This window comes from Bacillus rossius, chromosome 2 (genome assembly GCF_032445375.1).
Source record: "Bacillus rossius redtenbacheri isolate Brsri chromosome 2, Brsri_v3, whole genome shotgun sequence".
Lineage (NCBI taxonomy): Eukaryota > Metazoa > Arthropoda > Insecta > Phasmatodea > Bacillidae > Bacillus > Bacillus rossius.
In genome coordinates, this window is record NC_086331.1 from 95,582,610 (window position 1) to 95,720,983 (window position 138,374).

At 37.8% G+C, this 138,374-nt stretch overlaps 1 protein-coding gene across 1 annotated transcript; it reads right to left on the minus strand.

Moving 5' to 3' along the window:
* Positions 1 to 3,685: 3,685 nt before the first annotated feature.
* LOC134528800 (MAM and LDL-receptor class A domain-containing protein 1-like) lies at positions 3,686 to 113,700 on the minus strand. Its single transcript, XM_063362463.1, has 18 exons — positions 113,642 to 113,700; positions 102,943 to 103,057; positions 89,185 to 89,221; positions 87,769 to 87,924; positions 85,156 to 85,282; positions 77,814 to 77,982; positions 73,397 to 73,573; positions 65,441 to 65,597; positions 59,563 to 59,747; positions 56,042 to 56,126; positions 40,462 to 40,632; positions 34,342 to 34,450; positions 25,350 to 25,533; positions 21,233 to 21,320; positions 19,947 to 20,108; positions 17,800 to 17,999; positions 11,208 to 11,373; positions 3,686 to 3,912 (listed from the first exon to the last, which is right to left on the minus strand). The coding sequence occupies exons 2-18, from the start codon at positions 103,027 to 103,029 to the stop codon at positions 3,869 to 3,871; spliced, it is 2,304 nt and encodes a 767-aa protein (XP_063218533.1). The 5' UTR covers positions 103,030 to 103,057; positions 113,642 to 113,700; the 3' UTR covers positions 3,686 to 3,868.
* Between the last annotated feature and the right edge of the window lie 24,674 nt (positions 113,701 to 138,374).

The window sequence follows — 138,374 nt, forward strand, 5'->3', positions numbered from 1 at the left end:
GCACTCTAGCAGACGAAAACAAGATGGTGGCTTCCAGCAGACGAAGACATGATGTCGGACATGAAGTCATACCAGCTTACGATGTATACCTTGGTATTGGTGGTGGGAAGTTAGTCTGCCTGTGGCTACTGTGGAGTATGGATCTGTCGACGATTTTTTTATTTTTGGTCTTACCAGGTTCGAACCGAGGACTGCCAGGCATAAGTGCATTTTAAAATATTTTTTTTAAATTTCTAGCATAAAAATTGCAGTTTTTCAAGATGCTGGCCATAAAAAAAAGTGCAAAATTCTAGAATCAAATATGGCGGACGTAACATAAAGTGTAGCGATGATGTCATAGTCACCCAAGATGGCGGGCATTACATAACATCTCAAATTTCGAGAATTAAAGATGATGGTCGTAATAATATGTGCAATGGTGTTTTTTAAAAGATTTTTATTGAAAATCAATAATTGTATTATATTATAAATTGTAGAATTTTAAATTAAAATCGGATAATATTTACTGAACTTCAAGATGGCGGATATGACATCATACTAGTTGACGATATATATCTTGAAATAAGTGGTGGGAGGTCAGTCTGCCGATAGCTTCCTTGGAGAAAGGACCGGTCACCATTTTTTTTATTTTTGACCTAGCCTGGTTTGAACCGAGGACTCAGAGCTCCATGGCGTAAGTGTACATTTTTTAATAATTTTCTATGAAATTTTTTGCTATTCAATTCGATTGATTAATTTTTTTATGATTTAAAATTTTTTTTCTCGATTTTCTTACATAAAAATTACAGATTTTGAAGATGGTGGCCGTAACGAAAATGGTTTTTTAAATATTTTTATTAAAAATTTATTAATTGAATTTTTTCATAAATTTTAGAATTTTTTTCATTAAAATCTGATGGTAAATATAGATTTTCAAGATGGCAGCCGTAACGGAAATTGCAACGGTGACGTCATATTCCATGATGACGTCAGAGGCTTATCGGAGGCTGTAGACATGGATGCTTAAGCATACATATATATGGACATTTCTAGCCGGTGGTATTTTATGGACTAAACAAGGGAAATTTTCCCTCGAAACGAGAATTTTTCTCTCGAAAAGAGAAACTTTTTTTATTTTAAAATTTTTTGAGATTTTTGGCGGAATTTTTTTACAAAAACTTGAAATTTTGGCGAATTTTGGGCAAATTTTGAAGGTCAAAGGTCAAGGTCAAGGTTCATCCAATATGGCCGGCGTGATGTCACAATCCAAGATGGAGGACTAGCACCACAGGCACCCTGCTCTCGGACATACTATTATATACTACTTACCACGAAAATGAAGTCTAAAGACATAAAGAATGATCACTTGCTTCAAACAGTGTTTTCCAACACAAAGAAGAAAATCCTCGAAAGTGTAAAACTAACTCTGTGACATTATGCGAATCTCCAAGCAGAAAGGCATCTTCGAGCAACGTTTCACTACGAATTGGAGTCCCGAACTTTTCCGTGTGACACATGTTCGTGAATCGTAGCCTAGGATCTACTACCTCGAAGATTTGGACTACAAGCCTATTCGTGGTGGCTTCTATGCTGAAGAGATTCAGCCTACGGTGTATCCAGATACGTACTTGGTGGAGAAAATGATCAAAAGACGAAATTGTAGATCCTCCGTCAAATGATGGGGCTTCCCAATTTGCTTTTATTCTTGGGTAACAGGTGCAGAAATCGAGAAACGTTAAAGACTCTAGTAATTTGCTTTTTTGTTTTAGTGTTGCAGAAGTGTACAATTTATGTAATACCTACAATTTATGTTTGTAAAATAACTGGTGGTGTTTTATTTCTTGAAACTGTCACTTTTGTGGTATTTTTAATTAAATTGCTTTTTTTTTTTGCATTGACCAAGGATCTAAGTAAGAATGGAATCAATCGATTCAATCAGTATATTAATTGCAGATTTTTAAAAATGAATTTTGGAATTTTTCCCGAATTTATAGCTAAATAATTACGAATTTCCAATGTGGCATTCAAATTTCAAGATGGCGGGTCGTACAGTATTATAAATAATTACTACACTTTAGCAGGTAAAAATTAAACTAACATGGTGGTAGCGCACTCTAGCAGACACAAACAAGATGGTGGCCTCCAGCAGACGAAAACAAGATGGCGGACGTGATGTCATTCTGGTTGATGTAAAATTTGCCTTGGCGTTAGTGGTGGGTCATTTGTCGGCGGCTTCCGTGGAGGAAGGTGCGGTTGCCAATATTATTTTGCCCTCACTGAATTCGAACCAAAGATTTCGAGCTCCATGATGTAAGTGCGTTTTTTAATGAATATTTTATTAAAATTTGATTAATTAATTTTTTTATGGATTTTAAAACATTTCCGTCTCTCTAGCGGATTTTAAAGATAGGGGCCGTAACAATTATCGCAACGGTGGTTTTAAATAATATTTTATTAAATTTTGATTAATTAATTATTTAATTTTAAATTTTTTTCAATTTTTTTGATAGTAATTACGGATTTTCAATATGGTGGCCGTAACGAAAATTGCAATGGTCATGTCAAAATTCAAAATGTCGGAAAGTTATAGAAAACAAAATAGCAGAATCCAAGATGGCGGATCCACGATAGCCACCGGGGTCAAGGTCAAAGGTCAAGGTTAAGGTTAAAGGTCGAGGTCATCCAATATGACCGCCGTGTCGTCACAATCCACAGCTTGAACCCTGGCTCAGAATAAAAGATGGCAGATCCAAGATGTCCGCCGGGGCCAAGGTCAAATTAAAAGGTCAAGGTCAAAGAAAAAGTCTTCCAAGATGGCCGCTGTGTCGTCACAGTCCACAGCCTGAACACAGCCATAAGCCATGACCAGGAGGGACTATTATATACTATTCTCTAAGTATTTTAGGTTTTGAAAAGCCACTTAATGGTACTTAGATACCTTAAACATGTGTTTCCAAGCGTCTACTTAAACAAAATTCTGGTTGTCAGATTTGCCAGGTGGTGGGGGAAGTTACTAAATATTCCATACTCCTCATACGCAGTCCTATCCAAGATATATTCTGAAAATTCTCTCTGTCTCTCTCCCCTTCAACAAATCCTGTCCTCGCCTATGTTTAGGGAAACCTAAACGATTTTTTCTCGAAAATGACATGAAACAGGTGTGAAAAATTAAAGCAACTAGTTTTGGTTTGCTTAGATCTACATTATTCATATCGAGTAATTCTTTTAAAGTAAATATTTAAAAAATGTCTTAACTTAGAACATTTTTGTGTGTGTATTTTACATTCACTATTTTTATTTCATAGAGAATACTATGTTTATTTTGTAATTTTAAGTTAATTATAATCTTAAATATTTAAAAAAATTGATATCCATAAATGTGAGTGATCTTATATGAGGCCAGTATATATATAATATAGGAAAGATTTTTGACGACAATATATTATTTTTAGGTGAAATTTAACAAATGTATTAACTAATGTAGACATATTATTTGACTAAAAGGTGGTTTCTGGAACATTATGGCTATTGAAGTAAAAATTTGGAGGGATTAAAGTTACATGCTAGAAAATATTCGTATAGAAATAAATTTCCACAAATATTTGGTATTAACTGTTTCGCCAAGTTGCAAATGGAAATGGCACCAATACATGTTATTTTTTAAACTTGTTTTAAAAGGTTCATCAGGAATTTATTCTTAAAAACCTTTTACTATAAAATTATATTTTCTTCCACTTTACATAACAACAGCATAAGTTAAAATAATTAACACATTTACATATTTGTATAAATTTAATAAACCTATGTCAAAATTTTGCCGCATAAATATTTTACATCAATGTAACAGCTGATACTAAGCGAACTCGCTGGTAACCATTCCGCTCTTCTGTTAGACAGCAGCTTGATTTGATACAGCCGCTACGTCTGGTCGTACTGAAAATAAAAATAACAATTAGATTTATCTTGCCATTACTGACCAATACTTAAATATTAATAATTTTAATCACATCTCACGAACGCCAGAAATATTTTTAACAAAATGTTATAAACATTTAATTAAAAGGAATTTTAATGAATAACTGTCAAATATTTGTACCATATGGCTTATATTTGAACCATAAATAAATAACGAATCTGGAAACGAATCTTTTAAGTACTCCTATAATCGAAGGTGGAGAGCTATATAAACAAGTTAATATTTTGCAGCATTTTCATGAATATCAGGAAATAGAAAAAAAAAGTATTCAAAATTTCGAGTTAAACATTTTTTATAATGTATCATCCTAAAAAATCCACTCACTTTTAGAAAATGGAACAAATGTTATTAAAGAATCCGATAGCAACGATTATAAAAATACACATGTATTAATCATATTTTTATAATTACGTTAGTAATTTTCTTTGAAAAAATTAAACATGAGTTTAAGGATCATACAGAACTGTGTCACCAAGGAGCATGTATAAATTAAGCAATATGCTCAATATTGTAAATCTTCTTTTTATAATGTTGACTATTAAATAATAAGTAACCCATTACTATATTAAAATGCAATCAGTGCAGTGCTTTGCGTCAAGAGACAGCAAAACTACTGAAAAACATTTTTTTTTCAGTAGTATACAAATGTTTCCCCCAGGCCAGGAGTAGGAATGTGGAGCCTGAGCCAATGTCCGCCATCTTGGATTGTTACATTATGGTGGGTATCTGGGATGACCTTGAATTTAACTTAACATTGACCCCGGCGGCCATCTTGGATCAGCCATCTTGAACCCGCCATCTTGAAATCGAGCGAAATGCTTACTAATGTTGCACTTTTTCGTTATGGCCACAATCTTGGATTATATAACGATGCAATTTTCAGTATGGCTGCCATCTTGAATTATAATAGCATGTCCACCATCTTGTATCTGATGTCACAACCACTTTTTTCGATTCTGACATCATGCCCATTTGACATCGTTTGCTGGAGGCCACGAACTTGGATAATGTCACGGCCGCCATATTGTATTTTTCTGTTATGCTGGAGTTCGCCATCTTGGATACCAACATCATTGTTTCCACTTTTTACTCCTAGTGAGCGCCAGCATCGCTCTGTCTCATCACCTAAAGTCGATGTTCCATTACCAACCAGAGTTGTAATGGCCAATATCGACATATAAAATGAAATTTTTATCCAAAATACTTTGGAAGCACTGTGATTCGAACTAACATAGCTCTGACCAATAGGTGGGAAAACATACGCCTTCAACTGCTCGGCCATCAAGACATTCTCGACAGAATTAAATAAGGTATATAAAGATAACACACTGTGCCGTGGATTAGGGATTTAGGCACGTTTTATTTAAAATTTTGTTATAAATATTTTTGGAAATTTATTTATTTTTACTCATCTTATATCTTTACTGCCAGGCCCTCAGCCTCTGTTCTCAGCCTAATGCTAGGTTAGCAGTCTGGCTAATATTTCTCCTGCCTATAGGCACGTCGGTGTCCGGTAACTTAATTTCTCCGCATGACTAAATTTTCATACATCAGGTTCGTGGAGCAGTGCTGAGACCTGCTAACTCGGTCACGAATCGGTATAAGGTTCACTAGCAGCAAGACACGACAGGAGGATCCCGTGGGCCTTGCGTCCCACAGACCATGCGTTTTTTGAAGCCATCCCCCACCCTGCTCCACCCACCCTTTCTTCTCAGAATTGAAGCCAGGAGCGATGACCGCTTGTGAACTCCTGGGGACGGTAACCGAATTCAAGGCCATCTCAGGCTTGACAGCCGCAGATACGATTCTGGTCTTTGACGACATCTAGCGACAGCTATGGTCACTAATGCCACTTGTGGGCGTCGGCAGCGCCGACACTAACGCGTTCGCCCGGAGGTAACTACAACCTTTCTCCCCCTTATATCTCGGGCCGCTAGGTGGCAACACTGGTTGCTCCATAAGCCCCTATCAGTGACACACTCGTCGGCCACAAGTCGATTTCTTAGTACTTCTTCTCGCCACCAAAAGATAGCGCCTCAGTCGCGCAGTCACTCCAGTAAGATCTAATATATTTTATGCCGGACACCTTTGGGTGGGCTCGGTAATTTTCGGCTCAGAGCCTAACCCCCCTCCCATTCTCTAGAGATCCCGCGCTTATGATATACTGACGATATCCCGCGCTGAAGGGACTTCGGTGCGCGCCTCCTGGCTGACTGGTACCTCTTGTAGCTGCGATCTTCGGCGAATTATCGGCATCGCATATTATATTATGTAGTCTTCTCAGAATATAGGGATGAAGTGCCTATCTGAAAATTTAGATTAACCAGTCAGTAGATTATTAAAAAGTAGAGAAACTTAGTATTTATATATATTTTTCTTAAATTATGGAGACTTCCGCGTCTACCGTCCATCGTGGTTCGGGCTTTCCGAAACGAGACGCCCTCTCCTGAGCACCAGGACGAACACCCTGTTCTGGTAAGTCTTGACGTCATCCCCCCTTTCATTTCCCTCTATTGGCCTTTTGCGCCATTTAAGTATACTGTCTGGAAACAGGTATGATTCTTTGGAATTTGGATTTCTGTTTCAGACAGGGTTCCAAGTTTGGGGCAACCAAAATCCTCTATCATCTTTAGGCCTACTACCTCGATCACCGTCAACCTACAGCCCCGGGTGATACCCGCATCATTCAATCATTTTCTTTACGAACTCAAAAATAGTCTAACCCAGTTAAGACAGCGGACAGTTAAAGCAGTTCGAGGAGAGGAAACTCATATGATGTTTTGCAACGACTATATGTACAACCTTTAAAGTTAGCGATGTTAATTTCATTCATTTCTTTAAATATTGTAGTTTTTGTTAAAAATTTAGGGCTGGCCCTCTCGTAACTAAAGTTAAAGAATATAATATAATATGTGTAATTGTGAGTAATTTATGTAAGATCACTTATCATTGAAAAACAGATGTTACAAAGGAAAATTTAATCTATAAAAAAAGAAAGAACAATGATTAATAAAATAAGGAAGTCTATAGATGTAACTGTTGTTTTTATTTAGTTAATTTATAATAACGATCCTTTTTCTCTCAAGTGTTCGTAGGGAGTCAATAAATTTTCTTTTTTTACTCCTAATGTCGCCTCTGATGTTGACTTTTGATAGCTATTAATTGAGGGCCACAGTGTTAAGAGTTTCCAAATCTTTTTACCTACTTATTTAATAATTCTTTAAGACACTTGGGGTATTACAACATATATTCGGACTTAGTAATATTTTTAATTTGAAGGAATAATAGCATCACCAGCACTCGGTAACAGGAGCGCCAGTGTCACGTAGTAAGTATACACGAAATCTGATAGAGAGTACGGTACTGCGACCATCTTGTTTTCAATTATTGTTTCTAGACGCAATAGTGTCAAATAGTACACATGTCGTCTGCTAGAATGCGTTACCGCCGTATTAGTATAATTTTTACTTGATAGAGTGCAAGAATCATTTATTTCCAAGGCACCCACCATCTTGACATTTGGAGGCAATCTTAGAAATCTTTAATTATTTACCTAACAATTCGGGTAAAATTCCAAAAATCATCAAAAAAATATTTGTGAAAATAATAATTGATGCGATCGATTCCCATCCTAGGTTCGAACTTGATCGATGCAAGATAAATTTATCATAGACAAAAATACTTAATTAATGAATCATGTTCAAAATCCTAGAGGAGGTTTAAGTTACTCATATACCAGCCTCCATTAGGCCGATATGCCCGCTAATTTGGAATTTTGTATATATTGACCTAGAATTTCGAAAAAGTTCCAAAATTCATCAAAAAAGTCACTTATTAAAATAATTATTTATTTATTTGATATCCATCCTTGGTTTGATTTTAGACTAGTGATAAGAGTAACTAAAGCTTAACATCAAATTCAATTCTGCTTCCCATTATCTTTCGTGGAGTTTATTAATCATTCTCTCTACGAATAAAAACTCTATACATGATACCTGTCCGACGAATTAAATATGTTGTCGCGTTGCCTAACACGGAAGATTATTTGTTTTTCGATGTATGAAATCATTGCAACCAGTTCATGTAAAATGCTATACGTATAGGCCAAATGTATTCGGACCACGAGGCCAGGTTATGTACAATGTCAGATTTATAGGCCAGACGTCTCCGAACCACAAGACCTTCTTCGTCGATAGCTAATCTATACTAATATTATAAAGCTGAAGAGTTTGTTTGTTTGTTTGTTTGTTTGAACGCGCTAATCTCAGGAACCACTGGTCCGATTTGAAAAATTCTTTCAGTGTTGGATAGTACATTTATCGAGGAAGGCTATATTATATTATGAATAACATTAGGGATCCTTACTAAAAGTCCAATTTAGAATAAAATGCGTTGGGAGGGGGTTAGATACAACATGCAGTACACGTACGAAGTGTGTGTTGACAATGCCGCAGGCGCTAGGAGTTTATTATTGCCTATTAACATTGTTGCCACGCACTAGATGCCTTATCATTCTTAATTTTCCCATACAAGTAAAAAACACCCGTGTGATATTAACAACGAAGCAATCAGTACCCTCATATAGAATACATAGAGATAGTGTGAGGTATATATGTAGATATAAAGAGATAAATACAGTTAGAGAGATACATAGATATATAGGACTATAGATGTAGATAGAGACAAATATATATTTAGAGACTTGGATATATTATTTGTATATGTGTAACTACTTCAAACATATTACAAAACAAAACTGAATGAGGCATTGCAATGCATGCCGAGCATTAGCTAGATAATGGAATCTTTTCAATATTAGTAATCCCTTATTTTTCAGTTTTTTTTCTATATTGCTTTATAGAGTCTAGATTACATACAGACCAGGTAAATAGCTATAAACTGGCAGAACAACGTCTGTCGGGATCTGAAAGTGATATAAATTATTTTGCACACTTGGCATTCAAATTAAGAAGACAATTACTAACTACATCTGATCTCTAAACAGTTCCCCTTCACCCTGTGTTCAGCCCGGGCAACGCAGGGTACTGCAGCTAGTGTAACATATTTCAAGCAGTCAAGACAAAGTCTTCGATTTGTTAGACCTAGTGTATCGATAAAATCAATAACAAGCAATTAGACCAACAGAACATGTTTTACGTTTACTAAAGCACCAAGAAACCCTGAAAAAGGTTTTATCAAGACCAAGAGTGTTTAGAACCATTAAATATTCAGAGCTACTGATGATTTAACTACGAACACTCAACGAAACGACACAAATTCAACAAAAGAAAAAAAACACACAATACACACAATGGACACACAGTACACACAGTACTCACATAGTACACACACTGAACTCACAGAACACACACAGTGCACACACAAGATTCACACTAGACACACTATGGACACACAGTACACACACACAGTACATTCAATGAACTCAAAGTACACAAACTGGAATTGCAAATAACACACAATACAAAAACTATGAACACATAATGAGCACACAGCACACATAAAAGACATACAGTACACACACAGGCCATGAAATGAACCAACAATACACGCACTGGACTCACACTCGACACACAGAATACAAACAGTGCACACACTGGACACACGATGAACACACAAAGTATAACAATGAAAACACAGTACACGCACGAAATGTACTCACAGTTCACATACTGGACACGCAATGAACCCACAGCACACACAGGACATGTAATGAACACACATTACACACAGGACATAAAATGGACAAGTAATGCAGCCATTGAACATGCAGTCAGGCTTAGTTATAAATCAGATTTGGTGAAATAATAACAGTCACTATTAAAATCCAAAATTTAATTTTTATTTTTATTTATACAAATGCAGGTAAAACAAGTCATTATTATATGAAGCCAGCTTCCCTCAGTTCTTTGAGTATGAAGGATACTTTTTTGATGTGCGAATAGTTTCCTGCACAAAGCGAAGCATGTGAAGTCCTGTCAACCAATATGTTAGGATCTTTCCATGATGCGTAATTAAATCTCTTCTGCTGTCATCTTTCTTTCATGTTTATTATAAATATTTTTAATATCATTATTGTCCCAGTGATCATCGTAAGCTTTATCAGAATAATTAGTTTTATTACAATGTTTCCATTGTTTTGGCATCAGGGCTTCATCACAGTCTTCGATCTTGCCTGCTTTATGTGCTTCAGCACAGTCTTCGATCGCGTCACCAGCTTCAAATTTACTGTCACCATCAACATAGATGTCAGAGTCTTCACCTAAATTACTGTAAGAACTCGAAATATTTGAGTGAATAAGCTTCTTTATCGTCTAAAAGCTTCCTTTTTAATTGTCCATCATTATTCCAAAATATGGAGGACCTTCTTGATATAGGCATGAATATATTCTAATTTTTCACGGTGATGATACTCTCATTATTTACAGTCTTCCTTAAACCATCAGCATACTTCAAATTAAGTTCTTTGTCGTGATCAGGAGAGCTATGAACATAATCACGCTCAAGACAAGGAAAATTATTTACATTAAGCAGCACACTCATCCTTAGTGTAGTGGCTTTATCGATGTCACCTATCTCGTAAGTGGGCTTGGATTTACATGTTCTGCTGTGACTTTTAAATTTACTTTTGAAACTACTCATTTCAACATGACAGCGTTGTACCTAATGTCACTATGAGAAACTGCACTACACCTTATACCAGTTACATTACGCTTGAATCATTTGTCATGTCGGCACCGCACCAAAAACTAAAACTTCAATATTTTGTTTAGAGACCACTTAAAAAATACAGGAGGAGGCAGATATAATTTCTCAAAGCTAATAAAAATCAAACTAAAATAAGATACTATAAATAATTTTTATTATTGTAAAGTACGCATAACACAGTTTAAAATTTACCTGTTTTGAACAAAATATTCCTTAAATGGACGCTTCCATTACTGACACACAAATTTTTAAGATTGTAAATTATATTTTGTTATATACAAAAAAAGACATGATATTATAAACATACATTAAAAAATTTAAATTATTTAAATATATGAATAACATCTGACCTACGATTTTCTTTTCAAATATTTGATTGGTCATTTTATTTGATAAGACTATCAATTTTTTATTTTTATTTTTACAAGGCGAAAGATAAAAATGCAGCTTTGGGTAATACAGTTTTCCACATTTTCGATTGTAAAAATAAACTAGGATTATTTGATATTAACTGGCGCCAACTTACTTGTACACGACCCTCCAGAAAATGAAAAGTCATCAACTGCAAAGCCTCCGTTTGTTGCTTGCCCTTCCAACAAAAGCCGAAAGTCAGTACTAGCTTCTACTGTTACTTGAGCTGAAGTCCACTTTGGCCTTGTTGTGTCCATCTTCTTCGCATCTAAAACCCATAGCTAAACAGAAAGAAAAAAAATATTTTATATGATGTTACAAGGATAATGGGGGCGAGGCAACGAGGCAGGCCAGCAAGCCCAGCGCGCCAATCAGCGCAGCGGGTGATTAAGGGGAGGGGGGCCCATCTCACGAACAGGTAGCACCCGCCCCTATGCGATAATCCCATTAGGAGCGGCGCACAGTGGGGCCAAATCCGAATTCCCTGGCCAAAAGTCTTAAAATTAATTTTTTTTCCCGCGAATCCTGTAGTTATATTTTGAGATATAAGTGTCCAGGGCATCAATAATTGCACAAATCACTTCGTTATGACGAATAGTGTTTGCACAGTAATTGAGAGAAAACCAAAAACTCAACTTTCAGAAAAAAATTAGGTAATAAAAACGTCGTTTATTGATTGATGCACTCACTTTTGGTTCAACATTTTAGAGTTCTCAGAGGTACTAGCTTAATCTACGTTCTTTTCTGATTCTTAGGGTACATATTTAGTATCGGGAAAGCTACAAATACTTTGCAAATTAACGTATTTTAATAAAATAACGGTAAAATTTAAGTAAACCTAACTGTTCTTTGAGCTACAAAATTTCCCCCGATTTCCCCCAACCAGATTTTTGTGTTTTTAGGTACCCTAATATGTACCCTATATAGCCCTGAAAACGGCATTTGCTCAAACTTGCTCGTTTGAAAGATACATAATTTTTAATTTGCCCGTGGAGTGTATTGAGCTGCAGAAACTCAACTGGGCTGCGAGCGACGGTGATCTCCCTGTCTCGAGTGTTCGGCAGGTTGGCATTAGTTTGTTTGATCCAGTTTAATAATTACAGCGTATTTAAACTTAAATAAGCAATATTCTGAATGTTATCTCCACATATTTGAGTAGTAATAAAGTATGGTTCTGAAATTGGAGTCGTAGTGAGGTGCTAGTGCCGGGGTCCACAAACTTGGATCATGACGTCACTGCCACTATCTTGGATGACCTTGCCCTAACCTTTGACTTTCGACTTGATCTTCAACTAAACCTTCAAAATATTTCAAAATTCTAAAAATTCGCTAAAATGACTAAACATTACTACTATTTAGAAAAAAAGTACAAAAATTATTTTAAAACATTTAGAAATTCAAAAATTCAAATTTCTAAACTCCTAAAAGTGTTTTTCCCATTAAAATAAATTAAAACCCTTAAAGTGGCTAAATATTCTTAAAAAAAAACAACTAATTTCAAGCAGCTGTTCCTGAATATTTACTTTGGCTTTGACACCGACCGCCATATTCGATTCGCCATATCAGACTACGATGTAATATCCGCAGTTTTGTTTTCTAGAACCTTCTGCCATCATGATTACTATGTCGCAGCTCCTATTTTGTTTTCCGCTTTGTTAAATTATTTCATCACATCTGACAGATTAATTATCAATTAATTATAACCAAAATTAGGAAAAAACTTTAAAATTGATAAAAATAATAATTTCAACAATAATTAAAAAATAATAATAAACGCACTAACATAATGGAATTAAGAGTCCTTCGTTACATCAACAAAGAGGGCAAAAAAATAAATAATCCTTCAATCATGGTGGCTAATTCCACTGAGTAGCCTATATATTCCGCCAACCATTATAACGTCACGACGGCCATATTGCATCCCCCATTTTTTTATGTCTGCTAAATTTCGCTGCCACCATAATAGTTTTTTTTTTTACTTGATATAATAAAATAGTTCATTCATCAGACCATCAGCTGTCGTAGCATCTGCCATATTGTCAGCCATCTTCGCCACCATATTGCGAATTTGTAATTATTAACCCCAAAATTCGTAACTATGTCTAAAACAATTACAATTTTTTACCTATTATTAAATTGATTGATTCGATCAATTCACTTATTTACTTCAATATTCGGTCGATCCAAAAGGGTTCTTCATCTCAAAAAATTTATTTATATAAATTTCGATTAAAATGTTTTCTATTTAATTTTTTCCCAAACAAGTCTATGTTCCAGGTGTAAGAAATAAGACAAAAAAAATTCACACATAATTTTTTTTTACGTAAATTCTACTTTACTACATGAATATTTTCAACATTAAAAGCATTTAATTCTGCGTTAGCTTGAACTGACTAATTCTCAGATCCAATCTGTTTAACGAAGACAGCAACCAGATAATAACTAGATGCTTTCCTCACCAGAGCTTCTGCCAGAATTTTTCGATACTGTTTTTAACAGTCTGCTTTAGCTCGTCGGAATTGTAAATGACAGTACTCTACGTCTTGAAAGCGCTCTTATTCACTTGGTTCTCGAACGGATATGGTTTATCATTAACACGGTCCTGCCGAAAGTTTTGTTTTAAAGATCCGAGCGTTATTACTCTATCTGTAAGCTGACTGATTATATTCAGCTTGATATCACAAAGACAATTATTAAAGTATTTTGACTCGATAAAGGTACTTAGATAATAGTAGACTTTCAACATTTTACGTAACGCCGGTTTTATCATATGGAATTTCCTTTAATTTAACTGTAATACATTAACAGAGTTTCAAGTTTAAATAAATGACCAGGTAATGAGGAGATAGTTTGCTACATATATGTTTGTGTGGTTGTACACATACGAGTTTCCAACCTAAACCGATGAGTCGAAATGTTCGCAGGTTACTCCACAGTAGGCAAACGAACTTCAAATTTCAATATATGTAAACCAAAAATGGATTTTATCGCAGCGAAACGTAATACGAGAAGGATTCTTCGCATGTCTACTCGTCTCGTGTCTTTGTGCATCATAAGAAAATGCAAACGATATATCGCAGTAACGGCAAGGATGTCTATTCAGTAGCAACTAACATTTTTAGATCCGAGCCAGATGTTGCTGTTGCCACTGTGGAACAAATTACTCGTGTAGTCTTAAGCCCATCAAAACATTTATATTGATATAAAATACAATAAATACTTTTTCTCTAATTCATAAGGAAATGAAAACAGCATAATCATATTCTGCAAAGAGATTTTAATTCATAGTTTTCAACATGTTATAATTATTCTTCCACTGTCAACCCTGTTTCTCTCGGTTAGTAAATATATAATTAAAACCATTTAAACAGTGCAACGGAAACTAAACCTATAATTTATAATAAGCTACTTAAGAACTTCATTTAAAAAAATAATATTTCAGACAACATAACATAATGCAAAATCATAATTGTGAATGGAGCACTGAATAAATATATATTGTATATACATCACATGAAAATGTGTGTAATTTAACCATAAATAATTCCAAGTAATTTAAACTAGTTGCACGGGGTGATGGAACACACTCCATAACAGTACCATCTCGAGCAGTCATACAGCACACATCTCCGTTCCTTGACATCCAAGGAGCAGCTAGCATGTTTTGGCAGAGCAAGCACCAAGTAGAAGCAAACTAACCTTAAATAAAACATGAGATGCTGCAGTAAGAAATGTGTCATGAGAAACGGAACTGTACAATCAAGATGATTCTACATCGACAGGTGCCGTGTTGATGGTTCAGTTTAGTAGTCTGGATATAAGCGATTCCGAAGGAGATTCCTATTTTTCAGTGTAACAATACTAAATGTTCACTTAAAATATCTGTTTCAGCATCTGTAACGAGGTTAGTATAATGACAATATTTTGTGTGTTTCTGAGTTTGGTTCTTGCAATATTGATGAATTTTTGGTTTTGAAGTTACCTCGTAAACAATTTTCGTTGATTCGTTATAGCCACTTAAAGGTAAATAAAATAAAAACATAAAATTTACCATACGTTTGTGCATTGATGAATTATTGTACACATACAATTTATGTATGTGGGTTATTAATTAGAAAATTGGAATTTCGTCGTTTACACTGAAGTTATATTTAACGCGAAGGGACCGCCAACTCTATAGTGGGCTTCAGAGCTCTTTGTAACTGACAGTGCTGATACGTCATGAGGTGAGTTGGCAGTTCAGCTTCAACAATAACATTTCCTGCTTCCTCACCACAAGAGCTTGGCCATAGTGCTCATGGCCACTTGTGGTCCTTGCCCGTGTAAACATTGCAACAATATACGTTTCCTGTTTACGAATGCGAGGAACTCACACCATACGTTTTGATTTAGAACGTTTGGGATTATTCAGCTATCACTCTGTCATCAAATTTCTACCCATTTAATAATTATCTTTGTTAGCTTTATCTCGTACGTTAAGTGGGTAGTCTCCTTAATTAATTTGCTTCTAATATTTCGTGTTTCTTTACATTACTTTAAATATATTTATAACTTAACCATATTTAATAAATTATAACATTTTTTTGTAATAAACAGGTATTTATTTAATGGAGTTTATGAACTTAAGAACAAATTGTAATGCCAATCCTAGCATTAAGTGAAAGCATGAAATCATGTGGCATACATATTTATATGACTATTGGTATTTAGCTTTAGTCTTGTATTTATTTATTTTTAATATATCATTCATAACTCAGCACAAATTAGGGTTTTTCAAAACCATAAAACCCTGAGATTTTCTAGTTATTTTAAAAATTATAATTTGAAAATATTTAATAAATTATATACTTAAAATAAATCTATACAAGGCGAAGGCAACATTCAAACATTTATTTATAAACGGTATGCCATACTATTTCATGCTTTCATCATATGCTAGGACTGGCATTAAAATTGGCCATTAATTTCATAATTTTTTTTAAGCTAAATAAGGACTAGTTAAGTAGAAAAACATTTCACAAAAATTCAATATTGTTATATTATGCATTTTTGTAAAATCATGTGCGAAAACGCGAAATATAAGAAGAAACAGAACTTAGGATACTACCTCCCTAAGTAGAAGTTCATTTTTGATTTGTAAACATCTTAGCTCTCGGTATACGGGATTTGGTAGGGATAATTTCGTGAGTGTAACGGATTTCGATTGAAGCGGAAATGTGTAAATATGATGCTGCCATCTGTGGAAGTCTCAGAAATCGCAAAAAGATGGCGGACCCGCTTGATTCATTTGTATACATTAACTTTTGCGAACATCTGGTGATGTACTAAGCGTGTTTCTGTTCCAAAGTAAACTGTATGTTAGTACAACTATCCTTTAATACTTTTTGTTATAATTTATACCTAGTCATAAAAATAACAACTTAATAAATACGTTAAAATGTTGGAATTATAATTTTGGCGACCCTTACTTAACATTGAAATATGAAGAAATAGCAGTGTTCATCATACTGTAGAGAGACACCAAATTGTTAGCCTACATATATTCGACGACATGCTGAATAAAATAATTTCGTGATTAAATTTTTACTGTTAAATATTAAATGTATAATCAGCTCAATAAGGTTTAGAATTGTTTGTAGGAAGTATTTACAGACAGATTACTGTCGTTTAAGCAAAAAATGTATACAAACATTTGCTTTGAGTTATAATAGGTATGGCTTTAAAATGTTTCAGGTTAATTTTGTTTTAATGTATCTATTGAACTACGAATTTTAGATTAAATATTTAAAAGTAAACTCAACTTAAGTAATGATTTAGAGAACCAACAAAATGTTAAATATCTTTGACGCCATGTTTTTTTCCAAAAAATCTTCTTGGCTAATATTTTTTAGGTATGTTTAAAGTTGCGATTATATCTTGTCTTGTTGTGACTCTTCAAGTTTACCAAATGTGTTCCAGGATAGTTTCACTGCCATTAGGTTTACCTTGGGACACAAATACTTTTAGAATATCCCCCGATATTCACGACGAAAGTTAGTACATTCGGGTGCATGTTGCCACACGTGGGTCTGCCATCTTGACGATTTCGGATCGTGGCAATACCAGTTTCTGCATGCTTGCGCATTGGACTTAAACCTGTTAAATTTCCGTTGTGTAAAGCACGCTTATTTCATTGCATTTATAGTGCATACTAAAACTTCACCCTCAACGCGACTAAAGAAGCGTAATCTCAAAAACGCAGGCAATGATAGTTCCGGTCTAGGGGGAAATGTCACAGGTTCAGCACAGAGACGTTTACATGCGACGCTTTCGATACTCCTGTTATTCGGCTAGCCCTGAGAAATCCATAGTACCATCTTGTAAAACAGAATTATAGTTAGGTTTTAAAAAGGATAGAAAAGGAATACTTTTCGTATATTTATGACGCTCGGCGTTATTTAAAAAAAAATTCTACATTAAATTTCGTGACCGAGTTTCGTATTATAAGATTATTTGCATCATGAGAACATATGAATTCGCTCGTTACCGAGGTTAGATGTTTACACATCACTGGCGAGTAATGAAACATCACTATAATTTAAAAAAAAATGCAAACTACTTTTAATAAAGTTAATGTAAATACGTATATCAGCTAGTGATCAATTCTTCTAGCATTATAAATATAAATGATAGATGAAGTTAGTATATGCGTGCACATAAGACATCACCTTTTCGAGAGGCTGATCATCACTGGAACTGTTGTCTTGTCGAACGATGCGCAGCTCGGCAGAGTCGCCAGCGCCGAAAGCTGCAAACCAGAACGTGAAGCAAAGCTGCTGATCCTGGGAGCTCGCTATGATGGGTGAGACCATCTTGGCCACATTACTTCCGGTGTTCTGATTGAATAAGTCGAAATAAATGTATCCCTCTGAAAAAAAAAAGAAAAAAAAATATTTTTAAAAAATCATAGGTTATTACAAGAGGTTTTACCATCTACATCTAACATTAAACATATTTCTTTAAAATTATGAATAAATTCATATAGAATGAAACTACATTTTGATAAAAAAAGATACTTATGTTTGTAAATAAATAATGCAGGTCTAATTTTTCAGGCTTAAATTTATTTTTCTTTTGGGATAGTTAAATAAGCGTTATTATTTGCAGAATCAGTTAATTAAACTTTTTTGACTCTATTCATTGGCATAAGATGTTTTAACATCGTTTTACTAATATGATACCAGTATGAGTTTGCTACAGTGTAATGTAAGGAAAAATGTACTGCCCCAAGTACATACAGTTCAATAAGGCCCGGTATATTCACAGGGAAATATTAAAAAATATATATAATTATTATCTCTTTAAAAAACAAATATTTAAAAAGGGAAAATAATGCAAGTGTAGAGTAGAAAAGGTTGAAAAGCATAATTAAATACCTAACTCTAGAAAATAACTTATATACTTTCGACTATATAAAAAATATTTGATAATAAAATTAGTTCTTTATGGTTACAATGTTTTTAATATTTGTGAAAGTTAAAAAATTAGAAAAAAAAGGTACTGTACACACGAGGATATAGAATTCGTGAAACAAAACTTCACAAATTGCAAAATTCCATTATTCAAAAGTAAAGTAAAGAAGAATTTAATTTTTTTTATGAAAGCAATCAAGAAGCATCAAATGATTTTGTTCTTAAATATTAAATCCGTTCAAGTGTAGCAAACTGTAACCGGGTAACTTATTGATAAAATATATTTTGATGCAAACTTCTAGAACCACGAGTGAAGCCTGGTATGATATGGTATGGTGTATCAAGTTCAAGCCAATGTAGGCTAAGCCATTTTCAGCTCTAGAGCCGTAATATTTATTTGTTTAAGGAGCAAAATGGGAAGAAAGTGGAGCAAGCAAAGCTTTATTTCTATATATATATATATATATATATATATATATATATATAGTTTGATATCATTTTTACGTTAAATACTCTTATAGCTGTATGCAGACTAATACTGGAATCATAATAGCGCAAAGGCATGATGCGAATATGGCGATGCGACAGCGAAATGTTGCTTTTTTGTGAACATACGGTGTTTAGCCGAGTGACAACAAAAAAATTATATACCTATATAATGTTTCTTGTTTTCAGCCATCAATGCGTGCATGTATTTTTTAACAGTATTTGAGAGAAATTTGTTTAATTCGAATTTAACATTTTATTGTATACATCACTGTGGGTAAATACATTTTATAAAGTTCACTGATAAATTAAATTAAAAAAAACATCAACAATACAAGAATCATATATATATATATATATATATATATATATATATATATATATATATATATATATATATATAGGTACATATAGTTACGCTATTCACTGACTCACTGACTCAGTAACGCAAAAGAGATATGTATACCTTGGTAAAAGGAGTATCGTGAAGCGCAAATATTAGCCTACTCCATTGAGATGTGTATAAAATAGAAATTGGAAGTGTAAAAATAAAGTATCATTTGATATACAGCTACATAAGTGGAACACGCCTCTGTTATTAAATTAAAGTGATTTTTATATCCATCATTTTTCAACGGGAGCCATAGGCGCCCTACAACCAAAAAAAAAAAAAAATTGTGACACACGTTTCAGTAACGCCGCGCCAGAGACGCGATGGAAATAGAAAAAGAAAAATTTGATCGGGAATTCTGTCGCGTCCGCCAATTTTGTCGCGCCGTCGTCATTTATGTGCGTCGAACGTGTTTGGTTGGAAATGTTTGCGTCGCCGCCGTCGCGCTATTGTGAGTCCAGCATAAATCGAACTTAACTTTCTTGTGCGGAGGTGCGTCACACACGACCAAGTAAACTGATCCTACCTGGAGCACCGAACGTTTTGTCAGGTAGATTGGCCGGCCTCCTCGACACGGTGGCCAGCCTCCACGTGGGCATGGTTCTGTCGGTTGTGTCGTTCATCCACTCGCACGTGTCTCTCTCGAACCTGCACTCCCCTGACCTCACCAGAGCAGACGGCGGTAGAGCTGGAATCAGTCATGCCTTGTGCTTCTTCGCAGCGGCATGTCATCTGTATCTTCGCACAAACGGCACAGTAACACAGGGAAATGTAGCAGAATGTTTCATCTTTATGGAATGCACCGATGTGCCGGGGCATACATCCCCTGAAATCCTAAATGAATGTGTCATTTCCACCAACAAACCATAGCATTTGAAAGCAAACAGTGGGCAAAGTGCTTATATCCCACACCCCCTTTTTTTCCCCACAAAAACAAAATTATGCGTACGCTCCTGCCAGTGTGTTGCCGGCCAAGTGACACCCAGCGTTGTTATGACATCATTGGCACCAAAATATCGTGCAAAATGAGTTGGAACATCTATAAATGTTGACATATTACTATTTTAACTAAACGATATAAATAGAAAAAAATTTGTATTAAAAAGACTTATGTCACTGAATATGTAACAACAATAGTATTATGTAAGTAATGAAATTTTTAGTTTTGAAATTCTACATTCATTAAAAAAAATTGTGTGCTACTTAGTGAGTAACTACATTTTCTTAATTGGTTTACATTCATTGAATCTCAAATTAACTGTTAACTATCAATGCTTACCAATCTAAGCCTACTAATTGTATAGTGTCGGACTTAAGTATGCGAAATTTGCCCAGTTTTCATCCCAGCGAAATTTTATGTCTCAACTCTAGTCCACAATTGGCGATGTACTTAATATAGCGTCGATTTCAGCATTATGATTCAAACCAATTAGAAAAGGTTTCGCTACCACGCAATAATGGAAGCCTTTTATTATTTTAAAATGACTTTATTGTGCTGATTTATTGCAATTTTTAATAATATATTTCTGCAAAATAATCAAATCAATGCATAAGACTCATTAGCCATTTTCAATAAACTTTATAAAAATATACTTGTCACTTTTTTAAGTATTGCATTACGTATCATTTTCATTTACAATACGGTACATGATTTCGTCACAAAACTTTATTTATAAGTCGGTTAGATATAGAACACAATACTAAGTAGCGTTATGTTTTTTAGGTAAATAGAAAGATTCAAAGTAAAAAAATACTGATATTCTAATTGGAAATTGAAAGGCTGCAAGCAATTCGTTTATCGTCTATACTTACTTGAGCATGCTCCACCAAAAAACGTGATGTCATCAAATCCTACCACACCGTTCGCTCTGCTTGACCCCCATGTACCTTCGAAGACCACCTGCAAAACCACATGTGAACAAATTTACCCAAGTGCGTTTTATGCTAAACCTGGGTTTATAAAACACACAGGAACGCAATGACGCAACACACAACCAACGCAAGAAAATCACAAACATTATAAAACACACAAGCCTCAAGATGTTACTAACCCTATAACTTGACGTGTCCCAGGGTTCGATCAGGGATAAAGGGCTAGTATCCTTGATGGGGAAGTCAATGTCAAGCAGAAAGAATTAGGAAAGGCAGTTGGCTGTGGTAACGAAGTATCGCTACCGGGAGAGGAAGGTTGGCTACGGTCCCCTAAGGATCGCTACTTAGAGAGGAAGGTTGGCTGCGGTCCCCGAAGAGACACTACCGGGAGAGGAAGGTTGGCTGCGGTCCCAGAAGAGTCGCTACCAGGAGAGGAATGTAGACTGCGGTCCCCAAAGGGACGCTACTGGGAGAGGAAGGTTGGCCGCGGTCCCCGAAGGGTCGATACCAGAAGAGGAATGTAGGCTGCTGTCCCCAAAGGGAGGCTACTGGGAGAGGAAGATTGGCTGCGGTCCCCGAAGGGTAGCTACCAGGAGAGGAATGTAGGCTGCGGTCCCCGAACAGACACTACTGGGAGAGAAAGGTTGGCTGCGGTCCACGAAGGGTCGCTACAAGGAGAGGAATGTAGACTGCGGTCCCCAAAGGGACGCTACTGGGAGAGGAAGGTTGGCCGCGGTCCCCGAAGGGTCGATACCAGAAGAGGAATGTAGGCTGCTGTCCCCAAAGGGAGGCTACTGGGAGAGGAAGATTGGCTGCGGTCCCCGAAGGGTCGCTACCAGGAGAGGAATGTAGGCTGCGGTCCCCGAAGAGACACTACTGGGAGAGGAAGGTTGGCTGCGGTTTACGAAGGGTCGCTACAAGGAGAGGAATGTAGACTGCGGTCCCCAAAGGGACGCTACTGGGAGAGGAAGGTTGGCTGCGGTCCCCGAAGGGTCGCTACCAGGAGAGGAATGTAGGCTGCGGTCCTCAAAGGGACACTACTGGGAGAGGAAGGTTGGCTGCGGTCCCCGAAGGGTCGCTACCGGGAGAGGAGCATTGGCTGCGGTCCCCGAAAGGTCGCTACCAGGAGAGGAATGTAGGCTGTGGTCCTCAAAGGGACGCTACTGGGAGAAGAAGGTTGTCTGTGGTCCCCGAAGAGACACTACTGGGAGAGGAAGGTTGGCTGCGGTCCCCGAAGGGTTGCTACCAGGAGATGAATGTAGGCTGCGGTCCCCAAAGGGACGCTACTGGGAGAGGAAGGTTGGTTGCAATCTCCGAAGAGACACTACCGGGAGAGGAAGGTTGGCTGCGGTCCCCGAAGGGTCGCTACCAGGAGACGAATGTAGACTGCGGTCTCCAAAGGGACGCTACTGTGAGAGGAAGGTTGGTTGCGATCCCCGAAGAGACACTACCGGGAGAGGAATGTAGGCTGCATTCCCCAAAGGGACGCTACTGGGAGAGGAATGTAGGCTGCGGACCCCGAAGGGTCGCTACCGGGAGAGGAAGGTTGGCTACGGTCGCCGAAGGGTCGCTACCAGGAGAGGAATGTAGGCTGCGATCCCCAAAGGGACGCTACTGGGAGAGGAATTTTGACTACGGTCTCCGAAGAGGTACAACCAGGAGAGGAATGTTAGTTGTGGTACCTGGAGGGTCGTTACTTAGAAATGGTTGGCGGCTGTCCCCGAAGGGTTGCTGCCGGGAGAAGAATGGTAGAAAAGGAAAAGGCATATATTATTAATAAAACACAATAGTTTGGTTTGGAGTTTATTTCCCCACATTGCTCTGGGGAAGGAATGTCTGAAGTTGCAGGTTTGCCCGACCTTCATATGTGACGAAGTCGTACTCGGGTTTCTGACCTGCATTTACATTACATATCTCCATATATGATATGGACGTCATACCTCATTGTTACAGACAAGAGTTTAGGGTTTTTTTGGTCCAATTTCGATTTTAAAACAAAGGATTTCTGTGTTTTTGCTTTTTCAAAAGCTGTTTTGTAATTATTTATTCTATTAAAATAGTGGTAAAATTTTAATAGGCATTGTTACGATAAAATAATCTGTAATAAATTGGCCCAAAACAGATACATTCAGAACAATAAAAAAATAGCGGGTTTTCAATAAAAAAAAGCACAACAAAACAAATCAAATTAATTTTTCTGATCCATGCACTTTGGTGCAAATTTTTGTATGGAAATAACGATATTCCTTAAGTCTCAAACATTAAACGATTACTTATTTTATTATTTTAATTATGTTTTGGTTAAATGCTACTTAATTCCATGATATAACTTATAACTTGCATTTCGATGCTATATGCCTTTTAACTTGCATTTCGGTGTTATGCTGTATTTTGACATGCTTTTCGTTGTTATTTCAGTTTTATCGCAATTCACCATATAATCTTGTCCTTACTTATTGTACAGGCTACACAATATAGCACACTGTGATCACAGTAGTTATTCTAAATAACAGCCGATGATGTCACAGACCCATTCTCTATGCTGTTCGAGAATATCTGTAACGGTCATCTATGGGCGACTGTGGGTAATACAATTCCCACAGATGAAGAGATGCTGTAGTTGGGCTGCAAGGCACACTCGGATAATAGGTTTGTTCCTAATGTGTTGCAGCGCAGGTCGATGCCAAAATGGCGGATCCGACAAACTTAATATTGCAAAACTGCAGAAAACAAAGTTCTACCAAGGGCTTCTTTTGATAATTCATATTTATCACTTAAAATGTTGTCAATTTTATTTATGTGAAAGTTTAAAAAGTGTAAACATGATATAAGTGTAAACTTTATGCATATCTATAATACAAAAAAAATCGTGCTTTTCTATGCACATACAGTCTGCTTCTTTAAAAAGGTTTTGAAACACTACACTCAAATTTGGTCGTCAAAAACACAAACCAAAACACAATTAAGTTGGAAGTCGAACATTACTTGGTTTGCGTTATTGCACCTTGCATAGTTTATAAACCTGTACTTTAAAATGTGGTTGCTGAACATTCTGCATATTGAGTTTTTGCATTGTTTATAAACCAGGCCTAAAATGCATATGAACTGAAAGAGAGGTAGGAGAGGACAGAGGCCACACTACAGTAGTACATAAGTAAATGTTGTGTGCCATCCAGCCAGTGTGTCAGTACTGTGTACGTGCATAGAGGTGCAGAGATTATATTTTACTTATGCTCTCGCTGAGGTACGAATCAAGGGCCTCGACATTTACTACGGAAGCCCATTTTATTCATTGAGTTAAGTTATTTTTAATGAAATATGTTTTAATAAATAATTTATAGCTAAACTATAATAATGTTTTCTCTCGCAGTGTGTCAGACTGGGAATCATATTTTTTTTTTTAAATTTTATTTACCTGACAACCAATAAAGCTCTAAAGCTTTTTTTTTCCAAACCAATACATGAACCATGAGCAATCGCTTAACAAAAGTTAGTACAGTTTTTCAACTTCTTAGAAACTCTCTTTATAATGTATGTTTTTTTTAGTGTACCTCGAATTACTTGTGTGCCAACTCGTTCTCATAATGATGAGTCATGATACGTTTCTGGAATCGAAACAGCGTCCCTAGCCACATAAAAGTGACTCATTAGCGGCACTACCCCCAAAGTCTCTTTGTTACTTAAGTAGCTGGACTGGTTGTAAATTATGCATAATAGGCATTCATGTAGTTGTCACAGTAGATTTCTTATTTAGAATATTATATTCGCTGGTAGATGATAGTATCTGTTAAGTGCATTTAATTCCAATGCCACCTGTTTGAATTGTAGAATTTTTTAAATTTACTAAATTAAGTATTAATAAAATCCATAATTTTTTCTCTTTAAAACTTTATCGAAATTTTAGTTGAAGAATTTACACTTTTAATATATTTACTGTATTTCTGTACTGACAGTGAATATACTTCCATATTTTTTCAGTATTGTTTACCAATTGTAATTTTATTGCCAAAGAACTAACTCCTTGATGATGTACGTGAAGTGATCTATTAAGTCTCACCATGTGATCGTTTGCGTCTTGTATCTGAGCTTGAGCGTATCTCCATTCAGGACCCTGATGGTTGTACAGACGCCATATTGGATTCATGACGTGATGCCCAGTCTTGTCCGTGGTTCTTAAGTACACTCCCAAGGATCCCAGGCTAGGCCCACTGTTGTCTATAAACGGTTCGTTTAACACATACCTGTCAATCAAACAAATGAGTGGAGACAAAAGAACGAAGAGTTCAAGAACAAGTTTTCAATAATACAACTAACATATTTGTAAATGTACTCAAGTTAAGTTAATATAGAGCAAGATTTTTCGTGGTGCACACGATGAGAATTCCATCACTATAGTAGTACTAGCTACCACGAAAGTGAACTACTTATAGTTATTGTCGTGATAGATTCTGTTTACATGCACTGCAGTGAGCTGTGTGATAGTTAACTGCTCCTTGTGAAATGCCTGGTGAGAACACTGTGTAAGTTCACACAGCTTGCACTATGAGAGTATTGTTATAGTTGCATTTTGGCACACGCCCTTGAGTGAAACTAACGCCGTGCCAGCTAGACCCAAATGGAATGGGTTTACAGAACTCACCGCTTTCAAGTTCTAACAAAAAACATTTTTGAAATGATCTTTACAGCCGGTAGGGTTAGCCAAGGTGACGACTGATCATGGCGTAATGACGAGTGTGGCGCTCGATGATGGAGATGGTAGGGGTGATAACGAATAAAGTATAGTCAGACAACTGTTAGAAACATTAAAGATATTCTTCGCCATATTTGTTACAACTGTAAACCTTACAGTGCGAACCTCCATTGTGAACCTTTTTTAAATTTTAGTTTTGTCATTCTAGTGAATTTTTAAATATTTTGTTTTATCCTTCAAATGTATTTTTGAAGTGTGAAGTTTCACTCAAAAAGTGCGTGGTGGCCACATATCGATTTAAAAATATTTTTTAAATTTAATTTTGAGCTTAAAATCTTATCTGGATTGGCTACATGAGACAGAGCAGCGACGCAATAAATGAGTGGAGGACTCAGAGAAAACTCACAGGCTCGTGGAAACGTCAACCACATGTACCATTAGTGAAGAATACGTGAACCTGAACCCAACAGCCTTGGTCAAAGGCGAGTGGTCCGGCAATTCAAAAACCATGGCCTGGCCGTTCAACCACCGTGGCTTGTTCATTCAAACACCGTGGTCTGGCCATTCAACCACCGTCGCCTGACCGTTCAACCACAGTGGCCTGGCCGTTCAACCACTGTGGCCTTTCTGTTCAAACACCATGGCCCTGCAGTTCAACCTCAGTGGCCAAGCCGTTCAACATTTATTTTTATTTTTTGGTAATCCAGAAGGATATACTTTAATTTTACCCGCGTTTGGTATAATTTCACTATCATTTAACATGAAAGAGGTAAAACAGAGGTCTTTGGAAATTTAGGAAAATTGGCTTTGCCATTCAACCACTGTGACCTGGCCGTTCAACCACCACGGCCAGGCCGTTCAACCACCGGGGCCAGGCTGTTCAACAACCGTGGCCAGGCCGTTCAACCACCGTGGCCTTGCCATTCAACCACCATTGCCTTGCCGTTCAACCACCGTGGCCAGACCGTTCAACCACTATGGTCTTGCCATTGAACCACTGTGGCCTGGTCATTCAACTACCATGGCCAGGCCTTTCAACCACAGGGGCCTGACCATTCAACCACTATGGCCCGGCCGTTAAACCACCGTGGCCTTGACATTCAACCACCATGGCCTTGACGTTCAAACACCGTGACCAGGACGTTTAACCATTGTGGCCAGGCCGTTCAACCACCGTGGCCTTGCCATTCAAATACCATGGCCTTGCCGTTTAACCACCGTGACCTGGCCATTCAAACATATAGTATTTAACTCTACAAAGTATCTCCCATATACATCAAATACATATTAAATATATTTCAGGTTTCTTTCCAAAGTAAAAAAAAGTTAAAGTGATCACCTTTCTACCCGTGTGCTTGTTTGTGTATCCCTGATGATTTTGCTATCCTATGAATAATTTTGTTAAAATTTCATGATACAATTTGTAATATCAAAATTGGACTATTTTATTTTAGGTTAAAAATTTTGACCAACACAATAAATTAACGTAGCAATTACATACTTAGGATTACACAGTAACCCATAAATAATGTAAGTAGTATTTCCTGGCCCTGGAGCCGAAGCGAGTACATATTCAATTGTCAGCCGCTATCGTGGATTCTGACTTAACATCGGCAATCTTGGATGGATGATGTTTGTTTTTGCCCTTGACCTTGATCTTGACCTTCAAAATGTACCAAAAATTGTCAAAAAATTACTAAAAACTTACAAAAATTTTCACATATGAGCTAAAAATGTCCTCAAATGTCTAGTTGTCTGAAAGAAAAAAAAAGAAAAAAAAATTTCATTATTTAGAGAAAACTATCCCGTTCTTAAGGAAAATTTCCCTTTTTATTCATCAAAAAGCCAGAAGTTTGAATTGTCCCCATAGGGGATTAAATTCCCCATTTACAAGCCTCCAAGAAGCCTCTGGAGGGAAGCTTTGACCTTGACTTTGAACTCAGCCGCCATCTTGGATGACATTTACTTAGAAATTTGGGGAAAAAATCCAAAAACAAATAATAATTACAATTGAAAAAATTTAATAAGAAAACGCAGTTATATCGTGGAGTCCTTGGTTAGAAACCGATGAAGGAAAAAAAACATGAAATGTACCCTTCCTACACGGAAGCTACCGGCAGAGTGACCTTCTTCGACTAATGCCAAGGTAGATATAACGTCAACCAGTATTACGTCATGGCAGCCATCTTGGCTGCAAACTTGCAATTTATCTAGAAATTCGGAAAAAAATCCCAAAATTTATCAAAAATCACTCATTAATTTACTGATTTATTTGATCTATTCATGTCCTAGGTTTAACCTTTGCTTTAGGCAAAAAAGTTAATTTTAGTAAAAAAAATATTCATTCATTTTAATGTGGTGAAAAGTCCTAAAAATTACTCAAATTCTTTATCTACTAACTAGCTTCCAGTAAGCCGATGATGAAATATTGAAATTCTTTAATTATTAAACTAAAAATTTGGAAAAAATCTTAACATTATATAAATGAGCCTATTAATGTAATGATTGACTTGATAGATTTTCTTCCTTGGTTCGATACTCGGCAAGTGATAAGAATAACCAAAGCTTAAAATTCTGAAAAATTATATTTCGATTAAGTTTCTTGGAGTTTATTAATCATTTCCTGCATGAAAAACGGTTTTATACAAGATACATGTCCGACGAATAAATACGTTGTTGCTGTTCCTTCCATGGACGTCTAATTTTTCGATACTTAGAATACCTCCCAACCAGGTTATGTACAATATTAGGTGTATGCGCCAAATGTCTTCGAACCAAGAGGCCAGGTCATGTACAATGTCAGGTGTATAACCAAGTTTATACGAAACCAGAGGACTTATTTTTTATATACTTGGCATTCCTTTCAAAAAAGCAATGACCTATTTCAAAATGACAAGATCACAAAACTGTACACTACACAATACTAGTAATCCTAGTAGCAAGTATTGAAAAAAAAATGGCTTGGTCTCGAAATATTATTCCTTCATATTAATGAAAAAATTTGCAAGTTTGAATACGTGTTTTTCATATATACATTTATTAAATTCTCAGTCTAGTAAATGTCTCGATGACCGTGTGGTCAAAGGCGTATGTTCTCCATACCAGAAGTCCGAGCTGTTATTTTTTGAATCACCTCGCTTCCAATGTATTTTGTTTATAACAATTAATTTAAATATGCCTATAAGTTTCATAACGGTAGTAGGTAATGGAACATCAAACTTATGTGCATGAGAGGCAACTTGAGCCAAAAAACCAAAAGGTATATATCTTACATAATTCATGATTGTGGAATCCTGAAAACGAAAACAAGATAGCGGTTGTAACATCAGAATCGAATAAAATTGTTGTGATATCAAAATCCAAGATGGTAGTCAAGGTAAAGGTCAAAAATAAAGTTCAAAGGTCAAGGGTCAAAGTCAGTGTCAAGGTTTAATATCAAGGTCAATTTAAATGTCAAACAATACTGTTGCCATGATATGACAATCTAATACAGCGGACATGACATCAAAATTCAAATTGGTGGACGGTGCATCATAATCAAAAATGACAGATTCCAAGATGACAGCTGGCGTCAAGGTTGCAATATCATCGTAATGGAAAGTGAAACATGCGGGAGTGGTGCACTTGATTCCAAAATGGTGGAAGTGAAATCATAATTCAAAGTGGTGGAATTAAATATGGCGAAATTAAAGATGTCAGAACCCAAGCTTCAAGTGTCATGGCCAAGGTCATCCAAGATGGACGCTGTGTCAACACAATCAAAGAAAACTGACTCTGCTACTCCCACCACATCTTGGCTCCTGGGCTCGGAAATCCCAAAGGCACTTTTACGAATGAGGGAGGCAAGGGCGCGATACGCACCAAGTGCCCGGGCGGTCTGGCGGGCCCGCACTGCCACTGGTGTCATTCGCGCATACCTACGGGATCAGAGCGGTCCGATCTCGCAACTCCCCTGCCCCTACGCCCTTCTTCCTCGGCGCTGTTATCCATCCCTTAGCGGCCTGGGGATTCTGTGGGCTTGCTAAGGCCACCGCGTGGAGTGGCATGAAAAAGCGCCGCTATTCTGGATGCTTCGAGCATCGGGTCGGCCCGGGATGACGCGACTCGTCACAACCACTCCAGTCAGTTCCAGAAAGACGGCCAACGGGTATAAAAGTGGTGACGCCGTCCTCCGTGGGAGTTCCAACAGGCGAGTGAAGTTAAGTGCGAGATTGGCGAGCGGCGCAGGCATGGAGCCACGGGACCGTACATGTGTGATCGAGTGGTGCGAGACTGTATGTGTGGACAGATGCGAGGTAAGGGGCTAACCACTGTTGAACCTAGCTCCAATGAGGATTGTGAACTGTTGAATTGACAGATAATGTAAATATTAATAACAAATAAAAATGTATACAATTAATTATTGGGCTATCATTTCTAACTCGTTTCCCCCACTTGTATAAACATCCTGAGCTGTTATTTTTAAGTGAGTAATAATTTTGTTTATTTATGTTTATTTATTTATTTCTATTTTAATCAAATTTATAGTAAATACAAAAAGTTAGGATTATTAAATACTTGCAAAAGAAATGAAAGTCAAATTACCCCACGTTGTTTTATCTTAATATTAAATTGTATAAATGGGTTTGCTGAATAAATCTTAGTTATATTATACATGTGTTTGAGGAAAAAAATTATCGAAGTTGATTCATTTTTAAAAGATTTATAAATTGTAGTTACAATTGTTTTCACGCTAAAGTGGGGGGTCCTTAAAACTTAATAAAACATTTTATGGTGTGATTATTTTAACAGTGAGTTATTTTTATTGTTAATTAGTCAATATTAAACGATCAATAATTATTGATATCCTGAGCATTTAATTTGAAATGAGCAATAATTTTGTTAGTTCATGTTTGTATTCTTTCTCTCTCTCTTTCTCTCTCTCTCTCCCTCTCTCTCTCTCTCTCTCTCTCTCTCTGCCCTTTTACCCCATACGACATACACGAGTCGAGGTTTGAATTGCTAAAGAAGTTTCAACTTTATCACATGTACTGAGATACACGAACTTTATTTTTAATACTGTTTTCTTAGTGAAGTGAAAGTAATTTCTCTGCGAAAGAAAAATAAGGACTTCTTATAGCAAAAAGTTTCCAGTACCTTTTAATTTTTACATGAAAATTAAATCAATTAAAATGTTATAACAATAAATTTAAATGTGTAATTTTTAATCAAAAATTACTTGATGACCTAATTAATTTTTTAGTTGAAACATAAATATATATAAAATTAGTAATTTAAATTTAAATTTGTCTCAAAATGCAATGTCATTTATCAAGTATGTTTGAGCATATTTTTTCAAGATTCTCTTACTCTCTTATTTAGAAATATAGATACACAGCATTAACCAAGTAACATAATATTAAATTATATGCCTTTAAAGTTGCACCTGATGTGGTGGTTTTTTTGAGAATAATAAAGCAACTATTAATATGAAACGCCAAGAGTCTGCATAATGTCTAACTGAACAAAGAACTAAAAACATTCCAAATCTTGTTGCTGGAATAAAATTATGTATAGGAAATAATAACAAGTTATGTTTTATGACAATATATTTCTAAAAAATAAATCTGCAAATACATTTTTTCTCTTGTGTTTGATGACACGTGTGTTTTTTTCAGCATTCACGTTTATGTGCTTTAAATTACGTCTGCAATTGTTTTAGTTTAATTATAAGTTCAATGTTTTCTTCAAAATACCTTCATTTGCATGTTCCTCACTTAACGAGCAGTGCCCTTGATTTAAGGCAGCTGTTTCAAAATTAGTGTTGTGTTGCACACCTGTCAGACGTCAAAGTAAATTCCTTTTCTCAATTCTATATTAGTTTTTTTGCTAAAACGCTGGGGTAAAGGGTTCAAATAAGCGAATTTTTTCGTTACTTTTGACATGCAGATTAGTCATTAATATTTAAAAACCACATTTTTCTTCCTCGTCAAAAATTTATGGGAAATAAGAGTGTTACCGATTTTAACCTAAATTATTTCAATTTTACTTCAGCGACAATATTTGCAATGATTGTAGAATTTTGTTCAATTAGACATTACCTAGACTCTTGGTGTTTCAAAATAAATAGTTACTTCATAATAAAAAAATTGGTTGTCTGTAAAGTCGGTTTACGGACGATAGTTTAACGTGACGTCATAACAAAACATTGATGAAATGATTGCATACTTTTATGAATAAAATTGAACCATTTTTATTGAATTATCACTATTTTGTATGAATACAAAGAAGGAGTGAAATGAAATCTACAATTTAATTGATAAATTTTCTTTTATTTGCACTCATTAATTGAAATATGTTTATTACTTTAACGAAGAGATTATTTTAACTATAACTTTTATACATGTTTGCTATTTAACTTCTTCCAATCTGTGTTATTCTGTTAAGGATAGGACGATGATAGGAAAAGTAGTAAACGAATGGGAGTGTTTCAAGTTTAATGTGCCTCGAAAAAGTCCAATCGATGGTTGTTCCAATCGAGTGGAAGAGAGATAGATGCGGCGCAAGCGTACAATGAGCGTAACAGGACAATGTGCGTTACGGGACACTTTTTCGTGCGTGCAGCCGGCGTTCATCCATTTATTAGACGTTGTCACGTCAAAAAAATTGTTTGTCTGTGAAGTCGGTTTACGGACGATAGTTTAACCTGACAACGTCATAACAAAACATTGATGAAATGATTGCATACTTTTATGAATAAAATTGAATAATTTTTATTTTATAATAAAAGAATAAATACTTGAAATTGTACTAGTAATCAGATTTTTAAAATGCAATAATAATTAACCTTTATTGCCGAAATTGTTGTTGTAATAAGCAATGAAAACCACATTAACTTTTAACTTCACTTTATAAACAATCGAAGAAACAGTTCACGTGTAGATGACTTGTAATTAATTTTAAAAACTGGTGTTTAGCTATAAAGTTTAAATATAATTATGAACAAGTTTTCATATAAATAAACTGTAATCAAATATCTATCATCAATTATATGAATCACCATAATTTATTAGTCAATTGTAACATAACCTATTATTACTGCACTCGCCGACAGCGTAACGGAACACAGCGTAACGGAACAATGACGTAACAGGACACAGCATAACGGAACAATGAGCGCAACGGGACACAGCATAACGGAACAATGTGCGTAACGGGACACTTTTTCGTGCTTGCAGCCGGCGTTCATTGATTTATTAGACATTGTCACGTCAAAAAGGTTTAGCTGCAACTTCAAAGGCGCATACCAGTCTTGGGAAGCAATTTAGACCATATGTTTTATTATGTTTTGAACTTATTTTTACGTGATGAGCCTAAAGCCCAAGTTTGTCGGTTGAATTCAGACTCAACCTATATATAATCAAGTCTTTTTATAATCTCATTGATCGATAACAAGGTCACATCCTTTGGTGGGTTACAAGTGATTGGGTAAACACTTCTCCTTGTTTATAACTGGCTCACTGTAGTCATGGGCGCGTCACGAGAATTGTGGTCTAGCCAACAACACAAAGAAAATGTACGAGGGATATTCGTAAAGTAAGCTCCGTTTGGTCACTAAAACAAATAAACTCGCGAGAAAAAGTTTTTATTGGTAGTTTTAGTGTACTATAGACATACTTTATATTTTTACATAATCGCCATTCAGTTCCAAGCACTCTTCGTAATGCTGCACCAGTTTCTTTAACCCCTCTGCGTAGATGTTCACCGCCTGGAAATTAAACCAGTTTCCAATCGTAATTATGTATTTTTTTCTGTAATTGCTGACCCATGTTTCATTAAATCATCCAAAATGACGCCCCTTTTCGTCACAAAAAAAAACGGTAGCCATCATTATTCGACTCGAGTACGGAGATTGCTTAAACGTTTTCCGAAGATTTTTACTAAGCGCCTGTACTTAAGGCTACACACATTGCGTATTCGAAGTCTATGATGCATATGTCCAAGGCGATCATTCCATTCCCAGGCGGCGAACTTCTATGCAGAGAGGTTAAAGAAACTTGTGCAGCGTTGCGAAGAGTCTTTTGAACCGAACGGCGATTATGTGAAAATTTGATGTAGATATTTAGTATACTAAAATGCAAACACAATTTTTTTCTCACGAGTTTATTATTTCTAATGATGAAACGGAGCTATATGTACTAATATCCCTCGTAGGGTGTGCTTCAACTCTATTTTGCTGCCCAGTTTATACGTGAAGTCTTTGTGGCTCTATGAAGAAGCTATAGGAAGCCACGCGAAGCAGGACTTTTGTCGAATAAATCTCAAAATAATATCATATTTGATCAAAACTTGATGTTGTTAAGGATTTGAAGTGGTTTACCAGAATGACACGCAAGTCGGATTACTGCTTCCCTTCAGCTCCGGAGAAGTGAACCACGCCTTACTGCCTGGCCTCTGCACGTTGTTCCTCGCTAGCGCCATGAAAAACCCTAAAAAAAAAAAAAAAATATGAATCGAACGTCCATTATATTCCAACACATGAGCGTCATATGCGAGGCACGTCCGCAAAGAAAGTTTCATACTTGCCCCACAGATATAGCAAACCTAATTACACTAAGCAATTGCACGTACTTGATAGAGCACTAACGGTACTTCTCGCGTTCTCGCAGTAGCATCGTTGCAGCTGTTGAAGACATTCTAGCTCCCGTCGATTGTAAAGTACGGTAAGCGATAAAGATTTTTGAATGCACAGAGCATAGCGCTGATCGAAATTCATCGTCAGCTGTGTCAGGTCTACTGGCCTAACGTCATGAGCAGCAGATGGTGCGTCGCTAGCGCAGACAATTTTCAGCAGTTGAAAAAAGTGTGCATGATAGGAAATGCAGTGGGAGGTCATACATCAGTGATCTCAGTTATTTCCATATTTTCCTACACCTCAAGAAATTCCTGTCAGTAGTAGGCAGTCGAGGGCAGGCTTCAGGCTGAGGATTGAGGATGGGGTCAATGACCGGCTGCCATATTGGATTGTGACATCACGGCGGAACTCTTGGATGACCTTGACATTTGTCATTGACCTTTAAAATTTGCCAAAATTTGCCAAAATGTCCAGTTTTTATGAAACAAAATTTGTCAAAAATTAAAAAAAAAAAAAATCTAAAAAATAACAATTTACTTCTTGAAGGAAAAAATTCGCGTTTTGAGGGAAAATTTCCCATTTTAGTCCTCTAAAATTCCGGAGACTTGAAAATGCATAAAAGAGGTTAAAAAAAAAAACATGTAAGCCATGCTCGAGACCTTTGAGCCTTATGGGAATGAAATATGATACATCGAGGGAAATTAAACACCTAGATACTATTTTTACTTAAAAACGCAAATAAAGAGTTTTTTTGAATTAAAATTATTAAAAATATATATACAAAGCTTGTACGCCATCAAGTACAGAGTCCTCGGTTCGAACCAGCCAAGGGAAATTTGATGAAATATTATTAAAAAATATTAAAAATCCAAAAACGTTATTTAAATAATTTTAATAAAAAACAAACTTTCATCATTGTAGTATTCTGGGATCCGACAACTTGTTTTGTGCTAGTGTGTGACTTTTCATATTGGTTTATTTTTATTTGCTAGAACGCAGTAGTATTTATTACCAGACCATAATGGCAACGACCCTCTTGTCAGCATCTTGGCCGCCACCTTGAACATAGGTAATTATTAATCTAGAAAATCGGAAAAAAATCTTTAAAAAATAATAAATTACCTAATAATTAACTGATAAATCTACTGATTCCTGTCTTTGGTTAGATCCTTGCTCGATACAAAAAAATTATTTTAGTTAAAAACATTATTTAATAAATCATGTTGAAAAATCATAAAATATGTTTAAATTCCTCATCTACCAGCCTCTAGTAAGCCGAAGATGACATATTGACTACCATCTTGGTAATTCGTAATTATTAAGATAGAAATTTGTAAAAAATTCCCAATTCCTTAAAAAAAACACTTATTAAAATAATGTTTGATTCGATCAATTTTTGTCCATTTTGATAGCTGGCAGTACAGAGATAATTAAAATGACTAATTATATATCAAACAGTTAATTCAAAATGGTAGATCCAAGATTGCTGCCGTGAAGTCACAATCCAAGATGGCGGTCGGCACCACAGGCACCACACCCTGAACCCTGGCGCAGGACATACCAAAACATACTACTTCAAAGGTCACGATACTAGTATAAAAGGTTTTTTTTTATTTTTCAAAAGTTTTCAAGTCTTCCGCATTTTTGAGGACTTAATGGGAGATTTTCCTTCAAGTTGGGAATTTTTTTCCTCAAATGGTTTTTTTCCTTTCAGAATTTTTGGCGGAATTTTTTCTAAAAAAAATAATAATTGATATTGGGCTAATTTTAGTGAATTTTCTGCAAATGTTGCCAAATTTTTAGTCATTTTTGGCAATTTTCGACAATTTTTTCAAGATGATCGCCATGACGTCACAATCCAAGATTGCGGCCGGTCATTGACCCTATCCTTAATCTTCAGCCTGCAGCCTTCGCTCGACTCGGCTATTACGTATTACTTACTACTCCTGTACTCAGTATTTTGAGCATGACAGAGGCGGAGATTGTTGTCACACAGTAGTTCCAATCCTAGGTGGCAGACTTCTTTGACACAGGTATTGAAATGTTGGGCTCACATTGTGTTGAAAAAATAGCTCAAAACTTGCTGTATCTGTTGCAATAATACTGTCCATTAAACAGTGCTTTATTTCTGAAAAATGGCACCAGGGAAATTTGCTTTGTGGACGCGCCTCGTATGTGTAAATTTGTAAATTTTTATTTTATTTTACATGCTCATTTGAAATAATTTTATTCATCTGGTTATTTGGTGGTATGTATGGATGTTTTTACGCAGGATGCTCGAAACTAACCCTTTTTTTCTTTCACATGATTATACACAAAACTAAAAAATACTGAGAAACACAAATCAAACAATTAAATGGAGGGAACGGGTGGGCTGCTGTGCCGGTTTCTCCTTCCTACATCCTGAAGCTGGCGAAGCCCTAGTTCTGTAACTACATTGCCCTGAGTGGCCTTCCTAGCACGCCCTGGTATTTGGCTATTAAAACTCAACATCAACATTTTAACAAGCGTTATTTTCCCTCCACGCAGTTTTCCCTTGATTCTCTAATTTGAGGTTTATTAATGGAAAATGGTGTTATTTACACTCGATGAAAATTTGCCATTTTTTTTTTAATAGCTCTGTTTTACGCGTAGAACCACAAAGAAGGCAGTTTCCTCACGTCATGATCTACTGATGATGGCAGTACACAACGAGATCATGCCGTGGTGAGGCACAACATTCACAATCCAGAGAACCCGGCTTCAAATCTGGCCATCATGATTTTGTTTTCCGTAGTCTTTAGAAATCACACTAGGCTGATTCTAAATTGTATACTTCTACAGTTCATGGATCATTAGTAGAGACTGAAAAATCAGATTTTATTAACTTATGCCTAAAAAATTAGGTGTCACTTTTCTCAAATACAGGTTTTATTTTTCTCAAAAGTAGTTATTTTCAAATTAAATATTTTTTTTTTATCTAAGAACTCATTTTTTTTAAGAATCGGTTTTCTAGTAAACAAAATAAATATTTTTCAAAGTATAAAATTCTAGCCAGATAACCAAAATTTAATAAACCTTTCCTAAAATTTTAACAAATTTTGTAAACTACATTATTGAATTTATTTTAAAAAGAGATATTAAGCATTACTCTAAAAAACTTTCATTTTTTTCGAAGGCACCTAGAAACTTAATAAATCGCTAACTTTATTTTTAAAACTGGGAACATCACTGTAGGCTGGTGTACGATGTGCGTGGTGTATCTGTAAGTGTTGTAAACATGCGATGACGACAACGGTGGGCAGTTCGGTAAATACCTCAAACACTAGTGAACCTTACCAACTGCGAAACAATTGTGTGGATTTCATTGTTTTGTTGCTTTAAAAAGGTGATCAGTAAAATATATTCTGATACGTTTTTTTTTTTTTGAAAAATTTAAACATAATTGTTTAGTTAAAGGTTTAATTAATGAAAAAAAAATTCAAAACTGCTTGGCACGGTTAAAACAAGTGACGGATAGCGGTATCTGAAATGAGCATTGAAATGAGCATTTATATTAGCATTTGCCTTTTTTTCCTCCTAAATTTCTACCCCTTAACTTTGCTAAATATTCCTGAGATTGTGTCACAGTTTTTTTCATCACCGTGAACGAGACAGCTGTACATGATTGCAGCAATCAGAATGATCTGGCAACCTGGGAATGGATCCGAGCCGGACTGGAATGGGCACGTGCATCATGTGAACTAGTTGGAGCTGTGCCGGACAAGAGATCGGCACGGCGAGAGCGCGTGGCAGGGACGCGGCAGGGACGCGGCAGGGACGCGGCATGGACGCGGCATGGACGCGGCAGGGACGCGGCAGGAACGCGGCATGGACGCGGCAGGGACGCGGCAGGGATGCGGCAGGGACGCGGCAGGGACGCGGCATGGATGCGGCAGGGACGCGGCAGGGACGCGGCAGGGACGCGGCAGAGACGCGGCAGGGACGCGGCAGGGACGCGGCAGGGATGCGGCATGGACGCGACAGGGACGCGGCAGGGACGCGGCAGTGACGCGGCATGGATGCGGCATGGACGCGGCAGGGACGCGGCAGGGACGCGGCAGGGACGCAGCAGGAACGCGGCAGGGACGCGGAAGGGACGCGGCAGGGATGCGGCAGGGACGCGGCAGGGACGCGGCAGGGATGCGGCATGGACGCGGCAGGGACGCGGCAGGGACGCGGCAGGGACGCGGCATGGATGCGGCATGGACGCGGCATGGACGCGGCAGGGACGCGGCAGAGACGCGGCAGGGACGCGGCAGGGACGCGGCAGGGACGCGGCAGGGATGCGGCATGGACGCGGCAGGGACGCGGCAAGAACGCGGCAGGGACGTGGCAGGGACGCGGCAGGGACGCGGCAGGGACGCGGCATGGACGCGGCAGGGATGCGGCAGGGACGCGGCAGGGATGCGGCATGGACGCGGCAGGGACGCGGCAGGGACGCGGCAGGGACGCGGCATGGATGCGGCATGGACGCGGCATGGACGCGGCAGGGACGCGGCAGAGACGCGGCAGGGACGCGGCAGGGACGCGGCAGGGATGCGGCATGGACGCGGCAGGGACGCGGCAGGGACGCGGCAGGGACGCGGCATGGACGCGGCAGGGACGCGGCAGGGACGCGGCAGGGACGCGGCATGGATGCGGCATGGACGCGGCAGGAACGCGGCAGGGACGCGGCAGGGACGCGGCAGGGTCGCGGCAGGGACGCGGCAGGGATGCGGCATGGACGCGGCAGGGACGCGGCAGGGACGCGGCAGGGACGTGGCAGGGACGCGGCAGGGACGCGGCATGGACGCGGCAGGGACGCGGCAGGGATGCGGCAGGGACGCGGCAGGGATGCGGCATGGACGCGGCAGGGACGCGGCAGGGACGCGGCAGGGACGCGGCAGGGACCCGGCAGGGATGCGGCAGGGACGCGGCAGGGACGCGGCAGGGACGCGGCAGGGATGCGGCAGGAACGCGGCAGGGACGCGGCAGGGACGCGGCAGGGACGCGGCATGGACGCGGCAGGGACGCGGCAGGGACGCGGCAGGGACGCGGCAGGGACGCGGCATGGATGCGGCATGGACGCGGCAGGAACGCGGCAGGGACGCGGCAGGGACGCGGCAGGGTCGCGGCAGGGACGCGGCAGGGATGCGGCATGGACGCGGCAGGGACGCGGCAGGGACGCGGCAGGGACGTGGCAGGGACGCGGCAGGGACGCGGCATGGACGCGGCAGGGACGCGGCAGGGATGCGGCAGGGACGCGGCAGGGATGCGGCATGGACGCGGCAGGGACGCGGCAGGGACGCGGCAGGGACGCGGCAGGGACCCGGCAGGGATGCGGCAGGGACGCGGCAGGGACGCGGCAGGGACGCGGCAGGGATGCGGCAGGAACGCGGCAGGGACGCGGCAGGGACGCGGCAGGGACGCGGCATGGACGCGGCAGGGACGCGGCAGGGACGCGGCAGGGACGCGTCATGGATGCGGCATGGACGCGGCAGGAACGCGGCAGGGACGCGGCAGGGACGCGGCAGGGACGCGGCAGGGACGCGGCAGGGATGCGGCATGGACGCGGCAGGGACGCGGCATGGACGCGGCAGGAACGCGGCAGGGACGCGGCAGGGACGCGGCAGGGACGCGGCAGGGATGCGGCAGGGACGCGGCAGAGACGCGGCAGGGACGCGGCATGGACGCGGCAGGGACGCGGCAGGGACGCGGCAGGGACGCGGCAGGGATGCGGCAGGGACGCGGCAGGGATGCGGCATGGACGCGTCATGGACGCGGCAGGAACGCGGCAGGGACGCGGAGGGACGCGGCAGGGACGCGGCAGGGACGCGGCAGGGATGCGTCAGGGACGCGGCACACCTTTCTCCGTGCCCAGCGTGTGGTCGTGGGTGGCCATGCGCGTCGCCTGGCCGGACACCCGGTCCCAGTCCAGGTCGTCCACGCGCTCCCTGGACGCGGCGTTGCTCCAGCCGCACTCGTCGATCTCGAAGGTGCAGTCGCCGGGGCTGGTGGCGGCGATCTGAGGCGTCGCTGCAAGCATCCACCACGGCCTCTGTCCTCCGTCCTAAGCCTTCAAGGCAGTGGCGTAGCTAGGATTTGTGTATGGGAGGTGTTAAGAAGCATGCCCCCCCCCCCCGTATTAAAGTGGTGGGTCCGGGGGTTCTCACCCGGAAAAATTTGGATTTTAAGGTGTAAAATAGCGCTATTTTAGCAGTTTTCGGTACTTAAATTGAAATATTGTAATGGCAAAAATTTTATTAATTTTAATATGAAATTTGTTTGAGTGATGAATAAGAAATTAATTAAAGATTTGGGGCTAAAGGGGGGGGGGTTGAACCCCTAAAACCCCCCCTGGCTACGCCCCTGCTTCAAGGTGTACCTATATTCTACTACACGGCCACATTATTATACATTAACATTATAATTACGAGCTTAATACTGTTACCACGCAAAAAAAGGGCCTAGTTTAATAAAAATTTTAAATGAGTTATATCTTAGGATTTGACAAAGTGTGACTAAAGGGATTAAACATTCTAATGGATATATGCCAGTTCATGTTATACACTAACCACAATAATTCACAAGGAAAATTAATACAAAAGCAAGCCAGAATTAGACCATGTCATATGTTAAATTCATAAACAGTACAGAGAATTAATTCCGTTGGAGGAATTAGTTGGAAAAATCAAAGTATCACGGCACAGACAAACACAGAGGTGTTTTTAATACTTCTTACTACGTTCGTCTGTGCCGTCGTCGTTGTGTAGTCCATAAGACCTGTTTAGAGTCTGCGTCGCGGTGGTGTCGTGTTGTCCAGATAATCTGTTTAGTATCATTGTTGGATTCGCTGTATGTCGCTGTTTTTACATGGTCGTTGTCACCCCACTGTTTTCATCTGTGCCGTGATATTTTTTGCGGCTAATTTCTTTCACGGAATTCTCTTTTCTATGTATTTAACATTTTACATTGCCTGCTTTTAGTTTGATTTTCCTTTGTGTTCCTGTATTCTGTTCTTGTCCATTATTGTTGCTTTTCACATACGGTGAAAACCAGTAATGGTCCATTAAAATGTTTTAAACTTTCTTCCAAATGGCATGAATAATTCAAAGAACGTGGAGTTCCCTTCTGTTGCAATCACAGAGAGTCTAAGTTAAAACAAAGCAAACCGCCAAAGTTTTATAATAACCGATTATCTATGTCAAATGCAGAAACACTTTTTGAATGTGATTTGAATAGGTAAGGAACTTCCAAACGTGAGATATTTCAAAATATTTGCTAAAAGGGGCTTAACTATATCAAAAACAAAACACAAAAATGGATCAACTAATGCATACAATATTTTCTGTTACAGGGTACATTATTTATTGTTGAAAATTGGTGTTTCGTATTATTGTTTCTATCTGTGACTAGTAGATATATATAATTATTTCTTGCTATTGGAATCGGGGTGAGGAGCTAGAGTCGATGTCCACCATTTTGAATTGTGACGTCATGGCGGATATCTTGGATGACCTAGAACTTTGACCTTGACATTCTGAAATTGCCAAAACTTGCGAAAAAAATTAATCAATATTTGTCAAAATTTGCCAATGCTTCTACAAAATTTGCAAAAATTTCAGTTTTTAGGAAAATATTCCGCCAAAAATTGAAGAAAAAATTTCTATTTTCGAGGGGAAAAAATCTGTAAAAATTCAAAAAATAAAAATTGGAAAACCTCAAAAGACGTTTGCCTTTAAAAAAAAATGAAAATTAGGCTTAAATTCCTCATCTACAAGCCTCCAATAAACTTATTAGGACATTTGACTTCGACCATTAGGATGTCATGGCCGACATTTTTAGTTGTGCCGTCATCGTTGGAAATTTCGTAACAACCGCCATGTTGAACTGTAATTACTATCAAAAAATTCGAAACATTTTTGTATAATACAAAAATTATTTAAATACAAGTTTATAAAATATTAATTAAAAACGCATTGAAATCATGTACTACTCATTCAAACTCGGAGAGAGCAAAGAAAAAAAAATTGGATCCTTCCTCCACGGAAGCCACCTATAGACTGACATCCCCCCAACTAATACCAAGGTAGTTATATCGACAGCCAGGATGGCATCATAGTCGCCAGCTTGCTTTCGTCTGCTGGAGGTCGCCATCTTGGATTATGACAACATAGTTGCCATCCGGTTTCCGTCTGCTGGAGACAGCTATCATTTTTTTAGTAGGTACTTGCTACCAGGAGTGCTAATGTCTTATCGTCTGCCAAAGTGCACTGTCGCAATATTGGTTTGATTTTTACCCGCTAGAGTCCATTAGTATTTATTGTCAAGGTGATCACCATCTTGGAAATTCGTAATTATTTAGCTAGAAATTATGGAAAGATTTAAAATTCATCAAAAAATCACTAATTAGTGTACTGATTGATTTGAACTATTAATTACCTTGGTTCAATACTTGATCGATGAAAAAAATTCTTTTCACATCAATAAATTGTTTTAATAAATATTATGAAAAGTCCTCAAAAAGGCTTAAATTAATATACTACCAGCCTCCAGTAAGACGATTATGACATATTGGCCGCCACATTAAAATTCTGTAATTATTTAATCATGATAGCTGCATCCAGCAGACGAAAACCAGATGGTGACTATATTGTCAAATCCAAGATGGCGGCCTCTAGCAGACAAAAATAAGATTGTGACTATGTTGTCGATCAAGTATTGAACCAAGGTAATTAATAGTTCAAATCAATCAGTACACTAATTAGTGATTTTTTGATGAATTTTAAATCTTTCCATAATTTCTAGCTAAATAATTACGAATTTCCAAGATGGTGATCACCTTGACAATAAATACTAATGGACTCTAGCGGGTAAAAATCAAACCAATATTGCGACAGTGCACTTTGGCAGACGATAAGACATTAGCACTCCTGGTAGCAAGTACCTACTAAAAAAATGATAGCTGTCTCCAGCAGACGGAAACCGGATGGCAACTATGTTGTCATAATCCAAGATGGCGACCTCCAGCAGACGAAAGCAAGCTGGCGACTATGATGTCATCCTGGCTGTCGATATAACTACCTTGGTATTAGTTGGGGGATGTCAGTCTGTAGGTGGCTTCCGTGGAGGAAGAATCCGTCGCAATATTTTTTGCTCTCTCCGATTCCTAACGAGGACTCCATGAAGTAGGTGCTTTTTAATTAGAATTTTATAAAATTGAATTTAAATATTTTTTTTGCAAAATTTTGGAAAATAATTACATTTTTTAATATGGCGGCCGTAACGAAAAATCAAACGTTGACAGCACAATTCAAAATGGCGGCTATGACATTCTAATGGTCGAGGTCAAAAATGTCCTGATACGTTTATTGGAGGCTTGTAGATGAGGAATTTAAGCCTAATTTTCATTTTTTTTAAAGGCAAAAGTGTTTTGGGTTTTTCGCATTTTGAATGTTTAAATTTTTTTAAAGGTTCTTTTGATGGAATAGTTTCCTTAAAACTGGAAATTTTTACAAAATTCGTCGAATTATTGGAAAAGTTTGAAAAAGTTTGAGAAATATTTTTGGAAATTTTTGACAATTTTTTTAATTCAAGGTCTAGGTCATTCAATATGGCCGCCGTGACGTCACAAACCAAAATGGTGGACATCGGCCCCAACTTCTCACTCCGACTCCAGTAGTAGGTTTTTTTTTTATATACTACTTCTGTGGTTCTTCTCCCACGATATCATAGCATTATTTTACATAGGTATAGTTTAAATTGGGGCATTGACGCTCATGGTTTAAAATATAGTTATCAAGGAGTGGGGTAAATTCCTCCGCTTGGCCTTAGAACTTTGACCTTGATCTTGTATCTTGATTTAAATGTGATATCTCGAGTTAAAAACTTACACGCAAATTTGTTTTCAATCTTAAATCCTACAAGATATTTTATTTGAAATTTTAAACACTGTAAACTGATCAAAAAATAAAATAAGTGTTAGGTTTAATTTATTATTATGAGTAGTATAGAAACGTATTTCCGGGGACATGGCGCCGGCGCGTGGAGCCGGAGCCGGTGTCCGCCATGTTTGATTGTGACGTCACGGCGGCCATCTTGGATGAGCTTAACGGGACACAGCGTAACGGGACAATTGGATATTGAAATTTGACCCTCAAAACTAGTCAAAATTGGGCAAAAATTGCCCAAAATTCCTCAAAAATCACCAAAATTTCCATTTCTGTGGGAAAAAATTCCGCCAAAAAATCTCAAAAATTTTGATAAATTACAAATTCCCGTTTTCGAGGGAAAAATTACACGTTTCGAGGGAAAATTCCTGTTTTATTCCTCAAAAATACCAGCAGCTAGAAATGTCCATATAGAGGCTTAAGCATCCATGTATACAGCCTCAGATAAGCCTCTGACGTCATCATGGATTATGACGTCACCGTTGCAATTCCCGTTACGACCGCCATGTTTAACTTTTTAATTTATTATCCGATTTTAATGAAATTTTTTTTAAAAATTATAAAAAAATTCAATTGATAAAATTTTAATAAAACTATTTTAAAAACATACATTTACGACATGGAGCTCGGAGTCCTCGGTTCGAACCCGACGAGGGCAAAAAAAATAAAAATGGCGACCGATCCTTCCCCCCATGGTGGCTGCTGGCAGACTGACTCCCACCACTTATGTCAAAGTATATATATATTCACCTAGTATGATGCCATGTCCGCCATCTTGAAAATCCGTAATTTTAATGCTAGAGATTCGGGAAAAAAATTAAAAATCATTAAAAAAATTAATCAACCTAATTAAATAATAAAAAAATCCTTAAAATCACCGTTGCACTTTACGTGACGGCCGCCATCTTGAAATCACCCACTGGAGATCACCATCTTGTTTTCGTCTGGTAGAGTGTGCTGATACCATGTTAGTATAATTATCTGGTCACCACACCTTTGAGCTTGACCTTGAAATTTGACTTTGTCCTTGTCGACCACCATGGATCCGACATTTTATTTTCAGTACATGCTACCAGGAGCTACCACCTGCTGGAGTACGCCATCTTGTGTGTGTACTTGTATTATAGAGTACATTTCCATCTGGATAGTTTTATTCTAACCCGCTACAGTGCAGTAATCATTTATTACGGAGGTGCCCCCGCCATATTTAAATTCAGCCGCCATCTTGAAATCATGTAATAATGTAGCTAGAAAAGCGGGGAAAAACACAAAATTCATCAAAAAAATCACTCATTAACTTACATATTGATTCGATCCGCTCCAGTCCTTGGTTCGAACCTCGATCGATGCAATAATGTTTAATTTTATGAAGAAAAAAAATAATTTCAATAAACAATGTTCAACATTCTTAAAGAGACTTTAAATCCTCTACTACCATCATCCTATCAGTCATCAAGACCACCATATTGGAAATGCGTAATTTTAATGCTAGAGATTCGGGAAACAGTTCAAAATTCATTAAATAAATTTGTAATCTATATACTGATTGATTAGATGGACTAAGGTCCTTGGTTCAATCCCTGGCCGATACAAAACAACTTACATTTAAGTACCAGAGAAGTGAAAGGTTCGAGAAATAAAACACCACAAAGTCTTTTACAAACATAATATTTATTACACATTTTCTATCCTACTACAGAATCACTTGCGAAAGCCAGCAATCTTATAAACATTTAGCCCTGCATAGATGTGCAACGACTACTTCTTAGCTCCAACAGCCTCCAAATGCTTAACACAGCTCCAAATGCTTCAAATGGCTCCAACAGCCTCCAAATTATTAAGACAGCTCCAAATGCTCCAAATGGCTCCAACAGCTCCAAATGCTCCAAATGCTCCAAAAGGCTCCAAATGCTACAATAGCTTCCAAATGCTCCAAAGGCTCCAAATGCTCCAAATGGCTCCAACAGCTCCAAAAGGCTCCAAATGCTTCAAAAGGCTCCAATAGCTCCAAAAAGGCTCCAAATGCTTAACACACAGCTTTAAATGCTCCAAATGGCTCCAACAGCCTCCAAATGCTTAAGACAGCTCCAAATGCTCCAAATGGCTCCAACAGCTCCAAATGCTCCAAATGCTCCAAATGCTCCAAAAGGCTCCAAATGCTACAATAGCCTCCAAATGCTCCAATAGCTCCAAATGCTCCAAATGGCTCCAACAGCTCCAAAAGACTCCAAATGCTTCAAAAGGCTCCAAATGCTCCAACAGCACCATCTTCAATTGGTTCCAACTGATTCCAATTACTTTTCTTATCGAACTTGGCATGATTAATGACATGACTTTATTAGTATACATTTTGACTGGCAGTGGTAACGTTTTTTACACCTTTCAGTTATAAGTTTTATTTAGAAATCAGATTTCGATAAATGGTATATACCATCTAGAAAGAAAATATATTAATTTATCTTCAAATTTATACACATACATTTAATTTAAGCCATTATTGTATGTAGCCAGCTTCCCTCAGTTCTTTGAGTATGAAGGATATTTCTTTAATGTTCGAATAGTTTCCTGCACAAATCGATCCATGTAGTAGTCGTAGCCTGTCAACCAATATGTTAGGATCTTCCCATGAGGTATAATCAATCTCTTCTGCTGCGTTCATCATCCTTGCATGTTTATAATAAATATTATTATCTCTGGTGTCTATCGTTTCAACACCAACCACGAGGTCACTTTCGTCATCTTGCCAGTGATTATCACAAGCTTGATCAGGATAGTTTATTATATTACGACGTTTCCATCGTTTTGGTCTCAAGCCACCATCACAGTCTTCGCTCTTGCATGCTTTTGGTGCTTCAGCACAGTACTCAAAGATGTCAGCCTTAGATGTGTCAGCACAGTCTTCGTTCATGCCAGCTTCTAAACTGTCACCACAGTCTTCAATCATGTCAGCATCACAAACTTGATCAGGATAATTTATTTTATTACGTCGTTTCCATCGTTTTGGTCTCAGACCGCCATCACAGTCTTCGATCTTGCCTGCTTTAGGTGCTTCAGTACAGTATTCAATCATGGCAGCCTCAGATGTGTCACCACAATCTTCAATCATGCCAGCTTCAAATGATTCATCAAAGTCTTCGACCTTGTAAGCTTCAGGTGGTTCTCCATCTATCACATTTTCATGGAGACGACTAGATATTGGAGTAAATATATTTTAATTTCTAATGTGGTTACAACTTCCTTCGTTTGTTTTAAATTTCAAATTATTATCTTGATCTAGATCAGTAATTTTAGCATTAGCTTTTTCGCCTTCGTTCCTCTTCCGCGATGTTGTAGCCCAGTCTTCGCTATCTTTATTCATATTAATAGTACAGGTCTTGTCATGTCTATCCAAGTAATATCTTCTACCAAAGGATTTCTGACACTGACTGCAATGAAATTGTTTTTGACAAGGACCCAAATTACACTCGCTTCTCTCATGTCGTTTAGCATTCTTTCTCAAGGTAAACACCTTGCTACAGTATCTACAGTGATGACGTTTTGATACAGCAACTAATCCCGAATCAGGATTCATATTAGTTACTGAGACTAATGCCAGACGCAAACTAAGAGTTTTAAATTAGATATATTACTTAAATAGAATTTTTTAATTATTTCATCAGCGAGAATTAAAATATCTCATTCAAAGGTACTTGTTGCAAGTAGTTCTGCTTTTCAACAACAGATGTCGCCACATGTTACTTGCAGGTAAATAATATTTAGTTCTTTTATGCGGGATGCGTGATGCTCACTAACGATCGCAAAAGAAGGATGGCATCGCTAGACTCCAAGGAGAAGGAAGTTCGTCCTTCCTGTTAGTGCTTCTTAGATTTCTCAGAGATTATTATTTGACTGAGTAATGATATTTTTTTTTAATTTCCACCTGATAAAAATATTACAAGTGTTGATTAAGTAGCAGAAATTCACTTATTACATGTAACCTTGAAAAAAAAAAGACATGCCTCATTAAGTAAAAAAAAATCCTTCATGCAGAGATCAATTTCTCATCTGTAACCAGAAGCACTCGGAGAAAACCATCAGATGTCTAGTCAGGAATAATCAGAAGCACCCAGAGAAAACCATCAAAATATTGTCAAGAATAATCAGAAGCACACGGAGAAAACCACCATAATATTGTCAAGAATAATCGGAAGCACACGGAGAAAACCATCAAAATATTGACAATAATAATCAGGAGCACACGAAGAAAACCACCATAATATTGACAAGAATAATCAGGAGCATCCGGAGAAAACCACCATAATATTGACAAGAATAATCGGAAGCACACGGAGAAAACCGCCACAAGTTTTCTTTGATATCATAAAATAAGAATTAAATTAATAAAAAATTAAAAATAAAAAACGAAAAAAATACAAACATTCTGCTAGCTTGTGAACTTCTCTTTGATGTGCAAAGTTAGAGTTCTAGTACAAGCCAAAATCAGTTTTTTGAATTTTTTTCGTTTTTTATTTTTAATTTTTTATTATTTTTTTTTGTAAATTTATGATATCAAAGAAAACTTGTGGCGGTTTTCTCCGTGTGCTTCCGATTATTCTTGTCAATATTATGGTGGTTTTCTCCGGGTGCTCCTGATTATTCTTGTCAATATTATGGTGGTTTTCTTCGTGTGCTCCTGATTATTATTGTCAATATTTTGATGGTTTTCTCCGTGTGCTTCCGATTATTCTTGACAGTATTATGGTGGTTTTCTCCGTGTGCTTCTGATTATTCTTGACAATATTTTGATGGTTTTCTCTGGGTGCTTCTGATTATTCCTGACTAGACATCTGATGGTTTTCTCCGAGTGCTTCTGGTTACGGATGAGAAATTGATCTCTGCATGAAGGATTTTTTTTACTTATGAGGCATGTCATTTTTTTTTTCAAGGTTACATGTAATTAGTGAATTTCTGCTACTTAATCAACACTTGTTATATTTTTAATAGGTGGAAATTAAAAAAAAATATCATTAATCAGTCAAATAATAATCTCTGAGAAATCTAAGAAGCACTAACAGGAAGGACGAACTTCCTTCTCCTTGGAGTCTAGCGAAGCCATCCTTTTTTTGCGATCGTTAGTGAGCATCCCGCATCCCGCATAAAAGAACTAAATATTATTTACCTGCAAGTAACATGTGGCGACATCTGTTGTTGAAAAGCAGAACTACTTGCAACAAGTACCTTTGAATGAGATAAATTAATTCTCGCTGATGAATTAATTAAAAAATTCTATTTAAGTAATACATCTAATTTAAAACTCTTAGTTTGCGTCTGGCATTAGTCTCAGTAACTAATATGAATCCTGATTCGGGATTAGTTGCTGTATCAAAACGTCATCACTGTAGATACTGTAGCAAGGTGTTTACCTTGAGAAAGAATGCTAAACGACATGAGAGAAGCGAGTGTAATTTGGGTCCTTGTCAAAAACCATTTCATTGCAGTCAGTGTCAGAAATCCTTTGGTAGAAGATATTACTTGGATAGACATTACAAGACCTGTACTATTAAGATGAATAAAGATAACGAAGACTGGGCTACAACATCGCGGAAGAGGAACGAAGGCGAAAAAGTTAATGCTAAAATTACTGATCTAGATCAAGATAATAATTTGAAATTTAAAACAAACGAAGGAAGTTGTAACCACATTAGAAATGAAAATATATTTACTCCAATATCTAGTCGTCTCCATGAAGATGTGAAAGATGGAGAACCACCTGAAGCTTACGAGGTCGAGGTCTTTGATGAAACATCTGAATCTGGCATGATTGAGTACTGTACTGAAGCACCTAAAGCATGCAAGATCGAAGACTGTGATTACGGTCTGAGACCAAAACGATGGAAACGACGTAATAAAATAAATTATACTGATCAAGATTGTGATGCTGACATGATTGAAGACTGTGGTGACACATTAGAAGCTGGCATGAACGAAGACTGTGCTGACACATCTAAGGCTGACATCTTTGAGTACTGTGCTGAAGCACCAAAAGCATGCAAGCGCGAAGACTGTGATGGTGGCTTGACACCAAAACGATGGAAACGTCGTAATAAAATAAATTATCCTGATCAAGCTTGTGATAATCACTGGCAAGATGACGAAAGTGACCTCGTGGTTGGTGTTGAAACGATAGACACCAGAGATAATAATATTTATTATAAACATGCAATGATGATGAACGCAGCAGAAGAGATTGATTATACCTCATGGGAAGATCCTAACATATTGGTTGACAGGCTACGACTACTACATGGATCGATTTGTGCAGGAAACTATTCGAACATTAAAGAAATATCCTTCATACTCAAAGAACTGAGGGAAACTGGCTACATACAATAATGGCTTAAATTAAATGTATGTGTATAAACTTGAAGATAAATTAATATATTTTCTTTCCAGATGGTATCTACCATTTATCGAAATCTGATTTCTAAATAAAACTTATAACTGAAAGGTGTAAAAAACGTTACCACTGCCAGTCAAAATGTATACTAATAAAGTCATGTCAGTAATCATGCCAAGATCGATAAGAAAAGTAATTGGAATCAGTTGGAACCAATTGAAGATAGTGCTGTTGGAGCATTTGGAGCCTTTTGAAGCATTTGGAGCCTTTTGGAGCTGTTGGAGCCATTTGGAGCATTTGGAGCTATTGGAGCATTTGGAGGCTATTGTAGCATTTGGAACCTTTTGGAGCATTTGGAGCATTTGGAGCATTTGGAGCTGTTGGAGCCATTTGGAGCATTTGGAGCTGTCTTAAGCATTTGGAGGTTGTTGGAGAATTTGGAGCCTTTTGGAGCATTTGGAGCCATTTGGAGCTGTTGGAGCCATTTGGAGCATTTGGAGCTGCGTGTTAAGCATTTGGAGGCTGTTGGAGCTGTGTTAAGCATTTGGAGGCTGTTGGAGCTGTGTTAAGCATTTGGAGGCTGTTGGAGCATTTGGAGCCTTTTTGGAGCTATTGGAGCCTTTTGAAGCATTTGGAGCCTTTTGGAGCTGTTGAAGCCATTTGGAGCATTTGGAAGCTATTGTAGCATTTGGAGCCTTTTGGAGCATTTGGAGCATTTGGAGCTGTTGGAGCCATTTGGAGCATTTGGAGCTGTCTTAAGAATTTGGAGGCTGTTGGAGCCATTTGGAGCATTTGGAGCTGTATGTTAATTATTTGGAGGCTGTTGGAGCTGTGTTAAGCATTTGGAGGCTGTTGGAGCTAAGAAGTAGTCGTTGCACGTCTATGCAGGGCTAAATGTTTATAAGATTGCTGGCTTTCGCAAGTGATTCTGTAGTAGGATAGAAATTGTGTAATAAATATTATGTTTGTAAAAGACTTTGTGGTGTTTTATTTTTCGAACCTTACATTTTTCTGATACTTTTTTAAAATTAAAGTTGGTTTGTATCGGCCAGGGATCGAACAAAGGACCTTAGTCGATCTAATCAATCAGTATATAGAATAAAAATTTATTTAATGAATTTTGAACTTTTTCCCGAATCTCTAGCATTAAAATTACGCATTTCCAATATGGTGGTCTTGATGACTGATTGGATGATGGTAGTAGAGGATTTAAAGTCTCTTTAAGAATGTCGAACATGGTTTATTGAAATTATTAAATTTTTTTCTCATAAAATTAAACATTATTGCATCGATCGAGGATCGAACCAAGGACTGGAGCGGATCAAATCAATATGTAAGTTAATGAGTGATTTTTTTTATAAATTTTGGATTTTTTCCCGCTTTTCTAACTACATTATTACATGATTTCAAGATGGTGGGGGCACCTCCGTAATAAATGATTACTGCACTGTAGCGGGTTAGAATAAAACTATCCAGATGGAAATGTACTCTATAATACAAGTACACACACAAGATGGCGTACTCCAGCAGGTGGTAGCTCCTGGTAGCATGTACTGAACATAAAATGTCGGATCCATGGTGGTCGACAAGGACAAAGTCAAATTTCAAGGTCAAGGTCAAATTTCAAGGTCAAGGTCAAAGTTCAAGGTCAGGGGCTAATTTCCAGGTCAAGGTCAAAGTACAAGGTCAAGGTCAAAGTCCAGGGTTAAGGTCAAATTTCAAGGTCAAGGTCAAAGGTGTGGTGACCAGATAATTATACTAACATGGTATCAGCACACTCTACCAGACGAAAACAAGATGGTGATCTCCAGTGGGTGATTTCAAGATGGCGGCCGTCACGAAAAGTGCAACGGTGGTTTTAAGGATTTTTTTATTATTTAATTAGGTTGATTAATTTTTTTAATGATTTTTAAATTTTTTCCCGAATCTCTAGCATTAAAATTACGGATTTTCAATATGGCGGACATGACATCATACTAGGTGAATATATATATACTTTGACATAAGTGGTGGGAGTCAGTCTGTCAGCAGCCACCATGGGGGGAAGGATCGGTCGCCATTTTTATTTTTTTTGCCCTCGTCGGGTTCGAACCGAGGACTCCGAGCTCCATGTCGTAAATGTATGTTTTTAAAATAGTTTTATTAAAATTTTATCAATTGAATTTTTTTATAATTTTTAAAAAAAATTTCATTAAAATCGGATAATAAATTAAAAAGTTAAACATGGCGGTCGTAACGGGAATTGCAACGGTGACGTCATAATCCATGATGACGTCAGAGGCTTATCTGAGGCTGTATACATGGATGCTTAAGCCTCTATATGGACATTTCTAGCTGCTGGTATTTTTGAGGAATAAAACAGGAATTTTCCCTCGAAACGTGTAATTTTTCCCTCGAAAACGGGAATTTTTAATTTATCAAAATTTTTGAGATTTTTTGGCGGAATTTTTTCCCACAGAAATGGAAATTTTGGAGATTTTTGAGGAATTTTGGGCAATTTTTGCCCAATTTTGACTAGTTTTGAGGGTCAAATTTCAATATCCTACTTGTCCCGTTACGCTGTGTCCCGTTACGCTCATCAAAGATGGCCACCGTGACGTCACAATCAAACATGGCGGACACCGGCTCCGGCTCCACGCGCCGGCGCCATGTCCCCGGAAATACTTTCATATACTACTATTATGTTTTTATTAAAATGGGTGCAATTAACTAATAAGAATATAATAATAAAAACTGAAATGAAAAAATGCTGCTCCGTAATTCTCGTCCGTGTTCGCCGTTTTATAACTTTAAAGATTAATTATACTCTAATACAGGGAAAGTATTTAAGAAGTTAAGTGGTGTGTGATGAAATGTATGCAAACTACATATTAAAAAGTTTCTAATTGAGTTCTATAAATAAATAAAATCCAATTTTTTTTATTTAATTAATGAGTTAGATATTCAATAATAAAGTCAAACAAAGGACCGTAATTTAATGAACTCCTGGAATAGGCCACTGACGATACTACAAAGAAACCAAAGGTGTATTTCCACGCTCACAGTACAACGGCCCTTTATATAACTGAACACCTACACCAAATGGCAAAAGTTCAACAGCATTAGCTTTGAAGGTTGCGGTTATAATGAATAACAGCTATGCCTTATGACCAATAACTTAATAATTTCGCACCATAATCAAATGAAGTTTTTCATGCGTCTATTACATTCTTGGCGTGTTTTACTTTGTATAACCGGGTAATGAACTGTCACATTTCATCCCACGGCTTTTCGGTACTTCGATTATATCCAGTATTCTCGCATTACCTACACATATAGTTGTACAAAATATATTTCCAAAAATAACCGAAAGCATGTTATCTCGTATGAGACAATAATACAGACACATTTTTACGACATATTTATTCAATAGTTTTTATGCGTGTTTAAAAATAAAATATCAGAAAGAAATTTAAATAAATATCATAACGTACTTGCATCTAAGAAACACATAATGTTTACCAAAACAGAGATCATACACATGTGAAAACATTTAGGCAATACACGTTCCCTTCAATAATAAAGTGTGGTTTGCATGTAATGTTAAAAAACTAAAATTTAAGAGACTTTGACATCAAGTGACATAAACCAGAACCTAGAAATAAACAAAAAAGGCCGTCTTGTCTGAGCCCTCTCAGAGAGATCTTTTCCGCAAAATGCGTGCATTAGTGTCAAATGCTAAATTTGAATCGCATGACAAACAGGCAGTGCTCACTACACACGCTATGCTAGGGTGGTGGAACCCCAAGGGCAAAACGGACTCCAACCAGAGGAGGTGACTTTGGCAGGGCGTACACACAGTAAGGCCGGGTTTATAGAAAACGCAAGAACGCAGAAACGCAAGAAACGCAAGTACGGTAAAAGTCCAACCTTAACTCTTCTACCAGCACGTTTATAAAAAAACGCAAGACACGCAATAACGCAAGAACGCAACGCAAAAGTTGTTCAACTTTCTACTTCTTGCGTTTTCTCCTTGCGTTTCGGCCTACTATACTGGTTGTTTTAGTATGTGGAAACTGAAACTGTCATGTAATGCATATAGAAGGCTCTGCGATTGTAATCGTTACGCTTGTGTTTCTTTATTTATATTTTGGGCTGGCATTCTTCTAGTGAATACAGCGCAATGGAGGAAGCTGATGAATTTCTTGTTCAGCTTATCCAAAATTTCCCCTGCCTGTAAGATAAGTACAACAAAGATTTTAAAAATAATCATGACTTATTCCTGAAATTTTATTTTTTGACGTTGGTGATGGCCGGCGTCCTTGCGTTTTTTATAAACGACTGTGAATTTCTTGCGGTTGTCGCGTCCTGCGTTCTTGCGTTTATGCGTTCTTGCGTTTTCTATAAACCCGGCCTAAAACTTTTTTTTTTAATTTAGTGCATATTTTGTGTCGTTTTTGCCTTTCTCTCTTCCCTCAAGTTTAGGTGCTGACATGGCCACCACGAGGGGTACTTGCGTCCCTCGTTATCAAAATCCAAAGCAGATTTAAAATACGAAAGGAGACCTTGCGTCCAAGTGCCCCATCCCACGGCGTGGTAGACTCTTTTCTACTCTGTTGAACTTTTCATCAGGTGGCACCAAAAAGTCAATAAATGACTTACAGCATGATTTCTTATTACCTTTAGTTATACCGTGCACTACCTTGAGATGCGAGGACCATATTTGAAATAACTATTAAATCTTACATATTGAATTATGTTTAACTTTACATGCCTTGTTGTAGCATGAGTTAAATCTAATTCTAAACCCTTTCATTAAGTACATTTCTTAATTTTAAGGTACTATGAATTTTTTTATCCTCACTTATGCATTTTAAACTGATTTTTATGACATTTTAACACAGTAAAAAACATAAAAATACAAAAATTTTGTCTATTACTTTTTTCATACCACTTTAGTAACGATAAATATTACCAGCAGTACATACAGTTGGAAAGACGAACTTATAGCTAAGAAGATAAAATTATTAATGTATAGTTTTGGTTCATTATCTTTTAATTTTGATGGTAACAATTTTATAGTAATTTTATATTTTTAATATGCATTACAGGCAGGATGTTTCGTATATGATTTACTTACTTGGACAACTTCCAAGCGTTAAGGAAATGTCATCTAATGCGATATCCCCGAGGCTGTTTTTGCCTACTTCACCTGAGATTACAATCTGGAAAAAAAGTTCATTAACACAGATTAATGATGAACATATTATTATAAAAAAACAATGATTTAAAGGGAGTGTTAGGGGTTTTGTATAGTAATAAGCAATTAATTTGAATTACAAAGTAGCATAGTTGACTACGTACAAGTCAACCATAAATTATATATGCCAATAGAGAAATTATTTTAAAAGGATACTTTAGTTATATTTCATGATTTTTAGATTTCCTTTTTGTTATTAGTTTAGTTTACTTAAGTAATACTAAAATAATTAGGTAGAATATGAGGAGTAATAAGAATAACAATCATATTCTAAAGAACTGATACTACCAGAAGGATATAAACAAATACACAAGATGCATTACTGAAACTAGTACTACACCCTTTGCCATAAATCGCATTGGAGTTAAGTTTTCATACAATTAAATGAGTGGTTATCACAAAATTTAAGGACTTCTTAAGCAAGAAAGACACTTGAACAAGATAAACTGATAAAATCAATACGCGTGTTTCTACGCTGTTATGCCACGCAAAGAAAATAGTGTAGATCTAGTAAATAAAACATCGACTAGTTTTAGGCGTGCTATTTGTTTTTCATAAGCTAAGTTCATCAGTTTCCATTATGCAGTTTGCTTTTGTTTTATTTCAGTTATTTCTGTGATTATTTTTTCAAAGGTGCTTGAGTTATTTCTATTTAAATTTGCATTTATTACCACATACGTTATTGGTTTTCATTCATGTCTCTATAATGTTGAAGAGTAAATTAGTTTTTTGTGACAAAATTATATTATTTACTACTTGAGATATAAATGAGGTAGTTATCCTGGCATAATTTTATTTAAATCCCAACCACATTTTCAGTTTCGCTGTTTCGTTAGGTTTCAGTAGTAAAATTATGTCTATTAGTATAATAATTTCGTTTACTTAATTTTTAGCTATAATTGTAAAATTAATTTATTAGCATTAGAAAAAATATATTATATGCTCAATATTATTATAGAAGTATGTATTGTAATTAACGTTACTTAGTTCGGTTGACATGTTTAACGGCTGTATTTGTTTGTTAAATATAACTATTTATTTTTGGAGAAACGATAGAAAATCCACAACAATGTACGTTATCTGACAATTTTTTTTGTGTTTAATGACATGTGTTGAACATTATATTATCATATGAGTCCGCTGTGACTAGAAGTTGGGTCTTTTGTTATAAAGTGATATTGTTGTGTTAGTGATTCTATGATTAATTCGCAAGTAAACATGGGTGATATTCCTACTACGCGAGTACGTAGCTAGTTGGTGAAAACAAGCAATAGACTCTAGTTCGCCGGTACCCTGTCGCTCAGGTTTAGAAATCTTTATATTCCGGGATTTTTAACACGATACAATAATCAATGACAAATCAAAACTTTACATTTTTAACGTGATAAGGACATGTGACTTAAGGCTTGAAGCAACAAAAAAAAAATTAAAGTAAGCTTTTATGTTCTATATTCATATATTCTTTGCTGTACGTTCGAAGAAACTTTTTATGCCATGTGTAATTAATTTTTTTCTTAAGTATAGACACAATTATATGTTAGTATTTGAAGTGCCGAAAATTAATTTTGCGGGTAGCATAAAAAAACTTATATGCCTATTAAAAGTATTGTCTTTGTTTTAAACAAATGCCAGTGTAGCATGACAAAATTCTAAGTTTTATTTACAATAATTTCATGGATATATGCCATTGCAACTTGAAATTATTTAAAATCAATATTCCTCATTCTAATAATCATAAATAGAACGTAACATATTAAGTATTTTTCATTGTATTTAAGATTGAAATCCTCAGTAAGTAATAAATGTTGTTAAATGTAATGATAAAAAAAAGGGAATTCACTGTTTTCTAAGAAAAGTTATTTTAAGTAGAACTTAATGAATTTTAAACCATCATATTTTAGTGTAACTAGATAAACTACAGTATTAAGTACTTATTTATAAACGATTTTAAACAAAATAAATTTCCCAGTTAATTCCTTCGCTGTGAAACACCACAGGGCTCACTCGAGATATCATGAACATTTTTCTTGACGCAGCTAATTTACAGTAAAGATGTAGGTATGTCCCGGTAAATAATTTTCTTACTTTTGTCCACTAATGCCAAAATTATATATGGGAGTAAAGAAATTCACATGGAAGGCAATGTACATTTTCTTACAGGAATCAAGGCCTTCGTTACTCAAACATAGGATTTTTCATAGTTCAATCTGTTTTATATAACGAAAAAAATTATATTACACAGATCCTAATTCAAGCTAACAAATAAAATTGTAATTTTTTAAAATTTATTAATTATTTATTGAAACTAGGATGCAAAAAAAAATATGGAAGTAAATGTATTAAGCGCTAGCGCACCTGATCACTTAAGATATGCCTTGCAGGGAAAATCCCAAGATTAGCTCTGAAATTTTAGTGGTGTTGATCGTCACCTATCTTCTCTGAATAAATTATACGCGTGCTTGGTTTGTGCAAAATCATCTGTTGTTACCCAAAACTAAAATAAGGACCACACCAAGCCAGTCAGTATATCGCGCTCACTGAATTCTCGGTTTCCCACACTTTCCTGAACTCACCCCATGCCAATCCTGGGGCTGTTCCTTACAACAAGCCATGGAAGATTACTATCCCAGTGGGCCCAAGGCTTTGAAAATATTATCATGTATTTTAAAGTTTGACTGCAAATATCAGAATGGTGCCAATAATTCACACTGAGGGTAGATGTGATCGAGGGAACCAGAGTTTCAAACCTTAACTCTCCGTTAAAATAGAGACATTAAGCTAGGTTATATTATTATGATTTATGTTACTTAAGCTTGGTTTTTGCTAAAGAAATATCCTGAAATCCTCTATCTGTTCATTTTACTCAGTGGGTAGATTTATTTTCTATGTAAGGAAGTAAATTACCTATAGCCTGTCTCATGCTCATATTGCAGTAGCCTACAGCGTAAATGGCGACCACTGCTGTCAGATTATTACCACCCAACATGCTAGCATTAAAAATCTTACTTTGTATAGCATATTTTAATTAAGTACAATAAATTTAAATATAAATTTACATTATTTTTTTGATTTTTCTACGACCATGAAATATTGTCTGTTGACAGAATTATTACAGTTGTAGTCATTCTGACAAAAAAAAATCAAGGTTATACACAAATTTTAATATCACAAGGAGAAACTCTTTATAGCAGTTGGTCACTTAAAATTTTAAATTATTTAAAAAATTATTAAAAACATTTTAAGATGAGGTATTTCAGTTTCAACTCCTTGGAAACACAATAGGAAAATATATTTCCAAAATGTTAATTCCAAATTTTACTTTACAAAATGCATTGTTTGAGATGTTGCATTGGAAAGAGAGAGATTGCAAAGCACGATGTCCGGCCGCAGGAAGGTGTTACCATGAACGGGTTCGGGGAGGATACGGGCACCTCCGCTTGGTACCAGGCGTTGCCGGCTTCGCCAGACAGACTCCAGATCTCCCGTTCATTGGCGTCGCGCGCCTCGCTCAGCTTCACGCTCAGCCTGCCGATGCCGTTGCCGTACATGTGCGTCCAGAAGCGCAGGCACATGGGCGAGTCAGGGCCTGCAAACATGGCCCCCACGGTCCATTACGGGCCCTGGACTCAGGATTGGAGAACTTCCCCCCCCCCCCCCCCATTTTTACAGTCACGTGCCGCATTATAATTGCATGGTTATTTCATACCTACACTCTTTTAGAAAGTTATTTAACCTGAAAAGACAGGGTATAATTATGGTTACTATTTCATAAATCCAAACTAAGCCCCCACATTCGATCACGGGCCCTGGACTCAGGATTGGAGGACTTCTCCCCCCCCCCCCCACATTTTTACAGTCACGTGCTACATTATAATTGCATGGTTATTTCATACCTACACTCTTTTAGAATGTTATTTAACCTGAAAAGACAGGTTATAATTATGGTTACTACTTTTTAAGTCCAAACTAAGCTTTATTTATAAAATTATTTTACTTTAAAATAACTACAGCGAGTATAAATATATATATTTTTTTCAAACCCTGAGATAAAAATAAACAGGGCTGGGCCCGGGTCCTGGACCCAGGGGTTCACCCAGCCCCACCCTTGTGGGGGCCATGCTTGCAACGAGTACCACGCCATTCCCATCATGCTTCAACATAGCCCGTCGTGCGATGAGCTTAGCTCTCTCAATGTACGGCATTTGCTAGGAGTAATTTCGCAAAAATTGAACGGAAGTCGATGAACGAAAATGTGTCACAAAGATGCGGATCCACGTGTAGCAACTTAAACCCGTATATGGTCACTTTCGTAAACATTAGGGGGACATACCAAATGTGTTGGTGTGCCAAATGAAATTTTATGATAGTGAAACTACCCTGGAATATATTTTGTTGACTAAAATGTTCAAAGTAAAAAAAAAAAGTTTTAAAATATCTAAGAAAACTGGCATTACAATGATTATTATACATATTCTCCTTCTAAAGTCCAAAGAGGCTCTGTACAACAGCGGTAGAGCGTGCGCTTGGTAAATTCAAGGGGCGTGGTCCAAATTTTGTCACAATATTTCTTTTAAACTTTTAAAATAACATTATAATATAATGGCTTTTGCCACGATAGTCTGGTCATTGGCACTCTAGCAGGCAAAAAAGTTATCTAATATGTCAGTAGCGCACTCCAGCAAACGAAAAAAATGTCTGATCCAAGATTGTGTCCTCCAGCAGACGAAAACCAGGTGGCTACCATAACGTCATATTGGCTGATGTATCTTTCTTGGAATTAGTGGTGGGAGGTCAGTCTGGCAGTGGTTTCCATGGATGAAGGATCCTTCGCCATTTTTAATGGAATGACCTCTTGGGGTTCAAACCGAGGACTCCAAGACATAATATATTTTTTAGTAAAATTGAATTAAGTATTTTTATTAATTTTATAATTTTTTCCGAATTTCTAGTTGAAAAATTACGGATTTTCAATATGGGGGAAATTTCAAAATGGCGAATGTTCTTTTTACTAAAATTGTATTGTAATTTTTTTTATAAATTCAATATTTTCCCGAATTTCTAATTAATAATTATGGATTTTCAATATGGCGGCCATAACGAAAAGTGCAACTAAACATATTTTTTTTCAAAATGGCGGTAGTAACAAAAAGTGCAACGATGACGTGATAACTTAAATGGCGGGTTATATGATGGTGGGAAAACAAAATGGCGGAAATACAATATGGTGGAATCTAAGATGGCGGACACAAATTGGCCGCCAGTGTCAAGGTGAAGGTCAAAGGTCAAGGGAAAGGTCATCCAATATGGCCACTGTTACGTCATGGCAGTCAGTCATTGAACCTATCCTTAATCCTCACCAAGAACCCAGGCGCCGGACTTAATATTATACAGTACTGTTTTGTGTGTTTACAAATGATTCATTTAAGCAATCAGTTGCCAAGATACTATATTTCATGACACTACAGGAAAAATATTGTAATTTTTTTTTTTGCATTTAAGGAATACGTTTTTTTTCCCCCAAACAACACTGAATATTCCTTGGCGCGCTTGCAAAATCGGGCGCATAATTTTAATTTATGATTTATGTTTTGTACAAGCATATTTTTACTAAACCATGGGAAAGACAATCGAATATTGTTTTGATTAACTATGCGATTTTTTTAACATACACCATTGCAGTGGCGTATGTCTAAAAAAACTGCATTAAATCAAAATTCCCCATTGCATGAATCATTTAAAGAACATAAGCCTATTAATATGCACAGTTAATACTAGTGAGCTATTCAGGGACTGGTTTAGCAATAACTTTCATTAATGCATGTTCTATTCTGGGACAACACAAGGCATAAATGCCCAGCAATAGAATCCTTATCCAGTATTACTGCGAACAATTTTTTGTAACAATAATGTTGTTTTCATGTAAATGTACAAATTTACAAACAACTGTGGTTTAACCTGATTATTTCAGTTTAATTCACAACATTTTTTTTACAGTGTAGCAGGGCTGGATGAACTGGCATTTGGAGAGCATGGAAGAAGCTGACATTCGTGGCCCAGTTGGTTGAAGTGCCAGACGACTTCATTGCGAGGTGTTCTGTGATCTGATCCGTAGTAAACAATGGATATGCGTGGCGCGTTAAACTGTGGCTTAAGCCAAATAAGACTATCATATTCGCTTATCAACAGGGGTGTTTAATCCAATTAAATATTTATCCAAGAAAATTGAAATTCCTTTGAAAATAAACTTTCATGCTTTACTCACATTATAGGCAAGCTTAAGAACTTGTTATTGACTGATACCAAAGTTTCTTTTCATCCTTCCAACGCAACTTGCATTTTAGTTATCTGAATTATTTTTAAAAAAATTGACGTGTAACCTTCAAGAGCTTCGTCTCAGATATCCTTAGGGTGGACAGTTATTGCGAAGCAATGAGATGAACTTAACCAGTGGGTTTTCTCGTGGTACTCCCTTTTTCCCCACCCATTCATCCCGTTAATGCTCCATTAGCTTCTCATCGTCCTTCATCGTCTGTAATGACCCCGATGTACACGCATCTACTCATGTTAACAGTTCATACCCAAACAAGGATAAAACACTCGCGCGTAAGGACCCTGCCTACTTGGACACACATACGGGACATACGGTATGCAGATGTTTAGTTAAAACCACGCCATTTAAAAACTGCTCAAGATATCCGAGTGGCGTCTGTTTACGAAATACGTTTAAGAATAATCTGAGAGCGGATGAGTAGCTCTGTTTACGTATTTCGTTTATAAGCTGTATTTCCAAAATAAATTTTAGGCATGAAAATCCTGGTAGAGATTCTTGAAAGCACTCAATGGACTTTAATTACACCTTAATTTTAATTTATCCGCTATATAATGATATTGTCACTGCTAAAATATCCCACCTTTCCTATGTATGACGTTAAAACTGCGCGCTAGTCTACAGCCTTGTTTATAAGCGACACCGCACTAGAAACAACAGCGAAAGTCACGCTTATCATCCCACCTCACACAAACACACCACTGACTAGGCGGGCACGGCACCTTAATGGCTTCAAAGGAACTTGCTAGCGAAGAATTTTAAAAGTTCCATCATTAAATAAAAACTGTTAAACACATATGTTAGCTACACATTAGCAAGCAATATCACAACGTTGTTGTCATATTTGGGTACAGTTAGTAAATTCATAATTGTCAATCAATAAAGGTTGCGCTTTAAATTTTAAGGTGGGTGTTCGCAAAATCTTTTTAAGTGAAAATTTATTGCAGCTTTATTTACTTAACTTGATTGTACTGTTGATTTATTTCATCGGGCTATTAACTCCACATTGCTATGCTGGTAGAATAAGTAGGGGCATAATCCAATATTAAAATTTAAAACCGTTACCTACATACATATCCTACCCGGCATTCAAACTAGTAACCCACACCGAAGAAGGTGCTTCAACCAACTGCACCGCCGAGGTCAGCTTGTGTTTTCTGCTTGGGCGGGGAAATTTTGAATGTCAGGCTTTATTGCAACTAAGAGAGAATAATTTACGAAATTAATTTTACTTTCACGTAATAAAATACCACGTAATTCGCTGAAAGGTGCATTTAAATATTACAGATTTTTTTATCTGTGAAGGATTCAGAGGCATAGTTTCCACGAAATAAATGAAATGAAAACTTAGTCAAAGGTTGGATTCGTTAGGCAAAGTACATTTAACATTAAAAAACACTTTTTAACCATTTTACAGTATTTTAAACGTGTCTAACCTAAACTAACCAACCTTCACTTTCTTGACGAGCACAAACAAGTGTTGAATTGAACCACAACCACTTCACCGTCACCGTAGAATTTAACGATTTTACTTTCCAATCGAATCAACTCACAACAATTAATTTTTGACTTCTATTACTTTTTTCCTTAAGAAAATGAATTATATTATTTTATAATAAACGTAATAAATATATTTCCCTTAAATTTTTTATGATTTAACGTTGCCTTACTGAATTGGCTGCATCTTGCAAAATTCGCAAAGTTCTATTACTATCTGGTAAACCAATGAAATAATATTTCTATGTTGTTGGTTTCTACAGCACATTTTAAACATTTCCCAACCCAGAAAATATTCAACAATAAGGCGCTGGACTTGAAATTTGATATAGAAACCATGGAACATACGAACTTTTACGAGTGAAAAGCTAGTTGTAATATTTTAACGCAACTTTCAGGAACTAACATAGTATTTTTGTTTCCAGATGCCGGTAAAATTGATGTATATTTGTGACAATATGTCTCGACTTTCAACTTTTACCCTCGAGCGCTGTTTCTTTCCCAGCTGGGAAGGGGGAGGGAATAGGAATTGTTTCAACCCGGAAAAGGTACACTCCTGCCTGGCCTCTTCGATACAGGGAGAACACATTTAACAAGAAAAATTACGGCAGTATATATTACCGGCGGAATTCTGCCAACAAATGTTTGCAGTGAGTGCAACAGTTCAGTTTTCAGCGTTTTTAGAAAGTAGTGCAACTTTTACGTCGTTAGATAGCGCTGTATATCACAGCAGTTTCTTAGGTTAACTTAAAAGAGTACACATAGCACTCATGGCGACTCATAACTGAACCCAATAGATCGCGCACAAGAAGAAACAAATGTTTCTAAAAACTTATTAGGCCCATTCTACAATGACACGGAGGCGGTGAAGGATCACATAAACGGAGCATCTACAATGGCACGCATGCCAATACGGACCCGTACGGACTAGCTCCGCAATGCGCAGCTCTTCCATTTACGTTACTCCGTGCGACCAATGAAAGCCGAGTATTGAGCCACGGTAGTAGCCATGTTTGTTTACGTTTCAAATATGTTATAAATGGTTTAAAATACAAGAATATATATTGTTCTATTATTATTCTGTGGTTTAGTTTTATTTTATATGTAAACCCGACTGTGCTTTGTTCTCAAATGTCCTTTCAATTTAATTAATTTTCGTAAACGTCAACTTTAATCTCATTGGTTTCTGTTTGAAACGTTGACGTGCATTGTGGAAGAAACAAACGAATAGGGAAACGTAACTATCGTGCGGGTTCGGTTGTGTTTCAGTTTTTAAGTTTCCGCATCATTGTCGAACTGGCCTTATAGGTAGCACTGTAAATTTTTAACTACCGTTTGCAAGAAACCTTTATGGAATCAGGCTGGTCCACTATTTGTCCTTCCCTCCTGCATGTTTCGCGGAGGCCCGGGGGATGTCGGAACAATGCCCCCGCCCACAATTCTGGCTCGTTCACCTGTCGCGTCGAACTCCATGCTCTGCAGCCTCGCCACGTCTCCCGGTCGTCTCGGGTAAGACGTGTCGATGTAGGCGTAGCCACCCTCAACTCCGCCGTGCATGAAGCTGGAGCGGTCCGTGGCCGGCCCCGTCGACGGGTTGTGACTCCCTCGCCCCTGCCATCACGCCATGCCACTTATTCAGTTACGCATGGTCACATCACTTCATTATTCATATGGCAAATACACTCGTCGAAATCACTAAGTAATCATCTGAAAATAAGTATGGGATCAGACTAAATTAATTCGGGGTTCAGACCAAAATAAATAGGGGATCACACAAAATGATCAGGGAGTCACTCAAATATAATATGTGGGTAACACAAAATAATTATAGCATCATGTAAAAATAATAAGGGGATCAGAAAAAGGAATTAGGGGACAAGGAACATTATTAAGGGATAAGCCAAAAAAATTAGAATACACAAAATAACTATAGGATCAGACAAAGTTAAATTGATCAGACAAGAATATTACAAGATAATACAAATATTATGGGACAAAAAAAATAATTAGGAGCTAAGAGAAAGTAATTAGGGGATCAGATTAAACAATTTGGAGGCTTAGAAAAATATTTAGGGGTTCAGACCATTTATTTAGGGGATCAGACAAAATAATTAGGAAATCAGACAAAAATAACTAAGGGACCAGGCAAAAATATATAGAGAATTAAACAAAATAATTGTGGATCAATTAAATGTAATTAGGGAAAACACAAAATAATTAGAGGATCATACAAAACAAACAATGTTTTCAGAAAAAATAATCAAGGAATACAATATAAAAATAACCAGGGGATATTACATAGTAAATTAGGGAATCACACAAAAATAATGATGGAATAATACAAAAATAATGAGAAAGTAATCTACAAACGGCCTAAAATTGTAAATAATACTCCAATTTTGGCCAAATTTTACCAAAGTTCGTGAAAATCACCAAAAATGTCCAATTTTTAGAAACAATCTCCGCAAAAAATAAAAAAAATTATAAAGTAAATGTTTCTAGTTTAAGGAAAAAATTCCCTTTTCGAGGGGAAATTTCCCATTTTAGTACCCAAAAATGACAAAAGCTTGAAATTTCCCCAAAGAGGCTTAAATTCCACGTTAACAATCCTCCAATAAGCCTCTGGAGGGGACCCTTGAACAAGACAAATGACCTTGACTTTTGACCTTGACGTTTAACCTCGTCCACCATATTGGGTTCCGTCATCATGTTTTCCATAACTTTCCGCCATCTTAAAATCGAGTGTTAACTTCCATATGTTGCACTTTTCGTTACAGTTACATCATAGATCACCCCTCCTGTGTGTTGCACTTAAAATTATGGTAGAAAAATCCTCCATTTTAAAATTACGATGTAATGTTCATCATTGTGAATTATGCTATGGCCACCATTTTGAAAATCTGTAATTATTAACATAGAAAATCGGAAAAAAAATTAAAACTTATAAAGTTATTACTTAATTACAAATGTAATAAAATTTTAATAACAACGTACTAACATCATGGGGTCCTTATTTAAAACATTGTGAGTGCAAAAAAAATGGCGATAGGTCATTGCTTCATGGAAGCCACTGGCAGAATGACCTCCTAACATTACTACCAAGTTAGATATTTCTTCATCTAGTATGATATCATGACAGCCATTTATTATCTGCCATTTATTATCTGCCATTTTTTTGTCTGCTAAAGGGCACAGTCACCATATTAGTCTATTATTTACCCGCTAGAGTGCGGTAATATTTACTACCGTGGCATCCGCCATTTTGTCGTCCATCTTGGCCACTATCTTGAAAATCTTTAATTATTAACTTAGATAATCGGTAAAAATATCAAAATTCATCAAAAATTTACTTATTATTTTCTGACTAACTCGATCGATTTTGTTCTTTGTTTTATCGTTGGTCAATGCTAAATTATAATTTAGGCTCTAAAATATTTATTTAATTAATAATCTTCACTTCGAAAAAAACTCCAAAAACCCACTGTCCGACGAAATAAATACTTTATTCGATATCACTGTGCTTACCACGGAGGATTTTTTGATTTGTGACGTACCTTTTAAACAGTTCATGTAAAATTCAAGCGTATAGGTCAATTTTTTCTAAACAACGAGACCTTTTTCGATATTTGAAAAAACACCAAGTAATGTTAAATGTAAGGTGTATATACCAGGCGTCTGCGAACCATGAGGCCAGGTCATGCCTGACTTCAGACTTGACCACGGACTTTTAACGAAACAAACACACATTCAACAAAAAGGACACACACAGAGTTGGACACACATTCGTCATCTTAAACACACATTTGACAAAAAGGACACAAATTCAACGAAATAAAAGGAGATACATTCAACAAAAGGAAAAGACACACATTCGTCAATAAGGATGTACATATGAACAAACATTCAAATATGTAGGATACGATCTGTAATATATGTTTACAAATAATATGTTTGGCTCTATTTGCATTTGCCTCCATCTTTCGGCTCCATCTGCATTTTGATCCATCTACATTTGGCTCCATCTACGTTTATTTAGTGATATATAAATTTTCATCATTTTGCAAAACAATTAGAAGTCTTAATCTGTCGGACAATATGTTATGATTTTCCCATGAGAAGAAATTAATCTCTTATGCTGCTATCATATTCCTTACCTGTTTATTATTTTTATGATCGCTGAATTCTTCTGTTTTAACACCAGCCTCAAAGTCATTAAAATTGTCATCGTCCTAGCGACCACCATAAGCTTAATCAGAATAATTTATTTTAATGTATCGTTTCCATCATTTTATTCTCAGCGCTTCATCATGGTCTTTTACATATCAGCTTCAGGTGCTCCATCGCAGTCTTCGGTCTTGTCAGCTTAGTCGTTCTATATTGTTCTCAATTTCATGGATGCAACTAGAATTTGGTGTGAATCATTTGCGTGATCTTGAATAGTGTGGTTAAAATAAGTATTTTCACATTCTTCAAGATTGTAATAGTCGTCTTATATTTTGCCTTCATTCCACTTCCTGGTGTTGTAGACGCAATCCTCGTTATCATTAGTCAGCTTGGTTGTACAGATCTTGTGATGTTTGTTTAAGATATTCCTTCGACCAAAGGATTTCTGTCACTGACTTCAACTAAAAGATTTTTGGTAAGGATCCAAAATACACTCTGTCCTCTCACAATGTTTGGAATTTTTTCTCCAGGTCAACTCCTTGCTGCAATATATACATCGGTCACCTTTCAATACAGCTGCAGTCAAGGATTCAGAATCCATATCAGCTTCTGCGACTTGTACCAGATATATATTGAAATTTTATTTTGAAATCAATTACTTAAATATAAATTTAAAGAGTTAATTATCCATTAAAACTAATACATGGTCCAATTACTATTCTTACCAACAGATGTCACATTTACTGAGGTAAATAATACATTTTTCTGTGTGTGATACGCGATGCTCTCACACGGTCACAAGAGGAGTGCTTCGCTAGATGTCAAGGGAGGGGAAATCATCGTGCATGATAGTGTGTCACGTCTATTTTAAGGCATAGTAATCGATTCAATAATGTATTCTATTTCGTTTAGATTTCACACGATAAAAAATATTGATAATGCTGATTTTATAACAGGAATTCGTCAATTAAACGAAACTCTGGATAAAATTGCATTTCTCATCTCGAAAAAAAAATACAGCGATAGTTTTCTCACAAATAATTTGAAGTACATGGAAAACAACAACTGTAGTCTTGGCAGATACAATTAGGATCACATGGAGAACACCAACAGCAGTCTTGCTAGTGATAACCAGAAGCACCCTGAGAATACCAACAAAATATTGTTAGGAATAACTAGGAGCACATGGAGAAAACTAACGATGCCCTGCAAAAACCAGTTCAGTGAATGTTACATTAAGACGATTAATAAATATAGTATGCATGTGCAAAGTACATTAATAATATACTTAGCATACTTACCTGTATATCTATTACAAATATGCATGCGCATCAATCATACATAGTTATGCTAATCATTTTAATTTTTTTAATATGCGAGCATATGATTAATCCATATAGTATGCATATGCATACCATATTAATAACATGCTTAGCATAAGTCTGATACAAATATGATTTCGCATAAAATGTATTGTGGTACTAAGCATATTGTTATATTATACTGAGCTGGATTTTGCCAGACTTCAGTTGGTTTTCTCAACATGCTCCTAAATGTATCTGGCAAGACTGCTGTTGGATTTCTCCTTGTGCTCCTGATTGCAACTGGCAAGACTGCTGTTTTTTTTATTTGTGTTCCTGGCTATTTCTGGCTATAATTATGCTGGTGCTATCCTTGTGTTGCTAGTTATTCCTGAAAAACAATCGCTGCATGGAATTTTTTTTCGATATGAACTGCAATCGTATTCTGCTTTTCTTTTATTTGGTTGGATCCTGTTATCAAATAAAAACTAATAATCTTTTGATCAGGTGGAATTAAAAAAGTTCAATACACAGTCGATTACTATTCATTTAAACAGCTGAAAATCACTACCATGCAAGATGATTTCTAGCTAAGCCCTCCTTCTCTTGCGACCGTGAGAGAGCATCATACATCCCACATGAAAATAAACTATTAATACAACTCAACAGCTGAATAAGCCTGCTTAGTACTGTGTCGAAAATATTCGAAAGCATAATATTGCACCGACTAAATTGAAACACACACGACAAAAACTTACTGCCAAATGAGCAATTAGGCTTTCGCGGCGCTCATTCGACGGTTCACCAGCTAGTGCGTCTCACTGAAGAGATCACTATTGCCTTTAACGTCCAAGACTATGTTGGTGCGACGTTCCTAGACTTAGAGAAAGCCTTTGACAGAGTGTTTCATGCAGGGCTTCTCTATAAACTATACCAAGCTGATTTACCTGACTGCTATGTCAAGCTAATCACATCCTACCTAGCAGGCAGAACCTTTAGAGCATCAACTGAAGGGGCAACGTCAGACTTAAAGCAGATTAGAGCAGGAGTGCCACAGGGCAGCATCCTAGGCCCTGTTCTCTTCAATGTCTATGTGCGAGACATGCCACGTCCCGCCGACTCGTCAAGCTAGGCTGCTATGCGGACGATACTGTCCTATATAGCAGATCACATAACCTACAGCTGGCCACGACCAGGCTGCAAGTTGCGCTCACTCAGATAGAACAGTGGTGCACGACGTGGCGCATTAAAGTGAACACAAAGAAGTCAGAAGCTATTGTATTTACTCGTAACAACCTCCCGCCTGCAGACCGCAGGCCACAATTGAGTCTGTTTAACGAACATATCGGCACAAAGATGTGGTTAAATACCTAGGCGTTCACATGGATAGGAAACTAACATGGCGCCACCACATAGACATCAAGCGGGCACAAGCTCAGACTAGACTGTGCTCCTTGTACCCAGTTATGAGTAGGCGATGGGTAGGGCCATGCATATTTCGCGAAAAGATTCCGAGATCAGTTATAAGTTAAAACACTGTAGCATCGTCTGTGTTTCGTGATTGGGTGAATTCCTTTCAGGCGCATTTCGATTGTTACAACACCAATCACAGTAATTCAGTGCGGAAGCAAACGCGTCCTGAGTGGCTCGGTCAAATAAGGCAACGACTTCTCTCGCTGACGGCCACCAATCACAAGGGAGAAACCACTGTTTCGGGTATACCTTGTTCCAGCCTAATAGGCGTTAAGATATATTCGCAAAAAATGCCTGCCCTAGCGATGGGGTGGCAGAGTTAAAACTGGCCTACTGCTCTACAAAGCCCTCATACGACCAATGATTACGTATGCAGCCACTGTATAAGCGCGCCGTTTTTAAATCGAATCGTGATGCTTATGGCACGTCGTTTTTTCATTTATTGTCAAAAATAGTGAACCATAAATAAATAAATAAATAAATAAATAAAAGTATTTCATTTTAACAGAAACTAATAGTTTCCGAAACCATTTTTCTTCAGTCAAGAGTAAAAATAATGATTTAATTTTGTGTCTGGACATAAAATTAATTGATATAATTAATTTATATAATTTTTTGTATCACAAAAATTTATTTGTACATCACATTGAATACTTATTCTTTTTAAGATGAAATTTAAAATTTAAATATTATTCCTATTAAATTATGCATTTTATAATATTTTAAATTACAGATTTTTTTCCTCATAAAATATATATTTGTATATCATATTGAATACATATTTGCAAAAGAAGAATTTTATGTCTATACATAAAATTAATTCAAAATATATAGGAAGGAAAGAATACTAAAAACCTGGAAATGAATTTTTGTCTAGACATAATTTTAATTTATTTTAATTATGGTATAAGAAAACATTAATGCATTTTTTCAGTTTCAAAGTCGTTAAAATTACAGGAAAAAAATTTAATGGGCCACAAAATAATTGGAATTTAAATGTGATGAATTATTATTATACTACGACTGCGTGCTATTTCAAATTTAAATTTAAATACCACAATTATAATAATTCAATTCATTGAAATAAATTTTATATCTCAGGGAATTTGTATTGTGCCCACACAAAATATTCATTGCCAATTTTCACTATGTTAAAAATTTTAATTAAGTGCATTATTTTAATTCCACGAAATATTGTTCAGAAATTAAAATTATGTTCAGAATTATAATTATAATAAAATTATATAAATAATTTTAATTCTAACCTTACCATTTGGGGCATTCAATTGTGTACATAATTTTAATTTCAGAATTAAAATTATTGAAAATATTATAAATAAAAAAACGTGATAGTCCTATGAACAAGGTGACCGATTAAAAACGGGGTGCTCCGGATTCGTGTATCGTATTCTGTTCGTAACGTGTATAAGTTATTATTACTGTCGTAATGTTTACAATTATTTTTTTATTTTTTTTAGAATTTTGTATTGAGCGGTAGGACGCTTCGGAGCAGAAAATTAGTTTCAAAGTTATATATCTCGGTTTGCGAAAGTCTTGTGCTGTGTGAGTTTTGTATGCTGCATCCACACACTTCGAAAGTTTTTTTTTTTTCAAAAACATATATCTAGTTAATTTCAATATTCACATATATTATTTTCATATACAATTATAATTGTAATCGAAAGAACGCGGAGATATTAGACTAGCTTAGAATTTATATCATTTTTCGGTTATTGATTAATTAATTATTGTTTAATAATATGATTAATATTAATGTTGCATTAAAATTGAAATTTAACTCTCATCGCGCCCAAAGAAGTTTCACTTCAAAAATTTATTTAAAACATTTTTGGGAACTTACTGGTTGTCAAAGAGAAAACACAAGAGCTGGTGTTGGCTTGTATTGCTGTGTGTTTGTGTATTCATATTTTTTGCCCTATATTGTGGATTCTCTATACGACATATAGTTAAAACCAACAATTGAGTATGGCGATGAAACTGATTTTAACCAAACATCCCCTTTCCAAGAATGATTTAAAGAACTTTCTTAGTGAGTGTAAGCAGGGTCGGTGCAAGGTAAATTGGCGCCCTAGGCGAAAAACCTTAATGCCCCCCCCCCTCCCCGGCCGGACACACCAAAAAAATTTTTCCTTGCCTCAAAATACATCACGTAAGCCTAATATTTTGTCAACAATGAAATGTAAGCAGGCTTGTGTTTTTTTTTTTTTTACTTTTTTACTTAGTACAAATCATAAACAGGTCACCGTCTACTTTAAATAATTACTTATATCAATATAAAAATTCCAAACTGTTACAAAAATCCATTTCAATAATCGTTAAACATATTAGCTCAGCTGTTATGTGTCGTGCTGCGCCGCCCCCAGCTACTTGGCGCCCTAGGCGGTTGCCTAGTTCGCCTATATGGACGCGCCGGCCCTGAGTGTAAGAGTGAAATGCACATGTGGTACACACCAGTGTCCAGTCGAAATCGTTCTCCTCGTCGTTCTTCCAGTCGCAGAAGCCGCTCTCGAAGGTGCAGTGGCCGCGGCACTCCGAGCCGGGCTTGAGGCCCACATTGTCCACGGCGACGTGGCCGCGGTAGCGCCTGTACGCGTCCGAGGCGTCCTTGGCCACGGCTTCGAACACGATCTGTGCACCAAACACGTCCGCGCCTTCACGCGCATGTCCGTGGCACCAGCACTTGCTTTACCGCCATGCGAACAGATAACTAGAGACCCGGAAAATTCGCGGGTTCAATGACCTCCAGGATAGACACACTCGGGCAAATGCCACCTGTTCATTGGCTGCTGACTAGTGAGTCGTCTCGACTGGGTGGCCTGTGATTCGACACTTCTATGAGTGAGGGTCTGTAATTGGCCCTCAGTCCTCCAGATTAACAGTGAACCAATGACAGAAGCAGCACTAAGGTATAATTATTTGAATTTTAGCATAACACGAAATGAACCCGCGAATTTTCCGGGTCTCTACAGATAACCAAGGGATGGAAAACAATATCACTGATTTGCCAAGACTATAACTAGAGTCCCGGAAATTTCGCGGATTCCTCTGGCCTCAGGATAGAATTCAAAGTTATAGGTGTGCTCGACCAACGTTTACTTTCCCATTGGTAATTAATTTCTTAGCGAGCACATTTTTATCCTTGTTCTTTGGCACTACCTGATTCGCTTACTTCTCTCCTAGCTGGACATCGTTGGCTCACGGTCGTAGAGGGGCGTGTCCAGATAACTGCGGTCCAATCATGAACACAGTGCGACAGTGTGGAGGTTTGCATTCTAGCTTGCGACTAAATGAATGCGCGAAAATTCCGTGGCTCTAACTATAACTTTTGAATACGATACGTTTTCTAGACATCCGAGTCAGTCAGAAGAGTACGCAAAATTTAATTTGGGAGATGGGAGGATAGAACCCCTCTGCCCATTGTTGGCGGGAATAATATAATTTTTAGTATTCCAGGGGGGAGGGGAATATTTCCCCAGTATTTTTTTTTAACCTGCGTGTTCACCTGGAATAAATACATATACAACATGCTTCCATGATATAGGCTCGCATTTGAATACTTTGATACTCCGTGGAATAAAATACAATAGTTTAAAAAAGTTTGTCGATTTTTCCATTGACCTGAACACATACAACTTAAACGCTGTCATTAAACATACATGTAGTAAGGAACGTTACAGACCCTCTAACAATTGTAAACATTTTTTTTTTTTAACTTTTGTTTATAGAAGTTTTAATAAGTTTGTAAAAGGTATGCGCATTATTGTTTGAGATATTACAATGTTAGAATAATTACTTTCGATAATAGTAGTATATATTGGCCGGTCCTGAACCTGGCTTCTAGCTGAGGATTGAGGATGGTGTCAATGACCGATTTCTCTGACGTCACTGCGGTAATTTTGGATGACCTTGACTTTCAAAAATGACTCAAAATGACTAAAAATTCCTAAAAATTTCCCGTTTTGAGGGAAAATTTCCCGTTTTATTGACCTCAAAAATGCCAACGACTTTAAATGTCCCCAAGACGGCTTAAATTCCTTATTGAGGCTAAATCATTCATGTCTACAGCCTCCGAGTCTCTGACGTCATCTATAATTATGACGTCACCATTGCACTTTTCGTTACGGGCACCATCATGAAAATCTTTATTTATTATCCGATTTTAATGGAAAAAAATTTAAAATTGATAAAAAATTTTAATTAATAAAATGGTGATAAAATATTACTTAAAAAACGCTGTTGCACTTTTCGTTACAGCCACAACCTTGGATTCTAGAAACATTGCTTGATTCGTTATTCCTCGCTATTTTGGATGACTATGTCGTCATAGTTACACTTTACATTATGTCCGCCATATTGTATTCTAGAACGTTGCACTTTCGTTAAGGTCACCATCTCGAAAATCAGTATTTAAGTTTTATGCTATACATTTGGAAAAAAAATTAAAATCTATAAAAAAAATAATTAATCAAATTTTGATAAAAATGTTTAAAAAACACTCTTGCTCATATCGTTATGGTCACCATCTTGCATTTCGTTACGCCCGCCATCTTAGACCGTATGACATAATCGTTGCGCGTTTCATTACAGACACCATCTTGGATTCTAGATCGTTGCAATTTCCATTACGGCCGCCATCTTGAAAATCCGTAATTTTTATGCTAGAAAATCCCGAAAAAAATTTTAAAATAAAAAAAATTAGTCAAATTTTAATAAAAAATTTAAAAAAATGCAAAATATATTAATTAGAATGTCGTAGATAGTTAATGGAGAATTAATACACACTAGCAATTGTTGTGTTTTCGAATTTTGCATGAATTTTATTTGTTACTGTACAAAGTTTTTATATTTAACGAATCTTTATGCTAACATGGCTTTTTGTTAAACTTATAGTTCTGTTATCATGAGTATGTATGTGTTCCGACTCTAAATAATTGTATTAAACTAATGCGATGGATTTTTTCTTTATTTAATTGCATAACTATAACTTTTATCATGTCAAGTATTGCCAAGTAGATTAGCTGTGGGAGCGAGTCATGGCTGATCCTCTAACACATATTGGTGCCACGAAGTCGGGATTTAAATGGGCTGTCGTGACAGGCTCATGCTCTCAGACATCCTTGGGCGGTGGGTAATGATGATTACAGTGCCTTGCCACCCTATCTCTAATTGCCTAAGTCATTTGTGGTTGTACTTTACCCATGCTTGAGAGGTTAGTCATGTTAGGCTATCAGGTTACTGCTACATTTATACCCCCCACCCCTCACACAATACCGCACTGCTACGACTTGTGAGTTGTTTTGAACACCTGCACATGAGCCACAAAAAAAGACTAATCAGGAGCTTTCGCCAACATGAATGACGTATCTGTCTCTCTTCGCTCACAGTATGATCCAGATAGTTGTCGCTCACTCGTACCGTCTGTTCGCGTCGTCAGCAGCTCAAAAACATTTGGTATAAAGTGATTTGAAGCGGATAATTTCACGCCTGCTGGTGGGCCGGGCAGAAATCAACTTATTTATTTTGTTACTGGTGTCCCCCAGGGGTCGGCTTAGGCCTGAAGCAACGCCGTGGATACAACATGGGTTGTACGCCTCTGCTTGTACCTAGTCGAAATAGCGACTAGGGACATTTCGTCGTGAAAATAATTTATTTTGGTGATGCTAGTCTACTGAAGGCGTTTTCGAGCGATGACGATTCCACGAAGCTAGTGTAAAATCGTTTTGGTATGTATTTTCGACACGAGTATAATAAAATTCATAACATTTTTAGATCTTTCTCTATGTTGATTTAGCAACTCAGATGAAATCCGTGTGTAAAAGACAACCTCAAAACTTGATTTATTTATTGCCTTATTTTAAGTGGCGAAGTTAAGGCGTACCACCTGGTCTTACACTTAACCACATACATCTTTACTAACTAGGTAAATGCAAAGTAAACCTGATAAATATTATAGCCTAGACATACCAAAAAGTGTCTCAAATACATTTAAATAAAAAACTGAATTAACATATCAGTACAAATATGAAAATAACAAAAAAAAATAGCATATTAGATACACATGAGCTACCTAAAGTATAATATATTATAGGCATAAACTTTGCATACTTCGTCTGAAGTACTTAAGTTTCAAGTTTTGTAATAGTTCAGGTTGTTTCCATAGCCGGACCGATCTGTGCTCTTAAAACATATAAACATAAACATATGTGCAAACTCTATTTTTTATAAAATGTATAAAATGTTTTTATGCTATAATTTTTTCATTTAAATTTAAAAATTATAAAAATTACAATATTTAGTAAAAGTAAAGCAAATTATTAATATACTCAAAAATTGAGGTTATTTTTTAGCTAAATATAAATAGATTTGTAATATAATTTTTTAAGTTATTAAGTATTTCAGTACTATCAACTCATACTGACCCAAATTGAAATCCATTGAAAATCTACTGAAAAATGTATAAAATATCGTTTCATTCGTAAAATAAAAAAATATATAAATCAATCTTTGCAACTAATTAAGGTCAATGGTTCAAATATTCGTTGAATATTTTTGTATGTTATAAAGAATAAAAAACTAAAATCACAAGTTTGCGTAGTAAAATAAATTTTTTAAAGAGTAGGTGAAACTGTTACATCATAAGAAGTATGAAGTTAAGAACATTGCAAATAGTGAGAGTTGCGAATATTCAAGAATGCGAAACATTTATTTATTGAATAAATTACACATTTTAATTTTTTCTTCTTAACGTATAAAATTATTTTTTTAGAAAAGCTGGTTAAAATACAATTAAAAAAAAAGAGTTTTCAGGGATGCGTGGTGGAAAACAGATAAAAAAATTATTTGAAACGACAGATAAGTTGGTGTGTACCTGATGAGCAGTGTTGTATGTGTAGAGTAGTTCAGCTTCAACCCACTTCCTGTTGGTGGGGTCCTTGGCGCTCCAGAGGATTCTGTCGAACCCCACGGGCGCCCCTTCGGCCGGCACTGGGTGAAGAATAACCCTCACGCCAGCCGCGCTCAAGCCTTCCATGGAGTAACTGTCACCGACAAGTCACATTACAACAGTCTGCTGTGCTGATGTTCAGCATTCCATGGAGTAACTAACTGTCACCAACAAGTCACATTACAAAAGTCTGCTGTGCTGATGTTTAGCAATCCATGGAGTAACTAACTGTCACCAACAAGTCACATTACAACAATCTGCTGTGCTGATGTTCAGCATTCCATGGAGTAAATATCACCAACAAGTCACATTACAACAATCTGCTGTGCTGATGTTCAGCAATCTATGGAGTAACTAACTGTCACCAACAAGTCACATTACAACAGTCTGCTGTGCTGATGTTCAGCATTCCATGGAGTAACTGTCACCAACAAGTCATATTACAACAGTCTATTGTGCTAATGTTTACAAAAAATCGCGCGGAACGAAAAATGAACTTTAGTTTAATGATATTTTATAGGCAATTAGTGAAATTTTTAGCTACTTATCAAAAGACTGCGCAAATTTACTTAAAATAGGGTTACATTTTACAAGTTTTACGTAAAGAAAGAGGTGAGGAAGTGGAAAAGCACAACTGACATAAAAATGTATGATACTTGTCTCTCAAAATGAATTAAACAAAATTACTAATCAGTGTGTTTCGATTAGTTGGAGGTCAGATCAGGCCACCGCAATAACATTGTATCTACCATCTTGGTGTGGTCTAAATTATTTGCCAAAGTGTTTACAGTCAGCTATCTTAACTGAGATGAATCTTAAAATTTCTAAAGTAAAAACTTTAAACTATTCTAAAAGTATAAAAAAAGTGTGTAAAGTACCGAAAATATGAAGTAAATCTAGAAATTTGATGCTTATAGAAGTAACATAGCTATGTCGATTCCAAAGCGCAAGATTTCAAACATTATTGAATGTCATCATGTGATTGATCGATGCTTCGGCGGCGCGGCGCTCCGAAGTTTGAAGAAGATTGTAGACGCCAGGCGCAGTGCATGATGGGTTTTAGAAAGTTAAAAAAAGTCGGTTAGGTCCATCCAAGTAGGACTCAGCTACCGCGCCATCTGTGACTGACGGGAGCATAAATTTGCAGTAAAAGTTTATGTTGGCACTTATATAGCTTCAGTGTTTTCACTAATAAGTGTTTACTGCAAGAAACACGCAGAATTGGGCGTGTTATCACTGACTACGGACAAATTACGAGGGATAAAAGGTGGGTCCAGTGAAGCATTCCACCAGGTACGCCATTTAAAAAGCCCGTTACTATGTTTCTTAGAAACGCCACCGTGAATAAAATACTTTGTGGTGTACCCCGTGTCTCCGAAAGTGTTTTAAATTATACTTAAAGCTTTGAACTAATATTTGAAAAATATTTTATATGAAATATTTGAACAATATTTTATCTGAAATTACTTCATTATTAATAAAATTACATTGCAAATGAACAGATAAGCACTCGTAAAATCAGAAGTCCTAAGAAGCCCTCTTAAAAGTACTATTGAACTGAGTTAGTAAACAATTTATTTTTACCCTGAAAAACTATTAGCAGAATTTGCAACAATTTATATTGTTTAGATTTATTTATGAAGATAAAGACAATTAATATTTCATGTGCCCGTCGTATTTGCAACTCTATCTAGACCTAAAAACTTATGTTTGGTTTCAAGGACTTTGATGGTATAGTTTGCGCTGTAACTGTGTCACTTGTGTTTATGTGCCAAGTATTTAAATAAAACTCTGTCTGTTTTCTAAAGTGTCAGGGTTTTTATAAAATTTTATATTTATGCACGCAACTTCATACTGGGCCATAACAAAGCTAATATTTAGTAGAAGACCATTATCTTGTTTTCTTTTCACTGATTGACAAGTGAGTATGTGGCAAATAAATAATATATCACACCATATACCAGATATAGTACAAAATATTTAAACATTATTTTTATATTATTATATTAAATTTATATAAATACTACGTCATGGAAATCTAATTTCATCCATAGAAAGCCATCGTAAAACGCTGTACAGATGAAAAATATATTCATGAAATGTAAATACATTTTTATAGACTCGTAAAACAGCAAACCTTAATCAGTAACACATTGGAATAATCTTTTTCCGAAATCATAAAGCGAAGTGAAGATTCCAATGAGAGCGTTTTTAATATTTCTGATAATTTTATTCTAAGTATCTTATCGTTTCTTGACACGATGCTAATAATTCGTATTTCCTACTCCTTTCGTACTACAACATAACCTGCTTTCCCCAAGGAAATATTTCGTGGCAAAAACAAATTTTACTGTGCTCTGATTGGTGCTTCCCATGAGTCTTAACGAAAAATATAAAATATAAACATCTCTATTAATTCCTAAGTCAACATAATTTTCACACACGACTATCGTAAACCATACCACTAGCATACATAGAGTCATATCGAAAGTAAACAACTAATTCTTATTTATAAATTTTTAATCGTAAACCCACCTTTACATACAGCCCGTAGATCTGGCCTTGGAATCAGAAAAATTAAATTTAAAAAAGTAGCTATTTTGCTGAGAATGGATTTCAGACATTTTGTGATCTGTCTCCTTATAAAAAGAACCTCTAATAATAATTCTTACAAACAAATTTACAGAGGCCAAATAACAAATCATAAAATTCCTTTTTCTATAATATACAATGAAATGTATCATCCTTAGCATTAATGTTATGTTAAATTCCATAACTCTAATGCTGACATCGTTTTATTGTTACCTTGGTTTCTTTTGTATTGATCAGTGCATACTTGAAAGTTTAGTCTTATTCAGTATTAAATTAGTTAGTATTATTATAAATAATTCAATTAGTTAAACAATTATGGTAGGATATTCTTTAAACCAAACAAATATTTTCAATCAAATATACTCTAAAAAATCGCTTTTCACAATAGCAGCAATTGAAAGATGTAAGGACAAAATAAGTACACACATGCGTTCACATATGTATTTAAACATTTGTCTGGCGATTCGGACAGCATTTGTGGTGATGTATGTACTTTATGAGAATTAAGACACAGCTTAAAATCTCATTAAAATTTTTTTTATGAACATACGCTATTGCTGGTTTACATTTTAAGTCATAAAAATCCTCATAAATTGCCAAAATAAAATGTTAATACATGAAAAAAACGGATAAGAAGCCAAAATCAGCTGATGTCAAATGTTAAATGCCTTGGCAGCACAAAGAATTCTTTTAAAGGAACTTAATAAACATATTACAGCACATACGAAGAGAACGACGGGACAGTTTCAACAAGAACCGTTAACACAGCAGACAACACAGCGACGAACAGAAGAAACCAACGATGCAATTGAACAGATAATATTGTTTTCGTAACTCGAACAGAAATATTCAGGTAAACTTCAATATATTTGTAAATTTGTACATTTACACGTAGGGGAAGTCCGGGCAAAGCAAATAACTTAATTTTAAACTAATATCCGCATGTCACTAAATAACTCAGGTGACTGAAATTTGTTGCGTTGATTCGTTGTTTTATGTACTATTAAGTTTTGCCAAAATTAAATTTTATTTTAAATTATACATTTTTTAAATTATTTATTTTAAAGTATCATACACATTATTCGCTTTGCCCTTGTATAGGTCCAAAGCGAATAAGAGGAAAGGGCAAAGTGAATAACAATGATATCAAAAACAATATTAAGCAAGTACAATTTAGCTACGACTTGACAGTTAAAACTTAAGTAGCAAGTTATTTCTCTTGTAAATAATAAGCTTTAATTTGTCATATTTCATTTTTTTTCATAAACAATTTAGGCTGCAAAGTAACTTTCTAAATGTTAATGTAGGCCCTATTATTTATATTGCAATATAAAAGCATAAAAGTCCCAACTAAAGCATATTCTGAAATTCTGTTATACTTTAAAACATCATGCTTGAGATGTTGCAGCGTTATATTAAATTCTGTCACCTCACTCACACTCACGACATAAATATTGTCCAGTTCCACAATATATAGTGCAGGACTCATGACTCCAGAGTTTGCACAGAGCACACTGAATCCAGTCTTCTGTTGGGGGATCCTCATATGGTGCTTCACATATTTGACAACTGTATTCTGATTCTGTGCTTTCGACGTGTTTTTCACTCTTCTTCAGTATCAACCATTTTTTCTTTGCTGAAACGTGAAGAGTAGTGCATTTTTTAGCATTTTGTTTCAGTTTCAACTTTTGGTAGACCTTAACTGGAGTGCTAGTCAGTACTTCAGCTTGCTGGTATTTTCTTTTTCTTGTGTTTTGCTTGCGAGATGCAGTTGGCAGGGGTCTAATGTCTCTTGGACTAGTCCTGGAAGCACCTGATGGTCCTGCTTCACCTTCTAAAACATTTGAAGTGCCAGGGACAATGCTGGAACAATAATTGATATGCACTACTGATTCTCCACTACCATTTTCATTTGCATTTCTGTCTGGCACTAAAGCAGGAGCATAATCTTCATCACCAAAGATATTTGGGTTGTAGGGCCACAAGCCAGCAGACTTGAATCCGCTTACAGCATTCTGTGTTGAGGCAGCTTTCAAGTATGCTGGGGAAAGCAATTTAGAAATATCGTATTGGTTGATAACTCTACCAACATGGTTCTTCTGAAACGAATTTACTTCTTGTTCAAAGTATTTCTTCAAAGGCCCGTAAACAGCTCGGTCAAGAGGCTGCATTTTGTGAGTGGTGTGTGGAGCAAAAGACACAAAACCCACATTATTTGCAGTGGCAAACTGAAGAGCAGGGTAAAATTTGTGTGATTCGTGGTTGTCAAGCAAAAGCTGAATTTTTTTTTCTGGTTTAGGGCGGACATGTTCAACAAAGAATTGCAGCCACTGCAAGAATGCTTCACCATTACTCCATCCATTGTCTGTGCACGTTGCTTGTGTTCCTGGTGGCGCATCATCCAGCAGTCTCTCTTGCATGCGCTTTCCAGCAAAAATTAAGAAGGGTGGAATGAAACCTCCAGCAGCATTACAACAACAAATCACTGTAGTAAGTGTTCCTCTTTCTGCACTTGAGATTATTCCTACCTGTTTCTTTCCACAAACTGAGAGAATTTTAGGGGGTTTATTTGTTGTCGTCTGAATGCCTGTTTCGTCCATGTTGAACAATGTGCTTGCACTCACATTATATTTCTCCATCTGGTCCCATAAAATCTTGTAAAACCTATCAACTTGCGGCCGATTAAAGCCCCTTGCTCTAGCGATTGTTGTCGGTTCCGGCTGTCTGAGCGAAATTTCAGGATGCCTTTGTTGAAATCCCATAAGCCACTCATTACCAGCACTACGATTCTTATCCCAGTTTGATGGATGAGCTATGTTGTTCTTCTGGGCGAAGGCATATGCTAGTCCCATGAATTCACGTCTTGTCAAACTGTAAAATATGCTGTCCATTTCTTGTATATATTCTAAAAGTTCAATTTCTTGTTCATTTGTGAATACAGTTCTTAACCTACCAAGCCGCTCTTTGCTTGAACCTGATACAATGTCTATAAAGAGTTGCAAAGGGTATTCCATATTTTGTAGCAACAGAATTTATTGAATTAACTTCACATTCTTCCATCGCTCGTTTCATGGTTTCCTCCGACCAGTTTCCTTGGTTGGTTGTTCTTTTGTATTTATACACCATCTGTGGACAGAGTTCATTTTGATATAAAATGTCGTATACTGATTGTATGGTGTAATATTTATGAGCATTACGGAAACTATGAAAAATTATTAACTTATTATGAAAACACATAGGCCTAAACTTAGAATTTTTTAATTATTCATTAAGTGCGAGTTCCTACCACAACTGTATGCTTGCAGTTATAACATTATGCCAGTAAACTAAAAGTTTAAGAACAACAAATATGTGGTAGGATTAAAAGCACTGGAAGATGAGTGTTTAAAATCTTAGTATAAAATAAGTTTTGTATAGAGTAAAAAGTTCCTGCTTCGTAATTATAATACTTACATTTTATAACTCGGTTTTTATACAGTTCAATATTTACATGTTAAAGAAATTTAACCGTTTTTTTTACATACAGAGAATAATATATAATATACAAAAATAAAATTAATTCTAACATTGTCAACATTACACGAACAGCAGTTTATTTTCCACTGTAATTTTCGGTGTTATTCTGCTGAATGATACGACATGCACACTCGGGACACTTTAAATATCACTATGAATCATGTTTGTATAACAAAATTGTTATCAGGGCAAAGTGAATAGCTAATAATATTAATCCGGGCAAAGTGAATAGCTATTCACATTGCCCTATTCACTTTGCCCGCTTTGCAGCCATTACAGAACAACGAGAGTAAATAAAATTTACTGACACGTTACTATTTACGTTATATGCTATACATGTAGGCCATTGTATGGGTATCATATGATACAGTAATAATTATTCTGTCGTTAAAACTTCTTGAGTAGTTTTAAACAACTCACCTTTATAAAATCTTAACAAATCTTGCAAAACCTTTTGTAATTATCTGTATGCGCCGTTCCTGTCGATGTCCATCTCGTACCGAGTTCCTTCGAGGGCCGATAGCTAGCTCCACCTCCTGGGCGAGTAGGCTAGAGCCATCTGTTGTCGTTCAGTTAATACTGGCTTTATTCGTTTTACCCGGCCTATTCTCTTTGCCCGGACTTCCCCTAAACAACTATATCACTAAAAAATAGTGTTCACAGTAATACAGGGTGCGGATTCTTACCTGAGAATTTATGCTTTGTTATGTCTCAGTACCTCCAAAACTTAAAGTTATTTGCATAAAACCATTCCCTGAATAGCTTTCCAGGGTTAACTGCGCACATAATAAGCACGATACAACAAAGTAAAGTCAAATTTATGAATATTCGATTTTATTTTCCATGGTTTAAAAAAAATTAATGAAACCACAGTTAAAATATAAAATTATGCGCCAATTTTCGTAAGAAATACTCAGTATTATCTCCAAAAACCGTATTACATTTATGCAAAAAATTACCGTAACCATGTTTTGTACAAAGTTACAATACCTAACTTTCTTGTATTATTACGAACTATTTCTTGGCAACTGGTTTCCAAATTAATCCAACTTTTAATACAAGTACATAATTGTTTTCTTCTGTGCAACTTCGAGCACAGTATTCCCCGTTGTAAGACACAAGCAAAGATAGCCGCCCGGAGCAATGGTTCGCCGCTCACCTGAACGTGACACACTTCCCTTCGTGGCCCGTGGTCTCCAGGACTGGGCTCTCGAGGAAGGCGTTCTGAGGAGGTCGCATGTCCGGGGCAGTGCCCAGGAACGAGGTCTCGAAGAACGCGTAGCCGCCTGCACAGCGCCAACACCACACATGCCAGACAAAACAAAAACAATGATATCTGCATTGAAGTAGTATACGAAGCGATTACGTGATCATCCTTCGAAACGAAAACATTCTTTTCCCCACTGGAACCATCGACAAGTTCTTATTTTAACGTTTAGATCTCTACGATGTTTCTTAGGGTAAACGTATCTTACCAAATAATATAGGACTATAACTTTAAACCTTCCTGAAATCATGATATGAATATATATTCCTGAAATATCTTCATTTGTACATTAATAGTATATGATAACATTCTGGAACTTTGTTTATCCTAGTATAGTGCAAAGAAATCTCACGAAACAAGGAAAGCTTTAGTTTGATCTAAAAATGTGAAAACACACTGAAACAATTAAATCTTGATGTGTAAGTTTATCTCCTCTCTAGAGACCAAAATCCAGCATAATAGTGTGATAGTTTAATAGTAGTGATCAGTATGATGGCATTCCTGTATATATTTGTAAAATATGTCTAACAATGTCCTTATGTTTTGCGAAGATTAAAAAATTGTAGCAGCCGTCGTGGGCTGATTTTATGGACTAAGAACATGACAACCAGAAAAAAATATTTAATTTGCATAGATTCTTTTTTTTCTTCTGGTCAAGCATTGAGCAAATATTATGGACTTCTGTTTTTACAGAGCAAACTCTGACTGGAATTTCGTATCTGGGAGTGGTGCAATTTTGGTTTTTTCTCCAACTTCATGATCATTCTAAGAACTTCTTTTTCATGCAAGATGATGTCCCACCTCATTTCCACTTCGAGGTCCGCCGTTTTGAGAACGACACAATTCCCGGGCGATGTATTGGAAGGGGTGGACCAACAAGAAAATCTTGTCCACCGCCTGTGGCCACCCGAGTGTTGAGACCTATTCCATGATATGCTTATCATAAGCGGTACATGAAATAAAAAGCGTTTTAACCACACATGCCTGGAGATATTTAAGATCCGAAATATCGAACAGTCAAAACTGTGAATTTAATAGAAAGGGACTGGTAATTTATTGCGTGGGAAATGTAGACTATCGTTATGATAATTGCTGCATGAGGCTCATGTGGAGTGCATATACAAGAATTATTAAACTCCGAAACTTCCTCTATGCAGTGATGTGTGTTATGTATTTCTATATTTTATAATTCATTAAAAATACAAATTTTGAATGTGCTCATTTTTTAATCGCACCCTAGAATAGCTCGGTGAATTTGGGCATATTTTAGGTATGACATACTGCATGCCAATATTGTGTGTACTTAGAATTTTCATATATATGTGCATAAGACTTTGTTCGTCCCCCGAAAAAAAATACAAGTTTACCTTCATACCATTAAACCACTTTGCTTTTCAAACTTTAAGCAGGGAATGCACTGAAATATGGTCACAAAAAAGTATTACAAAATCCTAACTTTTCGTATCTGCGAAATTTTCAGGCTTTTCAAAATTTAATGAACGTTTCATTGTAAATTATAAGTTTATTGTGAGATTTCCTAGTATTCTTGATTAAGTATATGTTTTATTATTTTGGGATAGTTTTCTTTTAAATAAAAATCAAGAATATGGTAACATGCTGAATGAATGCAGTTTAGTGATAATATGAGAGTAAAAGAATCCTCAAGCGATTTTATTAAAAAATATTTTTAAAAAACTATTAAAATTATTCCTATAGTTAAATGTACATATGTAAGTTGAGAACATAAAACACTACATAGTCTGTCTTTCTGTCACAAAATTGCGCTGACAGTTTTTAAAAATATACATTTCTAAAAAAGACAGCTAATTGATTTCGCAATTAATTTTTTGCACCTAAAGAAAATAATAATTCCAGACTACATGGAATACCTTCTTTCAAGTCATTAGAAGTTCTGTGAAAATTAATATGAGTCCAGCAAAATAGACAAAATTGACATTGTCATACTGTTGTAATTTACACCCTTACAAGGAAATACCTATGATTCCACCCCAGGCGTTCGTTTTAAAATTCTGTACTCACTTTAAAACAATGAAAATATAGGGACACCGAGTCTCGCACGTTTTTGCATCACGACGAAAATACTGCATGCCTTGCGCTTAGAGGCTACTTGGTGCTTTGTGCACATGCCGTTGTCATCCTTAGTGCTTCCTTGTTTCTTTATAAATAAAAATAACTCAAGGTAGGTGGACTCTAAAGATAATTGTTTATCATGGATTTTCTTCATAATATACCTAAGTAAAAAATACAGTTTGTGTTTTAAATTATAAGATACGGATCAAATCAACGGCTCTCGCCAAATGAGTATGACAACTTAGTGTTCATGGCCACCAAGAACCCCACACTGAAGGGGAAGTGAAGGGGTAAAGAGTTATTGGACTAAAATGTCACTTATGATGCCATAAGTTCGTATTATTTTCTAGATGGTCTTGCATTTACTTTGTAGTAACTAAAACCCGAAGAGAAGCGCGTCTGCCAGTTACTTACCTCTGTCACTATCGTCTCCAGCACCTGCATCCTTGGTTGGCCCGCCAAGCCAGTTAGCAAGTGTGCCCGCCCCAACCTGCCACTGCAAGACGGAGCCATTGCGGTTCATCCACTCACACATTGTCAGGTCATTCTCGGATCCAAAGTTGCAAATTTCTGCAAAACAGGCAACACATATATTTATTTTAACTGCAAGATGAATGTACATTCATTACACGCACAAAGGTTTAAGATATTTTCCCATACCATTGCAAAAAAAAAAAGAAGAAAAAAACTAATTATAACTTAACATTATATAATCTGATTTATCCAAACCCAGTAACGAACTTTAATGCAAAAGTTTATGTTTACCCTATTTATGTTAATGTTGCTGAATTGTTTTTAAAATTTTTATAATAGATACTGTAATAAGGAGGAAAAACAAACGGTAAAATTCAGTGGTGTTGTGCATACACACATAAAACTTACCAACTATATGTGCTCATTTGATGAAGACTTTTGTGCCATCCTCATCTACATGTTACTGAATCCTCCACTTACACAGCTAATACAACCCAACATAACCTAACCCAACCAATCTTTACTTCTGTTACTGTAAATATTGTCAACGACTAGCACAAATATTTGGCACGAAAAAACCTACAGTATAATTTTGATCTAATTAACATGCCGAGTCGTGCTAATTCAACGACCCCTCGAACATAATTAATAATTCATCTTTTCATATGTTTCCCGCATGATGGCAACAAATTATTCCATTTATCCATGACCTAATCCCAATGCATTTTTATTCCATGCCTGCTTTATCGCACAACATTATTTACCAGTATCTTAATCTATACAACTTGGTTTTTCCAAGCCTTTCATCTAGACTCTTCCGATTTCGAGAAGGGTGCCATGGTCACAATTGTATCCACGACCTACAACGAAACCTGTTACAGCAGCGATTCATTTGACTCACAAACGTTTTAACATTATCAGCATTCACTGTGACCACTCTCCACCTGCATCACAATGCCAATACCCTCGCAGCAGGAAATTGCTCAAGGCCTGGTGGCAGTAGGCCTACTGACTCTTTGAAAGGGGTAAAAGAGAACAGATGCACTGCACTCTGTTTGTAAGCTATGAGAAACGACCAGAGGATTTGGTGATAGCTGCCAGCGATCTCTTTCATGAGATGCTATGAGAATTATAATAATTCGTTTTAACATCCAATTAATTTTTAGCCACATCAATGACAGACAAATGTTAACGGAAGACAAATTCATGATAGATAAATAAAGTTAGCAGCAAGACAGCAACGACATTAAACAATACAAACATAAAGCAATTAACCCCTCTTCAGACTAAAAGTCCCGCAACAGCCGAACACAAAAAAATTATATAATTCTCTAAAATCAAATAATTGAAATATACCTTGTATGTCTTGTCGTCTAGTCCTGATTTGTTCTTCCTGAAAAATAAAACATTTCACATAATTAACACACCTTAGTGAAAACGTCTAACCCTTAACACAATAATTAATAACTGACTTTATTTATAATCATAAAATTGCTCCATTAACCTCTACCGAATATTTTAGTTGGACTAACATCCGCACGCCATTTTCGCTTGTGATGGTCAAGCATTAGATAATATAATGTTGGTCTCACATAAAAATGAAACTTGGTCCCTTGTTGTATAATTATTGTGTACCAAACAATTTGGATACAAATAAAAACTGAGTTTGAATGTGGCAATTTGCCAACCATAACGTAAAATTTTCCGATGTTAGCATTATGTTGGCCAACTGACATTATGATATTGTTGGCTGGTGTTTGCTGAACACCAGCCAGTCAAGCACGCCAGTCGCATCCAGGGTTTATAGTCCAGAGATTGGGAAAATATACAGATGGAGCATAAGGTCCGATTCTTGGCCAATATGGCGGCCGTTTGTTTACAAATGTATCAGCTGTATTTGTAGTGGAGGTTAAATTGGATAAAAATGTCACCTCATATTATTACATTTGTATTATGAATATTCGTTTTGGACTTTTAATATGTATGAATATATATTTTGATTTAATTTTCTTCTAAACAGCCTAACTACAGTCGTTAATAAAAACAGACTAGAACAGATGATACAAATATGAACAAAAGTCCGCCATATTGTTATGAGAAAATCAGAAGAAAAAATGGGGGAAAAAAGGCTTCACATGTGACGGCTAACGTTTCATCTGTATACTTACCCAATATCTAGTATGTATAGTCACGGTGGAGGATCTCGCAATAAACAGCGCCTAGAGAGGAAATGACACGGGCCAGTTTGGCGGAGCCTCAAACACTCAGGTACGGTGCCAGAGCGAACCTGGTCGAATGGGGCCCGGCAGAAGACCTATCTCGTGACTGTGAAGCTGTCCAGCACAATGCCCACCTGTTGTCCTGTCACCACCACCGACCCAGACAACACGTCTGACGCGTGCGTCAGACGCTGTATAGGAATCGCACTTTACGTCATTAAATTTTGATACTTGTCGCTAAGCAACAGGTTCTTATTCTAAGGCCCATTCTACAATGGCACGGAAACGGAGACGGATCACGTAAACGGAGACATGGATCTCACGGAACATTTCACTATCGCGTCTGCTGCTTCCACAATGCTCGGGAACGTATCAAATGGCAACCAAACTACTCTTCGTAATCATAGCACACCCGGAATTTACGTATATAATAACATTAAAAGATTAATACATACTAAATTATATAGGTATGTTTGTACTTGAAACCATTTTTAACGTATTTAGAACATAAACAAACATGGCTACCACCGCAGCCAAGTACTCGGCTTCTATTGTCGCATGGAGCAACGTAAAAAGGAAGAGCTCAGCATTGTCGAGCTAATCCGTTCATCTCCGCTTTCGTAATCCGTATCCGTTTCCGTGTCATTGTAAAACGGGCCTAAGGCTCCTGTCACTATTGAGGCAAGCTGTTTGCAAGCGCAGTAGGGACTCGCGCATTACAGCGCCCACGTTACTGCTCAGGTGAACGTCAAAACGGTTAATTACTTGTGAAGATAAAAAAACTCCGCACCTGGCGAATCGACGGGCTCACCCACTTCGACGCTTTAAGCAGGACGCGCACTTGTTCATATCTGCTCGGAACAATCGGCAGTCATATGAATCCATGCTTTCAAATGGAAGGCCGCACACTTGACTGGAACGAATGGTCTCGGCATTTTGCTATTGGCTCGCTTCGGCATCGGGCCTGGATTGCTTTTCGAGCAACTAGTTCCGAAGGTCCGCTCAGTCTACTAAGCGACTTTGTTAATAATTTCTTTTAGAGTACGTATACTAATTTTACAAATATGTTTACATATTTGACACACGGAATTATATTTCAAATGGTGACAATTATTAGTTCCACCATAAATAAATTTTGAAATTCACCGCACCTAAATCTATCTACACAAATATAGGCATATCTACCTACTCAAGCGCAAACACCTAAACACTCTTCACGTGCTATCACATTTTTAAAACGTGTGATCCTCTTTTCGCAATAGAATTTTAAGTACTAACTCAAAAAAAACTTGTCACTTGAGTAGTATAGGATAGCCGGTCCGGAAACTGGGTCCGGGGCGAGGAGCGAGGAGCTGACCGAGCTCTGAGGTCACGTCCATCTCTGACGTCACGGCGGCCATCTTGGATGAGCGCAACGGGACACCGCGTAACGGGACAAGTTTGACCTTGACATTTGACCTTCAAAATTTGCCAAAATTGGGCAAAAATTGCCCAAAATTCCTCAAAAATCGCCAAAATTTCCATTTCTGTGGAAAAAAATTCCCCCAAAAAATCTCAAAAAATTCCACAAATTAAAAATTTCTCTTTTCGAGGGAAAAATTCCAGTTTCGAGGGAATATTTCCCGTTTTTAGTCCTTAAAAATCCCGGCGGATTTCTCCGAGTGCTTCCGATTAATCTGGTCAATATTATATTGGTTTTTTCCGTGAGCTCCTGATTATTCTTGTAAATATTTTGATGGTTTTTCCCGTGTTCTTGCTATCATTCCTGTGGTTTCTTCAAGTGCTTCTGACTATTCTGAGAAACCGCTCTCTGCATGGATTTTTTTGTCTAATGAGTCATGACATTTTATTTGAAGTTACATTTAATTCGATAATTTCTGCTACTAAATCAAAACTTGCAATATTTTTTATCAGGTGGAATTTAAAAAAATAACATTACTCAGTCAAATTAATAATATGCTTTGAGAAATCTGTGAAACACTGACTGGAAGAACAAACATCCTTTTCCTTGGAGTCTAGCGAAGCCATCGTTCTATTGCGATCGTTAGTGAGCATCCCGCATCCCGCATAAAAGAACTAAATATTATTTACCTGCAAGTAACATGTGGTGACATCTGTTGTTTAAAAGCAGAACTACTTGCAACAAGTACCTTTGAATGAGATAAATTAATTCTCGCTGATGAAATAATTAAAAAATTCTATTTAAGTAATATATCTAATTTAAAACTCTTAGTTTGTGTCTGGCATTAGTCTCAGTAACTAATATGAATCCTGATTCGGGATTAGTTGCTGTATCGAAACGTCATCACTGTAGATACTGTAGCAAGGTGTTTACCTTGAGAAAGAATGCTAAACGACATGAGAGAAGCGAGTGTAATTTGGGTCCTTGTCAAAAACCATTTCATTGCAGTCAGTGTCAGAAATCCTTTGGTAGAAGATATTACTTGGATAGACATTACAAGGCCTGTACTATTAATATGAATAAAGATAACGAAGACTGGGCTACAACATCGCGGAAGAGGAACAAGGCGAAAAAGCTAATGCTAAAATTACTGATCTAGATCAAGATAATAATTTAAAATTTAAAACAAACGAAGGAAGTTGTAACCAAATTAAAAATGAAAATATATTTACTCCAATATTTAGTCGTCTCCATGAAAATGTGAAAGATGGAGAACCACCTGAAGCTTACAAGGTCGAAGACTTTGATGAATCATCTGAATATGGCATGATTGAAGATTGTGGTGACACATCTGAGGCTGACATGATTGAGTACTGTACTGAAGCACCTAAAGCAGGCAAGATCGAAGACTGTGATGGCGGTCTGAGACCAAAACGATGGAAACGACGTAATAAAATAAATTATCCTGATCATGTTTGTGGTGCTGACATGATTGAAGACTGTGGTGACACATCAGAAGCTGGCATGAACGAAGACTGTGCTGACACATCTAAGGCTGACATGATTGAGTACTGTGCTGAAGCACCAAAAGCATGCAAGAGCGAAGACTGTGATGGTGGCTTGAAATCAAAACGATGGAAACGTCGTAATAAAATTAATTATCCTGATCAAGCTTGTGATAATCACTTGCAAGATGACGAAAGTGACCTTGAGGTTGGTGTTAAAACGATAGACACCAGAGATAATAATATTTATTATAAACATGCAAGGATGATGAACGCAACCGAAAAGATTGATTATACCTCATGGGAAGATCCTAACATATTGGTTGACAGGCTACGACTACTACATGGATCGCTTTGTGCAGAAAACTATTCGAACATTAAAGAAATATCCTTCATACTCAAAGAACTGAGTGAAGCTGGCTACATACAATAATGTCTTAAATTAAATGTATGTGTATAAACTTGAAGATAAATTAATATATTTTCTTTCCAAATGGTATCTACCATTTATCGAAATCTGATTTCTAAATAAAACTTATAACTTAAAGGTGCAAAATACGTTACCACTGCCAGTCAAAATGTATACTAATAAAGACATGTTATTAATCATGCCAAGTTCGATAAGAAAAGTAATTGGAATCAGTTGGAACCAATTGAAGATAGAGCTCTTGGAGCGATTGGAGCCTTTTGAAGCATTTGGAGCCTTTTGGAGCTGTTGGAGCCATTTGGAGCATTTGGAGCTGTCTTAGGCATTTGGAGGCTGTTGGAGCATTTGGAGGCTGTTGGAGCATTTGGAGCCTTTTGAAGCATTTGGAGCCTTTTGGAGTCATTTGGAGCATTTGGAGCCTTTGGAAGCATTTAAAGCTGTCAAGCATTTGGAGCATTTGGAGCCTTTTGGAGTCATTTGGAGCATTTGGAGCCTTTTGAAGCATTTGGAGCTGTCAAGCATTTGGAGCATTTGGAGCTGCTGGAGACATTTGGAGCTGTCAAGCATTTGGAGGCCGTTTGGAGCATTTGGAGCCATTTGGAGCTGTGTTAAGCATTTGGAGACATTTGGAGCTGTCAAGCATTTGGAGCTGTTAATCATTTGGAGCTGTTGGAGCCATTTGGAGCATTTGGAGCTGTTGGAGCTAAGAAGTAGTCGTTGCACATCTATGCAGGGCTAAATGTTTATAAGATTGCTGGCTTTCGCAAGTGATTCTGTAGTAGGATAAAAATTGTGTAATAAATATTATGTTTGTAAAAGACTTTGGGGTGTTTTATTTTTCGAACCTTACATTTTTCTGATACTTTTTTAAAATTAAAGTTGTTTTGTATCGGCCAGGGATCGAACTAAGGACCTTAGTCGATCTAATCAATCAGTATATAGAATACAAATTTATTTAATGAATTTTGAACTTTTTCCCGAATCTCTAGCATTACAATTACGAATTTCCAATATGGTGGTCTTGATGTCTGATAGGATGATGGTAGTAGAGGATTTAAAGTCTCTTTAAGAATTTTGAACATGGTTTATTGAAATTATTATTTTTCCTTAAAATTAAACATTATTGCATCGATCGAGTATCGAACCAAGGACTGGAGCGGATTGATTCAATCAGTATATTTATTGCCAATTTATTTAATGAATTTTGGATTTTTTCCTGCTTTTCTAGCTACATTATTACATGATTTCAAGATGGCAGCCGAATTTCAAGATGGCGGGGGCACCTCGGTAATAAATGATTACTGCACTGTAGCGGGTTAGAGTAAAATTATCCAGATGGAAATGTACTCTATAATACGAGTACACACACACAAGATAGTGTACTCCAGCAGGTGGTAGCTCCTGGTAGCATGTACTGAACATAAAATGTCGGATCCATGATGGTCGACAAGGACAAAGTCAAATTTCAAAGACAAAGTCAAATTTCAAGGTCAAGGTCAAATTTCAAGGTCAAGGTCAAATTTCAAGGTCAAGGTCAAATTTCAAGGTCAGGGTCAAATTTCAAGGTCAAGGTCAAAGGTGTGGTGACCAGATAATTATACTTACATGGTATCAGCACACTCTAGTGGACGAAAACCAGATGGTGACCTCCAGCGAGTGATTTTAAGATGGCAGCCGTCACGAAAAGTGCAACGGTGGTTTTAAGGATTTTTTATTATTTAATTAGGTTTATTAATTTATTTAATAATTTTTAAATTTTTTCCCGAATCTCTAGCATTAAAATTACGGATTTTCAAGATGGCGGACATGACGTCATGCTCATTGGCGATATATATGCTTTGAAAAAAGTGGTGGGAGTCAGTATGCCAGCAGCCGCCACGGGGGGAAGGATCGGTTGCCATTTTTTAATTTTTTTGCCTTCTTCGGGTTCGAACCGAGGACTCCGAACTCCGTGTCGTAAAAGTACAATTTTTAAATATTTTTCATTAAAATTTTATTATTGAATTTTTTTATAAATTTTAAATTTTTTTCGTTAAAATCGGATAATAAATAAAAAAGTTAAAGATGGCGACCGTAACGGAAATTGCAACGGTGACGTCATTATCCATGATGAATTCAGAGGCTTATCGGAGGCTGTCGACATGGATGCTTAAGCCTACATATGGACATTTATAGCCGCCGGGATTTTTAAGGACTAAAAACGGGAAATTTTCCTTCGAAACGGGAATTTTTCCCTCGAAAAGAGAAATTTTTAATTTGTGGAATTTTTTGAGATTTTTTGGGGGAATTTTTTTTCCACAGAAATGGAAATTTTGGCGATTTTTGAGGAATTTTGGGCAATTTTTGCCCAATTTTGGCAAATTTTGAAGGTCAAATGTCAAGGTCAAACTTGTCCCGTTACGCGGTGTCCCGTTGCGCTCATCCAAGATGGCCGCCGTGACGTCAGAGATGGACGTGACCTCAGAGCTCGGTCAGTTCCTCGCTCCTAGCCCCGGACCCAGTTTCCGGACCGGCTATCCTATACTACTCACTTGACATTCTAAAGTATTGAAACAGTTTTCTAATCTGGAAACTGATGATAAATTCAGCGTTCTTTTATTCCCTCTTTTAATATAACTATAAACTCAGAATCCTAGAAAACGTTTAACTAACCAATTACACGGAAGCACGATCACAATTTCTTCGTCATAGGAACTTCTAATGTTAACAATATGTACCACTTCTTCACGTGTATGACGAGCTGTTCTGCAGCTGTGTGCGACTGAAGGAACGACCCGGGCAGTGCCGAACAAGCGCGCGTCCTGTTCTACTCGCCCTTCTTTCTGCTAATCAAGTGCACGATCATCCGCTGCAACCTTGCAACCCGACAAACTTAAAGGTACGATTCCTAAGGCGCGACTCACGCGATTCTAGCCGCGCGGCAGAGCGTCACGAGCATCTGCGCATGCGCAGCATGATGCAGCTTGGCCGCGCGCGGCTGGCGCAGCGCGACGCGACCCGACTGGTGGCGGGACCAGTCCAGTCGCTTCCGTCGCGCGCCGCGGACCGAGCTGCTCATCATACACATGGCATTTTCAAGTACAGAAGACGTAGTGCTTGCTGAGTTAGTTGGCCAGCATCCATGCTTGCATGATTTAAAGCATCCACAGTATAAGGATCAAAATGTACGGGAAAATGTGTGGGCTGATCCAATGAACGAGAGGAGATCCTGAAAGCTCTTAATCGAAGTAAAATAACGGAACGTGAAAATGATGCAACTGATGTGTTCTTCAGAAGTATGTCGCTAACAGTGAAACAGCTACCACCCTCTCTACGTGCACAAGCTAAGATGCGCATCTGCAGTGTTGTGTCAGAATTAGAAATAAGAGCACTTGAGATGGCACAGCACACAAACCTGTCCCCTTTAGGAGCTCCTGTACGATCTTCATCCACTTTGTCGGACACTTCATGTCCTAGTCATTCGGCGAGTGATTACTATGATGATGTTACAAATAGTGACGAAACACACCAATCGCAGTCATTGTTACAAGGTTCCTTCCAATACAACAATCCTATTATCAGTGAAACAAACGAAACGTATATGTTAAATATGTCATAACATACAAAACTTATCAATTCGTGTAATCTCCACAGTTGTATTGACCACGTGCTTTGTCTTTATATTTCTCTCATACTACTTTATGCAAGATAATTGTACTTTAAGCAATTTTATTCGCTCTACTTAATATGGCAATTGAAAGTTACAATTCCTGATACTAATATTTATTTTAGAAATTAAATTTTATAACTAAAATTAATATTGACATGAGTGCTTTTGTTATATTTAATTTATAATTAAGTTCAACAGTTTACCTTAATGTTATGGCCCGTTTCTCTGCAGGTGTTATTGGTTCTCTTACTTTGTTGCACGACTTACATTTGACGTCATCTTCCACTAGTCCCAAAATATAATTGAACTGCCTTACATTTAAACGGAAAAACTCCCTCGTCGTCTTTCATTAAGTGTCTGTTAATAAGGATTGTGTAGAATCCCTCTTCTCGTCTTGCTTTAAACATCACATGTGCATCAATGTTTTTGATGTTGTGACTCAGTAAAAACGTCATCAGTTCTTCATCTTCTTCTTCGTCCAGCAGTAACCATTTAACAACGTTACGTTAATCCATTGCTACAAACAACTGGAACTGCACTGTGGTCGCGCCGCATGAAGTATAGTTTTCAGCCGCTTCTTAGGAATGGGGCAACCTCACGAGCCGCGCGACCCTAGCCGCGCGACGATAACCGCGCGGCTAAAGTCGCGCCTTAGGAATCGTACCTTTAACAGTCAACGACCTCTCGATCACCATTGAATCATTTTCCTACGGGATACCAACAAATTGCTACTTCTATCCTGCCCTAAGGCTCGTACTGCAATGACACGGAAGTGGACACGGGTCACGTGAACCGAGACGAATCTCACGGAACGGAGTATCTACAGTGGCCCGCATTCGGACACAGACCCATACGGATTAGCTCGGCCATTCCCAGCTCTTCCGTGCGACCAATAGAAGCCGCGGAAGTAGCCACATTTGTTTACATTCTATATACGTTAAACATTGCTTGCAGTACAAAAAAATGTAGTTTCTATAATCGCTATCTGATTTATTTTGTATCATATGTATAAATTCTGACAGTATTATGATTTCGTATCTTAAATTTTTTTTTACAAATTATTTTTTTGTAACCGCGAAATTCACTCCCATTGGTTGCCATTGTTACTTTTCTGTGTATTGTGGCATTGGCGTTACGGATAGTGAAACGTAAATATCTTGCGGGTCCGTGATCAGTTTCAGTTCCTACGGTTCCGTGTCATTGCGAAGCGGACCTAACCCGCATACAGTTTTACTCCGTGCGTGCTCTATCTAAGTCCAGTCTATTGGCTCGGTAGACGAACAGAGCAGCGATGCCGCATGCTCGTCGGCTTGGTCTGCGAGCGGTCTTGGATTAGAGTCCCGGGTAAGGTATGGCCGTCGAAATTGGTCACAAACACGTCCAAGTCAATAACCAGTCAATATAGCATCATTACGGTTGTCTTGATGCTGACAGAATAAATCGCAAACCAGTCAAAAATATAAAAATTATATAAAGAAGGAATGACCCGAGCTCCTGAAATGAGTGGAGGGTCGCGGGTTCCAGTCCCGACTAGTCAGCGAATATTTAGCTTTTGTTGAAAAATTTACTTCTACGGTCCAGCACTGGGTGTTGTGTTGCCCCTTCACCTGCATAACGCGGAAGGCATTGGCGAGCCACTGCAGTATCATCTCGCCTAAGATATTTATATCTCCTTATGGCGATGCTGCCAGATAAATAAACACAACGAAAGCACTTTGCATATGTCTATAGTACTGGTTTTATTCAGTTTTTGTGGTTGCTAGTCGCTGGCCACAACTTTTTTTTTCATGGTTTGGACACTGTACCCATGAATGGATCTACTCCCATCGAACAATCGTGTGCTGCTGGTGCCAATCTTCCAGGCAAGTTAATGCCGCTCGTTTCGCGCGCCTCGGCTGAAGCAGTGGAGTGGTGGGGATGAACACGTGACCACGTGACCATTCACGTGCATACCACCCCTCTTTCCATCTCCGCCGAAGTAGGAGTAACTCGGACCTTCTGGGCGATTCGAGGAAGAAGGGGAAGCGCGCCCGAGGATTATATATACCCCCGATCTGAGCACAGAGCACAGAGAGTACAGGAGTAAAGAGTACAAGCACACCTCCACGATCGTCGTCCTACCACCGCCCAGCCAGACCACCAGGAACACGCATCGAACATCGAACGTGGACTTAGTCTCTGGGACCGGTAAGCTGTTGCTTTGGAAATCGGACTTAGCCCAGTCGTCGAGGAGGGACCCCAAGGCAGTGCTGTGGAGAGCGACTTAGAAAATAACGTAATCGTTGGCGATTTGATGCGTCAACTCGTGGACCGAGTTGGGGAAACGTCGGGCGAGTTTTATGTTAGAAGTCACTCTACTGTTTTGGGCCCTGTGGAAGGTGGACAGTAGCACCCGAGGTCTGAAAATGCTCGCCGTTGATGTGTCACTTTTTTCTCACTGAACGAGTACGAGATAGTGAGCAGAAACTCTGAAGGAAATACTTGTGGCTTATGTTTGTGACTGTGGTGGTTGGTATGTGGCTGACATGTCATGGCAGTGTAATGATATACCCGACTTTGACTTTCTTTCCAACAGTGACTTCTAACCCCGAAGCAACTACTATTGACTTTTTGTACGAGTGTTGAGGGTGTGCAACGGAACTGTTTATTTTCAAGCCCCCTGGTTTGAGTGTGACAGGGGCAGACATGCTGGACGTGGACGTAGAGGGCTGTGGCCTGTTCTTCGCGTCACTGTGTCGCGCTCGTCGGGGCAACTCGTTTCTGTTTGGAAGCGCGCCATCGAAGTCCAGCTCGAGGTCTGTTTGGGCAGGAGAGCGCTAGTCGGTAGGCGTGCTGGTGGAAGAGACGACTCGACGAGTGAGCCAGGGACAGGACGCCCTACGAACTCTAAGGCGAGTGTTCGGCCAGTTTTTACCCACAGGGGTTTCATTTAAATGTTGGTAGAGGTTTTGAGGTTAAAATATTGAAGTGTGTGGCGTTGTACACGCAATTGAAATATAGGGGGATAGTTGTAATATTGTAAATACATGGTTTATTTAAATGTCTTTTTTGCCCTTAATTCATTTTAGCATTTGTACGCCTCACGTATTGTATGCTTAAAACATTACTCACTTGGCTTAGTTTCATTTAATGTATGAGTGTTTTCTATTTATTTCAATCTTGGTATTGTAAATATTGGAGGAAATAATTATTGTGTTTACATAACCAATCATTTTGCTAATTTTTGAGAATAAAAAGATTTCACTATATGTTAAAGTTAATGTACGACTTGTTGGTAATAAGCCAAGTGTTTTTGTTGATAGGCCCATGCTGTGCGCATCCTTGAACAAGTCAAGAAACAAAGAACATGTGTACACGTCCAATTGATTGCTCGGGATTTATCTGTTTGACTTTGTTAACCATATATTTGCAGATAATAAAATGTGGGACTCTCAAAGGCCATTTCTTTGGTTTCGCTCGAACACAACCCTTTCTGGTTTCCCCTCTCGGGGAACAACACATGCCCTTCGTAAAGACTCCTGTTTCAGGGGAACGTCCATGACCACTACTGCAGCCACGACTTGCAGCCAAACCTGCTACAGCCGCGATGACGAGTCCATAATCTTATGGGAAGGGGAGGGGGAAGTATCCAAAATTAATTTGCTTATTAAATTTCGAATTTTTGCTCATGATTCTAAATAAATTCATGATATAACCACATTAATTTGTTAATTAAAGTTGTTTCTACTAATTAATTCCTTATTACATTTTTATGAACAGTACGGAAAATTTTAATGTCAGTCCTAGCATTTACGAGAAACCTGAAAACATGCGTTATACAGTTTTGGGATAATATTTAGTACATAGCCTTTGTCTTCAAATAATTTATTTTTAGTATATCGTTCACTAAATCATTAAACAATATTTTTCCCAGAACTATTAAATCGTGAGTTTTTCAGGGCTTTGGAAAATCCTTATTTTTTATTCATTTATGAATGCTAAACTAAAAAAAAATATCTGAAGACGAAAAATATATACGAAAAGTTAACTTAAAACTGTTTACTACATTATTTAATGCTTTCAGTACATGCTAGGAATGACATAAAAAGTTGCCTTTAAATTCATTATAAACAATAAATAAGAACCAGTTTAGTAGAATAAAACTTTAATAGAAAAAATAAATATGGTTATATTGAATTTATCTAAATCCATGTGCAAAATCATTAAATATTTGAAGCAAAATAATTTATAATACTTCTCACTTAAGCCACAATTTGAGACGTGTAGGGATTACCTAGATACTTCACTCAACACCCAACTGCCGAACTTGCACAATGCATGTCCATACTGGGGCCTTGCGATAAAAAATTATTTCCGATCAAATATAAATTATAAACGTTTATGTTACTTTTCAACAAAATCATTAACGTAAATACTAATTATTTGTTAGTTTTTAGTAGTTAAGACTTTGATTAAAGATTAAAATAAAGCGATCGCTAGAGTTGCATATCACAAACTGTGGTGACAACTTCACAAAATGAGCACACTTTCAAGCAGGTGTCTTCAGAAGTCCAGACTCGTGTTATTCACGCAGGCCTCTCTTTTGGAAGTGGTAATGTAACGCGCCGAGAGCCAATTATTCTGTTCCACTGAAAGCACCCCACAAACACGAAAATCCGCCTTTGCATTATTGTGGTACAATGTGCCATTTGATAATCTTTTTTTATGTTAATACAAATATGTAGTGACAAAACATGTATAAAATACAATAGACTAGGTTTCTTTACGTATTGACGGTTTCGAATTTTATAAATGTACTAAAATTGTTATGATTTTGCTGTGACTTATTTTTTAAATCTCAAATTAAATATTGTATTATATATAAATAATTTTGGCTACAACCATGACAATTTTGTTCTTTGGTAACATTTATATCTAATCAGTAAATTTGTACATGAGGACGGGAACAAAACTCATTACCCAAAACGTCACAGCTGTTGACTTAGAAAGCTTTAGGTGTTGGTATGTGTTGTCCTCGTTGTGGTGGTGTCCGGAATATTTGTTTTTGTCACATCGCTGGGTTTCGCCCGTGCGTCTCTGTGTTGTTGTTTTGTCCACATTATATGTTTAGTATCATCGTTGGGTTCGTCTGCCGCTGTATTGTCCAAGGTCGTTTCTTGTCTTCAATTACTGTCCTTGTTTTTTATTGTCTCGTCGTTGTTATCCCATTGTGTCCGTCTGGGCTGTTATAATTGTTTACTAATTACTTCAATGGAATTGTCTGTGCTGTTTATGTTTTTAATTTTTTACATCGGCTGATTTTGGCTTGTTTTCCGTGTATTTGCATGTTCATCATTTTGTAAATTCATCTTTTTTGTCCGTTAGGAAGGTTTCTTATGATATAAAGTATAACAAGTAATGGCGTATGTCCAAAATAACATCTTGAATTTTTCTTGAAAATCAACTTTAATCACTTAAATTCAGCATAAGTTAGTATTTACCTTAAATCAGATAACTTTTCATAAACTAAATTTAACTTATATCACTTTTATATGAATTCCCAAGCATGTAGGCATGCTGGATCGCCCCGAGATTGTGATGGAGCTTACACTGTTGTAAAGAGCTTCAGGAACTCACTAAACACAAGGGGGCCATTTTTTTAAGTTGAGATATTATGAATAATCCTGCTGAAAAAAGTAGGATTAAACATAAAATATAACCTAAAAAATCACGATGTGTACGTTTTGTGCTCCAATTAAAAAAAAACCATCAATCTCAGGATTTTTGACATACATTTTTGTCTTTGATGTTGAATCAAAATACGTACTAGCTGCAATGAAGTGAACACATTTACTTGAAGATTTGCTTTTTAAAACTATCATATGTAACAAGTATGTTTTTGTCAAACACATACAGCAGAGCAACAAACATACCAATATTGGGTCTGAAATTGAGTCGTCCGTCGCGGTGGTTATTGCCAAGGTGAGGAAAGTGGCAATCAATGCTTCAGTTGTTGACATGATTGATATGGCGTAGTATCTTGGTTACCTGCAAGAGATATTAACGAAACAGTTACATTTTGCAAATTTTTTAGTTACAATACATGTGTTTGGACAGTAACTACATTACAACGAGAACAAAGCTAGGTACAGCAAACAGTCTGTTTAATGTAAATTTACAAAAGCTTTCACAAACAATTTGATGCAAATTTATGTTCTTAAATTTTAGTTTTAAAAAAGATATTAATTTCTATAGGTTACCATAGAAATTTATTTCGTATATACCTTCAGTTTTGTGGCTTGCCCTTCACGGACCTTCAGCCATGTTAGTGCGTATATGCCGCACGATGCCTCCAGTGTCGGTTGTGTTTCAGAAAGTAAAACACTTACACAAATGCTTGTTTCTCCATTCGCTTGTGATTTTACGCCGACAGTTCCTCTATAACTGTTATCATTATAGTAGTAATTGTAGTAGTGTATACTAGTATCGAAGCCTTAGTTACAAAGTAATATCCTTAAGGAAAAAAATATAAATACTATAAAAACAAACAAAATACTACAACAAAATACAAAATAATAACTGTAGTTTTACAATATTATATTACATCTGTTTTCAAGCAATGTGCGCCCACACCTCGGCTGTGATCTGTGCACATCATACGAAGTTTCGCTACGATAAATGCTATATTTGGTTTACATACATTGCCAGTTTGAGATATGCTAAAAACTGCCAGCGTGAAGTCCGTTTTCTTAGTGTGGAACTACCTGCAGACATTTAGACCCTTGGCTTTATGTTGGTGATTTGTATGCATACAATCACGTAAACAGATGCTCAGAAACCGTTTGCGATGACGCCTGGACATGAATCTTAACCTAAGAATGTGCTCAGTGCATTACAGGTAAATGATAATGGGTTCCACTTGGCTAAATCTACATAGCACAGCAGTGGCGCACCCATTAGGAGCAGCAGAGAAGGACAAATGTAGAAAGGCAGTAGCGTACATACTAGGAGGTGCAGAGGCAGATTAATGTAGCAAGCCAGTGATGTACCTACGAAATGGGGTTGAGGGGTCTCATATAGCAAGGCAATTGTATACTATTGAGAAGGGGAAGAGGGGGAACAATGTTGCACAGCAGTAGCGTACCCACTAGGAAGTGCATATGCAGACTAATGTAGCAAGCCAGTGTACCTACAAGGAGAGGTGGAGACGGACTCATATTGCAAGGCAATGGTGTACCATTGTGATGGGGAAGAGGGGGAACAATGTTGCACAGCAGTAGCCTACCCACTAGGAGGTGCAGAGGCGGACTAATATAGCAAAGAAATGCTGTGCCAAGGTAAACGCGGACTATTGATGCCCGGTAATGGCATACCCACGAGGGGGGGGGGGGGGCAGAGGCGGACTAATGTAGTATGACATTAGCATATGTATGAGGACGGGTGGTGGTGTTACATCTCATAGAGGCACAAATTGATGTATCGCGGCAACATTCACTGACATAAGTGTAAATAAAAAAAATAAAGTTTTTACTAGCTAACATAAGAACATACGTTCATAGACCCAGCAATAAGGATATTACGCGCCTTTCATCCATAATAAGCGATGTGTTAATTTTCTTTCTGTAGCCTGCCGTAGCAAAGCACGGATACATCAGCTATTTTAAAATAAAAATGTATTTCTCAAACTTCAAAGACATTAACAAGCCTTGGGAAGCACTTCAGACAGTGAGTCACACAGGGGTTTCAACTTGTTTTGTCGTGACGAACTTACGGCCTAATTTTGTCGGTCGAATTCAGAATCAACCTGTATATTAACAATACGTTTTTTACCTGTGATCGCTGACATGTTATGTTTGGGGGAAAAAATTTAATTTTTATTGATTTCTAAATATTATTTAATCTGTTTTAAGACTTTTTTTCAAACAATTCTTTTATTAGCTATTTTGATGCATGCTGGTCACAGGTATTGCTCAAATTTACATCGCATAATTTAACCAGAGGTCTTGGACACTGATGATTGCTACCTACATAAAACCATGTAAATTCATTAGGTGTTAATTGGCTTGATTTTCAATCCGGGACATTTTTAATATTATCAGGAATGAAAAAAAAAAACAATCTTTGCAAGGAAGTTTCTATAAAAGAAATATGTCCCTGACAAAATAAAATATTTCAAATGTTAATATTCTGCAGAAAATATTATACTGACAAATTTCCGTGACCAAACACAAGTCAATTTCTGACATGAGATACTTCAGTGAATTTAGTTTTGTTTGGCGATTTTTTATAGAGAATAATACATTTTATTTTAAATAGAGGGGCTCTTTAAAAAGTCTTTAAATTTAAGAGGGGATAATGTTCAACAATTTATTGAAGTAATTAAAAAAAACAAAGTTATTCATTTTGTCTTGACTTGTTCAGTAATAATAATATAAGAACTTTTCTTATCTGATTCAGCATACGGCACGCTTCCCGTTCTGCGTGGTTTATAAACTACGCAAAGACGAAAGAACGCAAAATGCAAAGTGTTCAGCAACCAATTTTTAGAGTACTAACTTATAAACTACGCAAGGCGCAATAACATAACGCAAGTATTGTTTGTGTGCATAGAAGCCCACGATATACGTTTTACTATATACATAATGTTTATACTTATTACACATTGCCACAGTGAATTAAAATAACATTTTAAAAACAAATTACAGAAAATTAATTTTGTTTTTATTTTAAATAGAAGCTTGGAGTATAAATTGGTTTTCTACTGTTTTATAATTATAATTTATAGAGTTGGTGACATCTTGCGACTTGCTTGATTTATAAACGACTGTAATTTTCTCTGCAGTGGTCGCGTGTTGTGCTGTTGCGTCGTTGCATTCTTGCGTAGGTTATAAACTCAGCCTTAGGCTGAAGACTGGTAATAATTTGAAGCTAGCAATGACGATGCACTGAGGCCGAATCAGTGAAAACGATGTGTTAACTAAATTATTTTGATCAAGATTATGATGTTTACTGGTATGATGACGTCAGTGACTTTGAGGCAGATGTTAAAACGGAAGACTTCCGAGATCTTAAAAATAATAACACATTCCAGGATCATGAAAACAGCATAAGAGCTCGATTATACATCATGGAAATATCCTAACATATTGGTGGATTGTCTGAGACTATTGATGGCTTCGCTTAGGGCAGGAAACTACTCGCACCTCAACGAAGTAGCCTTCATACTAAAAATATTGAGGGAAGCTGGCTACATACAATAATGACTTGTTTTACCTGCTTGTGTATAAAATTGACAAATAAATTTATTATTTGGATTTCAAAAATATGTTGTTTTATTTCTCGTAATCTGATTTCTAACTAAGACTGGGTTCTCGTAGTATCCTACAAGTCTTAATCTATCTGTCGTTTTCCTACGATGATGTCGTATCCCTGTGATGACATATCCCTGCGACGAGAACGTAACCCTGTGCCATATCCCTGCGATGTTTGTCGTATCCTACCAAGTTGAATTTTCGTACAAATTTGTGTCCTTTTCGTAAATGTGCTTCCTTTTTTTGAATGTGCTTCCTTTTCGATACATGTGCTTTCTTTTTATAATGTGCTTTCTTTTTAAAATGTGCTTCATTTTTTATGAATGTGCTTCTTTTTAGAATGTGCTTAATTTTTTTGAATGTTCATCGAAAAGACTGTAGACAGGCCATGATTGATCTCGTGGTTCCGAGACGTATGGTTTATACGCCTAATATTAGACATGACCTGTTTAAAATGTTGTTTGCGTATCGACGAATAATAAGTCTTGGTTCGGAGACGCTTGGCCAATGCGCATGATTTTGAACGTGATCTGTTTAAAATGTTCGCCGTGTATTGACGAAAAGTACATCTTGGCCACTGACTTTATGTGTCTGACCACCTACTGGATGCGCCTGTTTACCAACTGGATGTGGCTGGTCACCGACTGAATGTGTCTGGCCACTGATTGGACGTGGATGTTCCAGGTTAACCAACTGGATGTAGCTGGCTACCGACTGCCATTTAGAACTTCCCTGAAATCACTCAAAGGATGCAGAGGCCTCGCTTCACCTTATAAGATTACTATAGAAATCGATAAACGATTGTAATTTGCTTGTTTTTTTTTTGTACTCGTAGAATTTCTGTAATAATTTTTTTTATTTGTAATTTTGTTGTTTTTTCTCGAACTTGTCACTCTAATGGTAATTTTGATAAATTTATCTTTCATTGCATCAAAAAAGGACGGAACTGAACCGATTGAATCAATCATTATTTTAACAAGTGTTTTTTAATGATAATTTCTATCTTATGTATACATAATTTCAAGATGGCGGCCAATGTAGCTGACAAGATGGTGGACACTACGGTAATTAATGTTTCCTGCACAATAGTGGGTAAAAATTAAACTAATATGGCGACAGCGTTCTCTAGTATCTAGACGAAAAGGAGATGGCGGCCTCCACCAGACAACAAGATGGTGAACCTAAGATGGCTGCCATTACGTCATACTGGTTGGCGTAATATTTGTCTTGGCATTCGTGGAGGGAGGTCAGAGGTCAGCCTGCCAGTGGCTTCCGTGAATGAAGGATTAATTGCTATTTTTAATCGAATCACCTCGTCGGATTCGAACCGAGTATTCCATAATGTAAGTTTTTTATTAAAGTTTAATGAAACGAAATTTCATATGAATTTAAATTTTTTTCCTATTAAAATGGGAAAGTAATTACGGATTTTCAAGATGACAGCCATAACGGAAATTAAACGTTCTAGAATCAAAGACGGCGGCTGTAACGAAAAGTATAGCGATGACGTCATACAAATACAAAATGGCGACTAACGAAAATTGTAAGAAACTAGAATCCAAGATGGCGGGGCTAACTACCGTGCAACCGTGATGGCTTAAGGTCAAGATGGCTGGAGTTTTATTTAAAATTTTATTTATTAATATTTTTAAGAATTTTGAAACATATTTCAATTTTCTAAAATAAAAATTATAGATTTTGAAGATAGCGGGCCAAACGAAAAGGGAAATGTTTCTAGTAACCAATATGGCGGGTGTGGAGTAAGAAATGTTTTATCAAAATTTTATTTTAAATTGTAATTAAGATTTTTTTAATTGCCTATTAATAAATTACATGTTTACTCTCGCTGGGAATTGAACCAATGACCGAAATCGATTAAGTTACTAAAATTTGAAGTAAGCAATTATTTTTTATATTTTTGTGAATTATTTAGGAATTTTTTGGTTAAAAAGCCTTGGTGGCTTAGGGAAGCTTGTCGATGGGGAATTTAAGCAGTTTTTATTTTATTTTAGGAATTTGGGTTATTTCAAAGGCAAGAGCCTTTTGAGGCATTCCGAATTTCTAATTTTTCTATTTTTGAGGGAAGAAATGGGAAAGTTTCCCTCAAAGCGGGAATTTTTCCCTCTAAATAGAGACTTTTTCGGAATTTTAAGTCATTTTTGAGGAATTTAATGAAATTTGACACCAAAAGTGACCGCCGTAAGGTCAGAGCGATCGGTCATTGATCTCATCCACAATTTACAACCTGGAACCTGTGCCCGGACCGGCTATTCTATACTACTGTGTTTCATCTATGAAGTACAGAATGTCCATAAATTTTAAATGTATCGAATGTAAGCGTTGTAGAGTTTCTGTCAAGGTAACAATTAAAGAATAACTCAAATATTTTTTTAGATAAGCGCATGCGCGAGTGCTACTTTGTTGTTTACTCGCTTGCAGCAGCAAATCGTACGCAAAATGGCGACTCCTCAGCATAAAGTGTTTTGTGTTCCGCAATTTTCTAATAGTGAATCTGTAATTTAATTTTAACGTGTGTTTAGTTTGTACGAGAGTGGTTAAACGTCGAAATCCCTAACTGTTGGATTTGTTGTAATGGTCGAGGTGACATAGATCTTTTTCGCTGGCCTCCTTCACCTGACATAAGCCATGCGATTATTTTTCTTTTTGTAAAAGATCGTGTCTACGTTCCACCGCTTGATGTTTTTTCCAGAGTTGAGACAACTAACTGAAGAGGCTATTGCTTCCATTACTCCGGACGTGTTAACCAAGGTGTGGGAAGAATTGGACTTTAGGTTGGATGTGTGCCGTATAACTAAAGCTGCACATATATAACATTTATTAGAAAAAACTAGGTTAGTTACCTTCAATTTAATGTATGATTTGTTGTAAATAGTCTAAATTAAACTGTTACAATGTACCATTGAAACGGGAACATTCTTTTATGGGCAACCTGTATATTACAAAATTCGTTTAAAGTTTTTAATGGAAAATGTTTTCCATAATACAATTATGTATCTTGAATAAAATTTGCAACGCAAACTCTTTGGCACCATTTAGCAAAAAAAGTATTATTTATTTCGTGTTCTTATCTTTAATAGTGTACCTTAACAGTGTCAGGTAATATATGGTATGTACACATTTACTTTTGCTCACATAACTTTAAGATGGTTAGATGCAGGCTAGTCACGTGGTTCAAGTCAGGCACGAAGCAAACAAGGCATATGGTTAATGTCGGGCCTGATTCAAGCCGGGTATATGTCGAGTCAGGCAGGATGCAAGCCAAGCTGGTAATCAAATTAGGCAGGCACTATGCTAGTCGGGCACATGACCGAAGTCAGGCAAGAGGCAAGCTAGGCACATGAGGAATGTTTATCTACCTCTTCGTCCATTACATTAAATGTGCGTCCAAGAGTGTGTCCTATATGACGAATGTGCGTCCTTTTTGTTAAACGTGTGTCAAAAATGGTGTCTTAAATGACAAATATAGGTAGTCAAGTCTGTAGTTAGAACTAAAGATTTAATATTTCAGAATCTCATGGTCTTGTAGTAAGCGTAACATCACTATCAGGGATTCTTGGTCTTATAGTAAGAGTAAAACAGATTTAGTTGGTCTATATGCTTGGAATAGGCTATATTCATACTATAGGTCAGGCAATTCGGAGTCTCTTATCTTGTCTGCTTGAAATAGTCACTTCTTGTTTGAAAGGCATGACAAGTATCGAAAAAGAAGGCTTCGTGGTTCGGAGACGCTCGTTCTATATGCTTTTCATTGCTTTTCACTTGGAAATATTGTATACTTAGTAATGACAAAGAAGACTTCACGGTTCGGGGACGCTTGGCCTATATGCTTGTAGTTGTCACTCTAGCAATTAAAAGTTGTGCTGAATATGGTCTCCAGGTAGGCAAAGTGATATAGTGAAACATATATATTCATTTGGGCAGTTATCTTAAATAGAGTATTTGTTCTTATAAATGAAAATGATTAAACATTTTGAAAAGTAATGAGAAAAATATTAAATAATTTAGATCCTAAAATATGCTTTTTGTATAGTCCAAGTATTGAAATAAGGACGGAAATCGATTGAATTAACAATAAATTATATTAATAGGTAAAGTTTTTTATTAATTGAATGTTTCTAATATATGGTTAATAATTAAATATTTACAATATGGTGGTCAATATGACCTCAGCGGCTGATTTTATAATTACAGATTGTCAAAATTGCCTAATCCAAGCTAGAAGGGGTTATATGGGGAATTTGAGCAGCTTTGACGGCGTTTAATCATATTTAATTAAATTAATATTTTTAAGCAAACATTACTTTTTGAATTGAACAAGCATCGAAACGAGGACAGTAATCAAACGATTTGATGAAGTTATTAGTAGGTAACGTTTTTAATGATTTTTGGGATTCTGTCCGAATTATTTGGTAAATAATTTCAGATTTGCAATATTATGACCATAATGGCCAACAATATGACGGACGATCTGAGCTGACGATCTGGTGATTGGCACTGCTGCACTCCAGTGAGTATAAATTAAATCAATATGGCATCAGTGAACTCTAGCAGACGAAAACAACATGGCAGATCCAAGATAACCATCATGAGATAATACTGGTTTACGTAATATATATTTCTTAATATTAGTGGTGGAGGTCAGTCTGTTTGTAGCCTTCATGGAGGAAGGATGCGTTGCCATTTTTTCCATCATCCGGTTCGGACCGAGGACTCCAAGTTACATGAGTTGAGTTTTTTTATTAAAATTGATTAAAATTGTATATTTTTATAAATTAAAAATTTTTGACGAATTTTTTGGATAGTAAATATAGATTTTCAATATAGCGGACCTGATGTCATAATTCAAAATTGCGGAATCCGATATGTCGTAATCCAAGATGGTGGAAAGTTATAGAATTCAAAATGGGGGCTGCGACGTCATAATCCAATAATGCGGCCAGGTTAAAGTTCAAGGTGAAAGGTCAAGGTCAAAGGTCAAGGTTAAAGGTCAAAATGTAAGGTCAAGGTCAAATATCACCAGCTGTTTACTGGCAGCTGGTAGATGGGGAATTTAAGCCCCTTTGGGCACATTTCAAGCCTTCGACAATTTTTGGGGAACTAAACAATAAATTCCCCCCCAAAACTGACATTTTCTCTCGAAAATGGAAATTTCTGGATTTTCAGTTTTTTATGTGGTTTTTTGATGGAATGTTATTCCTAAAAACTGGGAGTTTTGAGTTATTTTTGGAAATTTAGTGTCAATTTTGGCAAATTATGAAGGTTAAGTTCATTATCAAGGTCAACCAAGATGGCTGTCGTTCTGTCATAGTCCAGCATGGGGTCGGCACCGGCACCACACTTCGAATCGAGGGCCAGATCCGGATATTATATCGTATCAAATACTGTTTTAAAGTTTATGAAATAGCCCTTAAACAATAATTAAGACGAGAAATGAAGGAAACAATACCAGGGTGTGTAGGACCGAGCCTTAAGTAATATATTGTGCCTGTAAGATTCACTATTTTACACTATTTTCTGTTTTTTTTTAACTGGCAATTTTATTACATATTGTTTACACTGATGGCAATTTATTATAATTTTTTTTAAATTTGGTATGAAAGAATTTTTATATAAGTTGTAGATAAAAGTTTGTTGACTAAGACTAATATTTTTACTAAGCCCCATTTGCCACAATCTGCAATATACATCAAAAATATGAATACTTTATGAAGTAGAAATTATAAGCATTTGGAAATAAGAATACGCCTAATATAGTATGATATATGTATATACACTGTACATATAGTATAATAATTAAATGAATAAGTTTTTTAAAATACGTCTAAGCTACTGAAACTATTTGTAAAACATTTTTGTGTTCATTTTTTTTAAAATCCTTTGTGGTAATAAAGAAATTTGGTGACTTTCAATTGAAAAAAAAAATAGTCCATTGATATATTATTTACAATATCTATAAAAAATCTGTCACATAAAAAATATTATCGAAATGGGGGAAAACTGTATGCATTTTAATAATTCGAAAATATATTAAGTAGACTTTTGATGATTGTAAGAAAAAAATTTTTTTTTGCAAAACAATGTTACTCGAGTATTTTGTTTTGTATAATTTTTTTTAAAATTTAATTTTTTGTATGTTGCAAACGTTTTCCTTTCATCTGCACAGAGAATTTTTCTTATTTTAACGCTCTTGGATCTAATTTAATAAATATTAGTAAGATACTTTTCCAGTAGTCACACTAGAGTTCATGATTTTAATCACTTAACAGCTCGGAAATAACGTTCAATAAATATGTTTTTATAAATTACGTGACATGCATATGCCAGATAGCTATCGGAACACGTTAACAGGAAGATATTTCAACAGAAAAGACACGAGAATGGATGATCAACTCGGCGTGTGAAACAAGTCTTAATTGCTTGCACAAATAGGCTGAAGCATAGGGGAGTTCTGGGCAAGCACTAGTGGTCGCCGGGAAGGGGGGAATAGGGGCTACCTCCCCCGAAGTTATGAAAAAAAAGCGATATATCAGTGAAGACAGTATGTTACGTGTGAAATCCACGTCGCCGACGGCTACTAATGTAGACCTACATGTCAGTGTGTAAGTGTCGATATTAATAAAAGATTTTTGAATACATGATTTAAATTTCATTTTTTTATATCCTGCGCTAAATACTACCCCCTCCCCCTCCCCAACAAAAAAATCCTGTATCCACCATAGATTTGAAGCACACTAATCGTTGCTCACAAATCCTGAATCATGCATGACAGCTTGTCTATTTTAGATTTATGTTCAACGTCCATTGAAAACTACATCGAAATTTTATGTGGCACAAGAGGAAGTAAACCGACACTGATTGGTTTAAAGAACAACAATCATTCTTGTCACTGAGAAAACTGAAGATTTAAAATAAATTATCATGTAAAAGAATCAAACAACATAATTAAAATTAGGACTCGCATAACTATTGCAAGCCTTAAGAAAGCCAACGTAACATCAATTATATTTAAATTATGTAGTTGTCTTTCAAATGTTTTCCTATGAATCACATTTTATTGGTATAGCCTACAACAAATCAGCAAAACTGCTTGCTATAAAAGTTTACTAGAAAACCGGAACATTATTGTAACTATACCTTGCTGCAGATTATTCTAATATATGTCACATTTTATTACAATTTACTATATGGTGACACAGTTTAAAATATTTTCTATTCTTGGAGTAAATTATTACGTGTTTATGTCAACATATTAATTACGCCTTGCAAGGACTAAAGACGTAAAAACGAATAGATGACTCACCGAGCTACGATGCTGCCGCGCAGTCGACACAACACTAACTGGCCAGCACAGGTGCTCGACAGTGGAGGTAAAAACCAAACAAAAGAAGCACGGATTTAGATTGGCGAGGTCGCCATGGCGACCGCGGAGGCGCGCATCACCGCATCGGCGCTCCGGCATGCCAGGCCGGGGATGGCGGCCCTAGTGCGTGATTATCACGAGACCCGGCAGGAAGCAGCGGCTTCATTGTGTACATTGTGCCGCCGGGGACGGCCTGGGACACGGTTCCGGGTCAAACTTCCGACCAGCCGGCCATCCCGTGCTCGCCGCCGCTGCAGCCAGCAGGGTGATGCACCCAGGGGTGTCAGGAAGTGCTGCCGACAGCCAGCCATCCCGTACTCGCCGCCGCTGCAGCCAGCAGGGTGATGCACCCAGGGGTGTCAGGAAATGCTGCCAACAGCCGGCCATCCCGTGCTCGCCGCCGCTGCAGCCAGCAGGGTGGTACACCCAGGTGTGTCAGGAAGTGCTGCAAACAGCCAGACATCTCGTGCTCGCCGCCGCTGCAGCCAGCAGGGTGGTACACCCAGGTGTGTCAGGAAGTGCTGCCGACAGCCAGCCATCCCGTACTCGCCGCCGCTGCAGCCAGCAGGGTGATGCACCCAGGAGTGTCAGGAAGTGCAGCCAACAGCCGGCCATCCCGTGCTAGCCGCCGCTGCAGCAAGCAGAGTGATGTACCCAAAGGTGTCAGGAAGTGCTGTCAACAGCCAGACATCCCGTGCTCGCCGCCTCTGCAGCCAGCAGGGTGATGCACCCATGGGTGTCAGGAAGTGCTGCCAACAGCCGGCCATCCCGTGCTCGCCGACGCTGCAGCCAGCAGGGTGATGCACCCAGGGGTGTCAGGAAGTGCTGCCAACAGCCGGCCATACCGTGCTCGCCGCCGCTGCAGCAAGCAGGCTGATGCACCCAGGGGTGTCAGGAAGTGTTGCCAAAGCCGGCCATCCCGTGCTCGCCGCCGCTGCAGCCAGCAGGGTGATGCACCCAGGGGTGTCGCGAAGTGCTGCCAACAGCCGGCCATTCCGTGCTCGCCGCCACTGCAGCCAGAAGGGTGATGCACCCAGGAGTGTCAGGAAGTGCTGCTAACAGCCAGCCATCCCGTTCTCGCCGCCGCTGCGGCCAGCAGGGTGATGCACCCAGGAGTGTCAGGAAGTGCAGCCAACAGCAGGCCATCCCGTGCTAGCCGCCGCTGCAGCAAGCAGGGTGATGTACCCAGGGGTGTCAGGAAGTGCTGTCAGGAAGTGCTGCCAAAAGCCAGACATCCCATGCTCGCTCCTCTGCAGCCAGCAGGGTGATGCACCTATGGGTGTCAGGAAGTGCTGCCAACAACCAGCCATCCCGTGCTAGCCGCCGCTGCAGCCAGCAGGCTGATGCACCCAGGGGTGTCAGGAAGTGTTGCCAAAGCCGGCCATCCCGTGCTCGCCGCCGCTGCAGCCAGCAGGGTGATGCACCCAGGGGTGTCAGGAAGTGCTGCCAACAGCCGGCCATTCCGTGCTCGCCGCCACTGCAGCCAGAAGGGTGATACACCCAGGGGTGTCAGGAAGTGCTGCTAACAGCCAGCCATCCCGTGCTCGCCGCCGCTGCAGCCAGCAGGGTGATGCACCCAGGAGTGTCAGGAAGTGCAGCCGACAGCAGGCCATCCCGTGCTAGCCGCCGCTGCAGCAAGCAGGGTGATGTACCCAGGGGTGTCAGGAAGTGCTGCCAACAGCCAGACATCCCATGCTCGCTCCTCTGCAGCCAGCAGGGTGATGCACCTATGGGTGTCAGGAAGTGCTGCCAACAACCAGCCATCCCGTGCTCGCCGCCTCTGCAGCCAGCAGGGTGATGCACCCATGGGTGTCAGGAAGTGCTGCCAACAGCCAGCCATCCCGTGCTAGACGCCGCTGCAGCCAGCAGGGTGATGCACCCAGGGGTGTCAGGAAGTGCTGCCGACAGCCGGCCATCCCGTGCTAGCCGCCGCTGCAGCCAGCAGGCTGATGCACCCAGGGGTGTCAGGAAGTGTTGCCAAAGCCGGCCATCCCGTGCTCGCCGCCGCTGCATCCAGCAGGGTGATGCACCCAGGGGTGTCAGGAAGTGCTGCCAACAGCCGGCCATACCGTGCTCGCCGCCGCTGCAGCAAGCAGGCTGATGCACCCAGGGGTGTCAGGAAGTGTTGCCAAAGCCGGCCATCCCGTGCTCGCCGCCGCTGCAGCCAGCAGGGTGATGCACCCAGGGGTGTCAGGAAGTGCTGCCAACAGCCGGCCATACCGTGCTCGCCGCCGCTGCAGCCAGCAGGGTGATGCACCCAGGGGTGTCAGGAATTTGCTGCAAACAGCCAGCCATCCGTTGCTCGCCGTCGTTGCAGCCAGCAGGGTGATGCACCCAGGGGTGTCAGGAAGTGCTGCCAACAGCCGGCCATTCCGTGCTCGCCGCCACTGCAGCCAGCAGGGTGATGCACCCAGGGGTGTCAGGAAGTGCTGCCAACAGCCGGCCATCCCGTGCTCGCCGCCGCTGCAGCCAGCAGGGTGATGCACCCAGGGGTGTCAGGAATTTGCTGCAAACAGCCAGCCATCCGGTGCTCGCCGTCGTTGCAGCCAGCAGGGTGATGCACCCAGGGGTGTCAGGAAGTGCTGCCAACAGCTGGCCATCCCGTGCTCGCCGCTGCTGCAGCCAGCAGGGTGATGCACCCAGGGGTGTCAGGAAGTGCTGCCAACAGCCGGCCTTCCCGTGCTCGCCGCCGCTGCAGCTAGCAGGGTGATACACCTAGGGGTGTCAGGAAGTGTTGCCAAAGCCGGCCATCCCGTGCTCGCCGCCGCTGCATCCAGCAGGGTGATGCACCCAGGGGTGTCAGGAAGTGCTGCCAACAGCCGGCCATACCGTGCTCGCCGCCGCTGCAGCAAGCAGGCTGATGCACCCAGGGGTGTCAGGAAGTGTTGCCAAAGCCGGCCATCCCGTGCTCGCCGCCGCTGCAGCCAGCAGGGTGATGCACCCAGGGGTGTCAGGAAGTGCTGCCAACAGCCAGCCATCCCGTGCTCGCCGACGCTGCAGCCAGCAGGGTGATGCACCCAGGGGTGTCAGGAAGTGCTGCCAACAGCCGGCCATCCCGTGCTCGCCGCCGCTGCAGCCAGCAGGGTGATGCACCCAGGGGTGTCAGGAATTTGCTGCAAACAGCCAGCCATCCGGTGCTCGCCGTCGTTGCAGCCAGCAGGGTGATGCACCCATGGGTGTCAGGAAGTGCTGCCAACAGCCAGCCATCCCGTGCTAGACGCCGCTGCAGCCAGCAGGGTGATGCACCCAGGGGTGTCAGGAAGTGCTGCCGACAGCCGGCCATCCCGTGCTAGCCGCCGCTGCAGCCAGCAGGCTGATGCACCCAGGGGTGTCAGGAAGTGTTGCCAAAGCCGGCCATCCCGTGCTCGCCGCCGCTGCATCCAGCAGGGTGATGCACCCAGGGGTGTCAGGAAGTGCTGCCAACAGCCGGCCATACCGTGCTCGCCGCCGCTGCAGCAAGCAGGCTGATGCACCCAGGGGTGTCAGGAAGTGTTGCCAAAGCCGGCCATCCCATGCTCGCCGCCGCTGCAGCCAGCAGGGTGATGCACCCAGAGGTGTCAGGAAGTGCTGCCAACAGCCAGCCATCCCGTGCTCGCCGACGCTGCAGCCAGCAGGGTGATTTACCCAGGGGTGTCAGGAAGTGCTGCCAAAGCCGGCCATCCCGTGCTCGACGCCGCTGCAGCCAGCAGGGTGATGCACCCAGGGGTGTCAGGAATTTGCTGCAAACAGCCAGCCATCCGTTGCTCGCCGTCGTTGCAGCCAGCAGGGTGATGCACCCAGGGGTGTCAGGAAGTGCTGCCAACAGCCGGCCATTCCGTGCTCGCCGCCACTGCAGCCAGCAGGGTGATGCACCCAGGGGTGTCAGGAAGTGCTGCCAACAGCCGGCCATCCCGTGCTCGCCGCCGCTGCAGCCAGCAGGGTGATGCACCCAGGGGTGTCAGGAATTTGCTGCAAACAGCCAGCCATCCGGTGCTCGCCGTCGTTGCAGCCAGCAGGGTGATGCACCCAGGGGTGTCAGGAAGTGCTGCCAACAGCTGGCCATCCCGTGCTCGCCGCTGCTGCAGCCAGCAGGGTGATGCACCCAGGGGTGTCAGGAAGTGCTGCCAACAGCCGGCCTTCCCGTGCTCGCCGCCGCTGCAGCTAGCAGGGTGATGCACCCAGGGGTGTCAGGAATTTGCTGCAAACAGCCAGCCATCCGGTGCTCGCCGTCGTTGCAGCCAGCAGGGTGATGCACCCAGGGGTGTCAGGAAGTGCTGCCAACAGCCGGCCATACCGTGCTCGCCGCCGCTGCAGCCAGCAGGGTGATGCACCAAGGGGTGTCAGGAATTTGCTGCAAACAGCCAGCCATCCGGTGCTCGCCGTCGTTGCAGCCAGCAGGGTGATGCACCCAGGGGTGTCAGGAAGTGCTGCCAACAGCCGGCCATTCCGTGCTCGCCGCCACTGCAGCCAGCAGGGTGATGCACCCAGGGGTGTCAGGAAGTGCTGCCAACAGCCGGCCATCCCGTGCTCGCCGCCGCTGCAGCCAGCAGGGTGATGCACCCAGGGGTGTCAGGAATTTGCTGCAAACAGCCAGCCATCCGGTGCTCGCCGTCGTTGCAGCCAGCAGGGTGATGCACCCAGGGGTGTCAGGAAGTGCTGCCAACAGCCGGCCATCCCGTGCTCGCCGCCGCTGCAGCCATCAGGGTGATGCACCCAGGGGTGTCAGGAATTTGCTGCAAACAGCCAGCCATCCGGTGCTCGCCGTCGTTGCAGCCAGCAGGGTGATGCACCCAGGGGTGTCAGGAAGTGCTGCCAACAGCCGGCCATTCCGTGCTCGCCGCCACTGCAGCTAGCAGGGTGATGCACCCAGGGGTGTCAGGAAGTGCTGCCAACAGCCAGCCATTACGTGCTCGCCGCTGCTGCAGCCAGCAGGGTGATGCACCCAGGGGTGTCAGGAAAAGCTTTCATTCTTCGGCAATCCTTGTTCGCTGCGACTGTAGGTATCCATGAATTCCTCGAGGTTTTAATTTTTGGAGCAGTGAATAATATTTTAAAACTTTTGTTAGTTATATCGTTTCAGTTATTTAATTAAATTTTTGATGTTAGAAAAATAAAATATTTTATTATTAACATAAGTGTTGGAATTTTTTGTATCAAGGCTGTAGAGTTGGTACATGATAAGGGACCCTTAAAGCTGCTACCAATATAAACAATTTGTTTCGCTTTACACCACTGTCCGTGCCCTATCACGAGCATCGCTGGCGTCGGGGTGGCTGTTCGTCTTTCGCCATGAATATAATTTGCATGATTCCTTCAATAGGGAAGCATTTTTAACACAGGGGTTCCCTAATTTTTAAAACCTGCGGCTCTCTTAGTATAGATTATTTCCAGCGGCACCCCCAATACAAACCAATATGAAGCTCCCCCCCCCCAAAAATAGCTAAAACAAATTGTTTATATAAAACCAAAAAATTACCATTTCTAAACAACATTTTTTATTGACTTTTATAATTTAAATTACAGGTTTTCAATTTTTATTAATAAAGCTATTTTTAAATAAACATCATGAAGTTGTAGTAAGTAAGCGGCAATGATTATATAAAAAATCAGTAGGTGTAACACGAAAGCACTGAATTTATTTTTAGAGAAAAATTCTATTAACTCATAATTAAAAAGTCATAAAAGAGCTGCAACACACATTTTGGGAACCCCTGACTTCATAACAATATGTTGGCCATACGGCGTTGATGGTTTATGCTGGTTGATATAGAAAAATAATCATAAATTGACAAGAAATAATAGAAAGCAAGCAAAACATAGGTGATGTCAGACGTTACAGAGAATTACGCGGAAGGAATTGGTGAGAAAAAATGCCAGCACAACAGAACAGTAAATACGAATACCTATAATAAGGAGCACAGCGTCAAAAAGACGAACCCAACGATGACACTAAGCTGATAATTTGGACACCATGACAACACAGCGTCGCACAGACGAACCCTGTGATGAAAATAAACAGATATTATAGACAATACAAAGTCGACAACACACAGTATACTCGTGACTAAATTACTTCACGGAGTTCTCTGAGCTGTCACGACATTTTACATCTTGCTCTCAGTGTATTTTTCTGTCCATTATAGCGTATCTTCCAGAACTTACATATTCTGTAAACCAGCAGTGACGTAGGTCCACAAATTGATTTTGAATCGCCAGAAATGAGGGAGTTGAGAGGCAACACTTCGAACTGGCGGCAGTTCCCGGGACCCTGTCCGGTCCGGCGCCTACTGTCGGCGCGTGCAGTGAGGTGGGGTCAGTGACCGACGACACACGACCTTGGATGCTATCTTCCGCTAAGTCATGGCCGCCGTGTGAATGAATTAAGATGGGTTTACGACTAAATAAGTTTAAATTGCATGCCGATGAGCACACGGTTAGGCAATACTGCCAGTTCCCCGTTAATTAGTGGTCATTAATTCCAGCCAATGAAAACGGGCGATAATTGATAATACTTTCCTTATAATGTTAAAATAAAACATTTAAAATAAAAAGGAATTCATAAACAACGGACTTTTGGCATGAAAGTCGTGCTCCTCGGTTCGATTCTAAACGAATGCAATCATAAAAGTTTCGTCATAACAGCTTTTTTTTTTTTTAACCATGACACAAATAAGTCCGATCCGCAACACCATTACCAAAGAATAAATACACACGTTCATTCCCATCACCACTGTGTCATCACAGAAGCCATATTGGTGCCATAGTAGCTTCTCTTGTTCCAGTGGCCTAGGCTCTAGGAGGAGGCCCAAGATTCATCTACTTCCGATCAGTCCCGAACATATGCGAGGTTTGCCGCTCGCTCTTGAAGCTTTGCAGAAAGATAAAAAAAAAACTAAATTATGCGATAATTTATACATGTTAACTATTTAATATAACTTTAAATGTTGCTGACCAAAGCCAACCAACCTGTAATTTTACTAAAAAAAATGTTTTTTTTTCTTCCGAAAATTGGTTTTATGTAATATATCCTACCAAACATACTTTTTACACTTTTATAACAGAAAAAAATGCTGAACATAGGTGAACGTGATTTATTCTTATGTGGGATGTGGGAATCGGGGTCGGTGAATCTATGTTTTTTTTTTATTTGGGCCTATTGCTGGGTTTGCGTGTTTCCCCCCAAGAGGGACAACAAGGGATTGAGTTAGAGCGAACACAAAAAATCTATGATGTGAGAGTCGCTCATATTATTAAGAACAAATAAACATTGAACAATTGCAAACACGTGTAAAACTCAAGCACTTGAATGGTCTTGTACACATGGTCATTCTTTCTTGAAATATTCAACCTCGCCTACAGCCTGGAGCTCTCAAAAAAAGAATTTTCAAGATTAACAACAAGTCGTAAGCTTACCCTAATATAACACAAGCAAGTTGAATGAAAAATTTTTTTTCTAATGTGAATAAAAAAGGGAATATTTAATGTTAAAAATAATTAATGTCTCTTAAATTCACAATGCATAAGCCTTAATAAATACTGAACTCACTTGAAAGTTAAGAGCTATGACAAGCGAGTAATACAATAAGATGAACTATCGGCAATAAAAAACTAATGTTAACATAACTTGCTCGTAAACAAAATATATAAACCAACAAATTATTTACAATATTAAAATTGACTCAAATATTTATACTGCGTATAATACTCTTCAAGTGTGAACATGGTTTCACGGGCCAACATCATCAACGCCCAACAATTGAAAATAAACCCCCTCGTGTGCGCGGGTCGCCTTATAGTTTCTGCAGGCCGTCCTGTCCCGGGATCGCTCCACGAGTCGTCTCCTCGTAGCAGCTCGCCCGCCGACTAGCGCTCTCCTGCCCCAACGGCGCTCAAGCCGGACTTCCTTGGCGCGCTCCAAGACAGGAACACCAAGTTTCCCCGACGACTGCGACCCCGCGATGCCAAAGACAGGCCACAGCTCTCTTCAGCAACTGCCAGCATGTCCGCCCCTGTCACACTCAGTCCAGTTGGTGTGAACAAGTATTCCGTAGTATTCGCACCCAGGTACCGGCGAAACACAACAGCTGCTCGGAGGTCTGAAGTCAGTAGAAAGGGAAAAAATGTTTCAGTCGGTTTGCACATATACACTGCCATATCAATCCTGCCTCAAACCGACCACCACTGATTGTTTCTCGTCACGCACTCACGCTCATATGCCATCTGCATTCCCTTCATATTTTCTTCTCGCTACTTCCTACTCGTCCAGCGAGTAAAATAATTTGACACATCGACAACGAGCATTTTACGAATTTTGATACTGTTGGCCACCTCCCACAGGGCACAAAACTGCAGAGCGACTTTTCACAAAATAACTCGCCCAACGAGTCTCCAACTCGCAACACGAGTTGACATTTAAAGTCGCTGATGATTACCTTCTTCACTCTGTCTGTCTCCACAGCACAACACTCCAGGATCCCTTATCGACGACTGTGCTAAGTCCGATTCCATAGTAAAGTTGAAGTTCATCTTACCAGTCACAAAGACTAAGTCCAACTCCGGTGATCCGTGAGTAGTCGGGCATAGTGACGTTCTTCAGGTGGTCTGGCAGGGCGGCGGCAGGACGACGGTCTTGAAGGCGTGGTACTCCCACTCCTTCACTGTGGCTTCTTCGTCCGCTTGCTGTGCCCAGGTAAGGGTATGTAAGCCCTTCTGGTGCGCTTCCCCTTCGTTCCCGAACGAACCAGAAAGTCCGAGTTACTCCTACTTCCCGGTGAAGAAAGGAGGGGTGGTAATCACATGACCAGTCACGTGGTCATCCCCAAACTGTCTCAACCGAGGCACGCGAAAATTGTTGAGAAGCTTTGCCGGGAGGAGACAGGCCACCCGCAATACACAAATGTTTTACGGGAGTAAGACCATCCAGGGGTAAACAGAGTCTTATCCAGGAAAAATATTACATTGTGGGCTACGACAGGCAACCACAACACACGCTTAAAAAACATAAGCGAAGGCATATCACACTAAGAAAAAGAACTGTGCATATGCCCTGTGTAAAATAGGTTCATAATCCAACAATTTTATTATCCCGCTACCCCCCCCCCCCCCCTTTAACAAAGCAGAACCGGTTTCCTTGCATTTATACTACGTTTCATGTTCGACTTCTGTTGTGGTATTGTCTGTGTGTGTCTGTGAATGTGTCTGTGTACGTTTCTTTATGTGTTGGTGTGTTTGTGTGTCTGTCTGTCCATGTGTGGGTGTGCTGGAAGTCTTTGAGATAATGCATTTCCAGATCTATTCTGTGTATTTATTGACATGGTTTTTATTTACTTTTTAAGTTAATATGAATTCTGGTGTTTTGGTTTTCCGAGACGTTTAAGATAAGGGGATTTATTTTTTTTTAAAAACAGGGCTAGTGACTTTAATTTACATATTAATTATTATTATTTTCCTTGCTGTGATTTTCTGTATCGATGGATATTCTCTACTCCAAGAGGCTTCGGCTAGCCGGAGACGAGATATGATGTTTCTTCACGGTAGCGTGTTCATGCTGGAAGGGCGGGGGGAGAGGGGCGCGCTAATGGACACCGTTGTTAGTTTGTGACGTAGGCAGACCATCGGAATGTTCGACTGCTTGCCGGGGATTGTTGTCTTCTGGCCGCAGTTATGGATTGCGAAAACCTACAGAAGCATACTTTGTATTGCAGTTTTTAATTACAACTATATAGTATGCCTATAACCCACTCTCCTTAAGGTCATACTTATAACCCAATAAAAATCCAATAGCGAATTAAAACATATTTACTAAATACACAGAACTCATAACACTATGAATAATCATGTTTAATAAGTCCTAGCTATACTTACATATATTAATATACACTTTTAATAAAGAGGTATTGTTTTTCTTTTTCATTATAAACATACATTTAAAAAGTTTAGATAAAAATAGTACCACTATATGATTTATAATATACACAAACATGTGTAAGCATATATTATTTAAAATTAATAAACACAGTATGCCTACATCTACCTTTATATGAATTTTTTTAATTTAATAAACATAGTACGCCTAATTTCTATATCTACCTTTAAGCATATATTATTTTAAATTTAATAACTATAGTTAACCACTATCCTTTATAAGCATTTATGATTTTAAAATTAATAAACCTTATTTATTACAATTTTTTAACTAATTGTTTTAATTTCTCGTGCATTCTTATTCTTTTCTTTTGTGCACCATGCGCTACCTCTCCGTCCAAGATGGCGGGGGATATAGCGCATTGCTTGTGCACTCTGTGAGCATTTAAGGAACATATTCTAAGGCTCATCATGCTACACTTCTCCATCCAAGATGGCGGGGTACTTAATCCAATTCGGTGGGGGGATGAAGCTCATTGATTGTGTACTCTGTGCGTGTAAAGGAACGCATCCTAGCAGATGGAAAGCTATTCCAAGATGACGCCCTCTAGCATACGACACTGACACTAAAGATGGCCGACAGTGGCGCTATCTGCTATCAACACTATGAATTAAAGATGCCCGATTGTGGCGCCCCTTGACAGCAACATTACGGAATAGAGATGGCTGACTGTGTTGCTATCTATAAACTGATTTTTGAAATTAGAATTTGGTTCGGTCTGGAAGAAAAATTATGAATCAAAGATGGTCGACTGTGGCGTTATCTTGTAGTTTGTGCTGGAATTAATGATTGTATCCTCTGGATTTTTTCAATTTAAACATAGTCCTCTCAGTCACACATCATTACTACTATTGGCTTAAAGACATACTTTGCAAGCATATATACCTTATTTATTTCTTTATTCTACGTCTGGTCTGCTAGCCGATCGCTTAAAGAAGTGTTTTCGAAATGAATTTTGAAAGTTAACCACCTTCAGGTGTCGTTGGAACTTTGATGGGTGACCACGAGTCTTGTATAAAATACGGTCATCAGCAGACGAAAACAAGATGGCGGCCATCAGCAGACCAAGAAAAGACGGTGGCGATGACTTCGGAGGCTGTTGGTTTTGGATTTCAAGCCTACTTAAGGATTTTTTAAGTCCTATATATATTCGGGGAATAAAACTGGAAATTTTCCCTGGAAAAGGGAAATTTTCCTGTAAATAAGGAAATTTATGGCCATAATTAGGACTTTTGAGGTGGTTTAGGGGGTAAAAAGGGAAATTTTCGAGGAAATCCAAGATAGCCGCTGGATCCCGGCTCCTGCGCCTGGCTTCAAAGCCCCTATTTAACACTACTTAGATATTGGTAGGTCCAACACCAGGTTTAAGAGTGTGATGCCTTGGTGACGACCACCATGTTGGATTGTGACTTTACGGCGGCCATCTTGGTGTCAAATTTCCTCAAATTTCTTAAATAATCCTTTAAATTTTCTGGAAAAAAAAACTTATTTTAGGGAAAATTTCCCATTTATTTCGTAAATAATCTGAAAAGTGGCCAGTTTTCCTCGAAGCGGGCCATTGAGAGGCGTCCTAGCCCTTCCTATTGTAATCGGCAGTCAGCGACCGTCGTGATCGCTCGGAAGTCATATGCAGCCAGTGAATATATATACTTAACGTTGGCAGCGCGACATTAAAACGAGCATTAATGACTTACAAAGATAAATTTACAATGAAATAACTCTATGGAGGAGCAGCCAAATTGTGGATTGGGGGGGGGGGGGGGGCGAAAGTTTCCCACCTTCAGGTGCAGGATGGTAGCACCTGGAGTATGATAAAGCGGTTTCTCCATAAGACAGATACAATACCTCCATTACAAACCACACAGGAATCGCATTTAAACCGATAGAAAATGCACAGGCCTTCGCAAATATCCTCGAGTTATCCTTTCAAACTAATCTCGAACCGTGTGGTCCGCAATTTAACGCGGGAATATATAGATACTTTAGAATTAGGTACACTTAATCAGCCTTTAGCTTCAGAACCTTACCGAACCCAATCACAGGAAGTTAAACTGGCTATCAAGCGTCTGCAACCACGTAAGGCACCGGGAAACAAGGCATTCAGTCAATTGTCCTCAAGAAATTACCGGACGAAATTTTAAAATACCTAGCTGAATCAATAAATGCCATGTTTAAATTACAGTATTTTCCATCACAATAGAAAGAAGCGAATATATAGTTTTTCATTAACCAGGAAAAGACAAGACACTGCCCTAAAATTATAGGCCCATTATTTTTTAGCACAGTGTCGAAAGTAGCAGCGACTTAATACTGACATCAAAGAAAATAATAAACTGCTACACGAACAATTTGGTTTTTGCAGTACGCAATAAAAAACGCACCAATTGATGCGTAAGCCAGAACTGATAACAACTGCGATTTCTCGGAATAGCTATAATTTCGCAGTGTTTTTGGACATAGAAAAATACTTTGATAGCGTATTTCATGCAGTCTTAATTTATAAATTACATCAAACTGGCTTACCCGATTGTTATATTAAATTAATGACCTCGTATTTAGACAATCGATCGTTTAGAATCACGACAGAAGGGGCACAGTCTGATTTTAAAATAATTAAAGCAGGAGTCCCACATGGTAGCATTTTAGAGCCGGTTTTATTCAATACTTATATCCATGATATGCCTAAACCCGCACACCAATCAGTCCAATTTGGCTGCTACGCGGACGATACAGCATTGTTTAGCAGATCTTGCATTTTAGAACTCGCAGCAGACAGATTTCAAACCGCGTTAAATTGAATGGAACACTTCTGCACAAAATGGCGAATTAAGTTAATCCTTCTAAATTAGAAGCTATTGTAGGTAATTACGCATAAACATCTTCCGCCACTCGATAATAGACCACCACGATTAACACTATTCGATGACCAAATTCGTCACAAAAATGTTGTTAAATATCTAGGCGTGTTCATGAATAGGAAACTACTATGGCGCAATCACATGGACGTGAAAGAAAAAACAGCTTTCACCAGGGCCATGGCCCTTTACCACGTCATGAGTAAATGATTAGGTAGCTCTATTAAAAACTGTATAGAAATTTATAACGCGTTAAAAAACCCGGCATCAGCACAGTAAATACTGTTCCTATACTACTGCTACCCTTTTTTGATCATCACAATTATTATGATTTCTAAATGCTATTAAATATTAAATTTATGAAATAAATTTGAACCATACCACATATAAGCCAGCCGCATTTCTTTTAAATCCAAATATTTTCAGTTATTTATTCCATTTGGTTCTCTTTTTCCATACTGCACAAAAATGTTTAAAATTAAACTTTGCCAGCTAATTATGCAAAACTTATGCGATACATTTTTCAAATTTTTTTTTAAGCTCGACCACTAAAAAATTCTAAAATTGTAACCATATTAAACACAAAGAAAAAATAATTACTTGGAACGTGAATACATCCTTAAGGACCCGCCTCGTCAGTGTGTGTATGTGTGTGTGTGTGTTAGTGAGGCGGAATGATAAGCGTGACGCTCGCTGATGCTAGCGCGCTATCGTCTCTAAGCGCAAGGCTCTGAACTGGCGCACAGTCTTATCGTCATGCATAGGACAACTATGAAATTTGACAGTGGCCGTAACATTATATGGCAGAGAAATTAAGGGAAAGGTGTAATGCAAGTCCCTTAAGTGCTTTTAAGAACCTGTAGAGATTGTTTCATGCCTTTTAGCCATTTTAACCCTTCTAAAAATACAGTTAAAAAAAATTATCCGGAAACCAAACTACTTAAAGACCCTCAGTGAATTCTTAAATGCTTTTCGTAAACAGACCCCACTCGGATATCTTAAATAGATCCCAAATCGTATTGTTTTACCTGAAGCTCTGCACACCGTATGTGTGGTTAATCAGGGGTGTATCTGCGTTAGTGAGGAGGTATGATTGTTTCTAGTGCAGTATCTCCTCTAGTCACGCAATTTTTCGTCGTGCATGAGGCAGCTACAGCAGAGAAATGATACTAAAGGTATACTGCAAGTCTCTTGGGTGCTTTCAAGAATGTTTGAAAGGGGACTTCCACAATATTGATGCCACTATGCTTCATCCATTAAAATTGTGAACCTCCATTGTGTACTCTATTGAAGATAAATTTATAAATCATATTTTATCTAATAACTTGTTGGAACACAGATGACAGAAACTTCGCTCAATGGAATGTTTGTATTACAGCACACTCACATACTTGCTCACTCGCATACTTATGCATTCAGATACTCATGCACATTCGTATACTCTCGCATACATATACGTTCTGTACAAATGTTTCATATATTTGTGTTCACTACATATGTCCTATACCTTTATCTATGAAGTTTCACACCTCATGAGCACATACCCATTTTTATTCAGTAATATTTTCGTGTTTTTTTTTTTTGCATGCTATCTTAAAGGCTTGTACTTAATCATGTCTATAGTCATTATTAATTTTTTTTGGATGGAACTGTTAGTTTTTTTTTAAAATTTAAGTTTTATTTGTTTAGTATATTTATGTAGTTGCATTCGGCGACACTAGAGCTAGCACGCACCTCTTGGTGTAATAGCCACAATTCTAGTCCCAGTCATATTTCACCTGCCAGAGAACAGATGCGTCTGCTGTGCTTGCTACTGCTCTTGGTTACTTACAAACTACGTGGCCTGGTCCAGTCACCTCCATGCTAAACCGACTGAGCTATAAGGTGCTTAGCTGTTTTTACAAGTGCATATGTGAACTATAAACAGGAGAATTGTACAGAGTTAAGTTTGCATTTATAACTGACCACTAGGGTGAGCGTGTCCCAAAAAAGGCTTGCATTCCATAGTGTTCCTGATGCTGAGAGCAGGCCAAGTCCTTGTGTGAGTGATGATGCAAGGGATCGAGACCAGCACTTATAAGTCACACACTGAGTGAGTCTTGTGCAGAGTCTGTTACCCTCTCACGTGGTGGCAGCCACACGAAATGGGACCAACAACGCACTCCCTCACTAGACCCACAGGATACCATAGTGAACATTTTAAAATCTTTACAGTACGATGGTGATACAAATGAAGAATTTTGTTTCACTCTTTGTGCAACAATACATGAATAAATATGAGCATTGTAAATACAATTGTTTATTAAAACTTAATTGTAGGCAACTATTGTCATGGCTTATGGTAAGGAACCATTCCAGATATGCCTGGTGTGATTTAGGGAAATCACCGAAAACTTGGATTGCAATGGCTGGACTGTCCAGTCCTCACAAATGAAGTCCAATGTTTTACAATAGCACCACCTCACTCATTTTGTGCCATGGTCCTTGTACGAATATGGGCCTATGAAATTGTGCTTTGTAAATGTAAGACTGCTAAAGATTTATAACTGGATACTCTGATTTCTATTATTTATATTGGCTGTCATGCTGATTTATTTTGTACATTTTAATATGGTTATGAAAACTGTTATAAAAAGTCAAACAAATTATGTTTATTAACAGTTATGCCACCGTTACTGGATAAAACCCACTATAAGATTTATTTCCAACATATAAATTAGTATTTCAGAATTAAAATTGAAGAATTGTCATAGGTAGTGTGCACTCCAATGTACTTAAACAAGTTGGCAATGTCATAATTTTTTAGTAATGTTTGATGAAAGTAAGTTTACAAAGGACTGAATATGTAAAGCAGATAATATGACAGTAGCCTACTTACTACTCTAAAGCACAAAACCTTGGAAGTGATAGTTCTGCAATGTTCCAGGAATGTAAATTTGTATTTCTGAATATATAGAAATGATAATTGTACGTACCTAAATATCTAATTATTATTGTGTGTGAGAAATTTTTTTTGTATACTGACTATTGAGGCCTTGTACACACAATTAAAGACACTACATTGGATTCATTATGTTTATTATCTCTGAAATAAAAATACCCCCATAAAATATAATTAATGATAACTTGGTAATATATGCCACAGAATTTTACAGTAACACTAATTATCATTCAGTTCCAAAATGAAAATATACTGTTCTTGCAAACAAGTTTAAAATCCCTAAACCTTTCGTAAGTACTTCTGTAATTGCTGTTGTACAAATAAATAGTACAGTTTGCTCTCATAATGTTTCACACTGTGCCTCAAAGATTAGAGAAGACACAGGTTGTGGCATGACATATGACTTGATGTGGCTGGAGTGCAGACGGATAAAACTGAACAAGGAGAAAGGGAACATCAATCTCTCTTCCCCTTCTTCCTACCTCACCACATGAAGTCTCAAATAATGAAGGTGACATGAATGAAACAGATGCAAGACAAGTATAGCTTCCTGAAACCACCCTTATGGCTCGGTGCAAGATACGCCTATTTCTGCCAGTAGAACATTATTGCCTCAGCATAAGATGGACCTCTTAAATAACAGTAAGCAGAGCTCATAACATGACATTTCATTAACACCAAGTTTCATTGGACTATGTATATTTGCAAAGTTTATATGTATAAATAAAAAATTGCACATAAATAAGTCGGAAAATGTTCACCACATACATGTGGTTGGAAGTCGGGTAAGATATTTCTTACAATTAATTTCAAATTTTTCTTTTGCAAATACTACAGACACATGAAATAGCTAAAACTACAAGTACTTATATAAGTAGTAAGGTTCCCAAGTCATGTATGAATAGTAAAAAATAAACATAAAAATTAATGTTAACAAAGTTAGGGAAAAAACAGAGTTAAAGGTTATTCTTGGCTTTGGTATAGGTAACTGAATAATGAAAAACTATACTTTTCTTTTAGTATGCTTTATCATTCTTCTCACTGTATTTCTGCAACATACAGTATTTCACATCCATGAAAAAACACAATTATCACCATTTACAAAATTAGAGGCTGTCATGTGAAAAACCCTTAAAGTCTTATAACATTGCAGAGCTTATCATTTCAATTTATTTACAAAGAAAAAAGGTGATTCAGAAGTGATTGAAATTAAAAATATTTCTATTGCACTAAATATTTCATTTTGAAGACAGTTGAATCAAATTCCCAAACACATAAAATTACACAATAAATTCAATAAAATAAATATGTGGATGTTATAAATAAGATATAAAATTTCAAATACATGAAAGCAATTATAAACACACAAAATATACTAAAACACATAGTGCACATCACAAAGTACATTAAAAAGTTGCACTGTATACACTCGTGTATCACAAATTGTATTGGGGCAAGTAAAATTATGTCTTTAGCTAAAAAAAATTATCTTCAAGACCAACAATCCACAAATATTTAAAAAAACAAGAAAGTCTTCAGATCACACACAATACTAATAGTATCCACTTTTTTAATCATAAGAACTAATGGAAGTAACAACTCAAAGACCAAATAAATCAAAAGATTACAAATAGCAGTAGACATAAATGAGAAGAAATTCAAGATGCAGAAAAGTATTTTTTATCTTATGAACAACTAACTTGATTACTATGCATTGTACTTACAGAAGTATAGCATCCATCTTGAAATACTTTGGCACTGACACTAACCATAATAAATAAATTTTATTTTTCAAAAAAAATAGTGTGTTTTGAAAAGTTAAAAACTAAATACATAAATATATTTAACTGTATAAACAGCTTTGATACATGCAATTTTGTATTTTTTCTACTTAAAAAAAATAAATATATAAGCAGCTCATAGATCTTAGTTAAAGCCAAATTTAGATTTTTAAAACCTAATACTAATTTACTTTAAAGAAAGATATAAAAGAGATGATATAATAATAATAATAATAATAAATTGAAATATACATCATCAGCTTGAACTGTTTTATCCATGACCTGATGTCAAGAATACAGCCATGAGTGGGACTTGCCCAAAAGCACCAGTGGGTGGCAGAAAGGGTGGCTTTAGATAGTTTAAGTTAGTGGAACATCAACCTGTATGAAAGGGTTCAGCCACAGTCAACGTCACTACGCTATGGCAAATGCAGATTCCATTTTCGGGATCAGTGACAGTCATCATCCTCAACAACAGATCCTGCCAGGCATGTCGTCAGGGGTGTGAACTGAGAATTATGTTGTGTCCTCACCAGGTTGCGACAAATGGCTGCAGCAGACAGGAGCGAACACAGAATTTCATTTGGGAGGAGGGGGGGGGGGGTGAATAGAACCAATTTGCCCACTGTTGGCTTTAAAATTCTTTTATTTGGTGGGAATGACTGGAATGACTGGCTGTGTATGCATTTAGCCAAAGAAGACCTCTGGGTGTGTTCTGAGTAAACAAATGTGTAGATTAAATGAAAATCCACCCCTCCGATAGAGATGACAAACTGAATGTCTTTGTTGGTATAGCATTGCCAACTTGGAATCAAAGAAGAAATTAACTCAAGTCAAGGCTGGCTGGCAAAAGGTTGCCAGTAAGACACACACCACAGGGAAAGTAGTACAAAACTACTAGAGTCATTTCAGACAGAAAATAAAACCACCTTTTTTAAGTTCAAAGTAAGACAGTAAAAACACCTTTTTAGTTTGAAGGTAAGATACAAAAACAAATTACAACCTTTTTTTACATAAAATATAATCATGTGGCCGAAAATTCGGCAATTGTACTGCACATGCCTAAAGTGTTTTTGCTGGCAAGTTGGAAACAAAATAACATTAAAAAAACACATTTTTTCATCACCTGCATACTATCAGTCCTTATGAAGGAGGTTTTTTTTTTAGGATCCTTAGTGAAATTTAAGGACTTTTAAGGGCCCTTATTCAATTAATAACCAAAATTTGTTCAGGAGTTTAAGGCGTAAAAGAACCCTGTTACTAAATAAAAAAAAGTATAACCGTATGACTAGACTGCATATTTAAAAAAGTTATTTTTATGGGTCATACACTTTGATTTTTAAAGTCCCATTGATTTCACAATGAAAAGCATTAAAATGACCATAAATACCTAATTTAATATTTACACACATTTTGTACAACTTTTAAGTCTGTGCAAATGCAGCAATAAAAGGGATTTATTTTAAGTTTGTTTTTGTAAACAGCCTAGAAAATTAATTTGAGTACCTACATAAAGATTGTTTACACACTAGATTAAGATACTTTTTAACGGCGTCATGTTCGCTCCACGGTAGGAGAAATCTGCATGTCTTCGCTAGTGGTACTGTTCAGGTAGCAGGGGCTGCTCTTATCTCCATCTCTGTCCAGCATGGGACCTCTCTTTCTATTAGGCTTGGGCATTCCTGGGTAAGACATCACAGCTGCCTGCGTTCACACTTCGCTGCTAGACAAGCGAGGCAGTGGCTTCTGGGACGAAGCATGGTTGTTACAGCACCTATGTAAGGTATATGTAGCACGTAATAAAATTAAAGTTATTTGCGAATGGCCCCACATTGAACGAATATAAATTAGGGGAAAATGTCTCAGAACAATAAGATGAAGACAATGACTCGCAAATTAATAAATAAGTTTTCAGTGAGACATTTTATTGCACTACATTTCAAATAGAACTCACGATGGATTCAAAGCTGTTTAAAATTGTTGGTTTTTCGTTACATAATTATTTAGTTATTGTGAATTTTAAAAATGATAAAATATTGTATTGAGCAAACATGGCCCTTGACAGTGATCTGAGCAAGCATATGCAGACAGCAGGATTTTTTAAAATAACATTAGAATTTTAGTCATTGTGATATTGAACATAAATATATAGCTGAAATTCTATATTTTTTTATTGATATATCTATATATATTAACTAGTATGTTGGTATGTATGACGTTGATGAACTCAGACACCATTTGACTGATTGCCATGAAAGTTGACACATTAAAGTGTTTTTCATATATTTTTTTGTAACTAGCCGCTAGATGGCGCTGCAAAGCATAAAATTCTAAACCGTTTAACCGATTGCCATGAGTAAACAGAAAATCACAGATCATAAGATAAACAAACAGCAACTGTGTGTCATTTCTCTATGTCCACCACACGTCATATAGCATGAGCATGATCCATTTTGTTTAAAGTAGCGGACTATACATCACCGTATTCAGCCCGGGCAACGCCAGGTACTGCAGCTAGTATTAAATCTAAATGATATGCACATGTGTGTGTGTGTGTGTGTGTGTATATGTATATATATATATGTGTGTATATATATATATAAAATATTTAAACTCCATTAAAAAAATTTTTTACAGGTGAAGGTGTGAGACTGTGTACAGTAAATTCACACTTTATATGAACACGTGAAAGATATCTCTGCCCGTAATTGCGTTTAAGGTAACTTTAACATTACCTGGTAAACACCCAGTCAAATTGTCAACAAATGTGCAAAAGTTGGCCCATGTAAAAAATGTCTTATAGAGTATTTTAATTGGTGAACCCTGTAATCTGTGTATGACTGCTTAATGTAAACTTTAGTAAGAATTGGTGTGTGGTTAACCTTTGAGTGTTTTTAATATTTTCAGATTTCCAGTAATAGATGAATGGGCATGAGTTTTTAGGCCCTGGCAATGTTAATTTGACTGCCGGGCTGAAGGATACCAAATAAGATAAATAAAGATAAATAATATAGTTACCAGGGCTTTCAAGAGTGTTCACATAAGTCTGACTAGACTGTAGTTATCAAAAAGAAACAATTATAAATTTAATTTTTAATCACCACCACAAAATACACACTACAATATTTTGTGATAAAAAATAATTTATTTTTCTATACAACATGTGGTTATCATTATTTATATATTGTAAAAAATCAAATGGAGTAGATGAATTTTACAGTTATTTAAATCTTTTTGAGTTCACATAATTATATACCTGATACTGATGGCTGTAGGCATAGCCTAAAAAAACCAATAGTGAAACTACAAAAAAAAATGCTGCCCTACTACAATCGTAGTTTTTTATGCAAAGTTGCTAAGAACAAACTATGCCTACCTTTGAGTGAACTCGAAAAAAGTAAATTTAGTCCAAGATTCGTCTCACGGAATTACTCTTGTATTAGGGGTACTTAAGATTACGAGGGATAAAAGTAAACTTAATAACATAAATAGGTGATGAATCAGCAGGTTTTACAGCACATGAGTAACTTAGAGCACAAGCTCTGAAAAAAAAAAAAAAGGGGGCATTTCATTTGTATAAAAACCATTAATTTTATATTAAAATTAAAACAATGAGCTACAGATGCCAGGAAGAGATTTGCAGATGTATTTAAATATCTTGTAATCATAAACAACCATAGATAATAATACAATGACTTTGATTAATGCCAGAAGTAATAATACATAACAGTTAATTGCCTATGTTGTATGTCATTTCCATCTCTCAGCATCATCAGGTGTTTACAAAGGAAATGGAAAGATGCTGTATGCAAATAAAGGCCTTCTCCCCTCGTTCCCCTAACTGAAAGTTATTTAGTACTATGTATGATTTTGTTACTATGTAAAGAATCACACGATTTCGTAAAGAATAAATAATAGGTTAGATATTAAAATTAGATAGGTTTTAGTCATTGACCCATAGATAAGACACGGTGTAAAAAATATTGAAATTTTAATTGTGTGTGTATGCTAAGTTTTTAAATGTATCAAAAAATAAGGTTTGTAATAATAATTTCTTATAGTTTCCTCTTAATCTAATAAACACTGCACACATATAATCTCATAACAAAATGTCACCGAAATTTGTACTAGGCATACAGGTATCGAAATATATATGCATCTTCCTGGATATCAAAATTAATTTCTCACCACCCCACAACCATCCAATATAATTATTATATGATATATGTAATTAAGATTTTAAATTCATTAGGATTCCCACACCAAACATTTTTGCCACTATTGCGCAGTAGTCACGTCTGAGCAAAGCCTACTGTGTTCGTTTGAGCCGTCGTCTGTGTGTTGTACAGAATATCTGTTTAGTTTCCTCTCTGGGTTCGCTTGTGCGTCTCTGTGTTGTCATGTTAAGGTTTTTTTGTTTGTTTTTTCTGTTCTTGTTACAACTGTCTCGTAGTTGTCAATCCTCTGTGTTCACATGTGGTATATTTTTTGTGACTTATTTCTTCCATGGAATTCTCTTTGCTGTTTATGCATTCATACATTTCACATAGCTGATTTTGGCCTTTTTATACTGTGTGCTTGTGTATTCATCTTTTTTGTGTCACTTCTTGTGGTTTCTCTATTACATACAGTGAAAACCAGTATTGGTGTATGTCCATATAATGTTCTAAATCAATCTTCCACATTGCAAGAATAATTCAAAGTTTGTAACATTATTCCACTAGACAGCATCCGACTACCTAAGGACGTTAACAATGGCCATATTAACATTAAATCCCTACAAAATGATTGGCAGGACTGCAGTGTTTATTCAGGCACTCTACAGTTAAAATGAAGTCATACAAGCAATACATAATTTTAAGACCAAAAATCAGACACATTCACTGTGTTAGTGTTATATATTCAATTAAATATTTTTTGTATCTACAGAAGCAAGCCAACAAATTTAATTAGTTTTAAACTTCAAATGAGCAAAAAATCAATGCTTTGTAGTAATTATGAAAACTGGCCAGTGACTAACTATTTTGTGGTATCACAATAAAGTTTATCTTTGGCTCTTGTAAATAAATGTTTGGCAGACTGTAGCTGGAATCAAAAATAATTTTGTTACTATTAAAGAAATTGATATTAGGTTTTTTTTTTAATTAACCAAGTAATAAAGTGCAGATTGAATGTTTAATATTTATTTTTAGGTTGACAAAATTCTAACTGTCTCAAAAATCACTGAAAATGTAAGTTTCTTCAAAATGAAATATAATTGTACATAACTAGATGTTTGACATCTATTCTTCAATGGGTCTTTTTTCTTGCATACATGTAATCACAATGACTATAAAAGTTTTCCTTTCTAAAGTTTGTAATAATTCCTGTAGTTGCAAAATACTTGTTAAGTCATACCCGTAGTTGACAGGTTAAATTTAATCTAGTAATAAATAGCTTAAATGCATTCAACCCCATATAAAATGATAACATAAAATGTTGTAAGATCACAAAAAGTTATCAATAAACATTTCCTTTCATTCTCTTGAGGAAAAAATAAATAAAATAAATTATAATTTCACACATGAGTAAATTACAATGAGGAGTGACCCACATTCTAGAAGACAAAACAACAGGTAGCTCAGAGATTCTTCACGCCAAACTCACACTACGTTAGTTGGAAAAAAAAAGTTTTTTCATTCCACGTTCACACCAAGCTTAATAAAATTAAAATTTGGTCCTGACTACATTTTTCATTAATAGGGTATTTATTTGAGCAGGATAGCGAAAAGGATGAAGAAAAACCTCCTCACACAAATGTTGTTGTCGTTGTAGCTTGTGCTCCCATGCTGGAAAGTAAAGGCAAGTTCAAAATATGGTAAAAATAATTTTATGGATTATTTGCATGTGACTGGTTATTGGGTGTCATACTGTACACCTATCACTCACTTAGCACGTCTTCAGATTGCATGGATTCATTTAGCGCGATGTGAATTTTACTGCCCCAGTCTTCAATAGCACGTCTTTAAATTTCAGTTGGCACAAAATCTCGGCAGGCAAAAAAAAAAAAAAGTTGAGCATGATGCCACAAAGTCTGTTTCAACTTCTGTATACAACAGATGTGCTGTTGAATACAGTTAGCTAAGCTAGGAGGGGAAGAGATGAGCGCGCAGGTCTGTCCACGCTATCGGCTGTTGTACAAACATCAGCTATGGCAAGTTAAATTGCGGCTATGGAGTGTAAAGGACCAAATGTTTATACGTCCGCGCGTATGCCACCGTGCCGTACCATTGTCGCCTGGCAACAAACCGGGCCGTGAACTCAGTCTAGCCAGTGGCAGGGAATTCACTCAAAACAAAAGCAACGTCTGCCCATTCAGCTGCCGGTAACTGTATGTGCTTGATCACTCATAATGCATCGTGTTCAAGTATTTGAGACAAAACTAGAAGTATTACGGCACGCAGATTGTCATGAAGACCACGCTTATGTTGGTCCACTTTAGTTTTAAACAAGTCAACTGTGCACACAATTATACCAAAAGTTTATATAAGTCTGATGCTGTTGGTTGTACTAGCGGGAATATATTTGACATTAGATACCGGAACAGAAATGAACAAATGATTCATGTGGAAAAGGTTGTTAAATGAATGTTGCAATGAAAAAAATAATGATTTGCTTGACAGGATTGGTGTGAACCATGTGGTGACACGTGAATAAGAACTTTAATTTTAGAAAAAATAAAATGTAATTATCCGGACAGTAATATTGGTTTTACTGTCAGTAAAGGATGGTTTGGAAAGGTACGAGACGTTGAGTTGAAGGTCACGCCCGGGCGGGCAAGTCAGCCAGCCGACTGACGATAAGTACAAAACAACGTATCTCCCGTTACGTGGTGTTGTATTTGTCATACTAAGTGTGATGGTAGACATATAACGATAAATGGTGTGACATATTTATCGTTGAGTGTTATTCAACGCATTTACATAATGTAAAGTATATTTTCCTACACAATTTGGAACACATTAAATAAATTAGACTTGCTATTTATGGAAACTAATGCTTCAGAATACACGATTTTGAATAACACAAGCATTTTTAGGAACAAATTAGTCATGCTAAGTGAGGGATAGGTGTATGTGCCTCATGATTTATTCACCCCTTGAGTCAGAAACCCTGTGCGCTGTTCATAAAAATCATATACTGTGTACTATGG

Excerpts from the sequence above, each read along its gene's own strand:
- LOC134528800 (XM_063362463.1), bottom strand. The coding sequence starts at position 103,029 with ATGTCAACAACTGAAGCATTGATTGCCACTTTCCTCACCTTGGCAATA. Across the intron at positions 87,925-89,184 it reads TAGACGACAAGACATACAAG|AAATTTGCAACTTTGGATCC; the intron begins GTATATTTCAAT and ends CCTGTTTTGCAG. Across the intron at positions 21,321-25,349 it reads AAGACGCAAACGATCACATG|GTGGTCTTCGAAGGTACATG; the intron begins GTGAGACTTAAT and ends GTGGTTTTGCAG.